General features: G+C 39.8%; 5 protein-coding genes across 8 annotated transcripts; 3 read left to right on the forward strand and 2 right to left on the reverse strand.

Moving 5' to 3' along the window:
- The first annotated feature begins 260 nt into the window (after window positions 1–260).
- On the forward strand, window positions 261–28495 carry vwa11 (von Willebrand factor A domain containing 11). Of its 3 annotated transcripts, XM_026169910.1 has the most exons (19): window positions 261–385; window positions 18408–18439; window positions 20736–20925; window positions 21288–21424; window positions 21526–21670; window positions 21805–21898; window positions 22301–22435; window positions 23875–24061; window positions 24180–24349; window positions 24558–24670; window positions 24793–24909; window positions 25008–25181; window positions 25299–25431; window positions 25533–25685; window positions 25822–25914; window positions 26315–26586; window positions 26767–26900; window positions 27275–27434; window positions 27557–28495. In XM_026169910.1, the coding sequence occupies exons 3-19, from the start codon at window positions 20743–20745 to the stop codon at window positions 27935–27937; spliced, it is 2781 nt and encodes a 926-aa protein (XP_026025695.1). In that variant the 5' UTR covers window positions 261–385; window positions 18408–18439; window positions 20736–20742; the 3' UTR covers window positions 27938–28495. The 3 variants fall into 3 exon arrangements, with proteins under 3 accessions (XP_026025695.1, XP_026025693.1, XP_026025694.1); XM_026169908.1 differs by lacking the exon at window positions 18408–18439; XM_026169909.1 differs by lacking the exon at window positions 261–385 and having other exon boundaries at window positions 17519–18439.
- Window positions 4135–9257, reverse strand: LOC113023665 (prostaglandin D2 receptor 2-like). The gene is made up of 2 exons (XM_026169912.1): window positions 8981–9257; window positions 4135–5972 (listed from the first exon to the last, which is right to left on the reverse strand). The coding sequence occupies exon 2, from the start codon at window positions 5953–5955 to the stop codon at window positions 4609–4611; it is 1347 nt and encodes a 448-aa protein (XP_026025697.1). The 5' UTR covers window positions 5956–5972; window positions 8981–9257; the 3' UTR covers window positions 4135–4608.
- Window positions 28496–30229: 1734 nt separating the features above from the next.
- LOC113023666 (uncharacterized) lies at window positions 30230–47077 on the reverse strand. Of its 2 annotated transcripts, none has more exons than XM_026169914.1 (5): window positions 47018–47077; window positions 37007–37167; window positions 36821–36914; window positions 33778–36137; window positions 30230–33597 (listed from the first exon to the last, which is right to left on the reverse strand). In XM_026169914.1, the coding sequence occupies exons 2-5, from the start codon at window positions 37091–37093 to the stop codon at window positions 31585–31587; spliced, it is 4554 nt and encodes a 1517-aa protein (XP_026025699.1). In that variant the 5' UTR covers window positions 37094–37167; window positions 47018–47077; the 3' UTR covers window positions 30230–31584. The 2 variants fall into 2 exon arrangements, with proteins under 2 accessions (XP_026025699.1, XP_026025698.1); XM_026169913.1 differs by lacking the exon at window positions 47018–47077 and adding an exon at window positions 45215–45848.
- A 53-nt stretch (window positions 47078–47130) lies between these two features.
- On the forward strand, window positions 47131–50666 carry LOC113023667 (zinc finger protein 233). The gene is made up of 4 exons (XM_026169915.1): window positions 47131–47400; window positions 48366–48499; window positions 48977–49073; window positions 49224–50666. The coding sequence occupies exons 1-4, from the start codon at window positions 47136–47138 to the stop codon at window positions 50390–50392; spliced, it is 1665 nt and encodes a 554-aa protein (XP_026025700.1). The 5' UTR covers window positions 47131–47135; the 3' UTR covers window positions 50393–50666.
- A 4835-nt stretch (window positions 50667–55501) lies between these two features.
- On the forward strand, window positions 55502–61078 carry LOC113023668 (zinc finger protein 497). The gene is made up of 4 exons (XM_026169916.1): window positions 55502–56660; window positions 56762–56895; window positions 57123–57225; window positions 58174–61078. Exons 1-4 carry the CDS (start codon window positions 56357–56359, stop codon window positions 59373–59375), a joined length of 1743 nt encoding a protein of 580 aa, XP_026025701.1. The 5' UTR covers window positions 55502–56356; the 3' UTR covers window positions 59376–61078.
- The last annotated feature ends 83101 nt before the right edge of the window (window positions 61079–144179 follow it).

The raw sequence follows: 144179 nt of genomic DNA on the forward strand, positions 1-144179 counted from the left end.
AGTAATGAACCAGTTATCAACTTTTAACACTTTCACCTATGTTTGACCTTAATTCTGCCTAAAGACAAAGAAGAAATGAAGAAAGAAGATTACAAAATGTACTTCCTTTAAAATAAAATTCAAAGAAGTAAATGAAATTCAGTTACAACTATATGTAGGCTAATGTAATACAGGAAATTTTGTCTTTCAAGCATTGACAAACACACACACGCCTGATCTTGCACTGAGACATATTGTGCAGTGGCAAGTAAAAAAGAGGAGGAGTGCAAACTTTTAGAAGTGTCCTCGACCACAGTCGAAGTCTGACACAAACAAACAGCCTTTGTGTCAGGAGTTTCTTCGTAACCATACAAAAACCCTAGATGACTCATTCTTCTATGCAGGGGTAAGTAAAATACTTCCACTTCTCCAGTTTATGTGATCTTTTATTATAGTTTTAGTTTATAGTTTATTTATTTATATAGCACATTTAATTACAACAGGAGCGTTGACCAAAGTGCTGTACAAGAATACAACATACCTAATAAAATAACTTAGAGTATTTTTGGAATGTGTAAGCAGTAGCGGTTTTAGATACGGGCGACACGGGCGGTTGCCCGGGGCGGCATCGTGGTGGGGGGCGACATCACGGGCATCGGCGTCAGTCAGCGCATACTGGGAATGACATATGCACCGATCGGTTTTCTATCGCCCATTTGCTGGGGGTAAGGGCGCCCTTCGTTTGCGAGGTGAGCCTGCTGCTGGCGGCGCAGGGAGGAGGGGGGGGGGGGGGCGGAGGTGGGGAATTCTCTGACCGGCTTGAGCAGCATCTAATAACCAACTCGCAAAATAAAACAAAAAAACAAACAAACCAACAAACACGAAAACAGCGGACATTATGATACAGACTTATAATTTGCACTGATGTTTTTTCGAAATTCTATACTCGAAAAGTGAGCGGAAGAGCCCTCCGTGCGCCTGCTCGCTGCTGAAGTCAAAGTAAACGTTATTGTCATCTCCGCTACATACAGTCCAGTATATAGAGAGAAGAGACGACAAGGCTCCAGTTACAGCAGTGCAAGTAAACAAACAATAAATATAAGAAGAGTAAGAAAATAAATATACACTTTAGGATCAATAACAATTTGAAATTTAAAATTTACAGTTTGATGATTTAAAGGCTCACACACAACATTCATAATGTTGTAAATCCAAGCCCATTATGTATTCATGATTTAAATCCTGGGTTGTGTGAAATCTCAGAAATGCACCCTAGACAAAGTGAATCTGTGAACTAAGGTGTAGGTCTATTAGGTTATGTTGTGGTGATCCTGGGGTTGAGGGATGGGTGTTCATACTGGAGTGCAAAATTAAATCCAATGGAAGATGGACAAGAAAAGTTCAGAGCCATCAGGTCCTCAGTTTAGAAAAAAGAGAAAAGAAGAGGAGGAGAAACGAGCAAAAGATACAGGTAAGTAGATGTGTCATTGGATAATGGCAGGTCATCCTGAAACAATCAGAATCAGAATACTTTATTAATCCCTAAGGAAATTATGTGGGTTATGTGGGTTGGTCCAAGAAGAAATGGTAAAAATAGTAACAGTGACAGACTAAACTCCAAACAATACATTATGTTACAGATTTTAATATTTAGTCATTGTCAATTGTTGATTTGTCCTGTTCTCATTGTATGAGGAATTATGATGGCTGTTTGGTAGCCGTTTGCATACATACTCTCTCTCTCTCTTCATATGTGTGTGTTTGTGTGAACACTCCAGAGGGAGTGTTCGCCCGGGGCGCCAAACAGGCTAGGACCGCCACTGTCAGTAAGCATGTATAAATCATAATGTCACCTGTTCTTTTGTATTGTGTTATCTTGTTTGTAAATATTAATGTTCTTGGGATTTGAGAGTATTTAGTTGGTTTGTATCTTATACCAAATTTACACTTTTTCTGTCAACAACTGTGTAACATTTAAAGGAAAAATGCTCTTAACAGTTTGATTTGAGGTTTTTGGTAGCAGCTAGACACTCCTCACATTGTAACGACCAAAAAAGCCATATAAATTGGAAATTTCTACACTAATGCTTAGAAATACTTTGAAGAACACTTTGTTATACATCCAATCATCTGTTTTGAATTATTGAGGGGCAATGCTTTATCTCACCAATCTGTCTGGGCTGCAGAGGACCACTAGCTCCACTCTGAGCTCTTCCCCTTATCCCCAAGGCTGAGGCACTGTAGTATAGACATATGAATATGACAGTTTGTACCTTTATCACCCAATGTGCACATAGGCATACACTTAAGTACATGATGGTCATGGGAAATTCACTGTGATAAACCTCAGCTTTGCTTAATTTTCTAGGCAGCATCTGTCAGCTCTAGCAGTGCATTACATACTTTAAAGCAATACTTAACCTCACCATACTCTTTTTCATCCTTTTCTCTTTTTTTAGATTTTATATAATCTCTCCGATGATATCATTTGCTGCATATTATGCTGCGAGTGTTCTCACTGTTGGCCTGCTGTTTCATTGTCTCTTGTTGACTGTCAGTACCCTTTAATCTTTATTACTTCTATATCTTTCATCTTTAGATTCACATCTCTCGGTTTTGACAATTACTGAGAATTATTGAGAATTTAAAGAGATATTCAGACTATAAAGATTAGCCCCTCTCTCCACTCAACACTCGATCACTTAGATAGAATATGAAATTTAATTTGTTAGCACAGTAGTGGATTAAATACTAGGATATACAGTTTTTGTAAAATATCAATAACTCAGGGTTATTCATGCTTTCCTCAGATTTTTACAATTACCAAGAAAAAAACCCCAAACAAACCCAAAACACACTATTTGGCTAACAATAAAAAATATGTAAAGTAATCAAATATACAAAGTATTATCAAATAAGCAGAATGTAAATATTGGGCAACAAAAAAATGATAATAAAAAATTACTTAATAGACAGAATACAGAAGAAACTCTACTTCCCCTCATGCTAGTAATTACTTTGACTGTTCTGCAACCCTGTGTATTGTAAAACTAATAAATGAAATGCCAGGCTTAGGCAACACTTTCCATCCCTGTCGGAGTCTTCCTTTTTTTGCATTTCTTTTCTTTTTTCTGTGTCTTTGATTTACTGTGATTTTTTTCTTTTACTCTATCGTTTACAAAGCAAAATAAATCATTGCTGGAAATCAACGCAAACATGCAGTCAGAAACAGATGATTACTGAAGGGGAAAAAAGAAGTGAGTCATAAGCAGAGGTGGAGAAAGAATGATAATCTGTTCAAAGTGAAAATCTGAGGGGAAAGAGGAATTTTTTATGCTTGCCTGACCTGTTTAATCCTGCTCTGTCTTTATATTCTGGCTCTCCACTGTCTAATATTCTTTTCAAATTACAACTACCTCTATGGTAATCCCACCCTTCTGTGGCCTACATTATACGTTAGTCTGTGTTCTGCTCAGTGTGATGAAAGCAAACAATTGCTATTGCAGTGATGAGATAGTCAATCAAAATGGATATCAGATATGATCAAATCCAATCACTCAGATAGGTGGTTGGGCAATCAGCAGTTTAGATTTAAAGTGTTACTGGAGGACAGGACCTGAAAAGCATAATCCTGCATTGTGGTTTCATGGCTCCTGTTCAAAATCAGTGCTACCCTGCCCTCTGGTGTCTAAAAACTGTACAGCAGCGGTCCCCAACCCCCGGGCCTCGGACCGGTACCGGTCCGTGAGTCGTTTGGTACCGGGCCGCGAGAGTTGAGGCTCAGGTGTGAAATTAGTACAATAGTTTTCAGGGTTTTTATCGGTTTTCAGCGTTATTTTGTTATTGTTTTTATCGTTTACTCGGTTTTCCTTGGTCTTTTCATGTGTGTTATGAATAAATTTTCTTTTTTTCGGTACCGGTACTAGTTTTATTTTGTTGTATTTATCCGCGACACCTTAAAGGCCGGTTCATGAAAATATTGTCGGGCATAAACCGGTCCGTGGCGCAAAAAAGGTTGGGGACTGCTGCTGTACAGTATGAATTGGCAGTACGGGGCCATCTATCTATGGCATCTTTTCTTCTTACAAAAAGGTTAATAAAGTGACTGAAAAGACAAACAAGCTAAATTCCACTCTAAATTCATCCAGTCATTTAAAAATGTTTATGAGTTTAATACCAAAGTTCCACCAAAGTGATACAAACAATTACAGCTTTTTATTTAAAACATTTAAAACAGCTATACATCACTATAAAAAGATAAGTATAAAAATACTTGAAATTCGAACACTGACACATTTACAATGTTAAACGCTGTGCATAAATGCTAAGATTTTGTAACTTTTACATGAGACAGGATATGGAACAATATATTTTGTACGGTACAAACTGAATTTCGACCTCATGATAGAGCTCGGGAAAGCTAACTACAAATCGCCATGGTCTTGCACTAAATCAGAAGGATATACATTTTCCAGTTTTCAGTCACATGCACAAGCTGATGTATTGATCTTTATAGGGTCGCCATTCAGGGGTAGTAGTGACAATGTAGTACAATTTTAAAAGGCCATATAAAAACATTTGAAATGTAACTTCACTGATTACTAACAAAGCCAAAAATCAATTGATGTCTCAGCTATGCTCCACTATATTGTCCTGCAAAGCTGGTGAGACGATGGGCTGGCTACTGTATGACTGACAGGGTGATGCTGGGATTCCTAGGCCAACATCTCGACTGCTCCTCCTCCTAATGTGACTTATTAAACTCTTTCCTGGGGTCATCAGTAACACCCCTCTTTCTTCTACCAGTCCGTCAAACACTGCTCCCAGACTCTGCCGTATTCTTACACAGAAACGTGGGCAACTGAAGACATAGAGAATAGGATTCAGTAGTGGATTTAAGAATGCCAGTGTTGTAGCTAGAGGTAGACCTACTTCCACTAGTTTGAGATATTCCATATTATATTGGGCTGCCACTTCAATCATACAGAAGATGTGATAAGGAGCCCAGCACAGTGCAAACGCTGTAATCACAGATGTCACCATTTTAGTGAAACTCTGGGATAGCTGGCTCTGACTCGTCAGATTAGGGGTGGTAGGAGTCAAGGGGCCTTCTTTAGTGGTTAATGATGGACCAGGGATTAGAAATTTGAGAGATAATTTATTTGTGGCTGCAGTTCTTCCATGTGTAGTTCTTGATTGTTGATTTCTGTTTAACGTAATCAGATCATCAGTTAGTCTAGTGGCACTCTGCTTCCTCCTCCTGTTCCTGCTCCTCAGACTGAGACCAATTTTGATGTAGCTTCCTGCAATCACTGCCAGTGGCAATATGAATGCCAGCAGCAGCTTGGAGATAGCTGTGGTCCACTGCCTCATGTTACAGTCTCTCTCAGGTGTGGCATATGAGGAATACATGGCAAAATTGTGATAGCACAACTTTCTTTTATGCTTCGTTTCAGTTACTGAGCGGAAAACATAATATGGCAATGCATTAGCTGCTGCCCATAGCCAACCCAATATGCACACTTTCCACGCGCCTGCTACTGATCGATGATTTTGGCTCCACACTGGCTTGGTGACCAGAAGTAAGCGGTCCAGCGAAATGGCTGCCAAAAGGAAGGCTGATACGAACATGTTGAAGAAAAAGATGAATGTCTGCACTTTGCAAAGTGGGTTGCCAAGCTCCCAGCTGTGACCAGAGTTTAGGTATAAAGTGAACAGGGGAAGCGTCAGGGTAGCCAGGAAGTCAGACAGGGCCAGGTTGAGCACCCAGATGGAGGCCACGGTGCGTTGTCTTAGGCGGAAGCCCACCACCCAGATGATCAAGGCATTCTCCAAAATCCCCAGGCCAGAGACCAGTCCATGGATGCAAACCACAGTCAGATTGACCTGTGTGTTGTTATTAAGTTCATGCCTCCTCATCATCTCAAGCTGGGGACAGAAAACCTGGTCCTCTGAGACATTTGTCTTGTTGGACATGTTTGAGATTACTTTTTCTGAAAAGTGAAACAAGACACAGACACGAAGCTTATGAATAACCAGTTAAAGTCAGATTTAACGCAGGTTCCATTTGTTTTACAAAAGGTCAGGAGGTATTTTACTTTCCTGATCTCATATCCATCTTTGTGAGAATGTAATAAGTAATCTATGTGTTTAAATGCCCCTGTGAGCAAGCTTACGCTGAACAAGCAAAGAGATACTCTAACAACACATTTCAAAGCACAAAACAGCAATTTGCACTGGGAACATGGAGTTTTTCATAGCTAAACACCCGGCTGGCGCATACTCCACGTATGTTATAGCCAGACATACATGGAGTATCTATCCAAGTTGCTGTCTCTGAGAGAGAAGTATTGGATCTCAGCACTTGCTATAGTGACACCTGCTGGACTGAATTGTGGTTTCACTTTTAAATGTTTGTTTTGAACGAGTTGAGGTAAATTAAAAACAACATATATTCACAAGAGCTTGAATAAATATATATATATACAAGCTCTGTTGAAGGCAAAAAAATTAGCATATTTGCTGGAAAGGCAAAAAATAAGCTGAGATTTGTCAACTGTCCCTGTGGTTTGGCATTAGTGATTCCTTTTCCCCTTTTGATACTCATGATTTTGATTTGGCACAACAGATAAATGTGCTGGGGAGGTGCATCCTCTTGACATAATGTTATGAAACTTTTATGTGATTGTGGTTACCACGGACACTCCTTCCACACCCTAAGGTGCATTGATTCAACTTTTCTTGCCTATTTGTCTTTTTGTTTTTATTGAGCAATTACATACTTTGCTTTCAGCATTATGACTAATATGATTATTGATGAATAGTAAATCACTGGGTAGTAATATTTTTGCAAATTAAAGCATCGTTTTCTGACTAGAGTTACCTTTCACCATAACTGTCATGGAAGTTCACTGTGAGAAAAAAATAAGAAAAACAGCGACACAGTCTCTTTGAAACATGTCAAAGCTTGTTTTTGTGGACTAGCCACATACCATCTATTGGGCAACTACACATGCTTAGTTAAAGACAATCCATAGGAGACAACAGAGATACCAACAATCTGTGAGGATGCCTGTCGTTATCAGCCCATAATATCTCCAGTGAAATATACACTCTAAAGACATAAGGGTAGCCAAAACTTAAATGTACGGGCACTTTTCAGTTTTAAAACATTACCATACTGTGTACACAATTCAAAACACCTATTTTTAAGGTTTCAAGTGATTGTTGTTAATGTTATGATAAATCATTATAAAAGTCATTTTAAAATTGTAAAAGACAAGGGAAGACATCAAATAATCACTTTTTCTTTTTTCCTGATATTACTACTATCAACATACTTAAGGGTCATTTCTTAAAATGGACATGATTATGAAGTTGCTAGATCATGACTGCATAATTCACAGTGCGTGAATGAGATATGATGTTCAAATTAGAGAAATAGACACTCGTTATCACTTCACTCCTCACAAAGATTGGTTGTGGCTTATATGCTTGTCTCATCAGAGATTTGACTTTAAGGTTGTAAGCCTCTCCTGTAAGTGTGAACGGTTAGGAACTATTTAAAGTCATAACTGAAGACATGATCTGCACCTCAGGCACAAAACCCACTGACAGTTACCTGGCACGTTAACACCAGGATCACTGTACTTACGCAAGTAGGAAGTAGATGAAGTAGTAAATGGAATCAAGATAACTGCGTCTTAAACGAAGAGTCATTTTCCCCCCTGATTACCACATGCCACATTGTTTCAAGAACTATGGATTTCCAATTCCAATACACCTGGCTTCAAAGGAAAAAAAAATCCTAGGGCCGATACATTTGAATAATTTGTGGCTCAGCTTTAACACAAGTATTTATTGTTAGATTAGATTAAGGGGAGTAACACAAAGCAGTGACACCCTTACAAAAGAGACAGTGTAGCTAATAAAAAATTATCTGATTACTACAGTAGCTTCTTAGTAGTTCTAGTATTGAACATTAAGGGAGGTAAAATAAAGAAATACACTATTAATATGAACTTTAAGTTTCTGCCTGTTCTAATTGTTCTCTACTGTTGCTATTTCTCCCTTATTTTCTAAAAGATTCCAGACATTTTACAGGCACTGAATTATGGGTTGAGATTTTTATAATAAAAACATTTGACTATTCACGTATAAAATTCAAAGCAACATTGTTCTCCCTTAGCTATGGTTACATTCTTAGTCACATCCCTGCACTCATGATGTAGATGAGGTAAACACAACACCAAGTCTGCACATGAATACAGACGGATGAGTTGATAAAAACGAGACACAATGCTGACGTGAATGCATGTTTCTTTCTTGGACTACTAATTTTCTTTTTTTTATCTTTCTGGAGAACTTGGGTGAACTCAGTCTTTGAATACCTACATTATGAGAGGCCCATCTAATACAAGACAGAACAATTTCACCAGGCAACTCTGCCTGCTTTCGCACCAGCTGTAGTGATTATGAAAATAGAGATTTGTGCTTTTATGAACATTGAGTCTATTATGTCAAAGCATATTATCAGTGTGAAATTATTTCTATTTTTACTACTTGACAGCTGCTACACATTACACTTTTATGTGAATTCTATTGATTCTTATGCTTTATGTGTGCTCTATATAGTCAGGTCATATTTTATTAAGTAACAGCAATTCAATTCAACAGCAACATAATATACAGCCTCTACATTGGCCATAAAACCGAGTTACACCTTTGTCTCAGTGAATTAAATTACATTGAAGTGTAGCCTTTTAAAAAACAAACAAACAAACAAACAAAACCCCCCAAAAACCTGCTAACTAAATGTGCAATAATCAATATATCAGATTTACTGTCCATTGCTAAAATTAAATGTATAAAGGGACAGGTGACAAGCTCAAAACCAAACATAACTATTGCTCAACAACAGCAAGAAGTAGAGCAAAACCATGATGACTGCATACATAGCTTGTACTCATAACTAAACTTTAGTATTGTAGAAAACACTCACCTGTATAGTCGGTCAGATTCACAGAAGAAATAGAAAGTTGAAACTTTTCAAAAATTTCTGTTGTGCACTTCTTGTGAGCCTACTTTTCTTACTCAGCACTTCAGTTCTCTCAGTTTATAGTACTTTCCAGTCCTAGAGACACCTACTGAATCCCAGACACACAGAGATGAATGCTGACATACCTCCCTTTGCTCCACCCCATACACTGAAAAAATGTCTAATGACACAGTGGGTGTAACACACTGTTAGATTTTTTGTCTCCACTTTGCAGTAATATACTGGTGTCACTGTTGCCAGAGTTATTCCGCCGTGTTACGGTAAGTAACACGGCCTCTGGTAGAGGACCCGAGCTTGAAGGATAAACCGCCCGCAGGGGCGTGCTGGGTGTTTTTATATATATATATAAAAAACCCAGCACGCCCCTGCGGGCGGTTTATCCTTCAAGCTCGGGTCCTCTACCAGAGGCCTGGGAGCTTGAGGGTCCTGCGCAGTATCTTAGCTGTTCCCAGGACTGCGCTCTTCTGGACAGAGATCTCCGATGTTATTCCCGGGATCTGCTGGAGCCACTCGCCTATCTTGGGAGTCACCGCACCTAGTGCTCCGATTACCACGGGGACCACCGTTACCTTCACCCTCCACATCCTCTCGAGCTCTTCTCTGAGCCCTTGGTATTTCTCCAGCTTCTCGTGTTCCTTCTTCCTGATATTGCTGTCATTCGGAACCGCTACATCGATCACTACGGCCGTCTTCTTCTGTTTGTCTACCACCACTATGTCCGGTTGGTTAGCCACCACCATTTTGTCCGTCTGTATCTGGAAGTCCCACAGGATCTTAGCTCGGTCATTCTCCACCACCCTTGGGGGCATCTCCCATTTTGACCTCGGGACTTCCAGGTTATACTCGGCACAGATGTTCCTGTACACTATGCCGGCCACTTGGTTATGGCGTTCCATGTATGCCTTGCCTGCTAGCATCTTGCACCCTGCTGTTATGTGCTGGATAGTCTCTGGGGCATCTTTACACAGCCTGCACCTGGGGTCTTGCCTGGTGTGATAGATCCCAGCCTCTATGGATCTTGTGCTCAGAGCTTGTTCTTGTGCTGCCATGATTAGTGCCTCTGTGCTGTCTTTCAGTCCAGCTTTGTCCAGCCACTGGTAGGATTTCTGGATATCAGCCACCTCCTCTATCTGCCGGTGGTACATACCGTGCAGGGGCCTGTCCTTCCATGCTGGTTCCTCGTCTCCCTCCTCTTTCTTGGGTTTCTGCTGCCTGAGGTATTCACTGAGCACTCGGTCAGTTGGGGCCATCTTCCCAATGTATTCTTGGATGTTCGTTGTCTCATCCTGGACTGTGGTGCTGACACTCACCAGTCCCCGGCCCCCTTCCTTCCGCTTAGCGTACAGCCTCAGGGTGCTGGACTTGGGGTGAAACCCTCCATGCATGGTAAGGAGCTTTCTTGTCTTTATGTCAGTGGCTTCTATCTCCTCCTTTGGCCAGCCTATTACCCCAGCAGGGTACCTGATCACGGGCAGGGCGTACGTGTTGATGGCCCGGATCTTGTTCTTACCATTCAGCTGACTCCTCAGGACTTGCCTGACCCTCTGCAGGTACTTGGTGGTTGCAGCTTTTCTAGCGGCCTCTTCATGGTTCCCATTCGCCTGCGGGATATATATATATATATATATATATATATATATATATATATATATATATATGTATGTGTATATGTATATATGTATATGTGTGTATATATATATGTATATGTATATATGTATGTATATATGTATATGTGTATATATATATATATATATATATATATATATATATATATATATATATATATATGTATGTATAATTACACCATTTAATTACACCATTTATTTATTTCAGTTCTGATTTTTCTCTGCAGAAATATGCATTTCGCAAATCAAAAGCTGAAATAAACTGAAAACATATTTTCATTGAGGAAGCACTTGTTTTTACTAAACCATTTAACCCATGTATTTTCTGATATGGTTGTACAAACAATAATGATATTATGTCATACAAACCGGATTCCAAAAAAGGACATTAAACAGATTGTGAATAAAAACTGAATGCAATGATGTGGAGATGGCAAATGTCAATATTTTATTCAGAATAGAACATAAATCACGGAACAAAAGTGTAAACTGAGAAAAGTTATCATTTTACGGGAAAAATATGGTGATTCAAAATGTCATGGTGTCAACAAATCCCAAAAAAGTTGGGACAAAGCCATTTTCACCACTGTGTGGCATCTCCCCTTCTTCTTACAATACTCAACAGATGTCTGGGGACCGAGGAGACCAGTTTCTCAAGTTTAGAAATAGGAATGCTCTCCCATTCTTGTCTAATACAGGCCTCTAACTGTTCAATCGTCTTGGGCCTTCTTTATCGCACCTTCCTCTTTATGATGCGCCAAATGTTCTCTATAGGTGAAAGATCTGGACTGCAGACTGGCCATTTCAGTACCCAGATCCTTCTCCTACGCAGCCATGATGTTGTGATTGCTGCAGAATGTGGTCTGGCATTATCTTGTTGAAAAATGCAGGGTCTTCCCTGGAAGAGATGACGTCTGGATGGGAGCATATGTTGTTCTAGAACCTGAATGTATTTTTCTGTATTGATGGTGCCTTTCCAGACATGCAAGCAACCTCATACCATCAGAGATGCAGGCTTCTGAACTGAGCATTGACAACAACTTGGGTTGTCCTTGTCCTCTTTGGTCCGGATGACGTGGCGTCCCACATTTCCAAAAAGAACTTCAAATCGTGACTCGTCTGACCACAGAACAGTCTTCCATTTTGCCACACTCCATTTTAAATGATCCCTGGCCCAGTGAAAACGCCTGAGCTTGTGGATTTTGCTTAGAAATGGCTTCTTCTTTGCACTGTAGAGTTTCAGCTGGCAACGGCGGATGGCACGGTGGATTGTGTTCACTGACAATGGTTTCTGGAAGTATTCCTGAGCCCATTCTGTGATTTCCTTTACAGTAGCATTCCTGTTTGTGGTGCAGTGTCGTTTAAGGCCCTGGAGATCACGGGCATCCAGTATGGGTTTACGCCCTTGACCCTTACGCACAGAGATTGTTCCAGATTCTCTGAATCTTCGGATGATGTTATGCACAGTTGATGATGATAACTGCAAAGTCTTTGCAATTTTTCACTGGGTAACACCTTTCTGATATTGCTCCACTATCTTTCTGCGCAACATTGTGGGAATTGGTGATCCTCTACCCATCTTGGCTTCTGAGAGACACTGCCACTCTGAGAAGCTCTTTTTATACCCAATCATGTTGCCAATTAACCTAATTCGTGTTAATTGGTCTTCCAGCTCTTCGTTATGCTCAAATTTACTTTTTCCACCCTCTTATTGCTACTTGTCCCAACTTTTTTGGGATTTGTTGACACTGTGAAATTTTGAATCAACATATTTTTCCTTTCAAATGATACATTTTCTCGGATTGAACTTTTGATCTGTCATCTACGTTCTATTCTGAACAAAATATTGACATTTGCCATCTCCACATCATTGCATTCAGTTTTTATTCACAATTTGTTTGGTGTCCCAACTTTTTTGGAATCTGGTTTGTATATATCATGACAGACAACATGTGCACAAGTGCTGGGTTTTCTTAGTTATATTTTTTAGGGTCTTAAACCTACACTCTGAAGTGCCTTAGCATTTATTTTGTTGGCACCATTCAAATAAACTGAATTGTTATGAATAGAATATCAAGCCCCACACTTCTGCCTTTATATACACTTTGTCCAAAAATACTGGCTCACACCACCAAATCAACGCACAAAGCAGGGTCCACAAGGACATGGATGAGCATGTGTGGTGTGAAGGAACTTTACTGTCCTGCACTGAACCCTGACCTTGCTTTGTGGGCTGAGTTCATTGATTTGTAGGGTGAGCCAATACATGTGACAAAGTGTAAGTAGCTGAAATCATTTTTAACAAACGGGTAAAAGAAGGAAAAAAAACTGTTGCAATTAAAAAACCTATTGGACAGAGACAGCTTCTTGTAAGATGGTGAGAGAGCTTGTCTTCATTGTTGGAGGTACATTTTGTTCTATCTTCAGGGTTTATCCTTAAAAACCTTAAAGCATGCCATAATAAATAGTAACACACAGTAGCATTGAGTTGTGATGTGAAATAATGAGTTACTCAGAGATTATTTATTCATCATCTATCACTATTAGCTAACTGTTCAAACATACCTCTGAATTAGTTCCAATATTGCACATGCTGACTACTGGTATTCCAGGTTCAATACATAGAGGGAACCAAAGAAGACTGACATCGCATCAGCAAAGGTGTTCTCTTTGTCCAGCTCAACAATTACAAGCCCCTCTGCACTCACCATCCAGCAGGTGGCAGTCATTGAACTTTGTCCTTAAATTTATAGGGGCAACATTGTCATTATGCAACATAAAATAACTCCAATACTTCACTTCTTCACACTGTATAGATAATCGTAAAGCAAATAGCTATGTACAGTTAATTATTAATGGCCTTATGTACATAAGTTAACATATTATGATTGTACATAATTGGGAATTATTCTGCATATTAAACACACCTAACAAAGAGTCACCCCAATTAAATTACCGGAGTTGCATCAGCTGTATGGTTATTTTGGAGTTTATAGTTGGTGCTGCTGTTAAACTTTACAGTATTGAATTCAGTATTTCTGCTGTTGGTGTAGCTAGACTACCATGTTGATCAGTAATATGTAATGTGAAATTTGATGGTTACTTTGCTGGATTCACTGAGACACATGTCCAACAACCTTTGTTTATAAAGGAAATTAGAGAGATGAGAGCTAACAAAACAGAGTCTGGATACCTGTCTCCACGAAAAGCTCCTGTGCCAAACAGAAATTGTAATATTGTCTAATCAGCTATATTTCATAAATGACTTTTTACCAAGCATAACAAGCCTTGGCGTCATTGGCAGGTTGCCCTCTGCCCCAAGAGACATCCTGGTAGATGTTTCCTGCCAGATGTTTCCTATCAGAAAAAGGACCAAGACATTTTATGTAACAACCCCCCCCCCCCCCCCCCCAAAAAAAAACAAAACAAAACAAAAAAAACAAAAAACATGACAGCGAGCAACAGCATTAAACCTAGAGCTGTATGGAAAAAGCTTACATCTGCTAAGTCAAAGAGGGCGTCTTCGTTTTCCTTGTAATACTTCATCATGAGAAGTATGTCTGCTGTGCCAACCTTGTTATTGGTCAAAACTCCCTCACTTTCTATCTGCTGGAGAAGTGTCCTCATACAAAAGTTTCCATTTGAGCTTCTGACTGGAGAAATAATTAATAATCCTTTATGCCTTTGATTATGTTTCAGCTGATGCAGCAGGGCAAAGCTCCAGAGTAATCGTGTCATTCAGATTCTCTGGTCTGTTGCATCTCAAAAAAGAGGCCATTGGAAAAGTTACTTTATATGGCTATTTCAACAAATATGTCCTCACTAAAAGATGAACCCTGCAATTAGGATTGAATAGTAACGGAAAGGCAGTGACGCCCCATTGAAGAGTCGTAGGCTGTGGATCTCTTAAGATCTCACTGTTGGGTTTGTAAGGCCATGTTACTCCTGAAGATATAGAGAAGATATAAAACAAAGAAGAGAAGATATAAAACAAAGTTCTAAGCTAATCGACCTTAGTGTTCTCCTTTTTAAAAAGTATCGATAAGAGAATCGATAAAGAATCGAATCGTTAAACAGAATCGAAAATGGAATCGGAATCATGAAAATCTTTTCAATATCCATCCCTATTTTTAACCTCCTAGGACCTGGCGTCACATTTTGGGTTATTTAGACCAAAATACTAAATTTTACCCTACAAGGGTCCCACTTACGAGGACAGTACACTGCTACTGTTCTATTGAAAATTTTAAACGAATATCCTCATACGTGACTCTCATTTTTCTTAGAAACAACAATTAGGTAAAAAAAAAAAAATCTTGTAATTCTTTATTTTTACATTCATCGGGTCCCAATCAGCCCAAATATCAAAGAGAAATTAAAAATTCATGCCGTGGAAGAGTTTGGGTCTTAGGAGGTTAAATAAAGCAATGCCAATCGATATAGAAATACGTCTTCATCAGTACTATTGTGCTGTGAATTCCTGTCTTCTAATAGATTAACTGTGTCCTGTCCTTTTATTATGGCAATTTCACCAATTTCTTGTTGCCTTGAATGCCGAACTGTCTGCTTATGTTTTCAAGAAATATGGCTGGAAAATGATGTTCAGACACTGGAGTATTTTGAGCAACCTTCAAATGGACATAATACTTTTTTTTTTTACGTCTTTGATATGAAATCTGAGATGGGCACAAAGAGTTGTAAAGTTTTGTGCAGCATACCCATATTCAGATCAGTTAGACATATGTCAGCGAGTGCCGTGGCCTGCAATCCCTCCATGGATACTTCCTGAAGCAGCTGTAGATTTTGCGTTATTGCACCAGAAGAGTAAGGATAGGGCAGGCGGTTTAGACTCGGTTCAGTTCTTATACGGATGCTTTCAAAGAATCCAGCTAGTCAAGTGGGGGTAGCGTAGTAATTCCGGACTTTATGGTTGAAATTGGGAAGAGGATTAATGATGGATTGTCTGTGTTTACAGGAGAAATGATAGCAATTCTATTAGCGGTTCAGTGGGTGGAAGAGTTGAGACCATTGAAAGCAATTATTTGTTCAGATTCAAGAGCAGCCATGGTCAGTCTATAGAGCGGTCATTCGGAAGGTAGATCAGATATTTTAATAGAGATTCAGCAAACTCTTTTCAGAATACATATGATGGGTCTGTCAGTAGTGTTTGTATGGGTCCCAGCTCACTATGGGGTAAGGGGGAATGAAGCAGCGGATAGGTTAGCAAAGGAAGCCACTAATCATAGGATAGTTGATCTGGTGGTGAGTTTTGGTCAGGTGGAAGTTAAGCATATTATTAAGCTAGAAATGAGGGGTAGATGGCAGAAACAGTGGGAAGAAGAAAGGAGGGGAAGGTGGTTTTATAAAATTCAAAGGGGGATGGGAGTAAGGTGAGCCACAGGAAGGAGTAGGCGAAAGGAGGTTGTGGTGTCAAGACTGAGATTTGGACATACAGGATTGAATTCAATGAAATGTGACTATTGTGGAGAGGAGGAAACTTTGGAGGATGTTATTTTGCATTGTCGGAATTATAAGCTAGAGAGGAGACAACTGGTCCAAAGTCTCAGTAACATTGACATGAAATTGGATCTTATTAAGTTATAGCAAAAGGAGTCGGGGAATAAAAGTTATCAGGCTTTGTTTCAGTTTGTGAGAGAAGGAAGATTGTTTGGAAGGACATGAAGAAGTTTTTTTTGGGGTTTTTTTTTAGCGTGATTCCTGTCCACACTCCGTACCGTGACACTCAAACAATGAGACAGTTTGCATGATGAAACACTGCACTACGTGTGTTTCACCACCACTGATATATTGTCATGTACGAGTTAAATTTAGCTGTGTAAAAAGATATTATTCAGTAGTAAAATCATTTATGGAATAGCTGACATTTCATGACCTGGAATTCAACCAAAAGCTGCACTAATAAAAAAATAACTAAATAAACTGATTAGCGTTTTGATCAAATTTATCAGGCCCCAGGCCACAGACCGGTACCAGTCTGTGAGACGTTTGGTACCAGGCCATTGAGGCTCGGGTGTGAAATTTATGGTTTTCAGGGTTTCTTTATTGTTATTAATTTTTTTTTATCATTTTTATCATTAACTCTGTTTCCCTTGGTCTTTTCCTGTGTGTTATGAATAAATCTTCTTTTTTGGTACTGGTACTGGTTTTATTTTGTTGTATTTATCTGTGACACCTTGAAGGCCAGTCCGTGAAAATATTGTCAGACATAAACCGGTCCGTGGCGCAAAAAAGGGGACCGCTGGTGTACAACAACTGTTTACTTCTTCATTAGTACCAAATGGCAGACTGCCATCTATTACAGAAAATTTTTAGTGCCAGTCATTTTCACTGAAAATATATGGAATCTGAATTAGATTGGCATTGCCCTCAGTACTAATATTATGTTTGCTAGAAAGCTGTCCAGGCAAGCTGAGCCATTTTCACTCTAACAGAACTCTGCTGGTCTTGTGCTGGCATTCAAAAAAGTAACCATCTCAGCAGCACTGTACATCTTTCTAGTGTATTAACATATAAACATTTATCTTATACATTTAATCATTAGTTATTATTATCTCTGACTATCTTCTACAGTGTGTCTTTTGTTCTGTGTTCTTCTCTTCACCCACAGCAAGTTGCAAGGAGGTTTCTTACTGTTAAAAGGAAGTTTTTCCTCCCCACAGTTGCCAAAATGCTTGCTCATGAAGGGTCATCTTATTGATGGGTTTTTCTTTGTATTGTTGTAGGGTCATTACCTTACAATATAAAGCATGTTGAGGCAATTCTTGTAGTGATTTGATGCTATATAAATAAAACTGAATTGAATTGAACTGAACTGAACTGAATTGAAAGAGTCTTGTTCACCTCACTGGTGAACAAGACTCTGAGACACTTAAACTTCTCCATATGGGGTTACTTTTCCCTCACTTTAAGTTCATTAAATCCTTTTTACATTTTCCGACTTGGAGGAGAAAATTTTCGTTATGCAAATTTACTATGCAAATTTCCCAAGTGTAAACTTGAGGTCAACAAAAGGCAACGCGATTTGCAAATAGTGTAGGAGTAAACCCCAGACCACCAAATCACCACTGGGCTGTGCCTAGAAATTCTTCTCCATATAAGTTATGAACAACACCAGGAAGGGATGACTGCTTTCAAAAACAAAGAGGTAAAACCTTTACTAGAGTACCTGCAACTTCAGACTTGCAAATTGGCTCAAATTTCAGTTCAGCAGTGACACAAAGCAGTCAGACGAGATAGCGCATAATTTTTCTGTATGTTATGTCTTCTCTTTTCTGTGGCTGGCTCACAGCCCAACACTAGTACAAGGAAGTACACTACCTAAGCTTAAGCATAAAAGACCATGGGGTGAGCTGGATTTGAAGATGGTAATTTAGAAACACCTCCCATTCACTCCAAACATTTTGAAATGATCTGCCAAAAAGTGTTCAGACTAACTCTTTCTAACTCACTAAGAGTAATTCAGACTAATCCTGTTTGCCCCTGCCTCCACTTTTTATGCCTTTGCATTGAGCACACAGAAATTAATTCAGTAAACACTGTTTTTGCTTTTTAACACAGTAAGAAAGGGAGAATATGGCATTTTCTTGCCACTTTGTTAAAGTTTTCTGCATGACTAAGACTGCCATTTCTCCTTCCACTCCCTTTTTCGACTTATATAGTCAGGTTGGTCAGAACGTGACTTTCATGTTTTTCTTCTTTTGTTTTGTTTTTCTTGGCCTCTTTAGGTTCTCCCACTGACTTAGAACAGGAAGCTAAAGTAAGTAGGATTTAGTTGGTTGATATGTGTAACCACTTATCCAAAGCACGTTTAGTATTTTTTAACAGAATGTCCAATTGTAAAAAATAATCTAAAACCCCGAAGATAATAGGTACAACGTAAGAATCAAACAGTGATCTATCAGTAAGAATGTGCCAACTGAAGGGAAACATGTTCATCATTAGTTATTCTTTGGGTGTGGCTGTAGCTCAGGTGGCAGAGCAGGTCAGCCACTACTCAGAAGGTCGGTGGTTCGATCCCAGACTGCCTCCTGGCTGCATGCCAAATATCCTTGGGCAAGATACTAACCCGTGTTTGCCTAATGGTGGTGGTCAGTGTCCGGCAGCCTCGCCTCTGTCAGTGCACCCCAGGGCAGCTGTGGCTACAATGTAGCTTGCCATTGCCAGTGTGTGAATGTGTGTGTGAATGGGTGGATGACTGAATGTAGTGTGAAGCGCTTTGGGGTCCTTAGGGACTAGAAAAGCACTATACAAATGCAGGCCATTTATTATTGGTGTCTGGCTTTCTCTCACACATTAAATTTGTTCTGTCTTCCTCCCCTTACCCCCCAAACCAGTCATGGTATATGGCTGCCCAACCATGGGTCATGTTCTGCTAGAGGTTTCTGCCTGTTCAAAGGGATTTTTCTTCCCACTGTCACAAAATTGTGCTGTTGTGATTTCGTGCTATATAAATAAAATTGAGTTGAAATAAATTGAACTGAGTGGAAATAAATGGAATATTGCTTTATCACACAAAACCCTATCACACAAAATTTTTCTTGTCCAGGGGCTGGTCTTATGGGCTGGAGTCTAAGCAGAGACCTCTTCCTCCTCACTGCCTCTTGTTCTTCTTGGGAGACATTAAGGCTTCGCCAAATTACCCATTATTTGAGCATTTGCACAACTAACAAATGTTTGATGATATTTATGAATATGTTGTAATGAAAGTACTTGAAAATAAAATATGCATAAACCTAATTGGCAACATAGCAAAATGGCCCATTGAGTAACCCTGACCATTTTTAGTAAAATAAAAGATGAGTACATGCTGCGCATAATGGTAATATAATATTTATTTCTTATTTTATGAACTAAAATTGTCCCTTATGTTGCCATGAATTTCAGTTGATTTAATATGCATGACACAAGTTCTAGAAAGGAGAAAATGCTTTGGGAAGATTTTATCATGAATTAAATTAAAAATGGATATAATGGGAAAGAAGAAAATGTAAATACAAAAACAATGTTGCATTTCTATTAGTACTTAAAACTGACCTCAAAATAAATGCAGGTCAAAAATAATCTCCATTAGAGGTATTATACTTGTCCATAAAGACATACTGAGATAACTGAACTATTGAACCTTTGCAGGAAAACTTTTGTTATAATGTGGTAATCATTTGCTAATCAAGGTTTATATTTCATTTTAGTATGGCAAGTATTACAGAAAGAAAAAATGTGTTCCTCAAGGTGTGGCCAAATGGATTCATTGTGGTGATGCACACTTTGAAATATATTGCCTTCCAGTTAACTTAGATTACAGCTCTTTATGTCATGTTCAGGTCCCCTCCCTTAGTTCAGTATATATTCAGTGACAGGGCAGCACACTTTAAAGCCCACTGGAGTCGTCATAGGTTGGAAACATCAAGGTATGATTGTATTTTATAGTTTATTTATGTAACTGAAATGACATTTTCTCCCAGTATTGCATGTACGGTAGCTTTTAAATTATTTTTTCTTTAACTTAATTTGAAAATGTTCATTATTTTTCATTGGCTTTTTATTCATTACTACATAATAACTTTTACTCTGAAATCTGTGTAAATATAAATCACAGGATGAAAAAGCACAAGTAAAATAGAGTTTTATTGTCAACCCAACAATATACACTCAAGTATACAGTGGGATGAAATATCGTCCTCTGGATCAAAGGTGCAAACTGTAAAAATTAAAATTAAAATATACATATATACAACTATAAAGAAATAAGATAAAATAAGAACAGTATTGTACTTGAATGTAACGCACTGGAAACATCTGCATATTGTTTGTAAAGTAGAGTTTTTGTTAAAGATTCCAATGATTATTTATATTATTAACATATTTTATTAAAATAAAAACCTTTTAAAATCCTTATAAATGATTGAACCTGTTCTGAAAAAAACTACTTAATTACTTACTTTGTAATTATCTCAAACCACACAGTTTTAGTATGTTTGCAGTACTCTAATCAAAATTAACTGAATCAGCTAAATTAACAAATGCTGTTCCTTTTTTTCTTTTTTTTAAAATAGATCTGTCATGAATTCATTGCTGGTCATAGCGCTGCTGCCTTTGGCTCTTTTAGGGCCAGGTATGGCCTTTGTCTCTATTGGGGGTGGAGCATCCACTCATGTCAGCATTACAGGAACGGCTATATTGCAGAAAGTGCGAGAGACGTGTCAGGCGGTGGCTGAGAAAAATGGTTATGAGTTCAACCCCACGGTAGGTATACAATATGTACAAAATAGCATAAACTTAGTCGCCTGCCACAGATAAAAACATTAACACTTAAACACAAAGTCAGATCCATTTTAATGTGGATGTTTGTCTGGATAAGCTTTAAAAGCAAATAAGAAACCCACAGAATAAATGTACCCATTTATTGTCCTTTTTATGATTGTATTAAACTTAATACCAAGGCTTGTGTGTGTGTGTGTGTTTAATAGAACTTATAGGCTTTTTAACAATTTGAGCTTTCTTTTTCTGACAAATGCAGTTCCCCTCATAAAGTAAAATGTATTTTGTACTCACCTTTTCATTTTTAACAGGAATATTTTTTTGAACTTCATAACTTTACCCTTTAGGGTTCCTCTCCTGAAGAGCTGGTGCAAGCCTGTCTAGGTCCCACAGCAACAGGAGAGGTGTCTGGTGCCAAATTTCATTCTGCTCTTCAAGAGATCTACGCCCAGAATGGGTTGGTAGATCGCGACTTTGTCAACAGGTAAAGCAAAATCGTGGAATAACAACCTATGGAATAATTAAATTACATTTTTACAAATGGTAAGGCAAGGATCTCACTTATATGTTAAAAAAATCTTTTAGTGCTCCACATCACTTCAACTCTGAGGCTTTCTTGGAGGGGCGGAGCCTAATCACACAGGGCATGGTGGCCATTAAAGCTAACGTTCACAATGAGAATTTTCAGGCTGCAAGGACAACACTGGGTAGAGCCCTTCACACACTACAGGTGAGAGGGGTGCAACAAAACACCAGGGCATAAATGAATTAACTTAAAAAGGTATTGGAACAGCCATACAATCAGAAATTTAAGTATGGAGGTTATATGAGGTTTGTGTAACATGTGTTTCTCTGCACTCTCAGGACTTTTACAGTCACAGTAACTGGGTTGAGCTGGGGTACACAAAGCCATACAGCAACCTCATAAACCCAGGCCTCCCTCTGGATAACCTGGCAGGTAAGTGTGGATTATCACCACTATTATGAACCCAACCCATTCCCTTGGGATGGGTAAAGTGCCATAAAAAGATAACATCCATGCTTTTTTCTTTTCTCGAGAGAATATGTATAGACCAAATATCAGAGACTGAAGTCTTGCTAAGGACATGACAGTGGCTGATTATCATTGGCTGGTCATTACGTTTCATTTTCAGACCACTGCATTCATAAAACAACTCCAAACAGTGTACATAAATAATGAATTAAAGAGATGAGTTGCTTAGAGTCTCACTAGTTGTTAAAAGATATCTGGATATTTATCAACCAATCGTCTCCTACAGTAATCCTGTTTTGTGTGTGTGTGTGTGTGTGTGTGTGTGTGTGTGTGTGTGTGTGTGTGTGTGTGTGTGTGTGTGTGTAGATGTGAACACCCCCACCTGCAGTAACTGTGACAGTGCCAGTGGAACATGCCCCAATCAGCTGCTCCCCAACATCCTAAAAGACAAGAAACTCACATCTGGCTATATGGGAGTCTTTTCTTCTGTCAAACCTAAAGGTATCATTTCACACACATAGATAAATTACATTCAAGTTGAGAAGGCAGTGCGTACTCGAAGCAGTTAACACTACAATCTGAGCATTTTGCAGATGCCCAAACAATGTCTACAATGCCTGTGTAGGTTCTCAGTCATCAAGGCCATGATGATTGAGAACATCTAAGAAGCTTGGAAAGAACATGAATGGACTTCTTTAAATTTCCTGAACAAGTTTCACCTCTCACCCAAGGGCTTCAGTTTTCAAGTTTTCAGATTTCACTTACTGTAGCTTAAAATGTTAAATGAACTTCTTATATAGTTCTTATTCTACCTAAGCACTCACGCTTTATACAACATGTCTCATTCACCAATTCATATCCATTCATACAAACACTATTTTTGCAATGCTTAAGTGCTTTTTATCTAATATTCACACACACGCACACTCCCATGAACATTTAAATCGAGTTATGCTAATATTATTTATATTTTCCATTTAACCTGTGCTTTTACATAATGCTCTACTTCTCAATGAAAATAATAAACAGAATACAGTGTTCCCTCGTTTATCGTGGAAGTTACGTTCTAAAAATAACTCACGAAAATTGAAATTCACGAAGTAGCCAGCTTTATTTTTTTATTCTCCATGTTTTAAGGCTGTAAAACCCCTCACTACATACTTTATACACTTTACTCTGACAGGCATGAACATTGTCACACTTTTCTCCTGTTTAAAGACTCTCAAAGTTCGAAACTTTGTGGAAAAATAAGTCCAGTATTACAGAATGAAGCCAAAGATCAAACCCTGTTTTCAGGTCCAGAACATGGGAATAGAGCAGCTGCCAGAGAATTCAACATTAATGAATCAATGGTACGGAAATAGAGGAAGCAAGAACAATGAGTTGAGTAAAGTTTGACTCATCTGACTGTTTTGTTTTGCTTAATGCGCCTTATAACCAGGTGCACCTTATGGTCCGAAAAATACGGTAACTTCTACCTTCCTTTAGGATGTCCAGAAGTCCAACTTTTTGTGCGATGGTTAGCATCTTCCTCTGCCTTTTAGGTGCTACCACAGGAGCCTTTGACGGTGCAAAGTGCAGTGAACCGTGTTATAGCGAGGGACCACTGTATGTCAGTGAGCTTTAGATGTACTAACAGGATAGACTCTTTTTTTTTTTCTTTTTTACCTCAGTAGTGCCATGTTTATGCTGAGCTAACCTAACTTGTTTCTGTCTGTGACTTTGTATTCATCAGACATGTATGACAGTTTTCTGTACCACTGATAAAACCCGAACTGAACCAAACTAACACACACATCAGTTTGATTTCACAATTTTTTTTCATATAATTTTTTACTATTATTACATGCTTTTAGGGTTTTTTAGGAGTACTTAAACACACATGCAAGATCAGTATATCTAATCAAGATATGGGTACAACGATCTCTTCCTTATGTAAGGTAAATGCAGCCATGGAGGTGCAGCTGATCGTACTAGCAAAATCAATCCTCAAGGAGGCATCAGCAAAGATGAGCGTCATCAAGACAACTTGGCTTTTCACAACGCTGCTGTGCAAGCAGCAACAGACGCCAGTCTCGAGTTATTGCAGGATCTTCGCTTAGCTGTAGGAGACAGTAACTTTTTGAGGTACTATAATGACACATGAACAAAGTATTTCAGAGTATACTATGAAGTATGAAGTATTTTACTTCAGTATTTCAGTACTCTGGGATTGAAATGAAAACTGAATTTTCTTTTCTCACAGAATGATGGGGATTGCTCGCTCATCTGTCTTGTGCTTCGTAATTGACACAACTGGGAGTATGTCAGATGACATTGAAGAAGCAAGATCAGTTGTTTATCAAATCATTGACGCATACAAAGGAACACAAGACGAGCCCTCCGAGTACATCCTGGTGCCTTTCAATGACCCTGGTATGAACTCCTCTATCCCGTTAATGATATTAGCATTTACTGGTATTTAAACGACCTGTACTAGTTGTATTTAATTTCTGTTTTATGAAACATAAAGTGCATTTGTGATGCAAATCTGCATATTGTCCCAATGTGCTTGTAGACAACCGGCTATATTTAGTCCTCAGGTCAGTCTACATGGTTAGCTCTTTTTTGTTCTTGTATGTAGAGTTTGGACCTATGATCAGGACAACACACGTGGATAAGATGAAAGAAGAAATCTCGAAGCTTACAGCAAGTGGTGGAGATGATGAACCTGAGATGTGCCTGTCAGGGCTTCAGGTACTACAATCAGTTGTGACATTTTCACTTGTAACTGGGATTTTGGTTAATCAGACAAAAACATTTCAGAAAGATGAAAATGTGGATGCATCGAAGATTTTATGTATACTTTATTTCTCCAGCTTGCTCTGACAGGTGCTCCTTCCTCTTCTGACATCTATGTTTTCACTGATGCTTTAGCAAAAGACATTGAGCTCAAAGACACTATCAATGCTCTCATTAGTAGCACTAAGTCAAAGGTAAATGCAGAATGACACTTCATGATAATCAGTATTCATTAAGCCTACTTAGGCATGGCAGCTGTGGGTATAACTGTGACATTAACTGATCTCCACAGGTGTCGTTCTTCATTACTACACCATTTAGCAGACGCCGTCGTTCCCTCAGAGCTGCTTCCTTTGACGACTACAAAGACATAGCTCTGACCTCTGGAGGCCAGGCCATTCATGTTTCCAAATCAGAGCTTTCTCAAGCCACAGATATTATCCTTGACACCTCAACTTCAGCTCTGGTATGATTCTACAGTTCAGTGAATATAATGAGACTTATATGACTGGACTATTGTTTGAAGAATAGAGATCGCAGAGTAAGTCGCTCATTTTTCCCCCCTTTCCCTCAATTCTGTCAGGTGACAGTTCTTCAGCGAGCAAGAAATCCTGGAACGCAAGAGACCTTCCCCTTCACACTGGATGAGTCATTGAAAAACATCACTATCTACATCACAGGAAGATCCATTACTTTCACGCTGACAAACCCTGCTGGTACCTCTCATTTCCAAACATTTCCGTGCTTCACACAACCAATTTCAACAAATGTAATTGCAAAATACCCATTAGTGATAATGGATGTTAAACATTTTCAGGTGTAACCCAGAGTCAAAGTGAGGCCAGTGGTAAACTGGGCACCATTCAGACTGTGGGCAACTTGCACAGGATTCGCTTCAACTCTGAGAAGCAGGCAGGAAACTGGCAGATCAACATCAACTCCAACCAACCCTACACACTCAAAATCACAGGTAGAATCGGGTATATGTTTATTTACTACAAGTCTTTATTATACAAGTGTCAGAAGTGATTCAGGTTCAATGAGTTTTTGCCGTGTATGTGCATTTCCTGTAAGTCTGTATTTACTGTAAACGCTTGCTTTTCCAGGCCAGAGTACAATTACCTTTATCTATGACTTTGTGGAAAGCTTTGCTGGACCTCACCCAGGTTACGCAGTGCTCAGTGGGCGTCCACAAGAAGGTACAGCACCACAATAAAGCAGTTTTATTCTTTTACGGTTGAAGGTAACTTCATTAACCTGACCTTATTTTGCTTTAAGAGATTTATTTTCAGTAAAAAAAAATGTGCTCCACACCCCACCAATAGAGTAACTTTTGACATTTTAACAGCATTGCACATAACGTATTTATATTACAACACAAGTAACAAGTGTAGTTAATTGATGTGAAGTTTCTGTATTACAAGAGCATCATCTAGTGGTGAAATGTATGACTACGTCACCACTGGCACCTTGTTTAGCTCAAAAGAGGATTTTTAAAGATCTTGTAATAATATTTTATTTTTATCTTTAATATAATTTTGTTTTCCGTTTGCTTTTCCTCACACTTTGATTCTTTTCTTCTTAATTCTGAAAATCCAGGCCAGTCAGCCACACTAATACTGTCAGTTATGGGTAGAAGAGGTCCGTCTTCGATGACTGCTGAACAAGTTAGCCTGGCAAAAGTCTCAGGTCCTGAGAGTTTTAGCAATGGTGTACTAACTCAGATGGACAATGGAGAAATTCTGGTGACTGTTGAGGCTGTCCCTAAAGGCGAGTTTGTGGTCGTTGTAAAAGGAACTGACAAAGTGTCCAACAGTCAATTTCAGAGGCAGTCAAACACCCAAATGTCTCTCTCCAAAGTGAAGATCCAGGTTTGTCTTTTCAATTTCCCCTTTAATGTAAATGTGTTTTGTTTGACTATAATATCAGATACAATGAGTCTAATTCGAATCAAATTCATTCCATAAATAGATACAGAATAATTAAGCATTCACAAGGTACAAGAACGATACCAGTCCTTTTAAGTTGTTGCTTTTCCTTGTCCACTCTAGGCTGTGGTGGACAGCAGTGTGGAGCCAGGACAGACCTTTAAGCTTCCATTCAGTGTGATGACTCAGAGCTCTGGTGGAAAGTATTCCATCAGTGCCAGAAATGACAGAAAATTCCCCATGATTTTCCCAAATGAGTAAGAGGTTCACTGCTAAAATAATACTTTAAATGTTAAATGTTGTAAAGACTGGCACTGATAGTCTGCTAATATTTACAGCATTTTTATATCTTTGAAGCTTAGTTAGCGTAACTTAGACCAAAACACATAAATTGGGTTCACAGCTACCTTATGTCCTGTTTGAGTCTAATTTGTTGGGCCTTTAAAATTATAAAAGGGTTGAGTGACCTGTGTCACCCCAATAATCAGTTGGTATAGAAGGTAAGGGTAAGCAATAGCTGTTATTGCTCCGCCCAAATGTGCTATACAACATTAGGTTTCTGTCACATCTTTAATGCATATAACAAATGTAGCCCCTGTGGTATTATTATATTTTACTCTTGTCTTGACAGACTCACCCTGGTAACTGGGCAATATGCCAATGCTACATTGACCATAACACCACCTGCCAGCACGCAGTCAGGCACTGATGTCACACTGACTATTGACGCACAGTCATCCAATGGCGTTGACTCAAATTATGCTGTTTTGAGATTGTCTGTTGTTACCAAGGTAAGTCAGTGAAATAAGCAAAAGCGCTTCTGAACATATCCACACAAATTGCTGGTACTGATCAAAAGCTGAATGTTGACAGTCCTTTCACACATGTCAAACACATCTTTCTTCTTTTCCAGATTACAGATTTTATTCAGCCATTATGTAAAGTGGTTAGCGTGCAGGATAACAAATGCCCTCATGATCTGTCCCAGTGTGGACATTTCCAGTGGGGGCTCTCAGCTAACATTACAGATGGAAACGGAACTGGGATAGAGAGCATTTCCCTCCATCAGGGTAATGGAACCCTCACATACACCTCATTGAGCGCTCCTATCATCGTGGCAAACTACAATGCCTCCTGCTGCTCACAGACTGTTGAAATAATAGCTGTAGATAAAGTTGGCAATGTGGGAAAATGCTACCAATCAATTGCTCGGTCAGGTGTCCCTCCTGCTCTTACTCTGTCGCTGCCACTGTGGATATGCCTGTTGGTATCTGCCTTCTTAGTAAGGCCTTGAAAGACTCAGGTTACATTATGCTAATCTTGTGTCTTTAATCTGCGCCAAATTTAAATCATTTAAAATAATGCACTTCTGCTATAATGTCTATTTTGCTTACTGGTGTTCAGCTTAAATAAAGCTTCTCTCAGCTTTTCCCTTATTTAAAAGGGGCCACCATAAGAGATAGACACTTGGTGGATTTAGCACAGTTTTATGTCAGATAACCTCCTTGAAACAACATTTCCAGGTATTTGTGTCTCCTTCCAGTATCAAATGTTAACCACTAAACTTTGGAGACTACGGAAACTCAGTTTAAATAAAACACTGAAATAAAATTATGAATCTATACTTGTGTGAAAATAAAAAGTCAGTTGTTTTTGAGTGTTTTAAGTAATATTGATTACTTTGAAATCTGTGGGTGAGACTGTTCTTTTTTTTATTGCTTTTGAAATGCAGCATTAAAATATTCACAGATTTTTGTGTCCCAATGCTTTTAGCATAAGTAGGCATAATATTGGTTAAACAATGGGTATGATCCATCCATCCATTCGCTTCCGCTGATCCTTTTCAGGGTCGTGGGGGGGGGGGGGGGGGGGGGGGTGCTGGAGCCTATCCCAGCTATCATAGGGCGAGAGGCGGGGGACACCCTGGACAGGTCGCCAGTTTGTCGCAAGGGGGGGGATAGGTGGGTATAGGTTAATTATAGGTATAATTTTTAGTCAGATTTAAAAACATCAGTGAAATATGCTTCATAATGCCTTACAGAAGTCATGTATCGGGGTATAATTCCTTGGGCTAAAAGCTGAAGACTGTACATTGTCCAAATAAATACAATAAACATGTGCTTCCAAAATTTACTGATTGGTGGTGTTTCTTTTTCATCTAAATAATGCTACTTTCTTGGTTTCTGAAATATTAGTGGTGGCCTACTGGCTATACGCAAGAGGGGGCAATGCCCCCCTTAAACAAACGTCATGTCCCATTAAGTCAAACTTTTAGAAGTTTAGAAAGAAAATAATAAATTACCCACAAACTAAATATGGACAAGATTTACTATAGTAGCTGAATAATCCGCTAGAAAAGGCACAAATTAAATGATAGGTTTCACGTCTCATCCGCTCTTTGCCTCCGTGCACTCTTTGTGCGCAGGCTCACAGCACTCGGCAGAGAACTCCCCCTCCCCCAGCTAAACATCCATGCCGCGCATCTTGCCATTGCCTTCAAATTGTGGTTATTATTATGGTTAAGTTAAATCCAATTTATTAACCTACCTCTGAGACGAAGTGCATCTGCAAAGAACGTACTTTCTCCCGTTTGGCAGAGCAGGCAATGAGGTGCGTTTAATGTCTCTGTGTTAATTTGAGTTTCCATGAAATGTATTTGAATAAGGCCCTCCAATTAAGACAGATTTTATGTTGTTGATTTTAAAGATCTGAATTGATATTTTATTTTTTATTTCTATTTTTAAGTTTTATTTTTCAAGACTTTGTGAATTCTCTTTTTTATAACTGGGCCCACCCTTTTTAGTTTTGTTAATATTGGCAATAGTGTGAAGTGTTATTGTTGGTTTCAAATATATTCGACATAGGCTATCCAATTAAGTTAAATGTCATGTTTTAGAATATTTTATTTTATTTTTTGCTTTTCTGTTTTCCCCCTGAGGGATTGCCACCTTAACGTGGTCAGGGGTTTCACACGCGTTAGTGACCATAAAAGCTTGACCAGCAGCAGCTCAGCCTTCAGTTGGGACACCCAAGTTGGTCAGGTCTTTGGGTAGAGGCCTGACAAAGTGCAATCCAATTACCTGACAAAAACAGTTACCCCTCATATATGCCTGTCTAGAAACGGCCCTGAGTGCAGTGTGGACTTTTGAAAAATGGTGGTCATAAGGTGAAGAACAAACAGTGCAAGATCTTTTGCGTATTACCCCCACTGGAGAATATTGGTTTGCATTAGTTGATTTGAAACCATACAGCATAAAGTCAAAGTCATCATTAAACTCCAGGACTGCAAAGCTATTACTTGTGCTACACATTTTTAAATGATCACAAAATAATTTTATAAACAAAATGTTTATTTACATTTCTTTCATTTTAACAGCCAGTACAAACAAACTATGCAACTTGACTTGACAAAAATCAAATCAATGTAAATTCACAGTATGTACAATGAGGTTTAGGGCTGTAAAAGAATGTGTTAATATTGTGTTTGATATTTTTTGGGAAAGTTAGCTTTTCAAACATATCTGAGAAAAATTAGACATTTACACCAAAGTAAAGACATCTTTTTTTTTTTTTTTTTTTTTTAAATACAGCACAATGTTGAACAGAATGAAAATATGTTTAAAAATAAAAAAAGATTCACTTTTAGTCCTCCCTGAATGAGGTGGTTAATTACTGTGCAAGTAATACAATTAGACTTCATTGCCATTTAGACATCAGTAATGACGTGGCATACTGACAGAAATTGAAAGATGGGTAATGGAAATTAGATCGTATTTTCAGTCTCAATTTAATTAAGACATGTTTTAACCTTAGTGCATATTTCAAAATCCAACATCCAAATTCCAACACTGGTCACAAGATGTGCTTTCCAGAGTTATTGTGGAAAGATTATCAAATACTTCTTTTTTAATGATAGGCAAGTGCTTCAATTTTTGTAACTGTATATATGAAAACAACATCAATAAATTACCAATTAAAAAAACTAACAAAACATCTGTTTTTAATGTGTTCAGTTGACAATATTTAAAAACGAATGCAAGTGTATTATGGCGAACTCATTACAAAATGAGAAAAGAAAAAGATGACAGCTTTAAAATGCCACTAGGACACTAAAGTCCATGTCCAAAACAAAAGCATTATGTATGCCACAAAGGCTTACTTGAGTTGAAGCCAAATTTACCTTAACAATTTTCCCTAAACTAACTCAGGTACAACATTCGGGAAGAAATACCATGCCAAACTGGGGTTATGCTCTCACACATCTTGTGACATCACCTACTGAATCAAAAAGTATGAGAAAAGGATACCTGCATATTCTGACAAACCAACTTAAATTTAAAGATGTATATTTCTGAAAAACCTCAATCTCCATCTATATTACACTTTACTTTGCAGAGAGCACACAGTGCCATACAGAACATTTTAAAAAGAAAAAAAAATAAAGTTCAACACTCTGGAAAGTTTCCTCATCTGCTTGCAAGTGAGGAGGAACAAAAGTGTAGCTAGTATAAAGAACAACTGTCACTAATCATTATGTTGCATCACTTTAAAGTACAATTTGTGATTTTGGGGAGATTTACTTGTCTAGCCTGTCTATATTGCATCGTTTTTATTTTCAACAGTACCAAGTGGCACGCATGTTCGTCTGTTGGCTTTAGTTAAGTTGCTTCCGTTCTTTAAGACAGATGGATGGATTTCCAACAAAGCAGCAAATGAGTACAAATTCCCAAACTCTCGAACCATTCTACAAAGATACAAAATAATTATCTCAAAAAGGCAAAATAAGTAAATTCTCCATTTGCATATAAATTCCATTATAAAAACCAAACAAACAAAAACCCGCACCACAGCATGCATTTTCTGAATTACAAGAATGTATATTTCCTATTTCAAAGCATACCATTGTTCCAAGGTGAACATGGTTTCTTACATGTCCATCTCTCACGGACCACCATGTACATTTTTAACATGTTTTTTTAGGTGACCCGTCTGCGTGAATTTCTTTGAACAGTGTGGACAGGCATGTGGTTTCTCCCCTGTATGGGTGTATTTGTGCCTTTTAAGGTTATTGTAGTCTAAAAATCCTTTTCCACAGAATGGACACCAGTGTCTTTTCTCTCCATTATGCCATCGCAAATGCACATTCAGTTCTACTCTTCTTATGAATTTCCTTTCACAGAGGGTACACTGAAATGGTTTCTCTCCAGTGTGGATCCTAATATGTACTTCTACGTCTCGTTTTGTGAAGAATCCTTTTTTGCAGATCTGGCAAATGAAAGGTCTTATCCTGCCATGCACCATTTGTATGTGTTTTGTAAGGCCAAAGCGGTAGACAAATCCCTTCCCGCAATGCTGGCAGATATGTATCCGACCATTACGGTGCACCCGGCCGTGGCGTTTAAAGCTCTTGGAGTCTGGGAAATTCTTCCCACAGAATGTGCATGAGAAGGGCCTGTGTCCCGTATGAAGACTAACGTGGCTTTCCAGTGCAGCACTGCTGCTAAGAATTCGACCACATTCCCCACACTGGTTCCTTAGCAGATGCCTACCTATGACTGACAAAGGCTGTAGAGGTGATACAATTGGTGACGTAACAAATTTGGGTTGGGGTGAATCAGGGGAGCCTCTGGGGTTTTGATTATCAGATCCCGTCTCCGTCTTTACGTTTAACAAAGACGACTCCTTTTCCCCAGGTGGAGCCATTTCACTTTCTGTCATGACAGGAGGTATCCACACTTTAGCTCGACATTTTTTCCCAACCCCACAGTTGGTCCGACTCTCTGATAACAGACTTTTTGCCAATTTAGATTTGTTAGACTTTTTCATTGAAGCAATTTTTTTAGCTTTTGCTGCTTTAGCTAACTTCATAGCATTAACAACTTTAAAACCCCTTTTAGGACCAGTAACATCTTGGATTAGTCTGGGCTTCTTAGCAGGTGTAGATTCCTCAGTCCTTGTAGGACTGATGCAATTTTTAGCTATTGTAGGGGACTTGACACTTGGGGAACAAGTTTCACCTTTATTTCTTCTAGTAATAGCGCCACCTGTGGTTATACCAAAAGATCTTAATTCCCTTTTAATCCTTTTTGTCCTTGAGTCATCCTTGCTGAAAAGTGAACTCCTACGGATGCCAGACTGCCTCAAACTAGGTGTTCTTGGACTAACAGAAGGCAAGTCAGTCTTTTTAGGACTAGTGCTTCCTCTGGTTGACATTACAAGGCTTACAGAACTTGATTTTTCATTTATAGGGGTTGTATCATTGTTAGTCATTTTGGGGCTACCACTTTCTTTAGTTGAGCTAGGACTTCTAGAACTCAAAGAACCTTTTCTACCTGAAGGCGACCTCCTCGGACTTAAAGAACTGGATTTTTTATATCTAGGACTATCCCTACCCAAAGACCTCCTAGGAGTCACTGAAGTCATTTCAGGACTAGCAATTTCTTCATTTAAATTACCCTCTCTAGGACTCACAGATGTGGATTTTTTATTATCTGTGCCTAAACCATCTCTATGTGTACTGTCCGCCTTAGGAGTCATGGTGGTGGAATCACTGTTAGCCCTGCTCTTCTTAGAAGTTGGCTCATTATCAATCATCTTGGGTAAATCACCACCATTACACAGTACAGATCTTACAGGACTGATGGAAGATGGGGCATTATTAATTAGAGCTGTATTATCTTTAACCACATCTCTCCTTCCAAGGCAAACAGGACTGGTTTCCTTAGTTGACTTTTCATCGTTAAGACTGCCATTCTCTATTCCAAGTTTCTTAGAGATGAGAGTGGTAGTCTCACTTTCTGAATTCTGTTCCAGACTTTTTTCAGTTCTTTTAACTTGCAAGTGAGTTTTCAGATGACTTCGCAGCCGAACGACCAAGGAGTTTTTCTGTAAGCTTTTCTTCTGTAAGCTTCTCTCCGTCAAAGAAGCTTTACCATTTGCAAAGTCAGAGTTGGCCTGTATCAAAATGGAAAGAAGAAACAAAAAATAAATAAATAGGTACCACATTCTGTAGGGGTTCTAATAAAAAAAAAAACAATAACAAAATCCCACAACAACAGCAACATAACATGATGACTATCAATTTCAATGTGTAACCACAGAAATTATGAGCCCCATGTACTGAATAGCATTTACCTGTTTTTCTGGATCTTGAACGATCGGTGAAACTGCCAGTTGTGCCAAGAACTGTGCTTTAGTCATCTGGAAGTGAGGGTCAGATGCCTCTCTGGACATGGAGGTAAGCTGTATGATGGCAGATTCATTCTCCTGTACGTCACTGCTGTCCATATTAGGAATGGGTTCAACAGATGTGGCTGATGTAGATGGCTGCAAATCTTCACCGACAGTTGCCTCTCTCATGACAGTGAATGTTTCAGATGACAGTTGAGCCCGCTCATGATTATTTGACTCTTCTGACTTCTGAGGTGTATTTAGAGTCACAGGACTAAGCATTTCGGTTACATCTAAACTACTGCTTGAAGATGAATCTAGCTTCTCTGAGATTGCTGGTTTTGAAGACATCTCTTGCATAGTACCTTCAGAAAATCCCTTTAAAAGCAGTTTCGATACCAAAACAGATTCGTTGGGGGATACTGAAAATGGAAGTTTGGTTAATCTGACCACAGGAGTGAGCTTCCTATCAACAGTCGGCTGTGATGCTGGTATTATCTTAACTGACTGTTCTAAACTGGTTTCTGTAGGAGTGCTTATCACTTCAGAAACAGAGGCAGTTTGTTCAGGAGATTCAGGGCTGTCGGTTGTGTTTTCACTTTGAGAGAATGCTGTGTCATCGGAAGCTGAAACACTTAACTCCTGTGAAGCTGCAGTCGACTGTGTAGATGTCAATGTGACAGGAACATCACGAGGCATTGCTGCCTCTTGCGTTGCTTTCACAACTATTGTCTGTGGCGGATGTTTACTTGGTGCCACTGCTGCCAACCGTATTGGAACTATGATTGTTATTTTTTTGTGTGGTGGACCACCTGTTTGCTGATTTTCTGATGGTTTAGTCAACTGTGAAACTGGGACTAATGTCATGGAGGTAGTATTTGTTTGTTGAGGAAGACAGAAAAGTGAAGGCGTTTCCAGAGGCAACCCTGCAACTCCAGAAGTTGCAAGTAAATTATTGTGTGTAGTCCTCGACTCTATAGAAGAAAGCTTTGTTGTAGACGATGCTATATTGTGAGATGGTCCTACTCTTGGCACAACAGTTATTATTTTAGGCCTAATTTTAGTCAGTTTTCTGGGTGCTACGGGGTGGGAAGATGGCAGGACAAAAGTTTGAGTAGCAGCATTTGATAAAACTTGCTGTTGTTGTGGTGTAACAAATGCTTTGAGGGTTTCATTGGCCTCTACACTTGACTGAGATTTTACAGTAAGATTCTGTGTCTGTGGTTTAGCTAGGATTTTGTCCACTGTTTGTAGGGTATCCACACAGGGAGCACAATGAGTCATAGGTGATGAAATTTTTTCGGAAGACGGAATAATATTTCCCATTGTTGACTGATTCATTGCTTCAACTAGCAGCATTGCATCCTGAAGTGTTGCAGAAGTGCGACGTTCCTTGTGCTGACCGGGTGTCAGTTGTGGTGAGTCCAATGGAGGAGAGTTCAATGTTTTCTTTGCAGATAAAGCTTCAATGGATGGAGCCTCAACTGCCTCTTTCTCTACACCCGTGGGAAGCTGCTGAGTTTCAGGGTCTACTGGCTTTTCAGAAGAACTGCTACTCAAAGACAAAACTGAAGCAGGCAGAGAACCAGCCTTTCTATTGTCCATGTTTTTCAAATCAGTGCTTGCCATCTCCTGTACAGATGGATTGGCAGTAGAGGAAGTCTCTTTCGACTGAATCCCAGATGATCTTGGAGAGGCAAAAGCAGAAATCTTCACTGCATCTACTGCAGTGGATTTGTCAACTATTTCTGAAGGTGTGTTCAACTGTTCCTGGCCTTTTAAGGCATCAAAAGATGATGACACAAGTGCTTCTTTTGGTTTAATTTTCTTTGGTGGCCGTCCTCTTCTACGCCGTACTGACACATTAGTTTTGGAAGTAGCTTCATCTTCTGCCAAGCTGTTTTTTAATTCTTCACAAATAACTTCTTTGTTGACCAATATGGACCCCCCTAACTGTTCATCTGCACAGTGCACATGTGCAGATGGCTTAACAGTAATAGCAGTTTGTTCATTTTCTACTGTTTCACCATCTCTTTGACATTGCTGAAGAACCTGTGTCTCTACTTCTGATGTCTCCTGATCAACTTCAGACTCTTCTTTGATATTGTCCGTCATTGCAGCAAGTGAAATAACTATTGAATGTTCTGAATCAGTGGTCTGGCTCTGCGTTCCCTCTGAACGGCTACTCTCTCCCATACAGGATACCTCCCGGACCATTTTGGTCTCTTCATCTTTTCGAGCTGATGTAGTTTCTTCTGTTGAATCTTCCTGGTTAATAAGCATCCCTTCATTTTCAGTTCCATTTAAAGAGACATGTAAAGAACCTAGGCACCACAGTGATAAAGATGTCAGAAGAAACATAAGAGGAAAAAGTTACTAAGGCAGAGAAAACTCTGGAACAATGAAACTTTAGTTAGACATTTTTTCCTTTTCCCCTTAACATTACATGGTCCATACAATTATTTTAAAGGGAACTGTTTATTTTATTTTTTTAAAGATGTGCTAAGTCCTGTTTTGATTTGGCACTCATATACTACCACTGGGAAATGCTGCACACACAACCTGTTTACTGGTGAATAATCTTCCACTATTATTTTGGATGTTTAAACTCTGCCAACCATTTAGCCTCAACCCTTTCTACCTTGCACTTTCCCTACTGACTGCTATAGTGTTGTCGTCAAGCTGCTTCCCAAATGAGGTTTCATCTCCAGGCTAGACATACACAAAAATTAAACTGTAGCTAAGGATGGCAGTTGCTGTTGTGCTCTAACACAATCTGCAGCAGGTGGGGAAGACCTGCACTACGGTTTCAAACAGCTCTCTCACACAACAGAGGCAGAATCTCAGTGAAGTAGCAGTTGATTATAACATTCAGTTAACTAAACACATTTGACCATCACAAGATAATTGGGAAATAATACATTTGCTGATGAGCAAATTCAAAATGCCATTATTTAATTCTTACAATTCTTTCTTTATTCCAAAACCATCAGTTTAATTTCCTCACCTGAAACATTACTAAGGGCTTGTTCAGAGGCCACTGCTGACTCAACTTCCTCTTCTTTTAACTCAGACTGTAGAGAAGTATCACTGTATGATTCCTGTAGGAGGAGGACAAAAATTTAGGTTTTGAGAAGGTGCAAAAAAATCAGAACATTTTATTTTTTTTAATGCTGCTATGGTACACACAAACCTCCTGTTTGACAAGTATAAATGTCATCTGAGAATTTCCTCCCTGCTCCTGCAAACCATATCCAAACCTCTCACCAGCGTGTAACATTTGTTGGTTTTTTAATGATGACTGCCCCAGTGGCTGACATTGCTCGACCAACACTGTGCGGAAGGAGACAATATCTGTAAAGAGAAACATGCAAACACACAAAGAAAAAACAGAATAACTAATTGTTCAAGAATAGAGTTCAGAAGAGAGTTGAGTACAGCGACAATTTCCAGGGGAGTAATGAACTAGTTTTATTGCACCAGCAGAAAAAAGTGAAGACCGCAATGTCACCGCTTTGAACTGGAGCTGGCAGTGGCAGACCTTGCAATTCTCTAGAGATCAGCTGCAAGGCCACTCTAACCAGAAGTGGAAACAGGTATAGAGGTAGTGCTGCTATACTATGCTCACAAAGGTTGGAGAACAGAGAATACAGTAGCCACCTGGAGTCCAGGTGGCTACTGTATTCTTCAACTCCACTGGAGTTGAAGTCTTGAGCTCACTATGGAGAAAATTGTGTGCACATTAGGGCTGCCATGATTAGTCGACTAGTCACAATTACGTCAACTATCAAAATCGTTGACGACTAATTTAATAGTTGACTCGTCGTTTGAAGCTTTGTAAGATCCCAAAAGACGCAGAAATAAGTAGTAGGATTTAAGAGTGTAATAACAGACTGAAACAGAAGATGGCAGCACTGCATGTACAAGGATGCCAGCTGCCGTTAAACCCCAAAGAAGAAGAAGCTGTGTCCAGTATCATAGTTGTGTCCAAATTCATGAACTTTTGCTACTCTGGTTAAACATGATATATAAGTCACTTAGATACCTTAAATATTTTATTGCTTGGCTTTTTTCAGTATTTTATTTGTTCCTGAGCAAATCTGTTTGGCTGAGATTAAAGCTATAGTTTTTACACAGCTGAATAAACGTCAAGCAGACAACTGATTATCAGTTATTATCAAGTGTCAGATGCTCGAGAATATACTATCATCTTGTCTTTATTTTTAGTTAGCACATACCTTAAACACTTAAAGCTGTAAGCTAATGATAGTTATATAAAAGCAGATGCATGCTGGTGCAATACGCTGTACGTGTTACGTCCAATGGACGCATGATCTGATTAGTCGACTAATTGCAAAAATAATCGGTGACTAGTTGGCTATTAAAATAATCGTTTGTGGCAGCCCTATTGCACATATATGCACACTAGGGCTGCCACAAACGATTATTTTGATAGTCGACTAGTCACTGATTATTTTTGCGATTAGTCGACTAATCAGATCATCATCCATTGGACGTAAAACTACAGCTTATTGCACCAGCATCTGCTCTTATATAACTATCATTAGCTTACAGCTTTAAGTGTTTAAGGTCTGTGCTAACTAAAAATAAAGACAAGATGATAGTTTATTAAATTTTAATGAAATTTGGAGATTGTTTCGGTGAAGTTTAATAAACTCCTTGCTATCTAAAATATAACAGGACACTGGACTATATTCTGGAGCATCTCACACTTCTGATAATCAGTTGTCTGCTTGACGTTTATTCAGCTGTGTAAAAACTATAACTTTAATCTCAGACAAACTGATTTACTCAGGAACAAATAAAATACTAAAAAAAAAAAGCCAAACAATAACATTTTAAGTTATCTAAGTGACTCATATATATCTAACCTGAGTAGCGAAAGACGGCGGTGGGTTTGAAAACGATTTGCGGGGAGTCCGGTGTTCTCACGGCGCTAGTGAGCCTAGCCCCCGGCTCGCTAACGAGCTAGTGGGTAACAGATGTCTCCGAAAACGTCGGAGCACTTTTGAAAATATGTGGTGTCCTGATAAACTGAGCAGATATTTGAGGTTTACACAGCTACATTGTATATTGTATAGCTTTCTTGTTATATGTAAAATTGTATTGTATTTATTTAAATTTTTACTTTTTAATTATTTTACCTGCATTTTTTAATCACTCTTATATTTAAATGTTCATTTGCTATTTTATCTAGGGATTGAGAGTAACGTAGTTTCTATTCTCTGTATGTCCTGTACATGTGGCAGAACTGACAATAAAGGTGACTTTGACTTGACTTTGACTACATTCTCGCCTGAAAATATGTTAAACGTTTATTTTGTGACCCAGAAAGAATAATAAGAGTAACATTAAAACTAACTAGCTGCCACCATTGTTGGAAACTGCGCTGGGCCGCGCTATGAATTCTGGGACACAGCTGCTTCTTCTTCTTCTTCGGGGTTAAACGGTAGCTGACATCCTTGTACATGGAATGCTGCCATCTTCTGTTTCAGTCCGTTATTACACTCTTAAATCCTGCCACTTACTCCTGCGTCTTTTGTGATCTTACAAAGCTTCAAACGACGCGTCGACTATTAAACCAGTCGTCGACGATTTTGATAGTCGACGTAATCGTGACTAGTCGACAAATCGTGGCAGCCCTAATGCACACCTCGGACCACTGTCAAGAGGCCAGGTCCACTGAAAAGACCGCTTTACTCTGTGTTTTGAAGTTCTGGCTACTGGTGGGTGTCTGCATAACTCACCTATGTCTTACCCTATCAAGCTTTGTTTTTACTCCTAAGTAAGGATAAAATTTTAATTTTGGCTTAAGTATTATTTTTTACTAAGAAAAGCATATTAAAGTTATAAATTGACTTGCATATCATTGAGTACAATTAGGATTGTACTCAAGCTATATGTGGAAGGAAACCGTGACCTAGGACAAGCTGATGGCATAAGATGTAAGTACAACTCCTCTGGTTTCATATGCAAAAAGTAATTATTGCGCTAGCTTACGTGGTTCCGGTTCTAGTGATTTAAAAATAGTTACCGGCTTTAAAGGTTTAACATAAAACCATTATAAAAATCAGAGATGATTTATTTCTTAGTAAGTCTTTAGGAAAACACTACAACTATACTGTATGGAACAATTCCACAAATACAGAGATTTAAAAAAATACAACAAAAAAAACAACAAAAAAAAAAACCAACTTCTTTTATATATATATATATATATATATATATATATATATATATATCCCCAGTACAAGTTGAAGAAATGTTCAAATGTAAACAAAGGAGAACATTAATAAACAGACATATTAACTCAATGGCAAGGCAAGAAAATATTAATTTGGGGGGAGGTTAAATTGCACAATAAGTGCAGTACTATCTCAATTAAGGCTCATATATGGATCTGCTATGCGGCTTTACCGCAAACCCAATGTGGTAGCCAAGTATGACACAGCTGCTCAACAGTCGCTCTACGTTCTGTGCATAGCTGGGAAAGTGCCGCCTGAGAAAAATGATTACTGCCAGTGAGTTGGTAACAAGAGTCAATAACTTTAATCTGCTGTTTAAATCAGTATTTTTTATTTTATTTTAAATTGCGTCATGTTTTTTTTGTTACAATAAAGAAGTAACATTACAGTCTTTCTCTTCTGTAGGTAGACAAAGGTACAGTATGGGAAAAAGTTAAGATATAGTCACGATTGGACTATAAGACAAAAAGTATGAACAACCACCAATACATATGAAGTCTTACATTGTGCTTGTTCTAAAGGATGGCAGTGACACCTCTTTCAGTGTTTTGGAAGCATATAAACAGATCTGACCAATCAAACCACTGCATTAATGTTGTACTCGATGGTAAAAACAGGCACTGGTACTGCATATACAATAATATGATAATAGTAGAACAATACCATTTAAAATTCAGACACACAACTAGATGCTGGGATGCCAATTGGGTCAATGTTAATCTGTAAAATTATTTCCCTACCTCGTCAATGTGGTCCTAAGTTTGCCAACAAGCTCAAACTGCCCCACTGACCTCCTGAGCCAGTATGAAAGCTATCGTGATACGGCTTCAGCGCCGGAATGAAACCATGAAATTATCCCTGATGTGGCCTTTACTTGAGATTTGGATGAAACCAGAATCTCCATTTCTTTCTTTTCTTGTTTAGAAGCATCAGGACCAGCTCATCATAACTTGATGTCGACTTCATTTTCTTTCCTTTTTTTTTTTTTTTTTTTTACCAGTGCATTATTTGAGCATGATTCTTTTGCAAAAATGCAACGCGTTATATTTATTTAAATCTGCCTGTCTAATATACAAAGTTATACATCGTCTGGCGCTTCCACCAGTGAGTGAGTGTATTAAACAAAAGTCTAGCAGTATTGCTGGGTCTCGACTGACTCGAGCCACTGTTAGAGGTGATTGTGAATTGGCATTTAGACAGACCACCTTTTCACATATCAGGGAGTGCGCTTCTGGAATAGCCTTCCACTGTCAGTGAGGGAAAGTAAAAGTATCCCCATCTTTAAGAGTCACTTAAAAGGGTGGATGAGGGACACACAAACATGTGATCATGTTTAATAATCATGCTTTATATTGGACGCGAAAAAGAGTGTATTTAAAAAAAAAAAAAAAAAAAAAAAAAAAAAAAAAAAAGGGAACCAACTATTAGTGTAATGGGTCAGCGCAATATCAGGACAGTCAGGCCATGTGCAATACTGGAGTTTGTGCAATATAACGGATATATATCGGATGACAGTATAAAAACGTCTATCGTTTTATTTTACGCTATCGTTTGTTTTGTGGTGTCGCAAAATAAGCTGTTTACGGCAATATTTTTCATTGTTTTGATGGTCACTGTAGTGGCTATATTAATTTCTTAAAGTTCTATCTTTCTCTTATATTTTATATAACCACACTACGGGCGGACAAGCGCCTGTTTTTATGCGTTGTGGTTAGCGACAACGACGGTAACACCATCGCGTGTCCGCTTGTTTATGCTCCACATAAACCTTTCACAATAAAGCTCAAGATCCTGTTGAGACTTTTCAAAATAAACTGAATCACGTGAACGAGCAGATTATTTACGGATGAAAAGTAAAAAAAGAGCCGCCAGGTGCTAAAAAATAAACCTTAGACTCAAACGTTAGAACAGGCTTTTCCCCGCAGCACGCCGTGTAATAAATGCTCACAAAGAAAACAGCGGCCGTTACAACTTATGTCTAAAAATTAGAGCTGGGCGATATGAGATTTTTTCATATCACGATATGTTTTTTTCATTTCAGGCGATAACGATATCTATCACGATATAAGCCAAATAACTATATTTGTAAGATTTAAATGTGCCGTTGCTCACAAGTAAAATGTGAAATAATCAGCAGCTTGTGTTTATTTAAATATTTATTTCCCATAATAAGTTCAACAGGGTAGATGTACTTAAGGAACATGAGACTTTTTCAGATAAATAAAGGCAAATATTGCAAACTACACAAAAGGCAGCCGCTAAAGCGTTTAAGATTCAAAATAGAACAAACGAAACAGACTAAATTGTCAATTCCACTTAGAAACAAAATATGAATTCTAAAAATAAATCTTAGTTTGTTTTACAGAAGAACAGACAAAACTGACTAACTTTTGTCAATATCAAATAAACAGAGAACTAAAAGGAAATTCTCAATCTCTCCTTGTTGTATAGCTTAGCTTTTCAAACAGTTTTAACAGTTACTTTAGTCTGACAAAAGCCCAATGACGAATTAGCGCTTCCAGTCAGAGACTGAGGCTACGTCCACACGTACACGGGTATTTTTGAAAACAGAGATTTTCCGTTTTCGTTTTAAAAAATAATCCCGTCCACACATAAAGGCAGAAATGAAGGAAAACGCTGCTATGAACATGCCAAAGCAGCAGGTGGCGCTAGATTCCTAACCGTGCAGAAATGTTGGCCAATCAGAAGTCTAGAAGCCTCGGTGGGAAAAAGTAAACAAAGCTGGGGCATAGAAGCAGAACAGAGTCGTATGTGTGGACGGACAGTAACTGTGTGTATATGTAAGCATTTAAACACTGCAGAGAGTAGAATTAACAGTATTGTAGAAATTCATTTCACCGAAACAATAACGTGGCGCACAGTGTGATGCATGCACCAGTTTATTGTATTTCCAGACTTGCTTTCGGCACAATTTACAGTGCACGCTACTCTGTTTTTTTGTCAGACTTGAAATAGCCGAAATACCTTCACACTACGGAACTTCTATGGCTCTTCCGTTCGACAATCTCTCCGGCGTTGGAACCATCATCTGTTTTCTCTTCGGGTCACACTCGGTTGATTTTTCTAGTCGGCACACTCATTTCCTCCATTATGCGCTGGCTCCATTACCCGCTGGCTGCTTCCCAAACAAACACACGTGCGGCTTGGCACTTGTGCTGTACGTAACAAGTCACGCGACGTGACGCTACGGCTGTGATTGGTTCGGCTCTGCGCTACTTAATTTGGATTGGCTGACCTTTTTTTTTTTTTAAGAGGACAAGAGCGGCGAGGTCTATAGCGATAGCTTAATTTCTCTATCGAGTAAAAGTTATATCGCGATACATATCGTTATCGTTCTATCGCCCAGCTCTACTAAAAATGTATCGTTTCATGCATCGGTTAAAACACACTCGACTCCAGCTACATGACGCGCAACTGGAAACACTTCCCGCAAGTCGAGCTGCCCGAGATCCATAGAATTGACAGAAAACGTTACATTTTTGTGATTTATATCGTTATCGGGACGATAGAATTCTTATATCGGAATATGAGATTTTGGTCATATCGCACAGCCCTAATAACTGATGTGTTTCCGTTATTGTCATCTATACTGTCCTCTGTGTCCCCTCTTCTTGTCATTGTTTGTTCTAATATAATGTGATCACTGTTTTTGTCCTTGCCACATGATCTGTAAATAGTGTCTCTGTATGTTTTTACTAACTTTTGTTTAACTCCAACCTGCCAGAGGGTCTGCAGATGAAAATCAGCCCAATGGTATAATCTGGCATATTTATATTTATTAAAATGTTCATTAATCTGTATTGCCCTTCTACACAAGTGTCTAAACAAGTTTGCATTCATAGTTTCATTTATTTTTTTCGCAACACAGTCATTATGTATAGACCTTAATACTGTTGTTGCAGATTCAAATCTGGGACTTCCAGACGCACTGCTATAATGACCCCACGCACACTAGGTGGAACTCAATTATAACAGAAAATGTCAGTAACCGAGTAGAGTCGAGTCACATTGAGTAGCTACTAGTGAGAAAGGGTTCTAATTTCTGCAAAACATTCTAACAACAACAGAGAGGCAGCAATTCTCTTAAACAATTGTTTGGTTAATACTTCGTCTTAATCATCTCCTCTAAAGGAAAAAAACATTCTGATGTTTTGAATGCTCTTTAAACACTACATTAGAGTACACAAAAACATCTGTGATACAAGTTTATGGACCTTTGTATTCTAGTTTCTGTTTCAGAATTATTACACAACTTATCAATATCTAAATACAAGTGTGGAATAAAGCTATACATTGATAAGATTTCAGTTCAGTTAAATTTTTTTTTTTTTTAAATACACGTCTTAGTGGTTTTGCCTGGCACTATGCCAGTGCCATTAGAAGACTGCAGTTCGTTATCAGCCCCCTCATTCGCACCTCACCAGCTTCCTGTGTGGGAAAACCTTAGTACCATTGAGTGTGAACGTAGTTACAAACAGAATAAGAAACAGGTTTGCATGTGACATGGGTGTCCACGACCAGGATGCTGACGTAAAAAATTTGTAATGTGTAACGGTCTGTAAACTACAGCAGAACGAACAAAAAGAAATATACTGGGGGGGGGGGGGGGCATAAAGAACTGATTGGCCAATTTAGAATAGGTTCTGGCTTCCTTTAGCTAATCCTAATTGTATTTTATAGATAAAAACCAATATAAAGATAGAAGTGGTGAGTCTGAGCTGTAAAGGAGCAGTCAATTTAGCTCAAATCAGTTATACCAATGCTCGATTTCATTTGAATAATTATGGAGCATCTGTTCAGTTCCTTATAAATATATATATATATGTAAAACGTTTTTGAGCTTTATGTAGCCATAAAGAGACGATTTTTTGAAGTTTGGACCAACGTCCACTGTCCTCTAAAAATGGAGAAACTAGTATGGTTTCCCTCCCATTTTGGATCCCACGCTCAAGATGACTATGCTGAGAAGCAAGCATTAACAACTATGATGTTCAGTGTGTTCCAGATAACATGAATACACGTAAAATGTTAGCTAAACACAACACATACCATCATAAGCCAGTTATAACTTAATATTAGTTAGCTCGGGGTGGCTAACATGCTGTGCAACTCACCACACTGCACGGCTGTGTCGCATTTCTCGAAGTCGTTGCTTTGCCCAGGAAGAGGCTGTTTTTCTCTTTGATAACTGCCCGATTGGCTTTTCGCGTTCTCAAACTGGCTGCATTTTGTTCTGAGGTCCTCATTCTCCTTCTTGATTTTGCATATTTCTGCCTTCAGCTCGTCAACCATAGTTTCGTAAAGTTTCGTGGTTTCTGCAACAGCGCTCTTCAGCATGCTCTCCATGAAAGAGGCATACTTCGTCTGAAAATCGTCCGAAGACATCTTGTTTGTCGTACTGTACTTCCTGGATACAGATACGAGCCCACCTGAAAGAGTGTCTTTACTCTGGCGTTTTTTTTAAAGGCACGCCGTCAGAAGCTCCGCCAACATGGCTTCTTCACATGGACGGACGGACGGACGCGATCTCTGCTTTGTGTGACGCACATTGGATGACTGACTTACGCAAGCATCCGGTGTTTCACTTCAAGCCAAACTTTGCTTTTTGAAGAAGTTCAGTCAGTGAACAAAAAATAAACTAGGAAATCTGTCGGCGCCGAATTATTATTACTACCGTCGTATAATCCCACACAACACCAAGAGACCTCAATCTTTTCGTTGCAGCTGAGATTATGCTTTCTTGTTCGTCGATTTTGCTTTAACCGCAGTTGGTAAACAGCTTTTAAGAGCATTACCGCCACCGTCTGGATTGGAGGATTAATCGGAACTTTAAGATATCCGGGGTGTCGAACTTGTTTTAGTTCATGCATAACTTTAATTTATTCCATGTGCTTTTTTATTTACTTTTATTTATTGATTTACCGACTTTTACTTACTCCTCTTCCTCCAAAAGTGAATGAACTGATCTTTAAAATCGTAAAGAATATTTTCCAAATAAGTCATTACTTAGACTCCATCTCATCGTATCTGTAGCATCCTCTTCTGTCACACACAGCCTCTGCATGTCCTCTTTGACTAGTTTAAGGAACCATCTCTGTAGTTACTATCGCTCGTTTTGACATTAATAAAATTATGTATTAATGACTGCACTGCAATTTTCAAATTTTGCCTTTCATCAAGCCAAACTGAACCCTTTCATGGGCTGGTTGTGCCCCACATAACACGTGCTCATATGCTAAAACAGTTATCTTTTTAATCTACTTGTTGTCTAAAAAATGACACAAAAAGCACACACGTTACACGGAGAAAACACGTTTCACTTCCTGTCTCATAAGTGAAAGAGGTGAACTTTAAGATGCAAAATGGGATTTAACTGAAGCAACAAAAAGGTTTAATTTGGATGTGAAACTGTTTATTTATGGAACAGTATCCTAATATGACAATACTTCTCCACCCTTGTCATTTAGTGCTCTTTAAGCACGTTTCCCACTGGAACCAGTTCTCTTTTCTTTCTTCCGTAGCATGAAAATTGTTCCAATCGACGACCCGTATTTAGATACCGGAAGTGTCGTTGATTACGGAATCGGGAGAAATGTCATAACGCAAGAGTAAAGCTAAGCTACGGAATTACTTTTTCTACTAAGCCTGAGTTCTAAATACACGATATGTAAAGAATGCGATCATTTATGTCAAAAATCTCAAGCGAGCTTATGTTTTTTTCAAATTAAATAGTGTCCAGAATCCGTTAAACATAAATCAGAACTAATGGAGCGAGCTAGTTGCAGCTAACGTTAGCATGACACTTTGTTTAAACAGCAGGGTTCATGAAAGCAACCAAGCTGTAAACTCGGACAACCGATACAATCCATAAATCATTAACTACACAAAAAGCACGTGTAAGAAACGGACACATCTACCTTAGAGACACCGACTTTAGCTGTAGCCAGTCAACAACAACAGGCTTTGAATTGCCAGTCATTTTTTTCTCCTCCTTTTCCGTTTATTAAAAAGACTTTAAGCCACAGCGCAGTTATAATGGCGGAGACTATACTAACGTTTCAGTCACAGCTTTCTGGCGTCATGGAGACGGTGTTCAAGGCTGCTATGTATGAGATCACCCGGTTGGTGGAGGACAGTTTTTTGGAAGAAGTAACGCGGTGCCGGGAGCAGGTTGAGTCCTTAAAGAGACGACTGAAGTGGTCGGAGACTCGTCGCAAAGAACGAGAGGGAGACTGGAGAGGGAGATGCATTGACTGTGGAAAAGTCGGGATATCCAGTGAGAACCAACCCAGAACCTCAGGTGGGTCTTTCTAGGGTTAGTCGTCCATGTTTTACCTGTATTTATTTTCTTAAGGCTAATGAAGAGTTAACCTTTCATTAGAATTAACATTACATTAACAATTCCATTACAAACAAAACTAGGTGTATAAATATTGCAAATATTTTAAGAAATGTGATTATTTAAGTATTTGGGGTTGGACTACACTACCTCAGGCCACAGCTGTATAAATGCAGCATACACAGAATACATTTTAAACACTTTGTGGTTGTTTTAAAATTTTGCCTGGAAATAAAGGTACTTCCAGTGCATAAACTTGCATTACATATTCTTTAATCTGCATTACTCACACTGTGGTGCCTGACTTCTGCATATCTTACTTGTGTAACTAGTACTTATGAAGCCAGGTTGGAGAATTTGATCACAAATGAATAAACACTTTCTGGCTGCTTCATTAGTTACTCCAGTTCAGCTGTTCATTAACACAAATAATATAGAGCCAATCACATAGCAGCAACTCCATGCATTTAGGCATGCAGACATGGTCAAGACAACGTGCTTAAGTTCAAATCAAGCACCAGAATGCGGAAAAAAGTTAATTTAAAATACTTTGAACTTTGTCTGTACAACTTTGTAATATACTGCTACATCTCTTCCCCCAAAGAAGAAATCTATAATTCTATTTCTTGTGGGTTTTAAGAGAAACATAATCATGTTTCTTTTGACTATGTTCATAGCCACATATTCACATATTTCTCCTTTTGGCTTTTGGATTTGTAACCCTAAGTTAAACATACTGGGGAAAATAAAGAGATTCTGATCACCCACTGTTAATTATGATTTTTACTAATCACCAAAAATTGTTTCCTTTTTTGCTGCTTAAAGAAGATTGCTAGAGCTCAGAGGCAATCTTCTTGACATTATATAAGTCAACTGACCTTTGCCTTATTTTGTTTTCTAAATCTTTGAAATTCTATTATTTTCAGAGAAAAGCCTGAAACAGGAGATTGTGCTTCATGAAGAAATAAATAGTTCCCAGGGAGCTGATGGATGTACACTGAGCCATGAGAAGGAAGGAGAGGAAAAAATAGAGCGCCAAAGTGCCACAAAAGCAACGCAGGTATGATAGTTTTATTACATTATACAGCTTTATAAATTTACAAAACAAAAGTGTATAAAATGTGTGTTTAAGCCACTTAGTCTCATATTATGGGGTATAGAGCCACTGCAGGGAGTGTGATAAACCAAGGAAACATTTGTGGTATGGGTAAACTGACGAAATGTGATTTTTATTTATTTATTTATTTATTTATTTTTTGGGGGGGGGTGAGGGGGAGACATGTTCACTAATGTTCTCTTGGTGAGCCATGCACCATGAAAATTGAATCATTTATATTGTTAAAAATTGTGGGGGTATGGGAACTGACTGTGCACATTACACAGCATCCATGTAATATTTTTAAGTATTTTAATTATTTTTTGTTTGAAAAACCCTTAAGCATTACGTTAGATCTGCTTGCCAAAGTTAGGGTTCTACTTAAGGCAACTAAGGTAAAACCTGATGGATTAATGTTGCCTTTCCACTTTTTTTCCCCAGTCATCAGGTATTCAAGGCACTGGACTGTTCAAGGAAGAAGCTCTTCAGATCCAACCAGAAAATGATGAGTCGCAAGGGTGGCACATCAGCTTAGATGGTAAGTCTCTGTGCAAGTACATGCAGAAAATTTAACAAATTAATTTCTCGTTAATTTTTCAAGTGCTGTACAAATAGAGACAACACAATGTATGGTGTATATTGAATGCAGTGAGGCTATTTTAACTTTTTCTCACTACTCGTGTTTCAGAAGCAGATGTGTCAGCTCTTCCAGGACCCAGTAAATGTTTTAATGACCAAAAGATCCCAAAGTGCCAAGTAAATTGGGAAACTGGATTTGAGCAGAGAGCAGAATCAAACAATGATGGACACTCGGGTGAACCGACTGAACCTCTGTTCCCAAACAGGTACGGCATGGAAGACTTAGATGGCATTGACAAGTCTGGATATGGAGACACTGGAATGATAGACATGGGTAATTTTGATGGGATACATTCACCATCGCACCTGGGCAAAGATCTGAGTTATGTGGGCCATTATGATGAGGATGTGGTAACACCAGAAGGAGCTGATCATCAAACTTACCAAACAGGCACTCAGCGGAATAGAAAGGATCAGGAAGGTTCACCCTCAGGTTCCCCCTCTAGGACTAACATTGATGTAAGTGGAGAGTTCAGCTGTTTACTAATTAATGAGGAGGGGTATCTGCAGGACACAAATGTCTTGTACCCTGAACAAGTGTCCAGTGATTCAGGTAGTAGATTCAGCTTCCGCGGCCAGGGTATTCGTATTGGCCCTTCTCTAGACAGCACTGAGGATATGTATGAGCCTTCAGATACGTACAGCGATACCTTAAACGTGGGACAACAGATGCAACCTCAGGCAACAGTGAGAGGAGCAAGGAGATACACTTGTAACCAGTGCTCCATGTCCTTTCCGGATTCTGCTTCCCTCAAGGCTCACAAACACACACACAAAGGCACTGGACAAGTGCCCCCATACTCCTGCAACCAGTGTGGAAAGACCTTTACTCAAGCTTGTAACCTTAAAGTCCACCAAAGGACTCATTTAGGGCAAGGGGTTCACCTCTGCAGCCATTGTGGTAAAGGTTTTCCTTCATTTTCTGACCTAAAGGCACACAAATGTGGTCAAGTAGGGGACAAGCCATATTGCTGCACAGTATGTGGGAATAAGTTCAGCCGTCTATGGAATCTTAAGTTGCACCAGAGAATTCACACACAGGAAAAACCTCATCGGTGCACCATGTGTGACAAGAGCTTCACAAGAGCAGACATATTGAAGGTTCACCAGCGTACCCACACAGGGGAAAGACCATACTGCTGCACTGTTTGCGGTCTCAGCTTCAAACGCCTGGATCATCTGAAATCCCATCAACGCAAGCACATGACAGATCTATAATTCCTTGGGAGAAGAAGTATCAAATTATTTAATATTATTTGTGCTATCTGAAGGTTTAAGTGAATATTTATATTAATGAGCCTGTGATGGATAGATAAGGTCTATCACATTCAGTTAAACAAGTCTCATTTGTAATCAGTTACTGCTGCATATTTTATACTCATTAAAAATATACTGCCTTGGAGTATAACTGAAGAACTTGACCAACAATATCTTTGTGATTACTCAGCTGATTGAAAATAAAACTGGCTTTAGATGCCATCGTCTGTTTATATTCTTGTTTCCTGAAGTTAGTTCTTGGCACATACTTCCTAATGACGTCACCCAGGTAGTAATGGAGTAATGTTTTGATTTTCACTGTTGCCTCCCACCAAGAAGGTACTTAGTTCAATTCCACCATCAGCAGGGGTCTTTCTGTGTGGAGTTTGCATGTGTTTGCGTGGGTTCTACTCTAGCTTCTTTCCATAGTCCAAAGGCATGCAGATAGTGGAGATAGGTTAATTGGAAACTTTAAATTGCCCATGGCGTGAATGTGAGTCAGAATGGCTGTCTATGTCAGTGGTTCTCAAACATTTTACATCATTCCCCACATGACACGCCCCCTCTAAACACAAGAAAGAAAGAAAAGCCTAGCTGCACAATGAATCCTTCAGTTATTTTTGCTTTAAACAAACAACTTTCATTTCAAACAACTATTTGTAACTTTTGTCACTACACTACTTCATTACTCTGCAACACTTCTTCAAAAAAGCAACCAGTTAAACAGAATTTGAACATTGCCAAACATGGAAAAATACAGTTCAGTCTTAGTCTTAAAACACTTTTTATTAAAAAAACAAACAAATCCAGAAACTTGTGAACAGAAATGAAGGGTATATATAATTTAGTGTGAGTTTAGTACTATTCACTTAGTGGTTGCAGTGAGCCTGTTTTTGACTGCAGAGCTGTGGTGGGGCATGGTCTGTGGGGGAGGCGGACGCACCTGAGCGGCATCCCCAATCACGTCTCGCCGGCTTGAACTAGGTCCTGTTGTTGTTGATGTGTGTAGGCTGTAGCTGAAAAGCTGCAGCTGCATGTGTAAGTTGACAGCCACAATAAAGAAGTGTACTGAAAAGTGCAAACGCGGTCAGGTCTTTTTTTGCCCCAATTCTGGGTTTGACCTGACCACATATTCGCAGTTTTCAGTACACTTCTTTATTGCGACTATCAACTTACACAAACGGCTGCAGCTTTTCAGCGGATGCGCATATTATTTATGTAACTGCTGCGAATTTCTTTGTACCGCCATGAAAGTGATCCCGATGTTAATCATTAGTTCCACATAACTTTTCTGCCAGGTAACTTGTGCCCCACCTGCCACACACTTTGAGAACCACTGGTCTATGTGCTAGCCCTGCGACCTGTCCAGGGTGTACCCTGCCTCTTGCCTTTAGACAGCTGGGATAGGGCCCCCCCGCTCGACCCAGGAAAGGCTAAGTCGAAGAGATGGATGGATATCTGTGTACTTTGTTGTGTTTCTTGGTCAATTCACCATCTGTGTGGAGCAAGAAATTATATAAACATCTGTAGTTTGTAGACTGAGCCTAGCATAAGTCTGACCTCAGCTTCTTCAAATGCTTTATTTGATGTTGTAAGATCTGGTATTGATTGGAAAAGTCAATAAGAGCTTCTAGATTTACAAGAGTAAAGAGAAAAGGTTGACTCAGGAAAAACACAAGATGCAACAACTGTGTGTGTGTGTGTTTTTTAACTTTTGTCTAAATTAGAATTAGAATTAGAATTCAACTTTATTGTCATTGCACATGCACAGGTACAGGGCAACGAAATGCAGTTTGCATCCATCCAGAAGTGCTTTAGTGATATAGATATATTACAATATATATTAGCAATAATATAGATATGTGAGTATATTACAGAAATGGGTCTATTATGGTATGTTATAATGTACACGGTATGAAGTATGTTGTGAATATTCTATAATTATAAGTATGTACAGGCTGTAGTGAGTACAAGCTATGTACAGGCTATGAACAGGATATAAATATGAAAAACTATACAGAATATGAAATAAATAACTTTACAGAAATCTGAGATATACAGTTATACAGAAATGGGAACTATGCAAGTTGTAAACAGTTGTAGGATTAAAAATGATCGAATGTACAGTATGATTATTTACACAGAGCTATACAGTAGTGCAGTTAAGATAAGTGAGGATGTAGATAGTTTCTACAGAGGCTATATAAAGTGCTAGTGGTTGTGAGTGGTGGTTCAGTCCATGTTATTATTGTGTGTTTGAGGGTACAGTTGTCCATTGTGGGTGTGTGTATGTTCAGTCCATGTGTTAATGTGGGTCAGATGTCAGGAGGCAGAGTTCAGGAGTCTGACAGCTGTGGGGAAGAAGCTGTTCCGGTACCTGGTGGTCTTAGTCCGGAGGCTCCTGTGGCGCCTCCCAGAGGGCAGGAGGGTGAAGAGTCCATGTGATGGGTGACTGGGGTCTCTGATGATTTTCCCAGCCCTTTTCAGACACCGCTTCCTGTAGATGTCTTTTATGGCAGGAAGTGGTGCTCCGGCAATGCGCTGGGCAGTTTTCACGACCCTCTGTAACGCCTTCCGGTCCGAGGCAGAGCAGTTCCTGTACCAGACTGTTATACAGTTGGTCAGGATGCTCTCGATGGTGCAACGATAGAAGTTCACCAGGATGTCTGAGGACAGGTGGTTCTTCCTCAGAGTCCTCAAGAAGAAGAGGCGCTGGTGAGCCTTCTTGACAACCTTGGAGCAGTTGGTCGTCCAGGTGAGATCCTCGGAGATGTGGACTCCCAGGAACTTGAAGCTGCTCACACGCTCCACAGCCGTCCCCTTAATGTGGATGGGTGGATGTGGGTCAGCATTCCTCCTGTAGTCCACGATGAGCTCCTTGGTCTTCTCGGTGTTAAGCAGCAGGTTGTTTGTGTCGCACCACTCAGCCAGACGATCCACCTCCTCCCTGTAGGCGGCCTCATCGTTGTCACTGATAAGGCCAATCACCGTGGTGTCATCTGCAAACTTAATGATGGTGTTGGAACCATCAGTAGGTCTGCAGTCGTGGGTGAAGAGGGAGTAGAGGAAAGGGCTCATCACACAGCCTTGTGGTACACCGGTGTTCATTGTGATGGTAGATGAGCAGCGGTTATCCAGCCGGACATGTTGGGGGCGGTTGGTCAGGAAGTCCAGTAACCATTTGCAGATGAGGGAACTGATGCCCAGGTCTGTCAGTTTCCTGATGAGTTGCGAGGGGTGGACTGTACTGAACGCTGAACTGAAGTCTATAAACAGCACTCTGGCGTAGGTGTTGTTGTTGTCCAGGTGTGCGAGGACAGAGTGCAATGCGATGGAGACTGCATCCTCTGTGCTCCTGTTCTGGCGGTATGCGAATTGGTGGGGGTCCAGGGTGGGGGGGAGACAGGATTTGAAGTGTGCTAGGACCAGCTGCTCTAAGCACTTAGTGATGATGGGAGTGAGTGCTACTGGGCAGTAGTCATTGAGGCAAGATGGGTTGGAGTTTTTGGGTATCGGGACGATGGAGGTGGATTTGAAGCAGGCCGGTACCACAGCGTGGGCCAAGAACAGGTTGAATATGTCTGTCAGCACTCCTGCAAGCTCCCCAGAACACGCTCTGAGAACACGCCCGGGGATGCCATCAGGACCTGCAGCCTTGTGGACATTGATCCTGCTCAGCACCGCTCCTACATCGGTGGGGGAGAGAGTCAGAGGTTGGTGGTCTGGCGTCACGTCTGCTTTGGTTGTGGTTGTGGGGTTCCCTCGCTCAAAACGAGCATAAAAGTTGTTGAGCTCGTTGAGGAAGGAGACATCAGAGGATGCGGGGGAGGGTTTGGTGGTCCTGTAGTCTGTGATGGTCTGGAGTCCTTGCCACATGCGTCGGGGGTTGGAGTTGGAGAAGTGTTCTTCTACCTTCTTTTTGTAATGGTGTTTGGCTTTTTTGATGCCCTTCTTTAGATTAGCCCTGGCTGTACTGTAGGCGTGTGCATCTCCTGACCTTAAGGCGGTGTTGCGGGCCTTCAGGAGGAGACGAACATCCCGGTTCATCCAAGGCTTCTGGTTGGGGTACATGGTGATCCGTTTCTGGGTGGTGACACTGTCTGTGGTTTTGGAGATGTAATCCAGTACAGATGAGGCGTACTGGTCCAGGTCTGTGTGGGTGAACATATTCCAGTTAGCTACTAAAGAGAATCCTTTATGACAAAATAAGATTTTTTTGTAAATGTTTGTATATAATAAAGAGCCATACAAATAAAACAATTGACAGCTGATAGATACAGACTCAAAGAAGATGTTCTGCCCAATATTTAAAATACACACATTTGTTGCCTTCATGAAGTGCAAAAAAGAAGCAGAGATGTCAGAATAATACTTTTTTAACAGGGGCTTTTTTCTTCAACAGTCAGTTTTGTTTGCTCATAAAATATGAATTCATACAACTGATGAATCTTTTATGGTAAATGTAACCATCCCTACCACACACACCAAACAGCACTGTGATCTAGACAGCAGCTGAATAGTCTTGGTCCCATGTCTATTAGGAGCCTGTGTTCTCAAAACAAATTCAGAGGCACTGTTTTTATAGTTTAAAAGTCATGTTGTCTGTTTATTGCCTAATGAAATCTAGGGCCTGATACATTTAAATATTTTTTTAAAGGAATAGAAAGAGTACAATCAAATTACTTTGATTCATTTTATAGTTACGATTTCATTTGTTTACCTAATGTTTTTATTTTGCTGTTAAAAGAAGTAATATTATTATTAGTATTATGTACACTAGCATTTTCCTTAAAGACATTTCCACCACCTTGTGGTGGTAAAAATTGGTGCATACTATCCTCACAAGAATGCTGGAAGTTAATTTTCTGAGGCTCAAAGGTTTGTTGTGGGGATATGAGACAGAACTGTAAACTCAGTGAAGTAGATTTAATTTAAGGTCTGGACTCAGGGAAAAACCACTGCCTCTTCTGTTTGTGTAAAGAAGTTTAGCTACATATTTAATTCTCAAGATAAAAAAAAAAGTGGAAGAAAACTTAGTTTTTCTACATGATAGAAAAACTACGACAAAACTAATAGTTTTTTAGTAAAAGAAAGAAATAATGTGCAAAAGAATAAGTTCTGTTAGTTCTAACTGCCCATGAATTCTGTAGTAGACAGTAAAAAAATAGGAGATTTTCTGTCATTTAATTATCTAATACTTAATTACTTTCATGTAGTATGAAAAGTCCAAAATTTACAATCTTCTTCACAACGCTGTCCAGTCGGCCGGAAAGAAAATATGAAAAAAAAAATGTCCGCAAATCGCAAGTTAAAACTGACTGCCAGGTGCAGCCTGATGGTTTCACTTTAGTAAAACGCGTTTCGTTTTTTACTCGTCTCCAGTCGAGGCCACCGTACTGCGTTGTGCGTGACGCCACGAGCAAAAACAAGGACCACAGGCGAGTGATGAGTAGCTAGCTCCGTTCAACGCAATTTAATTCCTTTAACAGCTGTTACAATCGAAAGCAAAAACCCACGCGTGAAACATCTCGACAATTAAGATTTCACTCCCGTTTACAAGTGTCTGTAGCACTCGTACCGGACACGATATCACACGAATGCTACAGCTAAATATTAGCTGGCTAGCTGACAGTTCAAATCGACGTCTCATATCAGTAAACATCGCGTTAGGCTGCTTTTTACCATTAATAATGTTATTAATAAAAGCTTATCCCTCCTCACGAGGAATACCGACAGCGGAAAATTGGTGTATTGTTGAATAGAAATTACTCTGCGGTTATGGCCTTCAGCTTACAACATGTAGCAGGATTTTCACAATACACCATTTAATAAAACATCAAACGTCATTCTCCTTTGCATTCATTCACTAAAGCACATAAGCCCCGTGAGTAACAGCTAAGACAAGGGAGGCTGATAGAGTGCACCATGTCGGACCTGGACACCCTCATAGTCACCTTTCAGACCCAGCTTTCAGATGTGATGGAGGCTGTAGTGAAGACAGCCATGTTTGAGGTGACCAGGTTGGTGGAAGATGTGTTTTTGGTGGAGGTGAAGCGCAGGAGCCAGGAGATAGAGTCCCTGAGGATGCAGCTGCAGTGGATTGAGAGCAAATTCAAGGATCAAGCAGGGAAAGAAGGAGGAAAGACTGGAAGGGGCGTGCACTGTGCAAGGCATGGTGTGGAACTGTCCACTGACACTGCAGAAAAAAGGCCTAAAAACCATCAGGAAGGTAAGAAGAAACAGATGTAAAATGAATTTTATATAGGTCATGGGATGCCCTAAATATTGTAAACACTGTTGTGTTTCTGTTTTTTTTTTTTTTTTTTAAAGAACAAGTTAGTGTGAAGACAGAGAGTGACTCTTTTGAAAGATGGACAGCAAGCTGCAGACTAGAAGACACATCAGAGTCGCTACCAGAGGCAGACAGTGCTACAGCTGCACAGAGCCCTGAAAGGGAGCCAGAGGTGAGCCAGATTAAATGACTACTAGAGCAAAGTTATGTTGTACTGACATTAAATAATCATCATCTTCTTTATGTATCTGCATTTTATTGGGTGCTTCTGGACACATTTCAAGTGCTATAAGAGCTGTAATGTTGTATAAAAAAACAACAGTATCGATAATGGCTCTAAAAATTGGTGAAATGGAACCAGTAGATATTCACAGTATTTCATGCACTGTATGTCTTCAGGCAGCAGAAGAAAAGGATGTGAGATCAGCTGTTGCTACGAAGGAGGAAGAAGTTAGTCAGCCATCTTGCTCCTCTGTGCATATGGGAGGGTGGAACTGTAGTGGTACGTATTGTTAGGATCTTATCTTTCTTTCAGTCTGTCCATAGTAAAGGAACATTAAGCATTATTTATTGCACAAACACATACCCTCTCGACCCTACCGTGTGCCGTGATATAGCTCCCTATCCCCTCAAGCAGGTGTTATGGTTGACACATTGTTTTATAATTTATTCTTTGCTTTAGGAGAGCTTGACTTGTTAACCTCAACTCAGTTCTGCTCAACATTAATAAATTTATATAATTTTTTTTTGTTATCTCTGTGGCTCCTGGGGAAAATTAATTGCCAGACAAACAGTGACCACTAGGCAATTTCCACATCCTTTGTTGTTGTTCAAACTCCCCACCCCAGTACATGACAGGTTTGTGTTGCAGGTAGGCCACTTTAACATTCAGACTCTTTTACATGAAGAATGTTGAATTAAGCAAGACATTTTCTCAGAAAGGTGTCGCCTGGATTGCAGTTGGTGTTTTTCCAGCATTAATGGTACCTACAATGATGTGCATGCTAATATACGCTCAAATAGACTTTAAACATCTGAAAAGTTGGGAAATTCCTTTATTTCACCATGCAAAACATTAAACACAACCTAGAACACAAAAGATTAGGTTTTTTTCTTCAATAAGCCTAATATGATAAAACAAAGTAGCCAATATAAGGTAAAAATCTTAATAAAGTACAATAGAATATAATGCAAATAGTAGGATATAATACAACACGTTAGTATAATAAATTCAGTAAAGTAAATTAGAATAAAATGGCTTTTCAAATTTAGCAGATGACATTAAAGTGACTGGTCCCTATCTCCAAAATGAAGATAGAATTTTTGTTGTCCACTTTACCTCAGTGCACCTAAAAGGGATTCAGGCCCGAAAGAAACAATAACATTGTTGCATTTTTTAATTAATTAATTTTTATTTCCTTAATTTAAAAGAAAAATCCTTATTTTCTAGATGAAGAGGGACCTGGATCAGACAACGAGAGTGGAACAGTTCAGGTACAACCCAAACAGACTGAAGAAAACGGTGAGGAATTATTGAGAAATGTCATGAAGAAAGACCCACAGATAGCTTCGGGTTATGGCTTTCCTGAAGACAGGCAGGAAAAACACCCGTCTACAGATCGACCGCGTGTTTCATCTTTGGAAATAGATACCAGTTGGGCTGGCTTGACTGTCACAGGCGCTGAGTTGTTGCAGAATCCCAGACTTGGAGCTGAAACGGAACGTGATCCAGTCAAAACTAAAGGAGAACATGAGCTGTCTGATTCTGTCAGAGCGGACATTCAGGTTACCCCAGGCAGAGATAAAATTTCATCCTCAGGGTCCCCTAAGGCAAGACTAAAAAACAGTGATGTTTTAGGCCTGACTATCAAGAAGGAAGTCATTCTTGATTCTGATGGATGTGAGGAAGGTGAGCATATAGAAAAGAAAATAACAAACTCAGGTATGTCCTCTTTTTCATGTTCAGTAAAGCAGCACAAGGTGAGTTCAGAAGCACACAGACTAAACCACATTTCTCAAAAAGCTGCTGTGCAAGAGGTTATGAAGCTACATTCCAAAGCCGGTTCAGGTTTCAGATTGCAAGCCGCTTTACAGCATCTCCACCGACCGATGAAAAAGCCGTCTCACACTCTCTCGAACAGTACCGCTGCGGCACTGTCTATAGCTCCCTCTCAAGTTGTAAACTTAAATAACCTTCAAAGAATTCCCTCCACATCCAAAGCATCTCCTGCTGTATCCTCAATCCAGCGAGTTCACCTGGGTGACAAACAGACATCAACCCTTAACCGAACTGGAGACTCCTGGGTCAGCAACAGGTCCCAGCACCATCCTGCAAACTCTCACCACGTCAGTCCTGGTACCCATCCAGACTCTCAGTCTCACGCCGCTCCAAGGCATCTCCTACGCTGTGGGCAGTGTGGGAAGTGCTTCCCCCACCCCAGTAACTTGAAGGCCCACCTGCAGACTCACACAGGTGAGCGGCCTTTCTGCTGTTCGCTCTGTGGCCGGAGTTTCACCAAGCTGAGCAACCTTAAAGCACACCGTCGCGTCCACACTGGAGAGAGACCATACTGCTGCTTGGCCTGTGGCAAACGCTTTACCCAGAAATGTAATCTCAAACGCCACCAGAGGATCCACCTTGATGCATGTTGATAGAGATCCAACATACATCATGAAAGGACAACTTAAATATGTGTATTTCTTTAAGATGCTACAGAGCTATGTTGTGTTGCAATACAGTCTGTGTGAGGCTTTGCAGGCCTTCTTTTTGTATATTTATCTTTTAAAGTGATTGTCCTGAATAATACTGTGCATTCCAGAAAGGTTAATCTAATAACATATAAAAATGTTTTAATGTTACTAAAGGATGAAAAACAAGAATGTGTTGTGTCGTTTACCGTGTGCAAAGATAGGGCAGTTGATACATTTGGTCAGTAAAAGACTGTGAATATGCATATTATTGTGTTGTGTCAACTGCAATGTGCCTGTGAGCACACAAGCACTTGTCAGCCATGGATCAGAGCCTACATTTATCAGCTGTAACATTTATTCAAACTGGTAAGCCTAGCTCTAAAAATACTTTGCAAAATACTACAAATTTAAACAGATATCCACAGGACACTAAAATTGGTTAAGGTGCAGTAGTTAATGTCTGCAACAGCAACTTTTCTTGCTATACCTCTCGTTATGCCAACTTTGCATTAAAAAAATGTAAGTTTATTGATCAGTGCTTAGATTTTGTTTTTAATGAGGAAAATTACATCATAAAGAAAAAGCTTATGACTGCTCTCTTATTTGTAAGGAGCTGCTGCAGCAGATGGAGCCACATATTTGATTTGGCACTGAGTTTTAAGCTGGATGCTCTTCCTGATGCAACCCTCCCAGGGATTTGTGCCTGCTCTCGGGGATTTGTGCCTCCTCCCAGTCTTGTACCGGGGATCTTTCATGTTGAGGGAATGTGTTAACAGCGCTGCCCTCTTGATTACATCATAAAGTAAGAAAAGTCGCGATTGCCATAATCAAGAAGAACATCCATTTAATTAATTTTTAGCAGATAATTTTTAATACAAGAGTTTACTGCCTGCAGAGTAAGTTAATACATGGTTCCAAGTTGTTCTTTAAAACTTGTTAATAAATATAGGCCCAAATCATTTGATCTAAGAACCCTCCCTCCGGTAACGAAACAGTTTTAATGTAGATGCATCCTTTCTTAGTTTTAAAATTGTACAATGATCGATGATCTGATATTTCAAGATGCAAAGACTTCTTTACCAATGTCTTGAAAAGTGCTTCATTTGAAAAACGATTTATCATAAGTGATGACTACATTCATATTTAAATATTCATTAATCGTATCTGTTTAAGTAAAAAAAAAAAAGCCTTAAAATAACCCTGATATTAAGGTTTTAAACAATATTGCAGTATCTTAATTGAACACTTGGTGTCATCCTTTCACCAAACTTATTGTGGCAACGAGGACCTTGGCAGAGATTTTTTTTTTTTTTTGAGGATTTCGTATCCTCTTGTCTTGCTTCTAATGTAATAATGTAATATAGAGGTGCTCTCAAAGAAAACCCCTCCATTAGAGTAACAATCCGTGGTAACAAGTGTCTGTAAGCACCGTTTTAGCTGATCTGTGTGCCCAGACCTGTGTGTGTTACATATCTTACACTCAGGATTAGGCTTGATGTGTTGTATCTGTGAAGTCAGAGCAGCACTGTGCAGGTGGTACAACCGATAACATTTTAATCTTATTTTCAAGGTGAGGAAAAAGCTAGCAGAGGCTGATCTCTTTCTCCCTGTGTACATGTATGTGTGGAGAGAGAAAATGTGGATTAAAGCAGTGCTTCTGTCTACAGATGGTATCTTTCCTTTTTGATGTTTGAACCCAATAACAAGAGAAGTTATCTGTGAGGTGTAATTAAGAAATACCTACTTAGCTGAATCTGCAGTGAGCATAATAGATAGTGCTTGTTGTTTGTGGGGGATTGTGAAACTAGTCTGTTTAATGTGTGCGGTGCTCAGTATACCTAAACATTGCTGTATGCATCGCGCAAACATTTACCTTCTGCCTGTGCATTTCAAACACTCTTGTATGAGTCATCGTTTTGTTTTAATTCCATCGCTGGAGCGGTTTTTCTGAAGATGTTTATTTGGTTAAAAAAAAAGCAAATACAAAAAAGACCAAACCACAATTATACTTTCATTTTCCCTTTCCTGCTCTCTTTTGCACTTTGATTTGAACACGTTTCCCTTTCTTCTGAGACTCTTTCTGGCCTGTCAGGGAATCATAAGCCTCACTAAGTTGGTAGCCTTATGAAGAATAGGAAGCTGCTTTTTTTGTGTGCAGGTTGGTCTTTCTGACTTTTTCTTTGGTGACATCAGAAAGCCACTTCAAGCTGGGATGCTGTTAAGCTTGATTTGGCTTAAAAAAGAAAACATACTCTAAGAGAGGAGGAAATTTTTGGCAACCCTCCACAGAGATTTTGTTCTGAGCCAAGACAAGAATTATAATACAGGCATTTTTAAACCAATTTTGTTAAGTAGAGTTTCATTTATTCAAGCATGAAATACATTTTTGTTTGTCCAGTAGTTAGAAATAGAACATTTGTAATCGCCCCCACAAAGGCCTGTAATGGTGGTTATAAAAGGAAAAATGTGGGCTCTCTGCCTCTGACTTTAAATGCTTAAAACAAAATAAAGAAATCATACAACGAGGCCTGCAGTAAGTTGATCTACTGGAAATAAAGTCATCACTGCTACTGTGCTGCTGTTTCTTTTAATTTTGTCACCTTCCTCTTCCTAAAAGCAGATTAATAATAATAATTTCTTTATATTTTTACTAATCAATAGCTCAGTCAAACTAGAGCAAAAAATAGGACCGAGACTGATGGCAACTAGAAAAAATCAGGGATGGACTGTGGATTTTATTGAAATTCTTTGCACTTTGCAAACAATTGCAAGTTGTGTGACAACCAGCTTGTTCTTAAAGTGTGCAACACTCTCCACCTGTGAACAACCACTTTCAATCTCAATGTGACTGCGCAGGTCACCTGGTGATAGACAGCAGACTGTGAGTGGTCACAGACCAGGGCCCGTGGCAAATATTTTCATTGGGCTGCTGTCTCCAGTCACTGTTTTTCCTAGTGTGACTGTAGCATAATAGAAAAATCAAGCACATCTGTATGCACAATATTTTGGTATTTTCCATTTTTGTTTTAATGGCCTTGGTGTCTGGTATCTTGGTCTAAATAATAAGCTACCTTAAACCTTTGTGTAATGTTTTCTCTTGCCCTGGCCTGCAAATGTTTTTTTCCTAGTTTTTCTTGCTGTGTGAGTTCACCTGTAGTATAAAACACCTAAAAATTATTATTATTTTTTTTGGTGTAAGCTGTAAGTCCTTGCATTTGTTATTACCACATCACCATGTCTCCTTTCGTCTGTGACTCTTTGGCTGATCTGATCCTTTCGTGGCTTTCAAGAACCAAAGAAATGATCGCCCAGTGAATCTTTTAAGACATGTTTGGACAAATGATAACTGGAGAGCATAAACAAACTGTATATTGCCATATTTAAGTTGGAGGACTTGTCAAAAAATGTAGTCACCTGCTATTGTTGAGTTGTTCAAGAAAAGGGCATAATAGTCAAATAAGTGAACCAGATGTAGGTTATAGCAAAATACTACATCACACAAAATCAATAGGGCAAGAAGCCTTTCATACTCTTCCAGAAAAGCTATTCTTCCTCCACAGTAAATGACACTTTATTGTGACAGCCCTTTATTTAAGCTTAAATACACAGAAGCCTGTAGTATATTCCTTCACATTCAAGACTCATATTGGCCTTGCCTTTCCATCTCCCACTGTTTTTAATATGTTTCTAATTGTAACATGCAATTCAGCATTGTCAAGTGTTTTTTAGCTACTGCCTTTCATTACCTTGAGCCTGTTAACACTTCCCAACACTGGGAGAGAGACAAAGGAATCTGAAAGAATCTGACAAGAAAGGATGCTGAAAGAATGCACCATAAAGAAGACATGTAAAATTCCTAATATTCAAAGAACCGTCACCCCCTCGTACCCAGTTACAATAACAGTAGAAGTGCTTGACTGGACCTAATAATTTGTCTTCATAGCTGAAGCGATGGCTATACAATAAAAGGAAAAAAGCACTTTTCTCTGCTGTGTCAAACCATTTCAATATTATATTCAGTACTTTCCAGGCCAAGGAGCGCACTGTGGAAGATTTATGTCATGTTGCAAGGCTAGTGTGCCTTATTCATCACACCTTCATATTTCATAAAAGCAGTATGATGTGTTTTTCATTCCAACCTTTATTCTCTGTTTATTCTTCCCTGTATGCTCACTAAAACTATTTAGAAGTAAGTTTAACACCATGAGACCTTATTCTTTGTGTATTAAAGAGTAAGTGCAACTATGAACACGGCACTACTTTAGCTTATTTCTTACTTCACACACCCTGTCTTAATGTCTTAACATTCATTGTTGTAAGACCACTGAAGCTATTAAGATGGGAGTTGAAGACCTTGAGCTTCCTTTCTTTAATTTTATTTCATATGAATGAATAAGTACAGCTATGGTGTTGGGACTACTTTTTTTTTTTTTTTTTTTTACCTAATATAATATGAACTTGGATTGTATTCACAAACATTTAGAGAATACTCAAGGGAAGATCTTGAAAGTTTCCATAGAGACTCAAATCTGATAGGAAACCGGACTTGAATCTTTTAGATATGATGTTCAGTCAATTGAGAAATGCTTGCACAGTGCATCACTCTCTTTTATTTCTTTCCTATTTCAACACCTACCTTACAACCATTGCCTTACCAACATTTATATAGATTTTTTTCTCTAAAGATCAATCCCCGTGTCTTTTATGAACTCCTGACCTTTCCTTTTCAAGGCCTCCATTTGTGGGCTCAAATGAATTGCTTTGGCAACTGCTTTATTGAGTACGGGGTTACACTGATGCTTGGTGCAATCATAGATTGCATATGAAAGATGGATGTAGCCACTATGATGTTAACCATTGGTTTCCTATCTCTATTTTTGATTTGGATAGGCCAATAAAGCTGCCGTGAGAGGTGAATGACGCAAAACTCTTCACTGTCCAATCAATGGTGAGTGCTAATTAGCAAATATTAGCTAGTTCTGGAGCTGTAGTAAAAAGGCGGTAATATTTTCAATAAGATTAAATGGCATAAATCTAATCGAAGTCAGTTTAAAAGATCAACACACTGACAACCTGTCTTGCTGCGGAAGGGGAGGATTGATGTGAGATGGCATTTTATAACAGGACTAGGGGAGCTGTGTGCACTATTTTCCGTACTCTGTGCTTGTGAGCAAACCAAGTGGCTTGTTAGTGCATCCAATTTAACAGCTATCCAGCATTTTGGCTAAACAAATCTGAAATAACTGTCAGGCTGCAGAGGAAAGCCTTGTTTTGCTCTGCAGGTGGGCTTTTCTATAACGATGCAATAACATGTGAATTGTCAGGTCAAAATTTCATTCTCTTCAGTTTTGTTTTTTTTTGTTTTGTTTTTAGAAGAATCTTTCCAATCAGCCTAGTCTGTGCTTTGTGTTTAGGGGCTGTTAATGTTTACATGCTAGCCTGCTGCACAGTGACAAAGACCGGTGTAAAAAGCATCAGCATAATAATATTGTTACTGCAAGTATTTTAGAATGCTAACATGAGTGTTTAGCTTTAATCGGTGATTAAAAAAGCCCTCTCACTTTTTACATTTATTTTTATGTAACTACCTGCCTAATATTGTGTAAGTCTTCCTTATGCCATCGACATAGCTCTGACTGACTGATGTACTGTGGAGTCTGGCACTGGAACATTGGCAACAAATCCTATGGGCACAGTGGGTTACGGGGTAGGTCCTTTGCGGATCGTGTTTTTCACCAAGCATCCAATGCATGTGCAGTCAGATTGAGATCTTGGCAGTTTGGATCAGTTGTAGTAGTTTCATGAAGCGCCTCGCCCTGCTGGGGAGGCCACTGCCTTTGGGAAGTGCCATTGCTACACTGCTGATCTGCAACAGCGTGGGCGGTACTGGACAGAATAACATCCAAATGAATGACGAGCATTTTATTGTAAGAAATTGATCAATGTTATTATTCACTTCTGCTTTCAGTGGTTTCTATGTTGTGGTTGATTGGCATACATAAAAGCATCCTTGAAAGAAGATCCTTTTTCAAGAACTTGTTTTCATGTTCCCGAATAAGAAGCATTCACTGCATTTTAGATGAAGTATTCTCTTCATTGACAAATAACTGTTGCTCTGAGGAGCTTCGACATTCAGGAGAACTCCTGGTGGTAAGATAAAACACACTGTGATTACTGTTACCGGACACAAATAAGCATTTCTCTTTGATACTCAGTGAATAGCAATGAGAGCAGCCACTTGACATTGGGAGTTATTTATGAAAAAGGAATTTATTTCTATTTGTCTGTTTTTCTCTACACCTGTGTGCAGAGAGAGAGAAAGGGATGGAGAATCGTGCATACTGGTGGGGTTCACACTGTCATTGCCAATGGACAGGCATGCACATCTTTCATCGCTCTTTGTGTGTGTAATAATAACTGTGCTTGACTCTTTCCCCTGCCATCCTCACAGTGTGATGCTTGTTTGTCCTTCAAGTTTGGCAAAAGCTTCTGAAATCACATAACCTGTCTTGCTGTGTGTGTAAGTGCACCTGCAGTGGACAGTCACAATAATAGAAAAATCTGTTTCTATGCAAGAATAAATCCAAAAGCCTAAATAGTCCTTTTATATAAAGACTAACAATGTACTACATTTGTAATATTAAGCACCTTACATGTCCATTCATTATGTATTTGTCAGGAGAGAACCTTTGGCATGGACAAGAGTAGCACAGGGTCAACAAGATCCTTGTTAACAAGGTCTCTGAAATGAATCAGAGACCCTGGAGTGTTTTCTCTTAGTAATAATTTCAATTTTGTCCCTGAATATATTAGAAGCAATCTAATAAACTGTTGTAGATATGGGTAGGTCCCAGAGTTGGCTGTTGCATAACTCTCTGTGTTTGGCCACCATTATTGTCAGTTCCATATACACTATTGTGCCGCTATACATTGTGGGAAATAATTATGTGACACCCTGCTGAATTTGTGACTTTGTTCACTTATAAATACATTTTTACAGCAGTTTCATTTTAATGTAGAGAGACAGAATAACAACCAAAAATCCAGAAAAAATTACATTATTTAAAAGTTACAAATTGATTTGTTCATCTCATTGAGTGTAAGAAATATTTGATCCCCCGACCACCCAGGCAAAATTCTGGCTCCTACAGATTTGCTGTGTGCCCAAGTGACACACAGATCACAATCAATCCGTAGAATGGGCTACAAGACATCAGCAAGAAGCTTCGTGATGAGGTGACAGCTGTTGGTATGATTATTCAGAAATGGAAGAAATGATTGTGAATCACCTGCGATCAAGAGCTCCACGCAAGAAATTGCTTCATAGCGTGAAGATGGTTATGAGAAAGGTAGCGGATCAGCCCAAAACTAAAGTGAAGCTTCAATGTCGGCGGTTCGAATCCACTTAACGGCTACCCTGAGGTACCCCTGAGCAAGGTACCGTCCCTACACACTGCTCCCCGGGCGCCTGCTTAGTGGGCTGCCCACTGCTTCACTGAGTGAATGGGTCAAATGCAGAGAAAACAAGTAATTTCCCCATGGGGATCAATAAAGTATCCATTATTATTATTATTATTATTATTATTATTATTATTATTATTATGTGAACAGCAACCAAGAAACGTAGGATTTAGAGCATTTCTGTGCACCAAAATACTTCCTGAGATATCTGCAAACCAAACTTACAAATTCAACAGGATATGAAACGATTGTTTCCTCCACTGTATACTGAAATGGCAAAAGATCAACAAACAGACCTGAGAAATCGAAAATTCCTGAAACAAACTGGAAAACGTTTTGTTAACAGTGTTGGGATTTTTTTTAGTGGTTAGCCTCCAAATAATTATTACAAACTAGGAATTTTGCAAACTGTCCTAATAAATGTTGGCTAACATTTGTTTGCAGGAATTAGTAGAAGTTAAAACAGGATAAAATGGGCATTTATTTGTAACAAAGACAGAAATATGACTCCAAATCAAAGCTATCAAGTCTGTAAGGGTGTATTAGGTCACCATTGTGACTCTGCAAAAAGATGTTTTAACTGCTTCAGCTTCTTAAAAGATTGTATGGTAACAAAGATCATGACAGCATTTGTTATAAAAATCCAGAATCTGCTCATATTAGCAAAGCTAATCAACTCATGTTCAACCAGCTGAGGCCTGCCACTTTGCGAGGTTTGATTCGGTGGTGTTGAAGAGGTGATATTTGTGACCAGTGTGATAATTTAGGAGGAAGCACTTCAACCATTTTACTACTACTAAATAATAATAGAGCAGCTGTAATCGCCTGTTGATTGTTGATTGTCACATATTTAGACATACAGCACCAGACCTCCATTGGAACATTTTAGTTTTGAATCTGAGTTCGGATACAAAATATGTTCCCACTCTGTTGTCAATCAGATGATCATTAAGCACAGTACAGTTTGTGCAAATGCTGCGAGAGATGATGTGGATCAATTTTGGCACCATTATGTAGTTTTTTCCTGACCTTTGTTCCTTTTTGCTAATGCATTTTGTCATGTTGTCATGTTCACAGTATTTGCACATTTGAGAAGTCCAGAGAGTTCCTCCATCACACTGGATTGTTCTGCAGTTTCATTAATCCATACCTGGTAATTTGGACATTGAAGATTTCTTTGTCTTCTCTGGAGCGCTGTTAATTGTCTAATGTTGATTTTGAAAGCATTCTCTGTTCAAACAGTGTTTGTCGATGTTTGTCAATACTCATCGGCGTCCAGCGTGGTACAGATTGGCCGTGTCTATTCCTTTAAAGTCCATTTTCATTTGTTTTTCTCATCATGTTATCCGCATGCTATATTCTATGTCTTGATCTTTCTTGTTTTCTCTTTGTCCTCATTTGCACAGCTCCCTCTTCCCCACCTCCTATGTTTTCTCGTTCTCACCTCTTTGACCCTCATCCTTCCTTCTCGGCTCCCCCTGCACATGTTTCTCCACCCACAGCCAATCATAATATAACTCTGGTAGCATCTGAAAATCTGCCTATAGCAGGATCCAGGACTTTAAAAAGTGCCATTTTGACTTGTCATTTCCCCTTGTTTAGCTGTAGGCACATATCCTCCCACACACTCAAAGCAAAGTGGCTTCGTTTGCAACTGTCATCATTGCAGCAGTTTTTTAAACTATGTTTAACTACTTTTTCTGTGTCCTTGTCAAGAAGATGAAACTGGTACTTTTGTGACATAGGGAATTTCAGCATATTTACAGTTAAAAGGGCAGGATTCCCTTTTTTCCTTTTGTTTCTTCCAATGCTAAACATGCAACATTACAAGATTTAAAATACTTCCACTGATGGTAAAAATGATCAATTACTAATGCTAAAAATGAAAGATGTATAGTTTAAAACCTGTCTTCAATGAAAATAAATGGTTCAGCATCGTAGTAGGCATGTTGCAATGCTTATGCTTTCTATTCAACTCTAAACACAAAACCTGGCCAAAATTCACTGGAATTGTATTAGTTTTGCTGGTATTTGATAATGAATGGAACTATTCAGAGGACATTAAAAGTGATGTATTCTTAGAGGGGCTTCAATGTGTTTGACAGATTGAATGCCAAGCTAGACTCCAATTATTGAAACATTTCTCTCAAAACCTCAAAAGAAAAAAAAAAATACAGCATCTTATAACCAAGAATGTCTTTTTACCATTCTGTCCAGTAGATACTGAGATATGTCAAGGAATAAGTAAAAATGTATACCGTAATACTCACCTTTGAAATAATTCCATAAAAACATACTTCTTGTACAAGACTTTCTGAAGGTTCAGTCAGTTTGAATATACAACATACTGCTCAACGAGATGTTAGAGCTCTGTGCAAAGGTATAATTTCAGCCAGGTAAGTTTCAGGTCATTTTTCTTACAGAAACCCTTTTAAATATATTCTGACATGGCAGAAGAAAGAAGAGATGAGCTGATGAATTCATCCATCTGAATCACGTTCAGTTATTACCTTGTGCGCAGAGCAATAAAGTTAACTAGCAGCAGCTATGTGATTGTCAAGCATTTTTCTTCCTTGAGTTTGACTCTCAGGTGGCTTTCTACCTCATCTTTTTACTGGAGGTTATTGGAGTCCTGAGAGGATGACTCCAGGCGTTACTCAGGGCTGAAAAGAAGCACCTGCTTCCCTATTTTGTTATGGGCAAAATGCTTGCTTGCAGTGTTAATTATTACAATTATTATTTTCCCAAAACAACACAAGAACGGAGCGTCGGTGGAATTGGTGAAGTGCAGTGGTGAAGCTAAAAACCTTTCTTAAAAATTTAACTAAAACCGGCTCCATCGATTCACACCCAGTTCAGTTCAGGTTTATTTACAAAGGGTTGAGGGACTTTATACTAAGACGTAAAGATCCTACAGTATCCAGGAGAAAACCCCTGACAAACCACTGAAAGAAAACTCTGTTTTACTGGTATTTTAGCAAAGCTGTCTGACTCAATGACTTGGACACACGCACTTGCTGACAGAAATCAAAAGCACTCTGACATTAGAGGCTCAATCAGCTAACATCTGCTGAATCCCCAAACTGCCATTTGAAAATGTCGTGAGAAATATATCAGCTCGTGCTCCAGAACAATTATTACATTAGAAGAAAACTGAGAAGTGATTAAAAGTTATACCCATAACACCAAGCATAATTAATGTGGGGTTTAACTGTTTAGAGAGAAAATACAGGAAATTAAGTCTTTTCCTACCAATTCTCTACATTTGCTCTCAAAGTCAATCTAATTGATAGAGTCAAAATTAATAATTTCAAAGAAAAAGATAAACCTCTCAATCCAGTTATCCTTGATTGTACAGATAGAACAGCAGGAAATTCCCTTCAAAGGACTCATTTCTGTACTGGACATCTCACATCTGCTTTTCTCAATTAGGCCTGTCTGTTACTTTACCTTACATCACTATTGCTAGCCACATTCATTACTTTGTTCTTGGAAGCCTTCTTATTCCTCGAGTCTAGGTATTCACAGGCTCGGTACGAAATGCTGCGATTAGGAGCGTCATACCAATAGTGATTTAAAAAATAGGCTGCATTCAGCAGGGGTCAGTGTTGCTCCATGGAAAACTGTGACACTGCGAGTCTTTTCTGGGGTGTGTTGATTGAGCTGTGTGTGCAAATGTGCCATAAAAAGTAAATCTTAACAACGCAAATTGACACGGTACCACACAAACAAAAGCACACTCTTTAATCTAGTTTCCAGCTCTGATTCCCAGAACTATAAAGCAGATGACACTTCCTCTTTTTCTTCTTTGGATGCTTCTTCATGCTTCTTCTTCTCCAACTTTTTGGTCTTTTTTCTGCTTTCTGAAGTGTTCTACCCTCTGGTCACACAACCACAAACACACACACACTGAGTAAGACACACACGATAGCAAAGCAAAGCAAGGGAGGAGAAGCAAGACAGGCTGAGAGTGTGGGTGAGAGTGGAGAGTGATGATAGCTATGGTTTTGTGTTTTCCCCCTTTTTCTCTCTTGGTAAAGGGATCCACCTAGAGCAAACTTCCGCGCACACACAGACAGATATATACAATTTTTGTTTTCTCATGAGGGCACTTAGCAGATGTAACAACGGGGGAACAGGCAGGAAGAGTGGCTTAAGAAGCATACTGGAATGAAAGTGTCCATTTCTCTGTAAATTTTTATCTCATTTTACAATGGAAGTGTCTGTGGGACTGACCAGTGTATCTGCGTGGACATGTATCTGAATGTGTGTTATACATGTCAGCCACAATAATTTTGACTCCGTAATGTTGTACTGTGTGGTTAAAGTTACTCTCCTGTTCCCTTTCCCATTTAACAAAGTCTATTAGATGGCTTATTGTGGAAGCCGAGAAGGAAAAAAAATCCAAGGCTACATTACCTCTTCCTGGCTAAGCCTGGAGCGAGTATCTGGACAAACTATTGAGCAGACAGGGGTCTGTCTCTCAGTGTACTGAGCAAGTGTGATAGAGAGAGAGAGGAAGACAGGGACTGGAGATGGAGAAGGAGAGACAGATCGGATTAGCTGAGTTGCAGTTATTCCATTACCTCTCAGCCATACATACACACGTGTGTCTACACACACACACACACACACACACACACACACACACACACACACACACACACGCACACACGGTGTCTGGCTAGAGACTGCAAGTTTTTCTGGCTGAACAAAAATGAAAAAAGAAAGAAAGAGAGAGATGAAAAGGTGAAATGGTATGAAAACTGACAGAGCAGCCCCTATTTTAATTGCATTCTGAATGCTGGTTTTAGAAGCTCTAAATTCTCTGAGCACTGGAATTAAAAGTATCCCGGAATGTCCTCTGACGATTCTGTCTTTTGAGTAGCTTAGCAGCATAATATTTAATAACCCCTTAGTAAACACTGCGAGGAATTGCTTAATAAATAATTGAAGGGAAATTTATAAATAATTTCCCCCCTTAATCTACTCCTGTGCTCTGCTGCCAGGTCCCCGAAGTGATGCTCATCCCCCTGGACAGTCAGCAGTTCCATTTTCTCACCACTTGGGGGTGCTCTGGTTATATTGAATAATTCAGCTCCTCGGGACAACCAAACGAATAAAGAAATAAATATATAAATGGGTTATTCGCAAGAAATAGCGCATGCTTGTAAGAAACAGGACCTAACCCTCTATTAAAATCCTGTTTTTGAGAAGACTACTTTTGTTATCGGTGGTGTCTCAGATTTCTGGGCATTTTCAGGAAATGATTTTGTGCTCCCAGAGCAGCTGCATAGTTCTACAATCTGCTCCAGGGTCTGTACTAAATGTCAGGAAGTATACTGAGGCAGGCCTGTTTGACTTTGGATTAAAGTGTCCGTAGTGTTTGCTAATCCAAAAATCACAACTAAGTAGTATTATTACAACCCCTTTGCCGAGCGTCTTCCACTCCTTCCCTTATTTCTCAAGTTTTTCGCCCCCTTTTCTAATTATGCTTCCTCTTTCCTTCATTCCCTCTCTGCTACAGCTCACAGTGGCCTTGTATACAGTTATCAACTGGTTGCTAATGAGAATGAGTGGGGGCCCATTATTCATTATATCATTAACATTTAATCACTTTGTGCTAATCCTAATAACCATCTCACACAGTTTAATCGGTTGTCACTTTCTGGAGCAACCGCAGCATCAGTGTGGTTCGACATAAAGTCTCCCATGTTGCTAAGGTTAGATTTACACTTATGATGAAAGTTTTTAAGTTAAAATTGAAATAAATTGCAGCTTTAGAGATCATTAACTTGGAGATTCTTGGGTATAAATTGTATGGACATTTGGCAAATTTCCTCCTCATTGCTCAGTGACATTTCAGCCCACTGTGGCAACCTCCTCTTGCCCCACTACTTTCTTCCCCTTCTTCTGTCTGTTCCCTCATCTATCTTAGATTTTCTATCCCTCTCTCCTTCTTTGTCCATTGCAGCACATGTCTGGTTTCCTCATCCTCTTGTCCAACAATGGTCTTATAAATTGTACAGGAACCAAACAGTGGAGATGCTGACACCTTTAGTGTCAGGAAGGAAGCACGGAGCCAGAACAGATCCTCAATCCATCACTCATCAGCAGGGAAAAAGAAAGACTTGGACGAAGGTGTGAAGGGAGGAAAGGACAGAGTGAGAGAGGGTATAGCAAGAAGTAAGGAGGGACAAAGCGAGGGATACTTTATGGGGAGGGCTGGCAGAGAAAAAAGAAAGGGAGCGAGCAGCCACCCAACACAGTCATCTACTCCCATCCATCCATCATCTGTCTCAGCCCAAAGGCTGCCACTGCTTCATCAGCATCAGCTCCTTGTACATTTAGTGCACGTGTGTGTGTGTGTGTGTGTGTGTGTTGGTTGGCAGGGGGACAGAGACAAGGTCTATGAATATATGCACAGGACTGAGTGTGTAAATGTTTAATATGTGTATGTGTGCTCGACTGAGCTTGTCTTTTTTGTGAGTGCCGTAAACCTCTGTATTAATTTATGCAAGCAGAGCGAGGGTGCTGTCCATCATTTAGATTTGTCGAGCTGCAATTTGTTGAAACTGTTTTGAAATGTTATGTTCCAACACATGCATTTACCCAATACGGTCCAATTTAGGAAAATAGCACCAAAATGATTGCTATTATACAATTACTGTACAGAAACACCACTCCATCTTTGAACACAAAGACAAAACTCTGCTGCTTGTTAGGAGGTGTGGCCTATCTCATAATGCAAAGTCCTACATCATGCTTTTCACATCGTCAAGTACTGCTCTTTGTTAAAGCCATCTCAGTTCTACAGACAAGGTATCTTTTGACGTTGGGCATCGTGGCCCAGGCAGCACTAAAGTTTAACATTTTGGAGGCTTGTCTGGGAACCTAACCACATAGTTAGAGTGCCCAAACCTAATCCAAAAAGCAGGTGAAAGCTAAAGTAATCAGCAAGTGAAAACAAAGCTCCCAGACAGAACAAGAGTCTTGTGGCTGAGAAATCATTGCACCTCTCCTTCTTTCTAATGGACTGTCACTCTTTAAAAAGCACTGTGAGCTCTTATCTCACAAAACATAAAAACAAATGACGCCAACAACAAACACAATCCTTTTTTTTTGATTTGTGTCGTACTGAATGACTCCTAGTGTATCAAATAAATAAATGAAACTATATTCATTACTAATAAGTCTTAGAAATGGCAGTAAAGGTAGTTATTTTACCATGGCTTAATGCCTGCCTCTATCCTTTGCTAATCTAAGCTTACTGCCTGCTGTCTGCTTTTATATTTAGCTCTCTGATAAGACAATGGTATCCAATTCAAATGTAACCAGGTGCTAGATTTAAAATACTCAACGTGATAATGTTTTGCCAAGGTTGGAGCAAGAAGGAGGAACCAAATGCAGACATAACTGGTAGGCAGGTGTCATTTACTCTAACTGCTTTCATTAAAGATCAAAATAAAACTGGAAAAACACGAAATCAGACAAGACCAGCTCAACAAGTGGTAAGAAAATTCAGTGCTAGTCAAACTATCAATTACTGCATACTGGAAGACGTTGAACTCAAAACTAATCCAAAGAGAGTTTGTTGGGTTAATAAAAGCTGTTTTGTGTGTCTGTGATAGAAAATTAACTATGATACAAAAAAAGTCACACGCTGTCAGGGAATGCAACTTGGTTTAATTTATTGTAAAAGAAGCGCCCATTTGTGCAACGAATGTCAGATTTGTTGTTGTATATAGTGCCTCTCAGTTACCATAGTAACCATAGTCCACGGATGTCTAGTGAGTTGGAAGCATCGCTAAGTGGCAGGAGTGAAACAATTAAAACAAACTAGACTTCAGATAGAACCCAGGAACGAGTAATTTATTCAACAGTTAGCAGCATTTTATGTTTAGTGGCACTGTGTCAACTTTAAAGTCGTTATAATATGGAATTCCCCAGAGGAGCTGTTAAGAACTCTACCTTATTCCATCTTTACACAACACGCTTTGCTATGTGCTTTGATGCCACTGCAACGTAAATATATGCTGAAAATGCAAAGGAACTTCAGAAAATGCTTCAAGAAGACTTGATGGTAGTTGATCAAAGGGTTTTGGAGAGCAGGTTAAAGTTTAACATCTCAAAGACTCTTGCACTCAGCTCGAGGCATGCTCTCAGGACAGATCACAGGCGGTGTATTTTTTGGAACAGGAGGCTGTTGAGCAGATTAAAGAAGCCAAATTGCTAAGTGTCACGTTTCATGGTCAGCTCATGTTCATAACATAGGTGCTAAAATGAGCGTTTCCACGATTAGAAAATGTTTCTTTATGTATATAAAAAACAATAGTAGTTTAACAAGTATTGCAATCCATGGTCTTATGCCACCCTAATTACTGTCCAGCAATATGGTCTGACACTTCAAAACAAGACCTTATTAAGATCCAGTTCACTCAAAGCAGAGCTTCACCATCTTCACTCTCTGCCTCTAAATGAGGGACACCATAGAAGAGATGCACTGTTTTTGGATGATGGTAAAAGACATGCTGGCTTCTGGTCTGGTCTTTTAAATGACAAAAAATTGTGTATTTGTATTCAGAACTATTATACAATAATGAGGGGCAGTGTCATAATGCCAGATGTTTCTTCATGGCATCTTGTGCTTTAAAGAAAACCGTAAACTACTGAAGAGGGCCGTGTCAGACTGGAACAGCTTTTTAAAATTGGATTAATAAAAATTGTAGAAATAAATAAAAGACAAATGAGTTAATTATGTATGTATCTGTGGCATCACTGTTTTGCTTTAGACTCTTGAAGGAACTTCACGCTGTTCTGTTCAATTTACTTGGTTACTGAATATAGTGTAATGTTTGAATATCTTGTACTGTACCGAATAGTTGTTGCTGTGGTAACAAATAGTGGAGATCCAAATAAAGAATAAAATGAATCACTAGCATCTCTTTAATATAAAGTAGAAGAATAATTTTAATTTAGTGGACACATCATTCTTGCGAGTTAAGTCGTTCCATACGATAATTCTGAGGTTTATTTTTCATTAAACATGTACTGAATATTTTACCACAGCCATAATTAAGCTGTTCTATCCAGTTTATTTTGGAGGCTGTTTTGGAATGAATTAGGATAAAGCGCTTTCAGTTTAGAAAGCATCTAGCACCCAGGCACAATAAATGCTTTAAAAACATTGTGACATTTCCATAAAAACTGTGCGCCACTCAACTTAACCTTTTTGCTTCTCTTTATTGCTTTCCCTGAGCTCTGCCACACCTCTCCTTCTTCTCCCTGGTTGGCTTTGGCACCATATTGCTAATTGTGCTTTAAAAGGAAGATCTAATTGTGCAGAAACAAATCCGGGTTGAAAGAATTATCCCGAGCTCTTAGTACTTGTTTATTATTCAGCCAAATGTCAAAACCAGTGGCTAATGCTTTCATTCACACCCCAGTGTAGATGGCAGTCATTTTAAGGCTTGATAAATACAAGACTTTATACATGTTGGCTTGCTTTTATTTATTTATATCCTTCTAGGCTAGAAGCAACCTTGGATGATTTTCGATTGACTTAATAGGGCCTCTCTTTTTCTCTGTTTTTCACTTAGATTTTACAGCGAGAAATCTTTATTTCCTCTGGAGGCCTGCTGGCTAATATTTAGTGTGAATACAGTTTTGCAAGTCTTCTCTGCTTCATTATATTTGCTGTCACTCCTCTACCCTTTTCAGAGAGTCAACAAAACTAAATGTCCCAGTGCACGCTGCTCTGTCTCCTCTCTCCTGCCCCTCCTCCTTTTCTGAAGAAAGGGCAAATGAATGATGCTCACTGTACTGACAAAAAACTTTCCCCTCACTCTCCTCGCTACCCCTCTCCTCCCTCTTTGCTAATGAGCAATGCTAGTTCTATTGACCTACTTGTGGACTTAAAGGAAATCCAATCACAAATGCCTCAGGTCGCTTTCTTCCCACTTTGGGAGATTAAAAGATTCAATTCTCCCTGCCTATCCACACTCATCATCATCATTTCTCCTTCCTCTCCTTTCGTCTGTCTGCCCCTTCCCCGAAAACCCCACCCTCCCCGCTCCACGCCACTCCACCTGACTGTCGCTCTGCCTTTCTTTCCCCCTGCTTACTCCCTAACTAAGTTTTCAGGCTGTTTTACAAACTTGCTCTTTCCCTTTTAAACTACAGCTGAGTAGAAGAGTGCAGTGTTGCAGATAATTATCAGCAGGAGACAATGGTGTTAATAGGACAGAATGGAGTTTGATCTCATCGGCTGCAGAAGGACAATGAATCTCTGGCCGCAGGACATCAGCAGCGTCTAGAAATACACACGGCGACATAACAATGCTCATAAATTTTCATATTTGCAAAGCGCAACTTTCTTTTATATTCCCCACATCTGTGACACATACACAATCAACTTCATCCAGTTACTGGAAAAATTCTCAAGCTCACCAACTACCATTATCCCAAATACACAACACGCGCACAGCACAGACCTCATACTGTGCCTTAAATGGCAGCAGGATGCTGAGAAACTGTTTGCCTTGCCTATTGGCCATGGTGTTTGTTTGGTTTTATGCATACTGTGCAGTAATAGAACAGAGTGACCGAAGCACCAAAGGGGGTCTGCTGACAAACTGGCTACACTGTGAAGACACTGTCTGTGGGGTGCAGTATATGCGATACTCAAATGATATACATGCTGCTCATAGGCTAGAGGTAGAGCGTGCACACAGACACAGATGAAAGCCTGCCTTTTGTTGTCTAGTTACCCATTAAACATTTTGGTCTGTTACAGTATATCAGTTTTGAAAATGTAAAGAAATACCCATTTCTTGCAAGAGATATAATAGGAGTTTTGTGTTACTGCACCTGCAGTGAATACTTGTTTATGACTGGAAAGCAGGTGTCCATTAAAACTACATGAAAGCACACTGGTTACACAGTTTGAACACTTTAGCCTGTTTCTGAAAGTGTCTCCCACACTCCCAAAACCCCTCATATTTGCAGCTGTTTAAACACTTAAAAAACTTGTTTTTATTAGTTTTCTTCAAAGACAGCATATGCGCTGTCCTCTGTTTTTATGAATGTAATTCAATTCAGTCACTTATGGTTAAAAATAGTTTTATTTTAATTTAAAGAGCTAGTAATCCTTAAAAAGAGAAACATAAAGTCAGCTGGAAGTAAGCCCAACAGCTAAAATAGAGTTATATTGGCTATTTAATCCTCTGTGGCGCGACAGACCTAACCATAGGTCAACCTGACTCATTTCAAAGATGGCAAATTGGATCTGTTTTTCCTCTTCCATTAGAGTAGTTACAGAAACTTTCGGGAGACGTCTCTGTGTGTTTATTCCAGGGAAGAAGATTGCTGTCAAATGTTTTTTGGTAATCTGTGGGAAGCTTATGTTTTGCTTCCCAGTTTATGTTTCCCCAGCCAGATTGTCTACAACAACAACATTTTAATCAAAAATAACTGAGAGACAAAGTCTGGCAAAATTATTAGAATTTGTTCTCCAAATCTGCTTGAAAATATACATTTATGCATGTTAAAAGATTTTAAATGAGAATATGTTTGAATGTTTGCATGTCATGGAAAATGCCATCACATATTTTTTCTTCTACATTGTTACTGAAAAAGAAGTCTGAACTGGGAATGAAAGAAAGAGAGGAAAAAAACACGTTTTGTTTTTTCATGTTTGTCCATGGAAGACAGCTGCAACAGCGGGGAAAAATAAAAACAGGAGACAAATCAAAATAAACCCTTAGCAACACTAAAAAAAATTGAGGCCAAATTCTACTTAATATTAAATTTTTTTTTAGACAACTACAAGTCATCTGCATAAAAAACAACTATCAGAATGGCTCAGAAGGCGAAATACTTACATGGCCAGAAGGGCAAAAACACAGAGTTATTTTCCTTCACCCTACCCTCTCAGTTTACAATGACTTGCACTGGGCCCACTTATTTTTGTGGCTGGACTCCGTCAGTTGCCTGTGTCAGAGCAAGCACTTTGTATCTCACCGTTTTGACAAGAATCCCTCTTTTGGCATATTAGTGGCAAGAGGCAGCAAAAATAAATTAGCTTTATGTGGAACACGTCTTTGCTCTCTGTTGGTCTTATTGAACGGAAAAAAAGAAAAAGAACAATGCTCTTTCACTGTGCTCTCTTCTCAATCATCTTCTATTTTTCCTTGCAGTGGACTGACAGATTGTAGGCTACAGCTTAAGTGCATTTGTACCCCGCAGCCGAAGTGCCTGTTCTCAGCTATTGTGTCCTCATATTTTTCCTTCCCCACACATGCTTTTGTCTTCTCTTTTGTTATCTGATTGGTTCCTGGACCTCGCCACCCCTCATCTACGGTAAGTGCAAGACTGTTCTTAGACTGAGTATGTGTACATTTGTGTTCCTTTTGGTACTGTTTCGTGAAAGCAGAAATAGTGTGACTATTGATCTACATTTGAAAGTTGTTCTATTTTTACTAGTAAACAAAAATCAATACCACAAAGTGCCTCAAATGCATTTCTGTCCTAATGGCCTGTGTGTTCTCATGTGAGTGTGAAGGGGTACGACTTGAACGTCACGTTCAGCAGTCCCGTCAACACTGACTCATGTGCACTGAGTGTACATGTCTGTTAATACACCTTTCTTTCGCCAAATAAAGATTCCTTATTCCTTCGAGAGCAATCTAAAATCATTGGGGAAAAGATTCAGCAACATGCTGGTAAAAGTCAAGAGTCACAAAATGCACAAAAACTCTATGAATATTGTTTAAATAAGAATAGCTAAAATAAAGTAGCAATTATCTTCTTAGAATCTTTTCTGACACGTTAACCTGCAACATATTGATGAAAGGTAGTGTGAGCTAAAGTGTATCCTTTGAATGTTAATAATCTTATTTTTTTTGCTAAGGTTTAGTCACCTTAAAATTGCATTTTTGCTCTTTGCTGATGATACACTCCTTTTGGTGCCATCAAACAGAGGTTTCCATGGTGACTTTAGTTTTTACCTGAGATCACAGTCTTTTCATACTAATAATAATGGATTGCATTTCTATAGCGCTTTTCAGGAACCCTCAAAGCGCTTTACAATACCACTATTCATTCACTCTCACATTCATACACTGGTGGAGGCAGCTACAGTTGTAGCCCTGGGGCAGACTGACAGAAGCGAGGCTGCCATATTTCGCCATCAGCCCCTCTGGCCAACACCAGTAGGCGGTAGGTAAGGTGTCTTGCCCAAGGACACAATGACCGAGACTGTCCGAGCCGGGGCTCGAACCGGCAACCTTCCGATTACAAGACGAACTCCCAACTCTTGAGCCATGATTGCCCCAGTGATATTTTATTAAGAATTTTCCACCACCTAACTATGAAAACAATCCTGTTAAGTAACTGAGATAAAATAAATCATCTATAATATATGTTACGTCTTACTTCTAATAGAGCTGCAGCTTTTTACTGGTTTTGTTTCACTTTATCTTCACTTCAAGTTCAATAAAATATTATGACAAAATGAAGACCTTGGATAGCTGTAAGCGACTTCCCTTCCATTTCAGTTCACGCTATATTATGTAATAATTTCTCCAGACTGAAATATTTTCATTTCACTCGGTGTGTGTGTGTGTGTGTGTGTGTGTGTGTGTGTGTGTGTGTGTGTGTGTGTGTGTGTGCTCCCACACGACTGTGTGGTCCAGCGACTCAGGGGGTTTGGGTACAGCCAATTGTAAGATTGTCTTTAGCTGTGTCTCAGCTTTTTAGTTGAGCTGAATATTTATCCAGCTGTGCTCCCATCAACTGCCACAGTTTCTGATCGTTAGTAGAGTCAAAGAGACCACATCCAGCCATAAGTTGATAGTGTACATGCATGCATGTCTGCCCATCTAAAGTACGCTGCTTGGCATTATTTTAATTGCCTCCCATGTGACAAAATTCGAAAGTATTGGTTTGCTGGGTATTCTTTACTCTCAGTTTGAGATACTGGATTGATTCTACAAAATATCTGCAACATAGTATTAAAACAGAACAGAACATGAAAATGAGAAAGTTATCAATGCACTAATTAAATTCAAGTGAACTGGCAAACTTCCCCTGACAGTCATTTGTGATTATAATTCATATTTATGATGAATTGGAGAAAACGGAAGGATTCTGAAGGCTCGGTGTCGCATGAACACTTATGGAATTAGATCATTAAGCTTTAATTTGTGTGGCTCTGTTAATGAGCCGCGGTTTTCCTCTTTAGAATTTGAATAACAATTATAGGATGGATGGCCATAAATGCTTGTAGAAGAATCAATGTTTTTCAGATGATGACATCGATTTACTGTAGTCATCACACGACTTTCTTTCTAGGACAATCATAAGATTTTATTTTGATTTTCTTATTCAACAATTTGGTTTTCTGCAATGAAATTTGGTGCCGATGATCTGAACATTTTCCTCTTATTGCGAATTTTCTCTAACATGTGAGAACAAGAAGAAGTCAAGAATATGAGAAAAGCTGATTGTCATGGTAAATTAATCTTGCAGTCAATATGTTAGAATTATCACAGATAACAGATACCGGTAATGATTGGTTGGCAGGAACAGGTAGACTTAAATGCATGACACCAGAGGCAGTATTAAAATTGAAAAAGAAAAACTCTACTTGAGGCAAAAACTGTTCGGTACACGGGTTATTAGTTGAACCATGAAAGCACAACCAGAGGGAGAAGGCAGAAGAAAAAAAAATCAAAGACAGACAATGTCAGGCTCACAGGAAGCCTTGCACATGGAGGAAACTGTTGTAATGCTCAACACATGATACAAAGACAATCTGACATAGAGACAGGGGGAGACATACACAAGGGGGAAGGATAATTTGGCAGTGGTGGAACATAATAGGGTGGCGCACAGTCACAACATAAGGAAACACACAAGGGCAGAAAGTGGAGGATCTGACACAGAGTTGAGCTAAATACACAAAATAAAACCGGAAGTGGTAAAAGAACAAGATATAACTTGGAACAGACACCGAAGTAGCAGGACATGAAATTTATGGGTTTTTCTGAAATGCATCACCCAGGAGATCAGCTATTTTGTTATGCACCAGTACAGTAGCAATCCTTAGGAAATGTCTGTCCGGATATAGTGGAGTATGCAAATGAGATGCTCAATTAAACATATCTGCAAGCTTCAGGAATGTGAAAGAGAAAGCCCATCATGCTATATGTGTTAAAGCATATTAACCATATTTATAAATATGCCAGTAAACAAGTGTAAAAATCTCTCATTTAGGAGGGACGTGTTCTTGATTAAAATATTTTCCATTTAGAAATGAAGCACATGTCTTTCATCTACAACATGGGCGCTATAAGCAGCACTGGATCAGACGCTGCCTGAGACTGATCCAGTGTGTGGGTGCAACAGCTCGTATTGCATTCTACTCTAGAGACATATCAGTGACATTTATAGTACTTTTTGGTTTGTAATGCAGAGATAACAATCATTTTCACAGGAAACATAGGTGAACTCACACCCTAACCTGGTGGGAAAATGATACATATCATCTTGATGGCTGGTTTTGAATAAAAACAGCAGACAGTGACACTACTTTTCCGTCTCCTATAATATCATATATTACTGAATCCTGCTTCCATGCTGGGTAACGTTTAGATTTAAGTCGAGAAACATTTCAAATGGTGATGAATCGCTGTGGAGTATAACAGTTCCGGTGCAGATGGAGAGAGACAGTGAATAAAGCAGAGGAGAGACAGAGGAAAACAGCAAAAAGAACAAGGGGATTCTCAGATGCAGGTGTATTTATAGCTGGAAAAGGAGATTCGCACACACACACACACACACACACACACTGGAGGCTATCCTAGTCCTACTGTTAAATAATGCAGCTGCTTTGTGATCTGAGGGACTCCTATTATATTAAGTGTGTGTGTATGTGTGTGTGCTGGTAAGCTTATACATGTACATGTGTCAGTGGAAGACAAAAGCCCTCCACAGCACTGCTCTTTACTTTCTGTTCGTGTGTGTGTGTGTGTGCACTATGTTTTCTGACAATAATTATTTTATACAAGTTTGCTGCTCGCATCACCGTTTCTGTTTTGCATTTACTGCTGTGTGTTTATGTACATGTTTTGACAATTGTCTGTAATTATCTGCGCCCCTTTATGTGCCTCTCCTGGTTGTATTTGTATTAGAAAAGTGTTTTTGAAGTCTTCTGCCACTAAACTTGTGAGGCCTCTTGTGTCCAATTAGGCAGCTTGTTTAAGCCGCCGTCGTCGCATGGTTCCCTCTCTTGGCATCCGTCTTCTCCTTCATCCCTGCATCCCACCGTCCCTTCATCTGTCCACGCTGCAGTCTGAGTATTCGAGAGAAATAAATAAATGAATGTCAGTCATATTGTGTCACAATAACTGTATGTTTTGGTCCCTCTGAAGGATGTGCCTCAGGTTATAGCATGCAAACTGTTGGATCCTAGACATGACTATGGCTGGTTGCACCATAATACATTGCTGCAGAGCCAACCACCCACACATGCACACTTTTTGCCCTTTTTTGCTTTGCCCTGACATTTGAGAGAATGACAGAAGGACAAAAAGAGAGGAGGAGAGGCCAGAGTGAGAGAAGGCATCAGATTCTCTGCTTACCTTCTTAACTAGGCAGCGGATCTGTCTCCAGGAGAAGGCGCGACACTGATAGCAGGTTGGGTCCCTGCCAGCTGGCAGGGGTGCACACACCAACACACACACACACACACACACACACACAAAATGCCCTGTTCCTTCTCCTAGGGTGTGCTGAGACATTTTTTGACCTTGGTAGGGGCAGCACACTGTACAGCCCTAACAAGGCCACAAACATACACAGCCACCTGTTCTCATGTAGAAAGTGTTCCATGTCAGAGAGCTGCTATGAATTCAGCATGACTGTATGTGTCTTAATGGGCATTAAGGGAATGGAAAGAGTGTAAAATCATCCACAATTCTCTTCTTCACCGCTGAGATAAACAAGTGAAGGATTTGGTTTCTGCATGTGTACTTAAATGTTTGAGCATGTCTAAAATGCTAATTGATTCTGCTATGCAGCCACATTAACGAAGCAAAATGTTATGCAGGGATATTTGTATAATTACAGGTGTTTAAGTTTTTCAGCTGGATCAATTCTTCCGAGCTCATGACATTTATGTTCTTCACATAGATTTACATACACACAAAGTCACTTGGGTGGCAAACTGTAGGAAATGTGCATTTCTATCTGGGTTTGAGACCAACATAGACGGAACGTGTGTTTTCTGAGCTTTCTGCCAAACAGATGTTCATCAGCATTTCAGAGTGTTCCCGTGAAGCCATTAGACTACATTACCAAGAACACACTAATTACGAAGGTGCATGGGGATATGGGGGAAAGCAGGCAAAACACACACAATAATTCACACATGCAGTAACGCGCATTCTGACAAATATGGCACCATCACACCTGTTGAATAAAAAAAACCAAAAGTGGCATTAAAAACAAACATTGCAATTTTAAAATCCAATAAAAGCAGATGATACGTACCTACTAAATACAAAACAAATTCACATATATAAAACAAATATTTTATAGCAGGTTAATAGGTTTTTCATTACTTCTTTATGTTTTATATTTATTTTATGAGCATGGTTCTGTTCAATATTTATGGATCCTCCCACTTTTCATGTTGCTCATTTACTTGCTGTATTTTATCATTAATATTATAATGTCACAGGCTGGGAGTATCAGTATCCTTCCTCCTTCCCTCTTTCCTTTTTGCACTTGCTATCTTCTTAATCTCTTACCCTTCTCATGTAGGTGAATCTTCCAGCTCCGGTGAGGCCCGTCAGGAGGTGGGGCTCTCAGTCAGCGCCTGGCCGGGCCTCCAACTGCGCACCTGTTTTCCATTAGCTCACAAGCCTCCTATCCATTTAACAGCAAGTTCATTCACCCACTCTTCATCAGCTTGCACTGATGCTTAAGTGGTAAACGTCAGGCTCTAGTTTAGTGTCTTTCATATGCTTACTTAATCACTATACTTGCCTCGTTCCCTTATCTCCTCTCTAGCTCTCTCTTTCGGTGCCTGCATTCCCCCAGCTGGTTTTGACCCTTGGTGCTTTCAGGGTTTCTCCTCGGAATCCCTCTGATTTGCAATACCCACTCTAAATCGTTTCCTCACTCTCCAACCTCACGTCTACTTGGCGCCATAGATATTGGCTTTATATAAGCTGCTCTGACTTTGATGTTGCGAGTTCTTCATAAATAATTTTTTGCTTTAACATTCAGTTGTCATAAATTACTTTGGAACATAATGATATATTATATTATAATATTATAATACAGTGTATTTTACTGGGCTTGTTGTGAAATGTTTATGTTTAATATCCCAAAATGTATCCTATATGTGTGCTGTACAGCACATTTCAGTAGATTTTGCAATAGTAATAATTTTTTCTAGGTTTTTGTGATGCTTATTAGCTTTAAATTACGTACTTTCACTAAGGGGTGGCATCCCATGATTGTTTGATTTTTATTGACTTCAACTGATGGGCAGTGTATAGCATTTAAATTTATCTTGGTCCCCTAATACATTAAAAATGAGCATACATGCCATATAATCATATATGCATAACATGTAATAGTGTACATGTGTCATACATACTTGGACTTCCCACACATCTAATCTAATTATTTTGACACTGCAGACTTCATTTTAAACTCAAGGTAAAGAATTTTGTACCCAATGGAACTCGAGTCTTACTGTGTGAAAAAGTGTTAGCTACTTAAACTAAAATACCTAAAAAAAATTAAAGGAACTCGTTTTAATCCGGGTATAGAAACAAGTCATTAAAACTTCTGGGATACTGATTAGGGCTGTTAAATAGGTGAGGGGGTTGTTAATCGGTTTCTGCTGCTTTGGCGTTGTGCTACTGGTAGCATGAGGAACAGAGATTGCACAGGTAGGACCCTCCAAGATGACACAGCAATTTGTTCCATTGCCAGAAGGTTTGCATTGTCTCCCAACACAGTCTCAAGAGCATGGAGGAGATTCCAGAGATTGGCAGTTACTCTATGAGAGCTGGACATGGCTGTAGAAAGTCCATAACCCATCAGCGAGACTGGTATCTGCTCTTTTGTGCAAGGAGGAACAGGATGAGAACTGCCAGACCTACAAGATGACCTCCAGCAGGCTACTGGTGTGAAAGTCTCAAGCCAAGCAATCAAAAACAGACTTAATGAGGGTGGCCTGAGGGCCCAGCGTCCTCTAGTGAGCCCTGCGTACACTTCCTGGTGCAGTCGAGTCATTTAGAATACCAGAATTGGCAGGTCCAGCACAGGCCCTGGAGAGCACATAATACTGCCTATAACATTGTTCAGCATGACCAATTTGTTGGTAGCCAATTTGGTGGTGGTCAGTGATTGTCTGGGGAAGCATATTCATGGAGAGACACACAGAGCTGTACAGATTAGGCAATGGCAATGAATGCCATTAGCCTACGCTATTTTGATTTCCATTAAACAATGTGGCATGCCTTAATTCCCCAGTCCATATAAATATAGATATCCAGCACGACTTTTTTTTTTTCATTTTTGAGAAAGAAAGGGTTCCTTTCATTTTTTGAGCAGTATATGTTGTGTCATGATCTTTAAACAGGAGCAAAGCCAATAACTAGTTCTTTTCCTGGTGCCATAATTATACAGTTTATTAAATGAAAATGACACTTAATCACATGCTTCATTAAAGGTAACTTTTTCAATGTAATTGCTTTTTTTTTTAATGGTATTAATAATTCTTGTTGTATATTATGATTGAATGCTCAATATACTTTATTGTAACCACTCACAATAACAAAAGGTCAGTAGAGTAATCCATAAACATGTAGTAGTTATTGCACACGTCTCCATGGCTGTTGTGGGAGTTATTTCAGCGGAACCTATTTTGATTCCTTTAAAAGACCTTTAGAGCATCAAATGTCTTTTTGAAGTTATAGTTCCTTTTCTCTTTTCTCCAAATTTGTCAAAAGCCACTAAATTATTATCTTTCCCAAGAGAGTAAGATCGTGTGCATTCCATACATAGGCTGTATATGGCACTGGACCTGGAGAACTACTTACACATGCAAGGTAGAGGTTGTTTGGGTGATCACATATATGAGATTCCCTCATCAGTCCTAACATTTTGTGCAGACACTAATTGGAGATATTTTGCCTGCTGTGCCTCGGTATGCCATTTTCATGCTCTCGCTGTGCTTGAAATGATCTCATTCATGACTGACACGTAAACAAATTCCTCATCATTGGTAGCCTCAGGTACATCTTAATTTGCATACCTTCCAATATGAAAGAAAATGTTGCTTTGAGTGAAAATTGTACCCAGCAGCTTACTTTGCCAATATGCCAAGCAGACACACTTCTGCATCTTTATTTCTGGGTTTAGACATTGACACAGCGAGCAACACTTCTTCACTTCTACAACAGCCCACAATATCATTTTCAAATTGAATTAATTGGAGTGAGTGTATTATAGCTTCATTTGAGGGTCTAGTTGTAAGAAAACTTCCCAAGTGTGGACTACAAAAGAAAAGCTTACAGATGAATCTGGTTTCCCGTTTCTGTGGTGTACCCTCTAAGTGTGAAAATATAATATGCAGCAGCCCCAAATCTAAACTTGTTATCTGCTGTTCATTTAAAAAGAAAGAAAGAAAGAAAGAAAAGGAAATAATGATTGTACTAAATGCAGCTGCGACTCTGGAATATGAAATGTGACCATTTATTGATGGTGGTGTTGGTGGTTGTGATGGAATGTGTGAAGAGTTTATCTGACCATTTCTTTAAGTTTCTACTACTAACAATCCAGCATTCCCACCTATTTTATGCAGCAACTGGCAAGGTGTTGTTGCAAAAAGAGGCAGAGTTTGAATTTCTCCCTTAAGCCCTGGTTTTTGATCATTTACACAAGCATTTCGGTTATTTTTTACATGAACAACCAAGTGAAACACTCTTAATGCCTTCCAGGAGAAACTGTCTAAAAAATATGTGCTCTCATCTCCATATTTAAATGATTGTATCATCTTGTTTCTGTCTGTGACTGTTCAGAGAAACCATAAACTCCTTTTGCTTATAAACTAGATTTTGTAGAGCATAACCTGGCCTTAAGCTTAAGTGCTTAAGTGGCTGAACCTTGTAACAAATGCTTATGTACAAAAGATACACAGCAACATTACCAGTCAGTGATGTTTCTGTCTACCTGTCTTGGTTTTAGCTTCATGTGTTCCTTTTTTAAAAAAATTGCTAAACATTCCTGTAAAAGTTATATTCTGTCATGAACTATTAAAATGAGAAGCTCAAGAATAAAAAAACACGATAAATTAGTGAGATAAATATGAATTAACAACTTTTTTTTCCTTTTCTGCAGATGTGATCCTAGTACCCTCACAGTGATTGATTCATTGTAAGCCTTAAGACAATTTGGGTCATACATACAATGTTACATTTTCTTAAAATTAAGCCTTTCATTTTTAGTAGTGGTGCACTGAGTGGTAGTGGTGTAGTAGTGGTGCATGAGACTCTTAAAATATATAATTAATCTTAACTGTATTTGCTTATTTTTAGAACCTTTAATCTGATGCTAGTGACGGTACAACCAAGGAAAAAATGGGTTTTCCCTGGATTCTATATCTTTTAGCATTGCTCTGCCTCATGAGGATTTGACTAAAGTATGATCCGATTTTGAGACTTCATAAAGATGGAGGGAGTTCAAGAGTTTTTGCAAGCTGATGAACAAAACCTTGAAAAAAATGGCAGTACTTGCATTTCAATATATGTGCAAACCTGCTATTCAACTTACCACTAATTAGTATTGTTACCTACAATTGCTATTGCCTTTCTTACAATCTTCACTAAATCTTGCATTATGGAAAGTGCAAACAGGAACCATTAACCACTATTTAATACCTTCAGTGCTGGTAATGTATTTTTGTTGTTGCTGTTGTTGTTTTTTGCAAAGCAAAGTATTAAGTTGTAGTTTCATATTCTTGATTATTTTTGTGCCTAGAGTATACATCTACAATAATAACAACTCAAACCAGCTCCTAACTGCACCCTTGTATTCATCGGAGTGCTGTTGGTCTCCTAACTAACTCCTAACTAACTCATTAGGAAACTGAAAAGCTCTCCGTGTGCCTTTATGTGTCATCTTCTGAAATCCAAACACATCTATGCTAGCCCGGTGATGGTCTGGCAACCTCTGGCAACCAGCTGGAATAGGCTCCAGGCTCTATTCAACCCTAGACTGATAAATTGTTTAAAAAAATGGATGGATGGATTTTTTGTTACACACAGTCAATTTAGCAAATATTGCAATCTTTTCTGTTAATTTCCATGAGGCCTGACCTTAAGAAACCCCAATTAAGGGAGAGACCGTCTATTAGTGTGCTGAGTGAAAGTGCACTGAAGTCAAATTTGGAAAATAGATTGTGTCTCTGGTTTGACAAGCTGTCCTTGGTCAACTGGCGTGAAGTTCAGATTTGGTCCCTGGATGTGACAAAAACTCAAAAGCTCCCACATTTGCAAGTAGTAAGCAAGAGTGAAATTAGGAGTGCAGATCTGCTGTCTTCCTCTGTGATCTGTGATCTGATAAGCTGATCTGAGAGAGAGAGAGGCAGAGAGGGTATCAGATGCCTCTCTCCTCCTCACCCATGCTTATCCACTGCTTGCGTTCCCTGCTTTCCCTCCGCCCTTTATCTCTATCCCTCCTCTTCTCTGTGCTGCACCCTTTCTTTCTCCATCGCTCACTTACTGGCACACTTTCTCGCTTACCTCCTCCTTTTCCTCTGTTTTCATCTCTCCCTGTTTCACCCAGCATCTGTCTAATTCAGTGGTTGGGCCTGTGGTTAGCAGCCGTATGGTTTTTATGATCACCCTCTGAGTGCACAGTGACCTTGGACATTATTCACAGACAATAGATGGAGCTGTCCACACCGGGTAGCACTGCTACCGCTGTGGGCTGTTGTGTGCGTGTGCCTGTGCCAGATGTGTGTGTGTGTATGTGTTCGAGGCAGAGAGTGGGAGGGAGTCAGTAAGAGTGAGTGTACCAATTTTAATGTGAGCAGAGAAGAGACAATATGAATCAGAGAGACCACTGCTCCATTTCTGAAGGGTTAAGGAATGCAAAAGCATGTGTGCGTGTGTGTGTTTGGTAAGCTGATAAAACATCTGGAGTTGTTTCCAAGTGTTGAATTAACATTTGGTAGCTGTTCACTTGATCTCCCAATGTGTGGTCCAAAATGATGCGGATGCAAGTGAAGGAGGGCATAATTAGACTGATAAACCAAATAAACCCATCAGAGAGATGCAAACAATTTTAGGAGTGGTTATTGAACAATCTCATGTATTTTTAAAAAAGAAAGAATGCACTCTGCCACCTCAGCAACATCAAAAGGCTTGTGACACCACAGAAGACAAATAAAGTGGATTACCAATGAAAAACTGAAGAGTGAAGAACTCTTCAGGGGGTAGTGTCAATGTCAAAGTCTGCAATCAAGAAACATCTGCATGAATCTAAATATTGAGTGTTGACAACAAGGTGCAAGCCATTGGTTGAGAATAGGACGCCCAGAATAAATTTAGAGGGAAAAATCTCTGCACAGTTCTTTGAACAGATGAAACCAAGATGAACCAAGGAAAGTGAGAGCTCATAATCCCTAAAATACCACAAGTTCAGTCAAACATTGTGGAGGCAATGCAATGGCAAGGGAATGTATTGAACCAGATCTGTAGAATTTATTGATGACGTGACTGCTGATAGAAATACCAGACTGAAGTGCACAAGGCTATTCTCCAGTCAGATTGAGCTAAATGCTACAAAACTGCGCAGTAGTCCGCAGTGCAAATGGATAATGCAAAAAGCAAATCCAAGAATTTCTCAAGGTTTCTCAAAGTAATGCAATATTCTTCAGTGGACAGGTATCAGCCCAGTAGAACATGTTTTTCTGTAACTGAATACAAATTGAAGGCAAAAAGCTCCACAAACAATCCACAACTGAAGGCCTTGCAGAGCATCTCATGAGAGGAAAAGCAGCATTCGGTGATGCCCATGGTTCTTCAGACGTCAGGCAGACATTCACTACCAAAGACCTTCTTTTTTTAGTTTTAGTAGTAATTCTGTCCGTAATTATCAACAGACAGACCTTGTGTTGGTTGTGGCCAAACAAATGTGCATACCGGCAGAAATTCGCCATTGTTTAACCTCCTCACACAGTGAGTTCACAGGCTAAGCTAATCTTGCGTTAGTGACATGCATTTCCCCTGAAGTACAGTGGAAACAGTTAAAGATACAGACCAGGAGGGACTGTCAGCTTGCTTGGGCGCCATAAGTTATCTCCTATAACTTACTATAAACCTGGTGGATTTAGGGTCTCGGCTGTTTGTATAAAGAGTGTGATAAATGAGCAGAAGAACTAAAAAGTATTCTGAGGGATCTACATTACCTTACTGGAATGAACCGAGGAACGGATAAAAAAAAACAAAAAACCCTGGAGTGGATTTCTTTGTTTTCTGTTTTATGAATGAACTGAAGCAACTGCTGTGAAGCAAAATTATGGGCTGTGCGCACTGAATTTTCTGGTTGACTGGTGTGTTTGTTTGGCTTTTGTGATTGATGTGTTTGAATATATCATTTGGTGTTTTACAAATTGTATTGTATTGGTTTTCATTCAATGGTCAGGGTATTGGGTCTTAGCTGTGTTAACACAAACACATCCTTTGTGTGGTTTGCAAATTTCCTAAATTAACCTTATATGTCAGTAGAGAAACCTGGCTGACACTCCAGAAGAAAAACTTACCTGTTGAGCCTCCTTGGAAGCAAACTGTCAGAGCGCTTTCTATCTGACATTCACACACACACTGATGGATGCATCGGGTCAGCCGATAGTCTTTGGTGGTGTCGAGGAATGCTTTTTGTTAAAGTTCAATTAGCTGGGCGGATTTCCATGAGATGACAGTAGAAGTTAAAAATGCAATTTGACTGGACTTCATTCTAAAAACCTACAACTATATTATGTGTTAGTGGTTCCACCTCCCTGTCACATGAATAGGGCTGTGGAGGTGGAAGGATCCCTTCATATATGCCACATAGAGCTATGGTAGTGAACTGTCAGTGAACTGTTTAACTATTGACTCACCGTTTTAACTATTCCTCTACTATTTTCACCTACTAATTTATTGGCAATCAGCTAACAATTCATTCAGTTTGTCCATCCATTGTGATAAATTAAAACTTCAGCTGTTTACCTATACTTTATCAACCACTTTGACTTTTTAAAAACTTTGATTCAAATATACAATTTAGTCACTGCATGGCATTACTCTGTTTTCATCATGCAATGACCAATTTTAGCTCTGGTGCAGTTATAACTGTTTTTATACACACCCTGCAGTTTGTGCTTTTTAAAGAGTTGAAGCTCAGTCAGTTAATTGAGGGTCAGAAGCTTCGTCTGGCGCTAGGTCCAGACGATCTATTGTGCAAAGTGACTTAGAGCTATGGAAGGATTGCCTACACGCTTACAAGACATACATGCCATGTTATTCATTATTATCTTTTATTCGTTTATATCCTTTTTATTAAGCTTTGAGTAGTGGCATTTGATTAAAGCATTTATTCAATATATTCCGTACACAGTTTCAGTTAGATTGTTACATATATGAGAGTGGCTTCTGTCTGGTAAGAGGTTATGAGCTTTAGTTGGCGAGGTGAGAGGTGAGACAGAGTGCAATTGAGGTCGAGACACACACACACACACACACACACACATAGTAGGTAGACTCATTTTTAGGTAAGAGTTCAGACATATTTTGCTTGTAACTGCATTTTGTGCCTGCATAAGTGACAGTTTGTTGTAGGGCGTGTACTACAAAAATACCCCTAAGGGTATCTTATCCTCTTCCCTGGTTGGGAATCACAGACAATAGTGCACAGTTTAGAAAATCTTAGTCTTGTCTTAACATGACAGCGTTCTCATACACGACACAACAACAGCAGTCCCTATGGCTCCATTGTCTTGAGTGGCTAACACTTTGTTACTGTGGGACTTTAATATGGCCTGCTTAATATTTGTCTGGGACCTTCTTTGTGTCTCTCTTTCCTCCTTTCTCTGCCTCTGCAGTGTAAGATATCGAATAAAAAAAAATTAAAACAAGAAATGGTTTTCTGGGTTTGTCGAGGAAGAACTTAATTAGACTCCACACTACCCTGACCTCAACCCCATATAACATCGTTGGGATAAATTGGAATGCCAACTGTGAAGCAAACCTCAACATCTGACATCACTGTGTGACCTTAATGCCCGACCTATGCCCAATATCAGTATGCTCTTGTGGCTGGATGGGAGAGAATCATTGCTTCAAATTCCAAGCAAATACACATTTATTGTGGAGGAGAGAGAGAAAAAATCTAGACCTTGTTTACAGGGAGAGAAACACAGACAATGCAGCTTTTTTAAAGTATATGTTTCAGGTATTTTGATTTGACTGGGAAAAAAAACTCTGAATGAGCAGAAAATAAATTAAGATGGACAATCGAAACATTAATGTCAGTAAAAACCACCCACTATTATATATGGCTCACAAGAACTGAAATTTGCATTTTACACCAATAATTATGGAGATATTATTAACTGTGGGTGCCATTTTTACTAAGATAATTGCCTTATGAAACATTTGTCTTTCTTTAGATCCACACCTGGCAGTAAGAGGCATTTTGTCCACCTCAGTGTATGGACACACATATATGCCACCAGTTTCACACACATACCTGCCTTGTTATAACACCAATCAGTCAACTGTCAGAGGCAGAGAGGGTTTATGGCAGCTTTATGGGAGGTGAAGCAGCACTTGGTAGTCCATTTGGCTGCCCATATAAATGACTCATGTATGTGTGTGCTTGTGTATGTGAGTGTCATGCCAAGTGACTATGTAGCTTACCACTAGGCAGTTGTGTGCGTGAACCACTTTTCACATAGCCATGCGCAACTCTGTGCTTGTCAGAGGGTGTATTCATGTGTGTGTGTGGAAGTTACACGTAAGTGCGCTTCCATAACTGCATGTTGTGAGAGCACATAACTGTCTGTTCTGTTGGGAAGCAGAGTAGATGAAGTGAACTGTGAGTCTGTCTCTGCACCATTTGAGGTGTAAGATACCAAGAAAGAGTTAGAGGCACAGAGAGCTTTGCAGAGGGGAAGAAGGGAGGAAGGGAGGGAGGGAGGGGGTGTTAAATATAGATAAGAATGAAAAAAGAAGAAAGGAAAAAAAATCAGACTTTTGAATCTTCCCTACATATTTTTCATCGTATTTCCTTTTTTGCCTGAAGGCAGCAGTGTTTTACAAATTGTTATCCTCCACCTCAGTTGGTCAAGGAGGCACCCCTGTAAATTTCCTCATCTTGATGAACTTTCTTCTTTGGATAGCCTGAGCCTGAGAAAACCAGCCTGTGTATATTGTGAATGATCACAAAAACATAACTGAATGTTTAAAACTAGAAGAGCTAATCTCAGTATTTACGTGCGACAGTAAATAGCTCCTGCTGTGTGTCTCTGTTGTTCTTCGAAACATAGTTTTTGTTGTTTAGCTTGACAGCCAGTGCCACCATAATTATCATAGAAATCTTTCTGGAAACTGTTTTTGTCATTTCTGAGTTCATCTGAAGTGTAAAAGTGCAAACCTAACAGGCATTCTCCAACAAGAGTATTGTCTCTCTCATGTATGTCTTCCCTGAAAAACTATTAATCGACAGTGTTCCCAGCTTCTCAGATCGCTCTCCTCAGACTATACTGAACAAATGCTGCAGCTGTGGATTCACTGCAGCACCGTCAAAGCCTTGAATTGTGGGATTTTAATCAAAAAGAAGAAAAATGCTTTTGACACCAGATTTTACACTCCATTGTGGAAACTTCTGAGGCCACCACAGAGTGCACAAATTTCCATTTTAGAATTCAGAAGCTCAAATTTCAGTAAACGGTAGAAGGTGAAAAGAGCACCAGGTACCAAATGGAAAGTTATCAGACAAAGCTTATGAAAAAGAAAAGCTTGGCTTTAAATCTACCTTACCTTTGATATTTTATGGAGAAACTCAGACGCATTAATGTTTTCAGGAGATTTCATGAAGCCACTTACAGTTTTGTTTGGACACTGAGCTATAAGGCTTTTTTGTTTAAAGAACAAAGTATTTGGGAAACTTTTCACTCTGATAGTAGTTCATCTTCTTTTGTGTTTACAAAAACAAACAGCAAACCCAAGGGAACAAACCAGAAGCCGTTTATTAGCTTCAGCCATCGGCTATTTTGTCATTACTCTTTGTTTAGAAGTTTGGCATTCCCAAGCTAGATTCAACTTGACCCATTGTCATTCTTGTGGTGTCAGATGCTGCAATTTTTCAAAGCCACTGGCATCTCACAGGGAAGCAGAAAGTGACCTTTGGTAGATTTTTGGCATAGATGGATTGACCTGACTGACCGATTGGTATTTCCTCTACATGGAAGGAAAGTCCAGGATTGTTATGGATTTTTATTGTTGCATCCTGTGTTCTGCATTTTCCGTTTGATATGGTTCATTACAGGTAGAGATGAAAAATACTGCATTTATAATGTATATGACACTGAATCAGTTGAGTAGCTTGTCTGAACAAACTTTGGTCTTAGTCACACAGGCCTAAAGACCTGTAGCAGAACCGTTCGCAACCTCTGGTCCATAGGGAAAAAAAATGATAGCCCCTTACCAGGTGTTGACTGGTTGCTGGGGGTTGCACTGTGAAATTGGCCGCAAAGACATTTCAGTGTCCAAAAACCTTTTTGTGATTGCATTGGTTGTCAGCAGATTGATATAGTTGCACATGGAAGACACTGGCTTATCTGCAAACGCTTGCTAACTAACCCATGAGCTTCAATGAAACTTGAAAAAGTGCAATGCAAAGTGAAAATGGAGACTGTTCTCTTTCAAAGTAAAAGTTTTGCTTTACAGCTGAAACCAACATGTTTCAACAAGTCGAATTTTTCTATGAAGGTCTAATGTCCGTGTTTCTGGTTTTCGTTGCACATTTCACCACTTGACAAGTGTTTGCAGATAAGATGGTGTCTTCCATTCAAATGATGTTTAACTTCATCAATCTGTCAGCAACTAACAGAAACACAAGAAAGTTGTTGGTGCGGCAGCAGCCTCCTGCAACAACTTACCAACCAGTTGAGGACACATTTTCCTCAAGTGACTGGTGGTTACCAGTGTGTGTGCTTACTTGTGTGCTGAAACAGCAAAAACTATACATGCCATCAAATCACTGATAACCAAAGTCTTAAGCATCACATTTTTATGGAAAGGCTAAAATTCCTTTAGTGACCTCTGTGTCCACTGAACTGCAACAACCAACCAGTTTCCACCGGAAGTTGTTGACTGCTATATTTAATTTTGTTAAAAATATAATTATGGATGTACAGCTCATTTATTGACAAATCACATTGTAAGTAAATCCCTCAGTTTTTACTTCTCTGCAGTGCAAATACAGACGTTCTTGGTCATGTGTCACAATAGGTAATGCAGGCACAAACAGGATAGACTGTTTGAAGACAATCCCCACAAATTTGCATTTGTATTTACATATGGTGGCAGAATGAGAATAAGCGGATGCAAAATAAACACAAAATCAAACAGAAATACTTGGTAAAATCTTAGAAACAGCATCTTTTCCTTGTGCAGAAATAAAAGTAAGAAAAGAAAAAAACATATTTTACTCCAATGAATCCTTGTAATCATTGCTGACTGTCTGATACTGACTGTTCCTGCTTTAAATTTATGTCCTTGAATTTGAAGGGCAGATATCTTTTGGGCTAGACAAGTACAATTCATATACTATATCTTTGGCACAAAATCGTCTGCAAACTGTTCCCAGTGTTCAAACTTTTAGTTATTTTCTTCAAACTTTATATTTGAAAGGACACAAAAGTCAATTATCTTATATTTGTAGAGTACAAGGGTATTTGTTATGGTTTTAGCCTGAACAGAGAACTCAAACACTCTGGACTGTGGTTTAACCCTGGCTAGCTATAGCCCACTATAGTGTATGACTCATTAGAAAGAATTGGTGTAAACTTGTGTCAACTGATCAGTGAGCTTTCTGCCCAATTAGAAGTGTAGAACAAGAAGCCAGCCAGCCCAAACTAAAGTTGACCCCTGAGGGGAGGGGAAAAAAACATAGTGAGCTCTGCTTTTTTTTCTTTTCTTTTTTACCTTTTAAGCTGTGAGAGCAAACAAGATACAAAGTTGTTGATTGGTCAGAAGGAATCTCCAAGACAACCAGGTAGCGCAATGAAATTACAGCCTGTTCTGGTTGCTTTGTGAAGCATTGTTGGAACTGATGGGCAGAGCAATACAAAGGGAACAAAAAAACAGAGACAGGTCCCCTGTGGAGGCTTTGATGAGGTAGAAGTAAAGGCATTTTCTTTGTCTTTCTTTGCCTTTCCGTCTCCTAAATGGTTCCCTGGGTGGGCTCAGGAGTGTCGGAACTAAAAGTAGAGCAAAGAAATGCTCCTCATATCCAGAGAAGAGGTAAGGCAATAGGTGCCTTTTTCCAATCAGAAAAGAAAGTTTGCTGAAAGAACCTGATTTTACACACACATTGAGACCTTTTCACTGCTGAATACTCACGTGTATTTATTTAACAGTGTGATCATTTGTACTATAAGATACCTGCGTGGCTCTGGCTCACTCATAGCATAGGCCCTGATACACTTTTGAACTTGATTGCTCACTGTGAACAGCTGGTTTATAACAGTGCCAGCATTATAACAGGGCTAAAAGTGAACTGAATTAGGTTTGATCCACTCCTCTCCCCTGTAGCCATGGAGATTCAAATCCCAAAAAGATGTGGAATGGAGAAAAATGTCAATTGGGAACAATTTGTAGTAGTTCCTACCTGAAGCATTTTACCACCTGTGGCCCAGCGCTCCTTTTTGTGTTTCCTTTTGGCTCCAAAAGAAAAACAAGGTTAGGCTTATTTTCTTTTCTGTTCTGTTTTTGACTCGTGTTTTGGGCTTCGGAGATGAAATACCTCGATATTTTAGTAGATACATGTTTTTTCACTGAGGTTATAATTTTTAAGATTGTGATAAAATCAAACCAGACTGATAATATTTATGGTCATAATTTGATTGCCCCCTTTTTGTTACTAGAAATGAACAACACTGTGTACTTTGTATCAAATTAGACAAAATATGTTGCTCATTAGATGATAAGCATACTGTGGCGCTCTAATTGGGCACCTCACACCTAAAGTATGGCCTAATTACGAAGTGAATATCCCAAGTATCTTAGCCTTTGTAATAATGAGATGAAACACTGAGCTCAGAGGGACGGTACATTTCTTGAGCCTTAATTTTAACAACAGGATCATTTGTTGCTCATTAGAAGAAAAGAGTGAGATGAATATAAACCATCGTATGATGCTTTCAAGTTCCTCATATCTTGGTTGTTTTTTGGAGTACTGTATGAGTTTATTGGACCTTTGCAGCACTACAGAAATCAACTTGATAGTTTTAGTTGCACAGATTCAATCTTTTGAATCTATTGTGTAAATAGCCAAATAGATATCATTTTTCAAATTCACATAATGCATTGAAACAGAGAGCCTTTTTCTGAGCAGGAGTATTGGAGCCACAGGTGCTTCTGAAAAACCACTAACTGCTCATTTAGACTTTGTTTCTTTCTTTTTTCTCATCACAGCAACTGCTCTGTCTTCTCCTCATCCGCTTGTTCGTCTGTTTCTTGGCCTCAGTAAACATTCTTACCTGTTTTTCTTTTATTCTCGTGCTCTTTTATCGTATTCATTTATTCACTCTGATCCATCATCCCTGGCAGGATGTGAGGAGCTCAGCTGGGGAGGAGCAGAAGCCATTTTCTCCAATGAGCCATTGCCATGCCAACGGCGAGGTAATTTTGCCTCTTCCTCTTGAATGCTGGGGGTAGTGCTCCACCTGGACAACGTGTGTGTGTGCGTGCGTTTGTGTGCAACTGTGTGATTATTAAACCCTGCGCAAGATGATTGTAATTTGACAAATATTAACATCTGCTCATAAACAGAGGCCAGGTCACACTTTGTTATGGATGGGAGTGCACGTGTGTGTGTGTGTGTGTGTGTGTGTTGTCTAATATTTAGATTAGGAATTATGAGGAAGAAACAGCACCCAGTCTGTGTGCTGAGATGTGATTATATTGTGAAATATGTATTCAGTGCATCCAACTCTTATAAGAACAGATTAACTGCTGTGTAGCTGCAGTATAGCTGCGAGCCAAGCTCCCAACACTGAGCTTTGGATCGTCCTGTTTATTTTGTCTTTCACTGTTCACCTTTATATGACCATATACATGTAATCTGAAGTCACCTCAAGAATATTATTGGACACTTTATTATTGTGCATACTGCGCATTTATGACTATGAGAGTAAAGGGAAATTATCAATTTATTCATGCCTAGCCTAGTGTTATTTCAATTAACATTTAATTTTCATTTCATTTCATTTAACAGAAAATTTGATAAAATGCACAACACAAGGAAAAGTTAGCAATGTGCCTTTTTTACTGCTTTGTTGGAGAATTACTATCTAGTTGGGGCTTTGCTGGTACTACTGTTGGTCAATTTTTCAGTATTCAAGGCAACAGTGGCTGCCACAGCTTCTGCAACATGTCATTTCGTCTGTTTTAAGCTTAGTTGCATCATTATGTCTTTTCAAAAGGACAGCGAGCCAAACCACACCTCCAGGTCCTGCAATTGCTGTTTGTGTACGAGTACATATGCAGGAATCCCTTTAAGATGATCTGAAACTTAATGTAGTAGGAAATGTTTCCAGCTGACACATTGCCACATTTACTCAGCACGTGATCAGTGATTTCTGTTTCATAAAGACTGCAGAGTCTTCCCATAATTTTGTTTTACTTCATTGCATTTAGGAAAACTCTAATTACAGCAAACATTTCAAAGGGATCAGTCTGCTGTGCTCAGAATCTCTGGGAAGATTCTCAACACTGCGCGCTTCACCAAGCATGAAAATATACTTGTGGAGAAATGAGCGCATCATTTTCCATGTTACTAAAAAGATCATTAAATTCTGATTACACACTTAAAATGTACATATTTATATACTTTTTCTACAAAAAAGCAACATCAATTTTATTGGGGGTTTTTTCAACACGCTTTCACTGATAACACAGGGAAATTCCCAGTTATAATAAATTTAGTGATATCGAATAATTCTTTGGATGTTTGAATCTACAATACTTACGTGAATAATAATCACATATATGGAGTCTACACAATTCGTGGAAAAGTCACTTTCATCTCTTAAAATAGACCTGGCTAATGATGGGTATGTTGGTGGGCCTGCAGGCACCCAGTGGAACAAGCTCAAGCAGTCAGTTAGTGTACGGGGCATGTGTGTAAGCATGTGTTCATGCATGTGTGTCTATCTGGGTGTGCAGGTGTTCTAGCGTATGCATGGTACACCTATTTTTGATCCTGTCATCCCTTTCCAAAACCACCCACAAGCCTCCCTAAAGGGTGGTGGGTTAAACACACAGTGAGCAACACACTCTAGCAGCACCGGGTGCACAGACATGCTGAAGACTTTCTCCAAAGGAGCAAACAGTTTACTCTCTTCAGATCCCAAAGCCATTCATCTTTGTGTGTATTTGTGTGCACACATGCATGCCTGTGTGCGATCCCTACTGTATAACAATTGCTAACAGGCAACCACCGATGCTTCCCACTGTTTACGCTGGGTTGTTTGAAACATCAGCCGAACATGACTGAAATAAGTTTAAAGCCCAACAGAGATGCTTTTAAGGCATGTTTCTGGCTCTCTGTTTTGAGCCCTGTCTGCAGTATCCAGTTCAAATTATACCTGCAGATGTTGATTCTGTGATACTCTCTTGTGTAACAGAGATAACTAAAAATAAGACAACAACCCAACAACTTCTTGTTTCCCTCTCCCATAAAGTGTTAGACAACCGTATGGAATCCAAACATCTTGAGGCCAAAGCACAAACTATATATATAGTTTTTCCTTTTTTCCAGTTTCCCTATGCTTCTTAATACTGTTATCAAAACATTTCATGACAGCATCAACAGTTTTTTTTGCTGATGACTGCACATCTGTGTTGTTTAGATTAAATGACCCAAGATACAGTGGTTAAATTAGATTTTTATTCAAGCTCTCCTAGCTCAGAATACTCGGGTAGATACACAAACCAAACAGTGGATAGGCAACTAGTAGAAGTCTGAATGATGGTCAAGACAAGGACAGCCAGACTGAAGTGCAACAGAGATAGTGGTGAAGTCTCCTTTACTAAAAAAATACAAAAATGGTAAGGAGCAGGAAGGAAGTGACAACGTTAGGTGACTAGCAGAAGAAAGAAATACTAAAAGCATTTGCTGTTGCTTTTGTGTGGATGCTTCCTGTCTTTCTCTTCCTAAAAAAAGATGTACCTTCTTGACATTTGGCATCCAGTCAAAAGGGCTAATTATAACATGTACTGTACTTGTGACAGCATGTACAGCTTGAGTGAAAGGATGCTGACTTGCTTTTTAGGGTTGAGAAGGAGAAGGCAGGTAATCACTGAAAAGCTTAGAGCCTGAGGGAGGAACTGTGAAGTGTGTGGTGGGCACAATTCTGCAGACATGTCTCTTGGAGGTGTAGGCAAGAAGAACCATCCTGTCCACCTGGATAATCAGGATGTTTGACTTGACTTACGGTTTTATAGGAACATTCAGCTGATTGAGGCTCAATGGAATTAGATGAAACAGTTATCACATAAGCTGGGTAACAGGAATCTTCACGGCAAAGTAAATGTGACAGAAGCTTGTCTGTTCAACCTTGAAATGTAGACCTGGAAAGGTGCAAAGAGCTATAGACAAGAAAAACTGTTTCTAGAACTACGCTGACACCACAGATTATGCAGCTAATACCTTGGAGGCAGCCAGTCATTCGGTTAAAGGAAGTTGTTATTCCTCATGATAAGTGGCAGAAGAGAGAACACTTTAGAGCCATTCTGAGCCTGCAAGGTCCATAACTGTCAGGGCTTGAACCCAAAGACAAACCTCAATGGTGAGGCAGGTGACATCAAAAGAGACTGTGCAGCGTGACGATCGTAAAGGCGAGTAAGAAATAGTGATAAAAAAAAGAGTAAGACAATTCAAAGAGCAAAATAAATATGCTGGCATAAAGTCTGCTCAAGTGTGGTGGTCAAAGTAGTTAAACTAAGTGGCAGAAATTGCACACTGTAAAGGTAAATGTAGGTCACAGACCATTCAATCAGTATCAGTGGTAAGATGTTTTATTCAAATACATAGAAATATATTAGCACTTCAGCAAGAATCGTCTTTGTTTGAGTGTCTTGGCTTTCCTCAGGTACTCTGGTCTCCCTCCACAGCCCAAAGATGTGTTTATCAGGTTACTGGTGATTCAAAACTGGCCGTTGGTATTCATGCAAGGTAATTAAAGCACTTAAGTGAATAGAATCAAGTGCCGTGTTTGTATACTGTATGTGTGAAAAAGGTGGCCGAAATGCACTTAGTGGTGATAAGTGCTTTGAGTAATTAGTAACAGAAAACACTACATAGATGTAACTCCATTTCATTCTTCTATCAGTCTATTTATTTATTAAAAATTTGGCACCACTGCCACAGTACATAAATCATCCATGCTTATTAGCAAATCTTCTATTTAAATATTACCAATAATGTATTTTCCATCTTGTTTCTTAAGTTTGTTATTGAATCTCTCCTGTCCAACTTATACCTTCCAGACTTATCCATGGCCTTCTGTCCATTTGCACGCCTTTCTCCCACTTCTCCCACCCCGTGCTCCCCTCTGACTCACCTGTCTGCTCCACCATAATTCCTGTCACCATTGCCACAGTAGCTGCATGGATCAGGGGGACAGCAGCTGTCACAAGTAATTGAAAAGAGAGTTACACCTAAGGTGTGTGTGTGTGTGTGCGTGCTTGTGTGTGTGTGTGTGTGTGTGTGTGTGTGTGTGTGTGTGTGTGTGTGTGTGTGTGTGTGTGTGTGTGTGTGTGCAAGGGCTGTGTGAGTTTCTGAAAGCACATCCAAGCAAATCTTCTCTGATTTTAACGCCACTTTCCTCTTCCTCGATTTTCCTTTGCCTCTCTCCCAGCTATACCTTTCCCTTTCATCCTCCATCCTCCATTGGTCATAGATAGAGTAGCTCATCTCTCACCTCACCTCCTACCTTGTCTTATTACTGATTCAAGTCCAATCTGCTCAAAGTGTTCTTCCTCACCCCGATTCTCTTTTCCTCCTCTTTGCTAGTCTCCAAGCAGGTCTTTCCTCGATTCATCCGTCCTCCATCTATGCATGTTTGACCCTTGTTCGTACCTGACATTGACATGCATCTTGGCTGATCCAGTCACAAGCTGAGAGCGTATTAGTTTTTAGTATTAGAATGCTTCTCCATATACGCCTGTAGATGACTTGAAATAGGATCTCACTTTATTACGCTATGCTTTGCAAATGAACATGAACAAGGTCAAATGTCATAGCCTTGCACAGCTCCTTTTTTGCAAACCTGCGTAGATTTATAAACTATCAAAGCCAAACTTTTGCCCTAATAATCTTGAGTCAAGCTTGGCCAGTCACTCACTCTAAAGCAGATTATTTTTTACTTGCACAACACAGTGGCCAAACGGCTGACGATAGCCACAGGTACCCAAAGTGGTGCATTATTGTTAGTTTTTTTTCTCAGTGTGATCCTGTGTGCTGAGAATGATCATCTTGCAATTAAATCACCCAAGACACGTGTTAATTCCTCCTATGATACAATACATCCAATTTCTTCCTTCCTCTGCTCCCCTCTACTGTTCCATTTTTGCTTTCTTTATCTTTTCTCTCTCAGTCTAACCATAATCCTTTCTTAGTTTACAGTTCTTCCCTCCTTCTTCTACTACTCCCTGCCTCCGTTCTTAGCTGCTGTGATATGATAACCCCCCTGTCATGGACTCCCAGTCCCTGTCATCTGGCATGACAGATAGCACCTTTAGCCTTGGGCTGGGGGCCTTTTGACAGATGGAGTCAGCTCACCAGCTATAGCCAATCCCTGCTGTCAAAACACACACGCACACACACATAACGGTGGTATACAGTGGTGTTGTATATATCACCTTTGCTGTTGCTCACCCTCCCAACCTCTGGCTGTGCCCAGAGTGCCAATTTGGGTGATTTAATTGGAGGATTTAGTGTCCCGATCAAGGTGAAAGGCTGTCTGAGAAACAAATTAAATGCCTGTCAGAAGAGAATGAAGCAAGAGTGGAGTAGGAGAAGGCCAGAGTTTTTATAATAATAATTACTTCTTTCTTCATTGAGATCTGAAAAACAACTATGGAGAGGAAAATGGTAGGGGAGATGGAAAATTGGAGGACAGAAGAGAAAACTAGGGTTAGGCAGAGTTAAATAAAAAAATGAAAGTGGAAAACAAACAGTCAACAAGAAAGAGAGAGCGAGACAGCTGAGAAAAAAGAACATCACATTTGTGTTATTCCACTCCCGTCGTCACTGGCTTTGCCTTTTTTGTGGCAGCCAAATAAAATCAGGCACTAGCCCTGTTTGACAAGGAAAAGACTAGATGAGGGACGGAGCGCTACGCAGACAGGATTACATGTCAAAACTGAGGGATTTGTTCACAAAAACAACCTGTCAATTGCTTTAAAGTCAAGATATTGACTTGCACAGGGGCTGAGAGAGCGCTTTCACCTTATTTCAACACTTTGAGATACACCAGCCTCCCAGCATCTATCAATAAAAATAACACAATTAGAGCTTTCAAACACATGTCCTCGGTTTGCTCTGAGACAAAAATACACCTTATCTTTTTAGAGTTTTCAAACAGGAAGTTAGAAGAGGTTCAGCCTTTAATGCGGTGAGTATAAACCAGAGGTTGGACTCAAACTGTTAATGAGGCACGAATGTCCTGTTTAATTCTATCAGTGTGGCAAGACGGTCCAGTGTAAGCAGCTGAACGACAGCTGTCATTCACTTCTTAAAGCACTTGTCATGCACACACATAAGCACACATACACAAAACTCTTTGAGCTGAGATAGTCAAACTAATAAACAGTTAAAAATTGAATTGTATTCACGTTTTGCTGGGTGGGTTTCATGAGGCAGAGCAATATGTACATCTGGGTTTATATCATGCTTGCAAATAAACTGCTTAAAAATTTACACCTAAACTGCAGATCAGAGCTTGTTGAATGAAATATTTAAGTTGAAAATATTTAATGACATACACCATGTAGTTTGTTGAGAACAAAATGATGTAACAACAAGCAGTGGAAACTCTTTGACAGCTGGATTCTGACTCACGCCAAAAATCTAAAGTTAAAGTTGCTTAAGTGTTTTTTAAGCACACTTGTGGTGTGGTGTGTTTCCAAATAACCTACTACGGGGCGACCGTGGCTCAAGGGGTTGGGAATCGCATCTGTAACCGGAAGGTCGCCGGTTCGATCCCTGGGCTCTCTGTCCTGGTCGTTGTGTCCTTGGGCAAGACACTTTACCCTACTTGCCTACTGGTGTTGGCCAGAGGGGCCGATGGCGCGATATGGCAGCCTCGCTTCTGTCAGTCTGCCCCAGGGCAGCTGTGGCTACAACCGTAGCTTGCCTCCACCAGTGTGTGAATGAATAGTGGCATTGTAAAGCGCTTTGGGTGCCTTGAAAAGCGCTATATAAATCCAATCCATTATTATTATAAATAACCTTTTATTATACCTTTAATTCCTCACCCATCTCCAGTATTCCTGTCAAAAGATTAAAAAGAGAGAAGATTAAAAATAAAGTGGAAATTAAATGAGCTTGGCAAACTATGCCAAGCTCATTAGACTGTCTTGCTAATGTAAGCAGTGATTACAGTACATGAAATGACTTTCATTCACTTTTCATTCACCACCCTTGCTGAGTCACTGGCAACCTCTGCACAATCTGTGTTGTGTTCTTCCCACGTTCGAAAAAATTGCAAGCTGGCTAGCTAATTAGTTAGTGTTTTGCCCAGCTGGTATCATAACACACGGCCAAACGCTCAAAACAAAGAGGAAAGTGTAAAAGAGGGAAACTGTATGAGGCAGCTGCTGTTAGTGCCACAGCTGGTAAATAGGTCAGTACCAAAGGTTCACACTAACCGTGAAAATGTCACAATGGAGGAAGTCGGGCTCAGCTGTAATGCAGATCCAGTGATTTCAGTGCCAGCTTGTGTCAGCTAATGTTTCTGCTACTGCTCTCCTACCCTTCCAATTTGCAAATATCAAATATCTGATCCTGACAACAGTTGTTGACAACAGTTGTTCTGCATATGCAAGCCACTTTGCAACCTCCCTCCAAATCCTCTTTTCATCAGCGTATGCACATGCAAAAGTTGAAAGGTGGGTCTTCAGAACAGATTTGTGCAACCATATAAGAATTTATTGCTCTTTTATTGATCATACCAACTGAGCTGAAATGTCTTGATAATCTCTGTCGTATTCTCATTTATTTAAACAGGAATGGGAAGTTTCAATTCGATTTTTCTTGAATTGGCAAGCTTATGGTCTGTTCATCTGATCTTAATCTGTTGCCCTCATGCTACAACAGTCACTTATTTCCTCACGTCCTTGCCTTTCCCCCCAACTTTTCCTTTCTTAATCGTTCTCATTTGCTCTTCTGATTTCACCTCCATCTATTCATTCTCCCCTGTACTTTTGCTCGCTCATATACCTCATCTTGGTGCTTCTCTCTGTTCTCTATGCAGATTCATACAGTGTCTTTCGCCTATGTCCCAAAGATGAATGGCTGTTTATCAAATACCCTACGAAAAATAGGGAATTAATCTTAGCGCCTATCCTTCTTGCTGAGAGACAGAGAGAGACGGCAAGCGAGAGCGAAAGCGGGAGAGAGAAGGAGAGAGAGAGAGAGAGAGCAAGAGAGAGAGAGTGAGAGAGAGAGCAAGAGGAAAAGGGAAAAGAAAGAAAGGAGGAGGAAGGGGGTTACAGGGGTAAAGAAGCAAAACATCCTTCAGCTTTTAATTCTGTGAATTGGATTAATGCAGAACTGTGTGGGAGGCAGCAGATGTGGATGCGTGGCCGAACATAGCTACATCATGTCCCACCAGCTGCTGGTTAATATCAACAACCCATTCTGAGTTTCACCTCTCCCATTTTCTTCCCCTCCTTCCTCTTCCTCTCTTCATCTCTCATCGAGTATTTGGCCTGTTTTCAAACGGCTGCAGGCCCCGATGAAATTAGACTGAGTGCAGTGTAATGAAGAGCATGCCAGGGAGAGCTATGATATTAAATGTCACACACACACACACATACTTACACACACAGGTCCACCGTCACCACCACACTCACAAAGAGCTACATAATAACACCAGAAGGACTCGTGAAAGTTTTGGGAGGATGACAGAAGCTTGTTTGTGTGTTCACTGTGTTTCTCAAATGGAAAAACACTGATCGTAAAAGAGGGGCTACGTTTCTAAATACTTGCTCCATTAAACTGATTGACATAGAGAATCCAGGTGAAAGCCCTGATCCAGTATTGATTTCTCTACTTAAATCCACATCAAATCCAGATCACTTGATAAATTAAAGTCAGGGTTGATGAAGATGAACAGCTGGAGGCAGGTTCACAATGAAAGGTGATGCTCTAAAACAACTGAAACATGATGAAACATGATTGCACTAAAATGGGTGAAGCCAGTGGAAGACAGGAGTTGTCTTGGAAACAAAAAAACTAATTTTGATTTACCATACACCTCCAAAATAATCTTCACGTGAATGTTGTTTGATGAAGGTTTGATATTTGGGATGTAGGTGTATCGCAGAACAACAATGGCTGTAGAAGAAAAGGTAAGAAAAGCTGACCTGGAAAAGGGGTAGAAGTAATAAAATTGAAAGCAACATGCTGGAAAAAGGGTAGAAAGCGCCCAATGAGGGAGAAATTCAGAAATGGAAGATGAGAAGCAGGCTCAGAGAAAGATAAATGGAGAGGACAGTGAAGCAAGCAGATGGACACGCTAAAGGAAATTTTGGGTAGATGGAGAAGATTGGGAGGGAAAGCAGAGGGGAGAGATGTGGCTAAGATGGATCGAGAGCACTGTGCTCAAAGGCAGAGGTTGGCTTAAAGGTTAGTGGGAAAGAGATGAGTGAGAGCATAAAAGAGAGAGTTGGAAGAGATGACAGAAATAGAGGGAGGAGGAGGAGAATGAGAGGAGAGGGGAGGGGAGAGGAAGGAGGTAGAATACAATGGCGAGAGGGAGGGAGAGAAAATGATGGATGGATAGAAGGTGGTGAAATGGAGAGGTGGGCTTAGTGGTGATGGATGAAGCTGAAACCTGCGGTCCCTGTATGTCTCCCTGGGTCCCCTTAGAGCCCAGTGTGTTTGTGTGTGCATGCTTGTGTGTGGTCAGTCCAAGTGTATGTGTATACACTCTACTGTTTTCCTAACGTGTGTACACATTTCTCACACTTGTGATGATTGAAAGAAAGAACGGAAGCAAAGGGTCTGTGTGTGTTTGTGTTGTGCGTGTAGCTGCATGTGTATATGAGATGGACACAGAAAGTAAGAGAGAGTTCTGGATTGTGTGCGTGGGTGAAAAACCCCTATTGTGGTGGCTCTGCCATGTTTCTCTATGACAGGTCTGTGGAGTGTGGAGGTCAAATGGCACTGAGGTCACTGCTAATGGAACTAAATGGGGATTCTATGAGTCCTATATTTACACTCATCGGAACAGGTTTAAGGAGCCAAAGGAACATAACTGGGACAGTTGGCAGACTCTTGAGGTTACAGAATACAGCACACAGACACAAAGAGCTGCATTAGCGGTGCATAACTTGGAGCCTTTGTCAGCTAACTATGATGTTTTCATCGTAATTAAAGTTAAACAGTCACTTATACAACACAGAAACCAGTAAAACTCTATACTAGTCTATAAAGACTAACAAGATTCAAACATTATGTTTTGCTCACTATATACAATTGCAATTGTCATCTTTCTAGAACACCGTAGCTGAACCACAGTTAACCAGGAAAAGACTGTTTGTATCCCTGGGTTAGCCTTATGTGTGTGATTGCCTCCTAAACATCTCTCCCTCGGGCTCAGATGCATAACTGTGCCTTATTTTAACTATTCTTTCAGCTGCAACTCTGGAAGTCTCAGAGCAGGTAAGAGAAAGCAAGAAGCAATGTTACACAAAACTGTTAACTATAGGATCATTTGCAAATATGGTAAATAGTCTGTATTTATAAAGCGCTTTACTAGTCCCTAAGGACCCCAAAGCGCTTTACATATCCAGTTATCCACCCATTCACATACTGGTGATGGCAAGCTACATTGTAGCCACAGCCACCCTGGGGCGCACTGACAGAGGCGAGGCTGCCGGACACTGGCGCCACCAGGTCCTCTGACCACCACCAGTAGGTAACGGGTGAAGTGTCTTGCCCAAGGACACAACGACCGAGACTGTCCAAGCCGGGGCTCGAACCAGCAACCTTCCGATTACAAGGTGAACGCCCAACTCTTGAGCCACGATCGCCCACGATTATGTAAATAGTACATAACGTTAAGGCTTTAGCATTGTGTTCTTTGTTATGCCCCTATATAGGGACCTTTTTAGACTCCAATATATATGTATATAAAGAAAAAAAATAGCAGGGATAAACTGAGCACAACCTTATTAATAACCCGTTTCTGCTTTGTAGGATAGACCTCTGATCTCCTGTGTGAAATTGTATAGCAAGTTCATCTGACCTTCATTTGTCCAACCTTTGTGTATGCCAGCCCAGTTTGAGCTGGGCTGACAAAAGCCCTCCGGAGGAACTGGAGTGAGTTCAAAAAGGATGCTGTGAGATCATCGACATTCCATCTTCTCTTCCATGAGTCAATAGCATGATGAGAACACATCCTGCACATCTTCATTCAACTGAAGAATCAACCCAATATCATGGCAAAATGTGTAATAGATACACCGGTCCAATGGACACGATGGGATGGACATAGACATGCATGCAGAAGTTGCATTACTGCATGCAGAGATTGAATTACCAGCAGTGTTAGATAATATATTTAAAGTCGGCAATAAGCAAAAAACACATGAAGTACATTCCAGGGTCCTTAACATCGGAAATGATTAAGCTAGGTGGCAAATATGTAAATGTGTTCACAGTGTCTGTTATTGACACATCTGTAATAATATCTGTAAATATCTCCCTCTGGTCTTACTGCAGATTACTGGAACAAATTTTGCCATTGTGTCTATTTCACAATTTAGAGAGGCAAAGCAGGAACGGTGTGTCAATTACACGTTTTGCTGTGATACTGGGATGCAAAAATGGTTCATCCCCCCTGCGTAGTTACCTGCTGGAAGCCTCAGCACGTACTTACTTGCTTTGTTGGCTCTTAGAATAAGAAGCATCCAAAGCAGCATCAAAAACCTTGAACTCCTTTTTTTTGATGTTGGAGTGGAGGATGCCATCCTGTACCTCCTACATAGAGCCCACTCACACCTGGACAAGGGAAAAGGCACGGTCAGGATCCTGTTTCTTGACTTTTCAAGTGCCTTTAATACCATCCGGCCCTGTCTGCTTCAGGAAAAACTAAATAGGATGCAGGTGGACCCCTGCCTGGTAGCTTGGATCTCAAACTACCTCACCGACAGACCACAGTACGTCAGGCTGAAGGACATCAGGGAACTGTGCAGTCCCCTCTTCTCTTCACCCTGTACACCTCTGACTTCTGCTACAACTCTGAATTATGCCATATTCAGAAGTTTGCAGACGACACAGGCATCATGGGGTGTATCTGGGATGATCAGGAAGAGGATCACAGGAGTCTGGTGAGGAACTTTGTGACATGGAGTCACACAAACCACCTGCAACTCAACACCTCAAAGACCAAGGAACTGGTTGTGGACTTCAGGAGGTCCAGAGCAGGTCCACTGCCGGTTCAGATAGAGGGAGAAGAGGTGGAGGTGGTCAACACATACAAGTACCTCGGGCTGTGGGTGGAGAACAAATTGGACTGGTCATGCAACACTCAGTGCCTGTATAAAAAAGGCCAAAGCAGACTGTATTTCCTCAGGAGGCTGAGGTCTTTCAACATCTGCAGGAAGCTCCTGAGGATCTTTTACCAGTCAGTGGTTGCTGGAGTACTTTTCTATGCTGTGGTGTGCTGGGGGAGCAGCACAGCAAAGAAGGACTCATCCAGGCTGGAAAAACTGATCAGGAAGGCTGGCTCTGTGGTCGGCATGAAGCTGGACACTCTGGTGACAGTGGCAGAGAAAAGGACACCAAAGAAACTGCTGGACATTATGAACAATGCTGGGCATCCTCTGCACATGGCCATAAACAACCAGAGGAGAAGAACCAACAGACTTAAAAACTCTGTGGGAGGGAGGGGAAACAGGAGGAGGACAAGGGAGGGGGGGGGGGGGGGGAACTAAGCTTGTATATATGGCATATTCACATTCTGTAACTTCTGTTGGTGCTGTGCTATTGGAAACAGAATTTCCCAGAGGAACCCACCCGAGGGATTAATAAAGTTTTAGGTAATCTAATTTTATATAATCTAATCTAATCTAATCTATTTTATAAGTGACCCAGGTTTAAGTTTGTGCTATTAGTTTTATCTTATCTTGTAACTGCTTTATTTTTTTATCCTCTTTTACCCTGGCTTCGCAAACATTAAGCAGGACTTGGAACATGAATCTGCTGACTTCAGTACTAACGCATGGACGTAACTGTGCCTTGGGCTAAATGCTAACACCAGAATGTTATGCAAAAATATTTTATTATTACAATGTTCACCATTGCAGCTCTCACAACGTCATACAAATTATTTTCCCAAGAATCAGAACAGAATTGGAAAAACAGGTTTTTAGAAATGCGGCCTCTGTTTCCTGGTTTGATAATAATAATAATCTACAGAAGGAACTGAAATAGTCAGAAATAGTTACCATTAGGGGAGGGTAAATGCATTTTAAATAAGCAAGAGAATAACTCTTGGAGTTATTCTCTTGCTTATTGGAGAATAACTCTTTTAGTCAGTGTGAATGTTTTTAAGGTTGTCCTTAATGTTCTGCTATTGCATATTATTCACACATTTGTCTATATGGAATATTGTATTTGTTTTTTACTTGTTGCAATGTTATGTGTTGTATTTGTTGTAACGTTTGCTGTCCTGTTAGTCAGGTTTCACTTGGAAATTAGATTTAAATCCCAATGAGACTTTTTTCCTGGATAAATGAAGGATGACACCGTGCAAATATTTGCTAAATACTGAAGTGCATGTGGATGGGAGTGGTCATGGGAATCATCATGGGGGAAGGAGAGAATTACACACATTACAGCTTCTCACTCGCAGAATTCTATTGGATTATATGAAAAAGAGTTGAGTGGATTTCAGTGGCACCTGAATTCTATAGAATAATCTAGTGAGGTGGTTTGCAGGAAACGTGATCCAATCATGTCAAAATATATCCATTAGAATCCATTAGTAATACTTCCAATACCTCACATAATCCACACAGCATGCATCAGTAGTATTGTGTACCCAATAAAATGTTAAGTGTCTGCATGTTGTATAAGAAGTAATGATCCATTATTGATAACCCATCACTTTTCTATGATGCATTTTATTACTTATCTCATATCCTCCATTCCTTCTCTGCACATGTCCAAACCATCTCAGCCTTGCCTCTCTAACGTGTCTAAACCGCTCAACCTGGGCTGTTCCTCTGATGTATTTATTTCTATTCCTGTCCCTCCTGCACAATCCCATTAAACATATTATCATCCTTAACTCTAGTTTGACCAGCAGTACAAAACCCAAAGGACAATCATCTTGATCTTTAGTTATGCAGAAACATCACAGAGTTTTCGATAATCAATTATGAGGAATTTGGCACCTTTGTTTGATGTGATTATAAATGTATTAACTGAAATGTAAGCGCTATTTGATCATTTTCAACTGGCTAATTGTTACGGTTATATAGTTTGTATATGCTATAATTTTGGATAAAATAATGCTACTGCCAGGTCTCTCTTACAACAACAATAAATATACATTTACTTCAGCTAAAATAAATGTAAACAGATAAAAAGAGTAAGACCAATTTTAGTTTACACTTTATAAAGTAATAAAAAACTCCTAAATAATTAATAAGAAAATAACTGAAGCAATATAAGGAAAGATGTAGAAATAAAAAGATAGGAGGAAATTCAACAAATAGTAGAGTGAAAGATGTAAAATTAGAAGGAGTATGGGTAGGTGGTTCCATCAAATGAATGCTATTACACAGGTGGAGCAAGAGCCGAATTATGGGGTCAGCTCTAAAGTTGCAAAGAGAGAAAAAGAGAGGAGAGACAGAAAAAGGAGGACAAAAGCAGAGAGCAAAGAGTGTACCCAGACTCTTGTCTAGCTTACTGAGTGTAGACAGCTGATAGAGATTAATGCCTTGAGTGGGTGGGCAGAGGGGGGAAAGAGGTTCAGACTGGTAATGCGTGAGTTGGATGCATGATTGATGGAGGGAGCAACTCAGGGCAGGGGACGACCAAAGAGGGCGAGAGAACGGGTAGTTAGGGGTGAGAGGAAGAGTTGAGAAGTTCAGTGTCATGAGTGCGGTCTACAGCGAGACAGTAGATTGATGAGGCCTCAGATAGAGGGATGGAAAGTTGGAGTAAGAGTGGTTGAATGGGGGGGAGGTTGGAGATTGATGGCAAAGTGCAGGGAGGTACAGCAGGCTGTGAGAGAAAGACACAAGTGAGACGAAGGGATCGGTGAAAGAGCGCTGCATTCGAATTGAAATGTTCAGGCCTCTCATGACAAATCCAAGTCTCCACTTTCATGCAGAGTGAGCACGTAACTCGCTGCTAAGTGCATGCTGGGATGTGCATTTACTTTACATAGTTCAGAAGCAGCCCCAGATAGCATACCCACTTAATCAAATTCCACAATTCATCGTATATTAATGTCTGTGAGGTGAGCTGAAATGTAAATTGAGTGTGTGTTTGAGTGACACACACCTCCTCTCTCTCTCTCTCTCTCTCTCTCTCACACACACACACACACACACACACACACACACACACACACACACACACACACACACACACACACACACACACTATATTTCCTCTACCACTGAGATAAGCAGTAATGAGCTCCGCCGGCTCCTTCTACACACCTCTCACAGTCCTGCAGCTGTATATCTTTCCATTGCCACACTCTGTCCATTCTCTTATCTGCTGCCCTCTCACCTCTATTACTCTTAACTATTCCTCCTCTTCATCTTTTCCGACCCTCCCTTCCTCCATCTTTACTTATTCCACCCTCTCATCAACTCTTGCTCCCCTTTCCTTTGACTATTTCCTCTACTCTTTATCTCTACTTTAGTCTCTTTTTCCTCTGTTGTTCTCCCTTTAATACTCATCTTAAACCTTAGATTTAAAATTGCTTTGAAGTTTGACTTTTAGTAAGTAAGAATAGAATAATGCATTTTTAAACATTATAAATTCTTGAGTCTGTTGCAGAATAATTCTTAAACTGGGAAGAATGAAAAAGCACATTAATTATTGATCTGTATTATTATTTAAAAAAAAAAAAAAAAAAAAAGCTAATATGAAGTTTAAGAATACTAAAGCTTTCAGTGTTATAATGTAATATGAGATATACATAACAATTTAATATATATTACTGTATTATCTCTTTTCCAGAAATTCATCCTTTTTCTTGGCACAATAACATTATTAGTGGGCGCAATCACAGTCCAGGCTAGTCACCATATTGCATAGTTGACGAGCTGCCTGTAGCAGATAAAATGAAACTGGAAATCTTATATGGGAATTGGGATGGGGCTGGAGTACTGCAGCCTCTAGAATGAACTGGAGCTGGGAGGAACTGATGACTTAAAAGTATTTTATTATAAACTTACAGCACCTTAGCACAGGCTCATAATGTTCCTGTACAGGGGTGGGTGTAACGTGTTAATGCAATAGTATAATTACATTACATTTTTCTGTAACGTAGTAATATACCACATTACTGTACTAAATTCAGTAATCAAAGTATTGTTAAGGTTATTTATGTGTAGTTTTATACTTGCGTTACAAATGTTCTGTAGTTATCTGCACATAAAGTGGATAGAAATGTAAAAACATCAAACAAACATGCTAATAAAGCTTTTTATTATTCCTGTGCAATCAACTGATTTTAATTTGTGTGCAGGAGAAGGCAAATGTTGGCCAAATGTGGAACTTTGTAGGAATATCGACATTACTTTTACTTTTTAATTTATTTTTTATTGCAAAAAACAAAAGGAGCATGACGGCAAAGTGCAAACTGCAACAGAAGCTGAGTGAATACTGACCCCCGCTCAGCAGCCAGAGCCTGAATTTCAACAGGTAACACACCGATGAGCAGTCAGGACTGTAGCCTCCGTTTCTACCTCTTCATGTTTCTAAAATAAAATCACTGTGGTGATCTTTGGCTGTGGCTAGTTTTCTTTGTTTTTTTCTTGTTAGCTTTGTCTTAATATGTGAAAGCAAAAAAATAAATACAATTATATATGTGTCCTTATTAGGATAGTGTCATGGTGCTGGGTCATTGACCCAGGGTTTTGTGTTTGTGATTATGTTCATCATTATTATCTCATTTTATGTTAATTTCTTTATGGTTATTAGTATGTAGGTTTCATTCTCAGGGTTTCCAGTTCTAAGATTTATTTCCTGTGTCTGTCATGGTCCCTGTGCCCTGCTGGTCAATCCTCTATTGGGCAATATGTTTGTGGTTTGTTTGCTCTCTCGCCCTCTCTCTCTCACTCTCTCTCTCTCTCTCGCCACGGCGATGCTCACTGCGGGCTCCCGCTGCTGGCCCACACACCTGCTCATCACCACACCGGCCGCTGATCCCAGCTGATTACTGCACTACTTAGATGGCGAGTCTGCACTAGTCTTCGCTGGATCGTTGAACTATCAGCGTCAGTCAAACTTGTGTATCTGCCAACCTGTATCTTGAAAGCCCTTTGTTATTATCCCGCTAACCCGACCTTTTGTGTTTAGATCGTTTTTGGAACCGGATTCTGAGAGGAGTGACTGAGGAGGAGCTTTTGTACAGAAAGTGTGGAGCACCTTTTCCCCTAACCCTGTTTCCCACGGACCCTGGCGACCCGGACCCGTTTCCCCTGCACATTGTACATAGCCACTTGGTGATTGTGTTCACTGTGAATAAACGCACTGTTCTTCGCTTAAAGGGAAACCCTGGCCTGCGCCTGAGTCTCTTTCGGAACCCCTAACAGTGTCATTCCCCCTGTGTTTTGTTCATTTCCCTGAGGTGGAGTTAGGAATTTCCTGTTTCGCTTTGAAGGTCTGTGTCTGTTATCACTGTGTTCAGCTTGTATATAGTGGGTGTCGGTCTGTGCTATTTGTCGACTTGTTTGCGTTTCATGGTGTTTTGTTCTTTGGTCTGCGTCCCTCAGCCCTTCTCCCCGTTTTATTATGATTTCAGGTTTGCTCTTTAGTTTTCCCAGTTTAGGTTTCTTCAGTAGCTTCTCATGTCTCATTGCCTGTCTTTGTCACTCTGCCACTTGAAAATAAACTCTCATTCATATCATCAGTCGTTGCCTGCATTTTGGGTTCTTTTCCTCCAACACCACACAGCTTGCCCTGGCAACAGTGACAGATAGGGATTTATGTAGTATTTACATGCTTGCCAACCTTGAGACCTCAGAATTAGGGAGACATTCAAAAGGGCTGTTGGGGGGGGGGGGGGGGGGGGGGGTATACATATACACACACATATATATATACAAAAAACTTGAATTTTACAGTGTTTATTTATCGGATAAAATAAGTTAAATGTCACCGTTATTATTGTCCGGCCGGAAACAGCGGGGGTGTCCAAATTCAGAGGCTGCATTCACCTGAGGACCCGGCCTTCGCGGTCTAAGTGGGCCGTGTCCTCCGAAAGCCAGGTAGGCTGGAAGTGAGCGACTGTGAAATTGTATGGTCAGAATTACATCACGAGCTCTCTCGGTGGAGTGAAACTCAGCCGTCTGCTCCTTGATATCTAAAATATAACTGGACGTTGGCGTAAATTCTTGACTATCTGACACTTCTGTTTAATCAGTTTTCAGTTTGACGTTTATTCAGCTGTGTGAAAACCCCGGAGGAATTCTCCTGAGGGATTAATAAAGTTTTATTTAATCTAATCTAATCTAATAACTTTAATCTCAGCCAAACCAATTTACTCACGAACAAATAAAACACTGAAAAAAGCCAAACAGTAACATTTTTAAGTTATCAAAGTGACTTATACATCATGTTTAAGCTGAGTAGCGAGAGACCGCGGGGGTTCACTGTTTTTTTTGGGGGGTTTTTTTGTTTTTTTTTTGTGTTCCGTTTGGATCTTTAGCCATCAGAATTGTTGTCTTAAGGCCAAGAAAGATGCCAAGCGGATTTATTTTACCAAGTGGATCATCATGGTCTTGCCATATTGGTCCATTTGATTGACCTTTATTATAATTATGAATTTATTTTATTTTCAGTTGCTACAAACGGGACAGGCATGACTGGGGGATAGGACAGGGAGAAAGAATGAAAGAAAGAGAGGGAGAGAAAGAAAACCAAAGGGGAGAAGAGACGGTGAGAAGGGGGGGAAGAAAGGGAAAAAAGAAAAAAACAACAACAAACAAAACACCTGGGTCACCTGTATGGAGAAAAAAAAAAACAGAAGAGAAAGGAAACAACAAAGAGCAACATAATAAATAAAAAAAAACAGCACCATCACAATAAACTAGCTAGCAGTAGATATCAGTAGATACTAAATAATAAACGATATTGTGCAGCACGCAAGATAGACAGCGCACAATGTGCTTTGAGGCAGCAGCCAAGAAAGCTGTAGTCCGCGTCTGTGAATACCCGTGTGTACACCTGTGTGCACACCTGTGTGGATCAGCATGCTTGCATTCCAAAGGTTCCTTCATGTAATGATCTGCTAGAGGGTGTGGGGAGCCACAGCCCCGTCCTCCAGGGTATGAAGCAGGTATGGAGGAGATCAAAACTCCAGACATCCAGAGGCCCCCAGAACACAAGAGACCAAGGAAGACCAACAGAGGGGCAGCCGCGCCACTGTCCCAGTAAGAGCTGAGGAGAATCCCAGATGAGGGCTCACTCAGCAGCCGCGGAGCAGAAGCCGGGGGGAGTTGCAGTGACGCGCCCGTGAGCTCCGCCGGCAGCCAGCTGTGCCTGAGTGACCGAGCCCCAGGCCGAGAGGCCGGGGGCACCCCACCTCCAAAGTGGCCCGAGCGAGCCCCAATAAGCGGCCGCCAAGGAGTGAGCCGGTGTGTACCCGGACGCCCACCCCCAGACACAAAGAACCACCAACGCACCGATACCTGAGGGAGTCTGCCACTGGCAGGGGAAGTGGGAAGTGGTGGTGGGGGGAGATAGGCCTCCAAACCTTGGAGGGCCTGAGATGTCCCCAGAGAGGTGGCGCCTGACACCCAACCTGACATATAGACACAGACATACAGGCACACACAGACACAAACATCCTTCCCCCTCCCCCCCATGCTCTCATATGCACTTACTCCACACTCAACCAACGTGGAGACAGACATAAAGAGACGCTGTACACACGATCACACTCCCCAAGCGTACTCTACGAACCGGGTCTAGGTACCCTTGCCCCTGGAGGGGGGAACTGCACCCAGACCCAGGTGGTGTTACCCTTTTCCCTGCGGTGGGGGGAGGCAGACCGCCCCGATTCCGCAGCAGCAGGGAGGCTCCACACTCCAGACCGCAGTCGGATGGCCAACTCCTCCTCCTAGCCCCCCCGCTCCAGCAGGCCGCAGAGAATGGGGGTGAGAGAAGACTCCAAACCTCCCTCCACCCGCTCATTGTAGTGTTGATGCATGTGTGTTCTAAGGTGCAATTAAAACCCAGGAGGGCATGGAGCTACCTGCCAGAGAGCAGCAGGTAAGCGCATAGTCCCTCCTGCTAGCCCTCAATGTCTACGTGTATTTAAAATTGAGAGGTGGGCAACGCGGGGGTTCACTGTTATCGCCGGCTCAGATATTTGAAGTTTACACAGCGACATTCTTGCCTGAAAACATGTTAAAAGTTTATTTTGCGACCCAGAAAGAGAAATAAGAGCAATATTAAAACTAAGTAGCTGCAGCCATTGTTGGAAACTGGAATTGGCTGGGCTGCACTATGAATTCTGGGATATGGTTTTTCAATTTTGTTGTCTGGGTGGAAAATCGGGAGAAAATGGTGGCGGAGGGGAATAGAGATTTTCGTGAGGGGCACTGAAATTCGTGATTCTACTGGAAAAATCGGGAGGGTTGGCAAGTATGATTTATGTTGGTCTGTGGACCTGAAGCCTCAGGGATATATTGTTAACTGGTAATAAGAGACAATAAGTTTCAGATCATTTTACAGAGTAAGAAGAAAGTAATGTAATCAATATTTTAACAAATTACATTCTCAAGCCAGTAACTAAGTAACACACTATATTACTTTAAAGAAAATTAACAAGTAATGTGTAAGACATATCTTTTTTTGAGTAATGATCCCAACATTGTTCATGTATAATCTAAAATTTTGGGAAATGCATTTACAACAACAAACATTTAAACCATGTCCCAATTTTTGCCTCTGTACACCAGCTTAGTGGATTTTAAATCAAATCATCAAGGTGTGATTGAAGTGTAAACTTTCAGCTTTAGGTTTAAAAATCAAGGGGTTTGAAAAAACTATTGTCGCTTTAGGAATTACTGCCATTCTTTTCTCACCCTTTTCTGAATCCCAAAAGTTATTGGAAAAAACAAACATATTTTCTCGCATAGTTTGCACCTTGTCATTCAAAAGTGTCTCTAGATTGTAAAATCAAAAGGACTTCCTGCAGTTTCTAAACAATTAATACAATCATTTTTTCTTTTCATCTCATTGAAAGTCTGCATTTCCTAACTGCCTGATTTAAAATCCCCAGTTATGTTATAAAGTGGCAGAAAAATGTACCATTGTCCAAATAATTGTGGAGCTGACTGAAGTCTCTTTCTTTAAAGACTGATGCAATTTTTGCGTGTCTCTATAATAAATGCCATAGTGTTTTGGTGAAAGATTGTATAGAGTAAAAAGACATTGAAGAATTTGAAATTGCTTTTATTATATTGTATTTTGTATTATGTAATAATTCCACTAATACACAGCACTTTGCTTTTGTAAGTTTCTCTTTGTTGACTGAAATAATGCATTTATGCTCCACGTAATTCCAGATGTTTGTTCTGTGCTGTGGTCTAACTTGTGTACGGTCACAATCAACAAAGCTTGAAGCTGAAGGATAACAAACTTTATGGAAATCCTTTGTGAAAAACATGGCGGCAATGTTTTTCAAGGCAAGAAAACATTGTTTCGATAAAAATGCCCAGTTGGATTCTTCCCATGACTCTCAACGCATAAAGAAATTATTGCTGAAATATAATCATAAATTGTGTCAGGGTAGCATGTTAAAAGTAAAGTTAGAGAACTTTTTATTGTTACCAAAACTAACAGAACAAGCAAACCAACAAACTTTCCTTTGAAGTTAGAAAAACATATTGGTGTCTGTTGCTACTTCCATGTATCAAAAAATAATTTTAAACCGTTTCAAATGGTTAATATTTCTTAGTGAGTGACTATGTAACTAATATTAGTGAAAATTGCTGCCACAATTTCTTTAAAAACAAACAAGTAACAAACAGAGAGTTTTCATGGGACTATGCAGTCTGCAAACCTGAATAACAAAGCGACATTGTAAAGAGGAGTGGGCCAAAATTCAAATGAAATATTCTCTCTTTCATTTCAAAGTTAAATGCATGAACCCTTTTGATGTACTACTGTACTGTAATGTGCTGATGGTTCAGCTGTGATTGAGAGCGCAGCGGTATACTGCCTGCCCTGACATTTGCTAATGTTAATGTTGGAAAACACTGGTCCCACAACATACTGTATGATACGAGTAAAGTCTGTCATTTGGTATTTAGACTTATTTGCTGTTGAGGGGGAGTTCATGTTGTGTCTTGGAAAGGGCAAATGGGAGACAGCTGAAGGATTGTCTTGCAGCTGGTGAGAGAGATGTTGAAGGTAAAATAATAATAATGTCAATATTTTAAGCCTCTCTCTAGTCTTATCAAGTTTGCCATTTTGGGAAAGATTAATTAATTTTAGAGGCTGAGATGTGTCAAAACTACAGGTCCAGGTGAAGGTTTTCATAATCGAACTTTCTTCATAGTCTCTGATTAACGGTGAGGTGTGTGAGTTTGGGTGTTCCTTTCATCATAAAATACAATTTCGGGACTCTGGGGATGATCTTGGGACTCAGCTTTTCCAGATATGTTCTGAAAGTATCTCTTAAGGAGAGCCACAGTAACATTTGGTAGTTTAGAGGTTATGTTTAAAACTTTCATGTAAATGTAACTCTTATTATCCTATTATTATTAATAATACTGTTATTACGATTATTATCCTGAAACAGTTAAACAACTGTCCTCATAAAGAAAAATCTATCAGTTGCTTAAAGGAGCTCCTTTTCATCAAAAACACAAAATTGCTTCCTGCTGATCAGTAAGCTACAAGTGATGTTATTTTGCTTTGCACTTTGCAAATTATACAAACAATAACTGACAAAATGTTGCATTACTTATTTATTCTCACATTTGTTATTTAATTATTTTGCAGATGTAATAAAGTTACACTTGAAAGAGATTATTTAGTGATGGAGGGATTTTGACCATTTTATTTACCAAATATTCACAAAATCAGCACAAATCCTAGCTTGTTTCTCTACCGTATCAAATGTTATACAGAGGTGAGGCCACACTTATGAAAAGAGTAATCCTTGGGTGATTTCAACATGAAAACATCCTGTTCACAAATCTAATAAAGAGCTTTTCAGATGTTGTAGTGCAAAGGCACAACAGTAAGCAAGATATTGTACAATGGATACATACACCATCTTTTCTGTAGCAGTAGAAACACATAGAAGTAAAGGCAATATAACTCATTATGACTTGTATGCACAACATTTTTAAAGATGGCTGCAGTTCCCTATATTTGCATATCGGTGTTCCTCTGCAAGCTGCTATTTAGTCAGTGTTTTTAATTTGAGTCAGTAAAGTCTTCAGTGAAATCACTTAAATAATCAGTTTAAGAGTAATAATATAATTTCAATTGTCAGTACTGGTACACCGTCTCACTCTTCTAGTTTGTGTATTTTGATGTTGATTTTAAGGTGTTTTTCTGCCCTGTTATCCAGGTCTGTCTTGCAAAACAGATCTTTAATCCCAACGAGATGGTGCAGGGTTACATGAAATTAAATAAATAAATCTCTCAGTCACATGCTAGGGCAAAAATCTTTTGAAAAATGATGCTGTATCCTGCAGAGCAAGATTGCACCTTTAACACCAAGTAACCCTCCTTTTCTGTTTGTTATCTGCTCTGCTTCTTTTATTCTTTTGTCATTATTTTTCCATCTGCTACTTTCACAAACCCTCCCATCACACTCACACTCACTTCCTCTGCTCTTTATGCTCTCATCCATCCCGCTTACAGTTCTGCTTTCTTTTTACTTCAACCTTTTCTGCATACATCAATATCCTTCTTTCATTTCCACTGCCTCCCACTTTTTCCTCTTTCGCCTGGCCCTTCATTTCGCTGCTCCACTTTATACCCATCTCCCTCTGCATGCATGTGAGTATGTGTGTGTGTTTTTGTGTGTGTGTGGCAGCTGGAAGCTCGTGGTTATTTTTCAGGCAGCAGCCCAGAAGATTGGACTGTCATAATCTATGGTCCTGAGTTATAAGTGTTTCTAACCCAAACTGGGGGACAGGACCATTTTTTCTTTCCTCCTCTTCACCACCAACACCATCTCCTCCTCTCTCTTTTTCTTTCCCTCCCTCCCCTCTGTTCTCTCCTCTCCCATCATCTCTCACTCTTCCTCCCATTCTCTTGTCACTATGCATTGCCATTCATTTTCTGCACTGGTGGCAATTCAAACTCTTGCTATTGATCACCACCAACCTCTTGTCATCTCTCATGCACTAAATTTAGAATTTACTATTAGTGGTGTTTCACAGTTCGAGTGGACAGTGTCTTCATGTTGTCGAGATTGGTAATCTGATCTAGTTCTCAGCTATTTAGTGAAGCACATTTTGTACTTTCACAGAAACATAAGTTGTTGAGATTCGACTGAGATTCAATTTCTAGGTTTTGATTGTAATATGTTGATGTTTGTGATTTTTTATTATACATTTATTTATTTTATCATTTTGTCATATTTGTTGAAGATCCATCCATCTATCCGTGCAGCCATCCATCAGCCACTCTCTTCCCCTTAGCCAATCCAGGGTCATTGGGGTGCTGGAGCTGATCCCAGCTGTCATAGGAAGAGAAGCAGGGTACATCCTGGACAGGTCGCCAGTCAATTGCACACACACACACACACACACACACACACACACACACACACACACACACACACACACACACACACACACACACACACACACACACCTTTTAGAAGCTATTTTTCACTTTAACCCCTTATCAGGCAAAGACACTATAATGCTTATAATATTGCTATTAATTATTTCATAGTGATTCATTTTATTAAAGACTGTTTGATATCCAAGTTGATTCATGTTTCTGTTTTTTAATTTTAGTTCAGCGTGAGAGTCTATCGTCCTGATTTGTTGCTCTTCTGTGCTCTTTGTTTCACAGGATCCATGTTTGATATTTCACTCTCATCTCCTGCTCCTCTTTGTGTGTGTGTGTGTGTGTGTGTGTGTGTGTGTGTGTGTGTGTGTGTGTGTGTGTGTGTGTGTGTGTGTGTGTGTGTGTGTGTGTGAAGACAGGAGTGACAGACATCAACGTCTGTTACTTACTGTTGATTTGGTTATTCTGGTCATTCATTATAAGCAAATGGTAAAGGACTGAGGGAGTGACTAGAAAAATCTAAAGCATTTTGAGGCATGAATGAGTTGGTTTTTTTTTTCCGTTAACACAATCAAAATATATTAATTTGCAAGATATGTTTTTAGGGCTTTATTAAATTCCAGGAATTTATTATTTATTAGTTGTTCTTCAATGACACACGTTTCCCACCAGTATGTCTATTGTGCCTTTATGGGGCACACACTTGTGTTGTAAAGATTCAGGCAAATGAGATTTTCATAAAACCACAATGCAATTTGCTAAGTGCTTTAGGCCTCTCCATATGTGGCAACTTGCCTTCAGACCTTTTTGTCAAGCAAGTGTTCCTGTTGAAGCGATAGCAAAAAATTAGACAAACAGAACGTGAATTTACTTTTTTTTAACAGCTTTTAACATAGTTCTTTGACATCTCCAACATTATGGAGTATATTTGATAAATAAATGAACTAAAACAACAACAACAACAAACAACAAAACATTGGTTTCTAGGTGGATCCTTTAAAATTGAATAGTGATTTATTGTGATTATCAGTGCATTCCCCGCTGTATAAATCTGGTGAGGTACACGGATCTGAACTCATAAGGTCAACTAGGTTCTCTAAATCAATATGATCTCTCGGTATTTTATTTTTTAACCTTTTATGAAACGAAAAACAGCATACTCCCTGAGTTCACAAACCATATTTTAATACAAATCATCACTTTAGCTGTTTTGCTCTGCAGCGCCAGAGAGGATTTAACTGTGAAAGATCAACATACAGAGTGCGGAAAAGAAATGGAAATTTCCCTGTTTTACAATCAGCGTGCATTTGAAAAGAAAGGAAAGCACAATGAATGTATCTACCTCATCCTTTCCCCCCGTTATTCCACCGCACTCATGCATTGCTGCTATTTGTCCCCTAAATCCCCTTCATCCCTACCTACCACATCCCTCAGTTTCCCTCAATACACGTGAGCAAAGCCACAGAGTTTTTCAACTCATTTAATGTGATCAGTTCATTAGAAAGATGAAGCACATTCCCTCTAATGGGCACTTGAGCAGCAACAAGGGAGAGCAGATTGCCTCCCTCACTTGCTGAATAATTAGACTGAGGGGGGAAAAGGAAGGGACACATGGGGGGTTGTCAGCAGTGGGCGGTTAGAGGAAAGAGAAAACAATCTCTTCAGTCCAGGGGGATGTGGTGGGGACACAGAGATGGCATGGAGACAGCTGGTGCATGTGTGTAAGACTGTATGCACTGCTAAAATCACCTCAATGCAAGGTAAGTGCATGTTTTAAAAACACCTCTCTCCTCCACCATTCATTCAAGGTCACTCTACAGATAGAAATAAGAAAGTTGGAAAGAACAACACTTGTTGGTTTTAAAAGCGGCTTTCTCTTTTTTGTTTCTTATCCTCGTTTCTTTCTTCTATCTATTCCATCAAGTCCGCGTGTTTCTCTATTTCTATTAGTGAATAGTGAATTTAAAGCTCTATTACCTCTGTCATTATTTACAAAAGCTGTCTTTGTTGTCTTTGCCATGAGATATTGGCAAAGACGGTATTCTTAAGACCTCAGGCGGGAGGGAAGAAAAAAAATGAAATCCAAAGAATTCAATTTTAGGAGTTTATTCTGGCTACTCATCTCAAGGGAGATAGCCAAAAAGATAGGGAACAAAAGTGTTTTTCTCTGAAAACAGTGGAGGCAAAATAAGAATAAGATAATGAGAAGAATCAGGAATCGGGCAGCCTGAAGAGAAGTGCACAAATACACACAGTCTGTCTGTTTTGCTGTCTCTTTGTCTCCTTATTCTCCTGTGCTCTTGTCTATCAAATTCAGATTGATGGCGATAACGACGTGAGGAACATCATAACTCTGATGCACTTGGACCTTTAAAGCCTCTGGCCCCTATTAAACCCTGTCAACGTGCCACGATTCAGGAGGGTCCAAATCCAACCTAGCACCACGAGAACCTTTATCTTACACCAATCAGAACAAGTAGAAGATTGGACATGACAATATTTATCTCAATTCTGAGCTCTGCTCATTCCTCTTTTGAAGTCTTCTTTTAACACATGGATTCAAAGGAATGTTATTGCAAGTTATTAATCAAATGTAGAAATGTCAACAGTAATATATGGAGAAGCAGTGAGAAAATGTCTGAAGCCTTAAGGTCAGCGATTGGTAATTGAGAGGCTACGAAAGTGATTTTTTTTTCCTTTCAAATTCTTCTGTGCTCTCTCTGGTAAGATATAGAGATGATATCAGCTAATCTCAAACACTAATTCCTCCACCTTCATAACAAAAGCACATTGTGCTTGGAAAAAAAGAAATCCTGCTGCTGTCAACTTATCTAGACAATAAAGCAGCACTGCAGATCCAAAAGGGAGGGAGATGGTCACAAAGAGAGAAAGCAAAGAATGAAAGGATATAAGAAAAAAAAAACAGATTTATGAAAGGTTAGAAGAGGTTTATGAGATTTGGGAGCCACATTTGTTGGGAGAAAGAATATGATTTACTTTATCAGTGGCAAACAAGATGTTATTTATGAAATAGGGTTTTGTTTTGCTTTGTTATGAGGGCAAGGCAAATCGTACATATGAGGACTTTTCACACTGGTCTCTGTCCTTGTCTCTTCTTCTCTCTTTCTTTTTCCTGTTAAATTGCTTTTATTTTGGTGTTTCTCCGTTGGGATGCAGTTTAAGGTTGACAGCAAGATGTTACAAGTCTTTCTGATCGGTAAAAACAAAATAAGGCAGCTTTCCACGTGCATATGTATCAGTGCATGCTCGTGTACCTTCAATGTAGCTGTCAGTTTGCGTCTCTGTGAAAAGAAACCAGCAAGCAAGGCGAGGCTTTGCCTGAAACTCATAAACCAAAAATGAGGCAAAGTCTGTGAGCTTTGTAACACCCCTTTCAACACTTGGGATACAGATTTAAATGGTCACCTGTGTGTTGGGCCAATAGCTGAGGTTCGACTACTGGAGCAGTGGATGACTAATGAAACGCTCTGAGAACTTGGTTTGATCAATTTGTATTCACAATTAAAGAATCTTACATACATACAATGAAAACAATAACAGTACATGAAAGGAAAAATTGGGCCCAAGTCACGGAAAATAATAAACAAAACACACACAACCCCGGGGGATTTGACTCAGTCTCTCTCTCTCGTGTCAGCCGACACCCTTAAGTGTGAGTCCAGCAATGAGGATTCTCCTTGCAGGGTGTGCAAAGGAGGAATGAGGTGCAAATCTATCCTACCACTTAAGTAGAGTTTGTACAGTTCACAGTTCGTCCAAAGAATTTAGTTCTCTTCTTAAAGCAATCATCTCAAGGATCCTGGAAGGGTGGCTCGCCATCTTTGGACTGGATCATCACTGAACTATACTCCCAAGTAAAAAACCTGACCTGTATAACACAGTCAGAATAACATTCAAAAATCTATATTTAGTCATTTAGACATATATCCTTTCTTATGTTTCGTTCATACATACTAACAAATTTGTATTTTACCTTTCCAGTATACAGAAAGAACGACAGAATATTCCAAAACATAGACAATGATAACTTCTTACCAAAGTAACCAATAAAATGGACTCTCCTGGAGCTTCAAAATGGCGATGGTGAAGCGTTGTAGCACAACTACAAAGAAACATAACCCCATTTTCTTTAAACTGTATTCACCTCACAATGAACGCAATTAAGGATTGATATAGGAACATATCAACATCTACAGCATACATATGACTTACAATCTTTACATGCATCGTCATAGGAAGCTAACAAACTCTAACATACAGTTTAATCCTCACAATCACACATGTACAGCCACATGGCTAATAGCAATAGCCGCGATAGCCGCTAGCATGTCATCGTTAGTGGCTTAAACTCACAATATTCTTGTTCACAACAAATTAACTCACCCAGAAGAATCCGAGCAGTAACAAACTCCTTTCTGGTTAACAACAATTTCCAGATAGTTTATTTCCACCGTACAATCCGACTGAATAAAAACAACCACGCTTTTCACTTGGAAAAAACGGACTTTTCTTCCTCTCCCTCTCTCCTGATATCCCTAACTGCTACGCAGTGAACGGCAGGAGGCGGTACTTCCCCCTGTATACTTCAAGGACCATCAGGACATTATAGACATCTTCTATTTTATTAATTCTCAACAAAATAATTTAACTTAATAAAACTTAACAGTGAACTCAAAATACTAACATCACTCATAACACACTAAAACCCCTTAGTAACTCTCCAGGGTTACACCCTCCCCCACTGAAGGGTGGCACGTCCCCGTGCACCTTCTCTGCGGCTGTGTTGTTACTGGATCGACAGGAGGGATGGTGGTTTGATTGTACCACAACGGTTCTGCAGCATCCATTGACCTTATTATAGCAGCACCCAGACCATGAAAAAGTGACTGAACCACCTCTATTAAAGGGTTTCCAAGTTCAGCATAATGGAGTCTCTTTGGTCGACTTCGCTGCCTGTTTGAACATCTGACGGCCTCATCTAACCCCTCTGATGGCTCTTTTATGTGGGTTAAATTAGCTATGTCATCAGTTTCAGGAACATCTTGTGTACCTTCAATGTCAAGCAGCTGAGATTCCCCAACAGGTGAAATGAGGGGCACTGAAATCTCACTATCCTTCCCAGAAGATTCACTTTCATCACCTCCAGTTCTTCCTGGTTCTTCACGGTCAAGAAAGCTGACCTGAGGTGAGCTTGTGGCTGGGGACTCCTCCCCTGCTTCTATGGGAATTTCCACCTCAATTTCATCTGAAACTGCTCCGGGAACAACCACTCTGCTAAGAGGGATCACATTGTCAGTAACGTGCTGCTCTGGTGGAATGTCGGATGAAACGTGGTCAACCTTGGGCATTAGGGTGGAGGCAGCTGGATCCAAAAGTACAATCCTTGAAGGATACACTTCTTCTTCGTCTGACATGACATCATCAAAGCATTCGTTTACATAACCTGGGTTTTGACGGGTTCTTGACCTTCGCACTGTTGGCAGTACTGGGGTTTCAGGAGCACTTACGGGCAGAAACCCACAGGGCAACAGGAGGTCCCTGTGTAAAGTGCGCAAAGGACCATTTCCAGCCTCAGGACGCACTGTATACACGGGAAGGTCATTAGCATGTGACACAACTACATACACATCTGCCTCCCATTTGTCTGCTAGCTTGTGCTTTCCCCTCAGTCTCACATTTCGAACTAGCACTCGATCCCCTGGTTCAAGGCTAGACCCTGTAACTCTCTGGTCGAACCTAGTTTTGTTACGATCTGCAGATTTCTTAGCATTTCTGCTCGAAAGCTCATAACTCTCTTTCAGGCGGTTCTTCAGGCCTTGCACATACTGTGAATGAGACAATGGCAGAGGATCAACAGGAAGCCCGAAAGCTAAGTCCACAGGGAGTCTTGGTTGTCTCCCGAACATAAGCTCATAAGGTGCAAACCCTGTGGCTTCATGCTTTGTGCAGTTGTATGCATGCACAAGAGGCTTAACATAGTCCCTCCAACGGGACTTGTCCTTATTATTTAGAGTGCCTAGCATCTGCAGCAGCGTTCTGTTAAAACGCTCAACAGGGTTACCCCTTGGATGGTACGGGGTTGTCCGTGTCTTCCGGATTCCTGCCATTTCACACAGCTCCTTAATGGTACGGGACTCAAAATCGGGGCCCTGATCACTATGGAGTTTTTCAGGGAACCCATAATGTGATATAAAATGTTCCCACAGACACTTAGCCACGGTAGTCGCCTTTTGGTTTGGCGTTGGTATTGCAAGGGCATACTTAGTAAAATGATCCGTTATTACTAATATGTCCTTGGTATTACTTTGATCTGGTTCCACACTCAGAAAGTCCATGCAGACTAATTCCAATGGTCTGGTGGTCGCTATTGAAACCATTGGGGCTGCTCTCTCTGGTGGAGTTTTTCTTTTCACACAGCGATCACAAGTCTTAATCTTTTCTTCAACCACTGAGGACATTTTAGGCCAATAAAATCTAGCTCTCACTAGATCAAGGGTGCGTTCAACACCAAGATGGCCCATGTCGTCGTGTAGACTTTCAAGTACCATATCTCTCAGTTCTCTTGGTAAGACAAGTTGATGAGTCACTCCCATCACTCCCTGTCTCTTGCGAAACAAGACTCCATTTTTGAGCTCTAGCCGGTTCCATTCTCTTAACAAGAGTCCATACTCAGGGAGCTCCTTTCTCACTTGAGGTGGAGGTGTCTCACCACTTTCCAATTGAGTAATTATTTCCCTGATGCTTGCGTCTGCTTGCTGTTTCTCTGAGATTTCAGCAAATGAGAAAAAGGGGATAACTGGCAGCCCATGACTGTCATTCCCTTGGAAGCAAGGTGGCAGGGCTTCAGGACTGAGTGCTATGGACTCAACCAAAGCAACTGAGTGATCAGAGCACTCAGAACCTTCACCAGCAAAATAGATGTCATGCCGCTCACAGATGGCTTTGATCACCTCTGGTTGAATGACCTCTGAGGTTTCCGTTTCTGATAGGTGGTTGGCAGTGAACTTACAGATCCTTTCCTTCTCTTTCACTGAGATATGATCATCTATGAGTCCACCATGTGGCCTTCGTGATAATGCATCTGCGTCCACATTCTGTTTTCCAGCCCTATACTGCAGCTTGAACGAGTAGGTGGAGAGAGCAGACAGCCATCTATAACTAGTCGCGTCAAGCTTGGCAGAGGTTAGAATGTATGTAAGGGGGTTGCTATCGGTGACCACAGTGAAACCAGCCCCATAAAGGTAGTCACTAAACTTTTCTGTGACAGCCCACTTAAGGGCTAGGAACTCCAACTTATGTGCTGGATACTTAGCTTCACTTCTAGACAACCCTCTGCTTGCAAATGCTATAGCCTTAAGCTCACCATCTTGCTCTTGGTATAAGGCTGCACCTAACCCAGTCGTACTCGCATCTGTGTGGAGCAGGTAGGGAAGTTTAGGATTAGCAAAACCCAAGACAGGTGCTGAAGTGAGCCTCTCGATTATGGTGTCAAAAGCCTGTTGACAAGAAGCAGTCCAGCGCTCACCAAATGGTTCTTTAGGATTGCGGTACTTGACATTGGCCTTTCTTTCCTTGTTCTTACAGGTTGGAGGATATCCGGTTGTTAGCTCATTCAGCGGCTTCACAATTCTGGAGAAATCCTGAATAAACCTGCGATAGTAACCGCTGAACCCAAGGAAGGACCTCAGTTCTTTTAGGTTAGATGGCTTTGGCCAGGTTTTCAGGGCACTAGTTTTCTCTGGATCAGTCTCAACTCCGTTCTGGGAAACAATATGGCCTAGATATCGGACAGAAGACTGAAAGAACTTACACTTCTCTGGTGAAGGTTTGAGACCATATTCCTTCAGGCGATTCAGAACATGCAGAAGGCGCCTCTCGTGCTCTTCAACTGTGTCTGAAAAAATGATAAGGTCATCAATAAAAACTAACACCTCTTTCAGGTTCAGATCACCCATGCAACGCTCCATGCAGCGCTGGAAGGTGCTGGGGGCATTTGTGACTCCTTGCGGCATTCTATTAAATTCATAAAATCCCAAGGGACACACGAACGCGGTCTTCTCCTTATCGGCCTCCTCCATTTCAATTTGGTAATAGCCGGATTTCAAGTCTAAAACCGAAAACCACTTTGAGCCTGTGAGAGCTGAAAAAGCCTCTTCAAGATTGGGAAGGGCATAGGCGTCCTTGATTGTCTGTGAGTTCAATTTGCGGTAATCGATGCAGAGACGGATGGAGTCATCACGCTTCCGGACCACCACAATAGGGGACGCAAAAGGAGACTCAGATTCGCGAATCACGCCTGCATCCAACAGCTCCCTTAAATGTTTTCTCACGGCATCAACATCCTGTGGGTGTATTGGCCGGGCTCTCTGCTTAAAAGGTGTCTGGTCGTGAAGTCTGATGTGATGCTTGACCTGACCTACATGACCAAAGTCGAGGTCATGGTGAGCAAACACTTCTGGCATTGACTTCAATGTTTGTGTTACTCTTTCCTTCCAGTCAGCTGACAAAGGAGAATCTCCAAAGTCAAACTGTAAATCTGGACTAGAATTGTTCTTGTCTTTGACAGAGTCAGGTACATTTGTGTCAGACTTATGTGCTACTATTTGTTGAACAGCACTGAGTTCAGCGATCACTGTTTTTGGTGTGATTGTTACATCATGGGCGGTTTCATTTTTGACTATCACTGCCAATGTGCTCGCCCTTTTCTTAGGCAATGTGATTAAACAATTTGCTACCAGTAGGCCACCAGGCAAGGAGGGTGTTGTTGGTTGCTCTACCAAGGCCCACTTTTCATTAAAGGAGCTCCCAACAAGGGCTACCCCTTCTAAAGCAACAGTCCGTCCAGCAGGAATCGTCTCAGATTTCCCCCCAGACAGTTTTACTTGGCCCAGCTTGCCATTGGGTTGCTGTCTGTGCCTAAGCTCCAAGGCTTTGAGGACTGCTCGGTAGCCATACTGGACAGGTAGGCCAAATTCATTCATGTGAGTAGCAACACTTGAGTACAACACGTCTAGTGTATTGGTGCCAATGAGAATTTGCTCTTGGGCATTTTCTCTCATGTTTGGAACCACAAGGGCCAAAGTAGAAATCTCAATCTCCTCTCCTACAAACTCTTTAGGAAAAGTGATATCTATTTCCACATAGCCAAAATATGGAACTTGCTGTCCATTAGCTCCTTCAACCTCCAACAAATCATCTAATGATTTAATTTCTTGGTCCCTCAGGTTGCTTTCATAGAAGGACAAGGGGATCGTTGTAACTTGAGATCCAGAGTCTAAAAGACAGTTTACCCTTTTCTCTGCAACACACACTTCAGCAGTGCATTTGCTTCCAACTAACCTCTGTGGCAGCCCACATGGCTGACATTTTGGCTGTCTTTTGCCTTTTTGCTTGGAGGTAGAGGGACTAGTGTTAGACTGAACTCCTGTCTGTCCCACAACAGGAGTTGCTGTCAGTTTAAATCGTGTGGATCCACAGAGCCATTCTGCGTCTCCCACTCCTGCCGTTTTCTTTGAAATTGCTTCCTTTTTGCTGCTACTAGCACGGGGTTAGCCTCATTACTGCATCTCAAGGCTACATGGCCATCCTCTCCACACCGAAAGCAGTACCACGGGCGTGGCCTGGGAGGTGGCTGGTGCTCTGGAACAGGCACTGCCAAGGGCTGCTCAGGAGCAGGGTTGGTCTGCACAGTCACCTTTGCATTTGAGTTTGCGTTCTTACCCCTGCTTTTCCTGTGGGGGGTTAACTGAGCCATTTGAGCCTGTAACTCAATAACTTGTTTCTTCAGGAGATTGGTTTCTGCCACAGCCTTAGACTCAGAGCAAACACAGGCAGTTTGCAGTTGAGACCAAACATGCTGTTTGGGTGGGGCTGGCTGTTGCCTGGAAGTACCAAGGTGCTTTTTCATACGTACTGCCTTGTTAGCATGCTTGTCTTCCTCAGTACGCAACAGGAGCAATAATTCAGCAAAACTAGGAGGGTTTTTAATTTTTTGTTCAACCTGGAGCTCTGCTATTAAGGAGTCATCCCAGCAGCCTCTACAAAACTGCTTCAACAACTGCTTATCAAACTCATCAGCAGAGGCCCCTCCTCTCCTTGTAGCGGTGTTAAGCACAACTTGGAGTCTGTGAAGGTAGTTTGATGGTTTCTCACCAGCATTCTGCAGAGTACCCATAAACTTAGCAAACAGCTCATCTCCATCCTCCACAGCACCATAAGCTGAGTCAAGAAGCTGCAAATATGCAGAAGGTAAAGCTTGTGAATCAAGATGCCTAATGAAATCTGAAGCAGGGGGCAACAAGCTGTCAACAATCTTCCTGGAGCGACTTAAATCAGACAATGCTGGGTCTGTTAAAAGAAGTTCCACACTAGAGCGCCAGGCCTCGTAATCCGTTTCATTATTTGGCCGCGGCAATCGGCCTGAAAAGACTCGAAGGCGTGAGGCAGCATAATGGTGTGGCGGTGCCTCCTCATTTCGCACAATATGCTCCACAACGACCTTTTGTATCTCAGGGGGGTTAAGATCACTGGGGCTTAGATCTGGGCATGAACTCACCGTCACTGGTGGTATTCTCGGATGTTGCTCTTTGGTCAGGTTTTGTATCTCTGGAGCTGAGCGTAGTGCAGCACCCTGAATAGTGGTATCAGGAGCAATTCTAGATTGCATTGCACCTTGCGGTAATGATGCCGAGCCGAAATTAGGTGCCTGACTTCCCTCATGTTGACTCCTGTCCACAGGGGCATTTTCTACTGTGGCTGCAATTGTAGAGCTCAACTTAGTTAGTTCATCTTGCAAAAGAAGCTGAAATGACTTCCCTGTTAACTTAGCAATGTTTTGCAACTCAGACATGTAACTCTCAGTAGCACTATTGCTAACCACAGGGGTATAGACACTAGCAAGCGCACACACGTGGAAAGTCACATCAGGCCGAGTGGGGCTTTTGTATTTAAATGGCAACAAAGGAGCAAGCGTTTGCAACGCAATACCAAAAGTGAACTCAACAATTGCATTGTTATGGAACTCTGAGTTCGGTTCATCTATACGCAAGACACGGTTAATAGAACCATGAGTCTCTAGATAGCCCTGTACTTCATTGTCCACCTCAGTCCAGGTTAACCCTTCAACCATGACAGAGTTAGGGATCTTTACCAGCTCACGTGTCACTACTTCCAAGTCACCAATTTGGCAAATTACTGTTATAATGACTGGAGATAAGTTTTTTTGCCCAAAAAGGAGAAAAAATGAAAACAAAGCGTCAATAGTCTGCCACCTGCTCCTGGCTGTCTCGCCAATTTTCTGTAACACCCCTTTCAACACTTGGGATACAGATTTAAATGGTCACCTGTGTGTTGGGCCAATAGCTGAGGTTCGACTACTGGAGCAGTGGATGACTAATGAAACGCTCTGAGAACTTGGTTTGATCAATTTGTATTCACAATTAAAGAATCTTACATACATACAATGAAAACAATAACAGTACATGAAAGGAAAAATTGGGCCCAAGTCACGGAAAATAATAAACAAAACACACACAACCCCGGGGGATTTGACTCAGTCTCTCTCTCTCGTGTCAGCCGACACCCTTAAGTGTGAGTCCAGCAATGAGGATTCTCCTTGCAGGGTGTGCAAAGGAGGAATGAGGTGCAAATCTATCCTACCACTTAAGTAGAGTTTGTACAGTTCACAGTTCGTCCAAAGAATTTAGTTCTCTTCTTAAAGCAATCATCTCAAGGATCCTGGAAGGGTGGCTCGCCATCTTTGGACTGGATCATCACTGAACTGTACTCCCAAGTAAAAAACCTGACCTGTATAACACAGTCAGAATAACATTCAAAAATCTATATTTAGTCATTTAGACATATCCTTTCTTATGTTTCGTTCATACATACTAACAAATTTGTATTTTACCTTTCCAGTATACAGAAAGAACGACAGAATATTCCAAAACATAGACAATGATAACTTCTTACCAAAGTAACCAATAAAATGGACTCTCCTGGAGCTTCAAAATGGCGATGGTGAAGCGTTGTAGCACAACTACAAAGAAACATAACCCCATTTTCTTTAAACTGTATTCACCTCACAATGAACGCAATTAAGGATTGATATAGGAACATATCAACATCTACAGCATACATATGACTTACAATCTTTACATGCATCGTCATAGGAAGCTAACAAACTCTAACATACAGTTTAATCCTCACAATCACACATGTACAGCCACATGGCTAATAGCAATAGCCGCGATAGCCGCTAGCATGTCATCGTTAGTGGCTTAAACTCACAATATTCTTGTTCACAACAAATTAACTCACCCAGAAGAATCCGAGCAGTAACAAACTCCTTTCTGGTTAACAACAATTTCCAGATAGTTTATTTCCACCGTACAATCCGACTGAATAAAAACAACCACGCTTTTCACTTGGAAAAAACGGACTTTTCTTCCTCTCCCTCTCTCCTGATATCCCTAACTGCTACGCAGTGAACGGCAGGAGGCGGTACTTCCCCCTGTATACTTCAAGGACCATCAGGACATTATAGACATCTTCTATTTTATTAATTCTCAACAAAATAATTTAACTTAATAAAACTTAACAGTGAACTCAAAATACTAACATCACTCATAACACACTAAAACCCCTTAGTAACTCTCCAGGGTTACAGCTTGCTCAGGCTGCCCCCTGACAGAGCATATTGTTCTCGCTGTAACACATGTGGCGTAATTATAGTGCCGTAATTAAGCCATCATTGGTTTTCTCACTCACGACTGCTGCCTAGTAGCTCACCTGTAAGCTATTCTGTTACTTGGAACTGCTGCTACTCTTCATTAATCATTTTCAGATTCCCCACTACCACCCCAACATCAGCCTGTTTAGTCCAAATTTACACCCTCTAAATTAACTCTGAGAAAAAAAGTATGTTTCCTAAATTCCATTCTTAGAAGGACTAGACTTTTTCTTATGTTAATATGAATATTTTATTAATTGATACATAGATATACATACTGTTGATCAAATTACAGAATGGAAATTGAAACTATGACAGGTTTTTGTTAGCCATGTATAAAAAAGCATTCAGGTTAAACTAGTAGCCTGTAGCTGACAGCAGAGCTGGAGGCTAAATATGAGAAGAATGAAGGAGGAAGAGTGTGGGACAGAGGGAGACAGTGAAGATACTATGTCCACGACAGAGGAGCAAAGACAGGATACCCGAAGACACAAAAGAGATGATTGATAGGGAGAATTTTAATTGTGCATATTAAAATGTACAGGTAGAGTAGAGTAAATTTCATGTTTCAGCTCGATGGAGCGGACCCTTTGTGTTTTGGAATAATCTTTGATGTCATTTCAAATAGAAAGCAAATCTTTAAAGTGTGAATAAAGTGTTTAATCAGTTTACTTCAATAACATGGAGAGTTTTGCTGGTAAATAGCCATAATAAATACAAAATAACCCCAGTGCACAAAGCAAATCCCAAGATTCCCAAGAACCCCATGACTTATGCTTGGGGTTCTTAACCACTCGGTCCTTCACTACGAATCTAAAAAGTACAAGATATCAGGTATTGCAGGCATTTATTTTTGTTTCAACTAATCTTCTGAAGTTAGCTCGTCACATGTCTGGAGAAAGGCATGGACAGTCCTGGACATCTGTGGACTTCCTAGGAACATGCCCATCAATTGTAAGTACAGTGAAGTCCAGGATTCTGGATTCAACGTCTGAGTCTACGCTCACAGAAGATAAACTTGTTATTGTCACTCCCCCTGGAATAGATGGTGAGGCAGCTGTTTATCACTGCTGGATGTTCCTGTTTTATTTAAAAATGAGGCCGGTCTAAAAGAGCAGCACACAAAAATATTTTAGATAGAGTACTTACAGCATTATCTCAGTATACAAAGTGGTTTTCCATTTGAGAAGGAAAAGCGCATTTGGACTAATATATTCAAATCATCTCCTAGGTAAATGTGAGCAAATGCCTGCAGCCAGGTTCCAAAATCTTGGGGAAAGCATAAAAATGTCATTTTCTAATATTAAAAAGACTTTTGGTATTTGTGACCTGTGAGGTTTGTTTGTGCTGTTTTCGTTGTTGTCTGTTTGCTGAAAGGTTTGTCTTGCAAAGAATGGGGCAAACAAGCTTAGGCTTGTTGAAATCTGTGATACCAGTTCATGCAACATACTTTTTCCTAAATATAAACATTAATAAATGATGCATACCCATGGCTTTGAAATAAGACGTTGAGCAATCACATATGGGTGTAATATTTGGTCGTCCACATACTTTGTTTGCTTATTCAATATGTTTGGCCATGAAGAGTATTTATCTGAGATTTACATTCCTTTACACTCCATTCTTGGATTTCCTTCACATTCCATATCCCAAAATCTCTGAAATTCATGAGTCAACAGCAATGTCTACGAAAAATAATAGAAATATTATACTCTACATGAGTCACAATTCTCACACGGTACTACACTATGCAACTGCATGAACCTTCTACTCCTAGTAGTGTGTGCGTGCATATGTGTATGTGTTTGTGTGTATGCCTGCATGTCGGTAGATTTTTAAAAATATATATTAAATAGGCAGACTGTTTTTGTTTACTGTCTACTAAACAGTAAAACCATTCCTGTCTGTGTAAAAGAGACATTTCCATTCTACCTTATTACTCCAATCTGCCAGGCACACTCACAAGACTGTCAGTCACAGCTTGGGTAAGAAAAAAAAAAGATTACGGGCACTGATGGTAGCATAATATTGAAACTGGCAGAAAGTAAAGTGGAGCAAAACTCTGGTTTGAAAATGGGCCCAAGGAACAGAAGTGCCTGTCATTTAGGATGTGTGTGTGTGTGTGTGTGTGTGTGTGTGTGTGTGTGTGTGTGTGTGTGTGTGTGTGTGTGTGTGTGTGTGTGTGTGTGTGAGTGAGAGAGAGAGAGAGAGAGAGAGAGAGAGACAGAGAGCATTTATAAATGTGTGTTTGCATTGTTTTTCTGTGTGTAGAGTGACAGAAATAAAAAATGCTGACCTCTGTGCTCATTACTTTCTCTCCTAACGGTAGCATCATGCCACACTGACAAGGAGGTTCCACTCATTTCTCCCTTTGGTCCTACACTCACCTGCAAAACGTGCTGACAGACAGGTAACTATCGGAACATTTTGATATAAAAAAGGAAAAAAAAAAACATCCTGCAAAAAAAGTTACCAGGAGCAGATAAAATAATGTTGATTGCTGCAACAACAACAACTTATTCAGCAGGAGTTTGTGCAACGAGTACTGGAAATGCATATAGAGCTCTGTAATAATCTTTACTGTTATTTTTCAGTCCGGACTTGTCCAGCCATCCATGTTCTTCTCCTTATACAATTCAGGGTCTGTCTCAGCTGGCATGGGGTGACGTGCAGGGTGTCAGTATATTGCAGGTTCCCAGACTTATTGTTATAAAGAATAATACAAAAGTAAAAAAGGTGAAAAATTCTACCTCTGGGAAATATGAAAAGTAAACTTATTTAAGTAAGTAGATTGCAAACATAATTTTTCAACATTACACAGATTTTAATCCAGTTGTTTATGCATATTAAAAAATATATAAAATCGACTTTTAGCTGCTCCCTTGCCAGATGAGGTCACCACAACAGGCATCACCACTTGTGTCATTTTGCAGTTTTTACAAGAGATTTTTTTTCCCAATGCAACTCTAAAGGCCATTTTTTCTCCAACTAAAATCAAATCAGCAAGTTTTTCCTTGTCCAGGGGATGTGTTAACTACTACACCACTGCAGGCACAAATTAAGACATAGATGCTGGGGCTTAAAGGTAGGTTTGTCAAACAAGTCGCAACAATCAATACAAAGACAAACTGAAGTAACAATAAAGTGCAATGACCACTATCAGTTTGTCTGTATAGGTAATGTGGCTCCGGGAGACTGAGGTAGTCTAGCCGGCCTGTTGTCATCAACGGCTTATTATGGCATAGAGGAAAAAAGGAGCTGGCCTGACCACTCTTTCTCTCTTCTTCTCTCCTCCACATGCCAGACAGGTTCCTGGGCTGACAGATATAGACTCTTTGCTCATTCATTCATGCATACGCCACACCACTGATTTACTGATGTTAGATGCAGTAGTGCAGTGTGTATGTATGTGTGTGTGTTGCTCTCTTCTGTGCAAGCTGCCACTTGTTTTCCCCGAGGAGCCAGTGTGCACCTGGTCCCACTCAGCAATCAGCCACCAAACAGTACAAAGGCTGGGTAGGAGCTACTTGGTCAGTTTCTTGGGATTTGTGCTTTAGCAGGAAATCTATGCCATAACTACATCACAACCCCAAACCCATCTGAAACTCTCTCCCAAAAATTATCGCACAACCTGACATGAACCTCCCTATAAAATGTCATTACACGTCACATGGACGCAACCCACAACTATGTCCTCAAATCACAGAAACTATGGGAATGGACATGAAGAAATGTAGGCAGAAGTGGAAAAACATGAGGGAAAAATATGTTTGCTGCTCTGTTTGGCTTCTTTCTTTTTTACTATTACTTTTACTGCCATTGCTCCCCTCATCTTCTGGCTACCGGGGACGTGGGGCTTAACAGGTTAAGGGGATTTTCCATTTTCATCTTTTATAAATAAAATGGTTAATGCTTACTATACTGGTGTGGACTCTGTTTTTTGTTGTAGCTGAAATAACTTGTAACAAAGGAAATAAGTCACCAAACTGTTTTTAAAATCTGGTTTTTACAATTTGAGGTGTGTCTGGTGCTCACTGTCCCAAGCATCATGTTCATTCATGATCTATTCATTGAGGTTTGTGGGGATTTATTTATGCAAAGCTCTTCAATCAGGTTGATCATGGATGTGTGAGAGAAGATAATATTAGGAATAAGATGTAAGCAGATCATCTGTTGTTTTGACCTATAATTTGACCAGCCAAAAGAAAAAAAGCTATATGCCTGTATGTCTGTATGTATATGTATGTACTGTTCACATCATTGGATAATATATAAAAATTATACCACCATTACTTCATATCATAGTTACATTGGTATGGTTTATATAATTTCATTCCGTTGTTATATCGTTTATACTTAACTACAAATCACCTGCACATTCTACACTGAAAGCACAGGTACTTTTCTCATACTCTTGTTCTGACCTAATCGTATGTTAATCTTTTTCAGTTCAACAATCTAGAGAAACTTGAGATAACAGATAATGTGTTCAGGTGCCGATTTTAAAACAAATCTCAATACAGCTGTTCAGGATTGCACACATCTTCATGTGTGTGAGTCTCATTATTGTGCAGTCGGGCATGCGTGTGTTTAAAAGGCATGGAAACCAGCCAACTGAGCCAGAGTGTTAAAAGCTTGTACACATTTGGCAGCTGGTGCTGGCAGGTAATCCAGTCGAGTGAAGGATGGACTACGTGCCAAAAACACATTTGCTTTGAATAAAAAGGTGAATAGGGAAGGAGAAAGAAAGAGAACTGAAGAATGACACAAGTGTTTGTGTAGCAATGTGTAGTCATCATGTTTGTCTGCGTGTTCAGGTGTAAACTGCTGAGATGTAACAATAAGATACATGTATATGTAATTCATTCACAAAATTATTGAGGGTCTGCCAGTGCTTGCAACACTCACACTGGACCCATGTTGTAAAACAGGGCCCCTTTAGAGGTGGAAATGCAACAGTATTTCCTCCTGAAGCAGTAAAAATGTTATCACAATCAAGAAACTTGGTGTCAAACCTGCAGAAATATGCGCCGTCTTTGAAGGGAAATCTTTGCCTTATTTCCCATTTGTTAAACAAGAAATTACAAGGTAATAATATGTGATGCAAAAGTATTATAACAAAAATAACATTGTCATCAACCTTTTATATTAATTATACGGTATTATAATATTTGATACATTCTTAGACCTATTTTGGTATATTGCCATGTGACACATGAGATGTGCCGGGTCACGGCACCAAGTGTTAAAAATGTTTCTTTTAATTCTTAGGGCCAAGAAAACACAGCTCAAAAGTGGTCTTTTACTTTAAAAAATGATCTTTATTTACATATTCCGGAATATGGAGACCTGAGCACACAACCCCAGGTCTGAAGCACAAAACAGGAAACCTAGTCATTTATACAGACGTCACACACTTTAAGTTTCGATCAAACACTCTGCTTAGTTTCACTTTTCGCCTGCAAAAGCATGTAATTTCCTGTCAGTCCTGTCGGCACAAACTGTACTAAGAGTTGGGCCTCTCTTATCCAGAAAACAATATAATAGCAGATAAGTTTTCAGATTATATTTTAAATTCCAACACATGCTAACAATAAAATCCACTAATGGCAAAGTACAGCATAGGATACAATCAATAAAGCAGTTTGGAAAAGCTACTAATGTTATCATCCATGCTATCAGATGCCTAAAAATAATGCAAAACTTAGGACTGAAAAGTAAAACCTAATCTACACTATATAATTACATGCATTCTAAGATGTTAAACATTTTATGATTGCCATCAGCCACAGTCTTTCTCAGTGACTGGTCTGAGGAGAGAGCTACGAATGGAGCGCCAATAACATCACTTGATTTCAAACCCAGTAGACTAGACTAATGGGAGATTCTACAACAACGCTGTAGGCAATCACCTCTATCATTAATGTAAGACCAGATGATGGAATTCATAATGCAAGAATTAAATTGAGTTTTTGGATACTGATTCCAAGTGCTGAACTTGGAGACAGTCAAGATATAAGATGCTTTACAATGTCTGTGGTAGAGTCTGAAATTAACAGATATATTTTTTTTTATTTCTTTATCCTGACTAATCTTGAGCATGTGCTTATTTTGCTGATCACCGTTTATTATTACACATGTGTCACATTATATTAGGGCTGCTCAATTATGGCAAAAATGATAATCACGATTATTTTCACTGAAATGGAGATCTCGATTATTTGACGATATTTATTTAACCCTTACGACCTACTATAGAACCAAGTCCACCAGAGCTTATATTATTTTTTTTACATGTTGTAGTGCCATTTGTGGGAGCATTTCAAGTTGCTATACAACTGTTATGGCCCATATTTTAATAATATGTATGCATTAAGTCCATAGTAACTACATTAATTGCAAGAAAGTGCAATAAACTACAAAAAAATTGAAAATTGTTTTTTTTTTTTTACATATATTTCTACTTGGAGAAATTTAAGAGGTTTATCCCTCAAAACTTTAAATACAAAAAAGTTGCAAAAAATAGTTTACAACAACAGGAAATTTATTTTGAGTGTCTTCATAGTTTTATTTTGGAGATACACCAATTTTCATATACTGCAAGAAAAATGAAAAAACAATCCTATGATGCAAATTTGCAAAAAAAACAGCATGTGCATCAAAATAAACTATTTCCAGCAGTGCAATTCGAGTTCTAAGCATCACAGAAACTATTCAGAAAAGTCAAACATGACTTATAAAAACACCAGTATAGGCTTTTAAGGCCTACAAGTAAAAAACTACATTTTCCGCGAAAATAACATCACTTCCGGTTTCGGGCAAGAAATGGCGGACATGCGATAGTTCGCGCTGACGTCTGTTTCAATGTGGGAAGTGTTACGAACAGCTGATCGGATCGGCAAAGCGTGTTTCTGGAATATTATGTTTTTGTTCCTGCAAGCACTTTTTATGCAATTTTTGCAAACTCCTTTCAACTGTTTAGAAATTACAGGCACATTAGTATGTAGTTTCACATCCTCAAAGACTTTTCAAAGAAGGTAATTGGACAATTTACTGGCAAGTAGTTTCATGGCAAAGTGAGCCTTTCCTTCATTAATCCATCACAAATCAAGAAGGAAAAAGATCTGAAGTTGATTCCAAGTATGTGATTTGCATTGGGGTTGTCTATCTTCATAATGAAACTTCCTTTTCACTGGAGCTTTCAATGTGAGATGAGGATACTGATGTAATTGAAGGAGGCTATCATTAGGCTGAAAAACCTATCAAAGAGATAGCAAAAACCTTAGGCATGGCTGTAATAACAACTGGGTACATTCTCACACAGAGGGAATGGACTGACCCGCTCAGCAACACCAAAATGTCTGGAAGATCCTAACAGACAACTTTATATCCACTAGGTCACTGGTGATCCACAGGATTAGGGGAAGATTTTGCATAAAATCCATATATTTCTTTATAGAATTGTTACCTATTTGGAACACCAAATGTGAAAATGTCACGGTCTGGCTGGGGCAGACCGTATGTGTTGCAGAGGAGGACTCAAACGCAGACCAAAACGTGGTGTGGATTAACAAAACAAGCCGTTTATTGAGGCTAGCAACGAGGGTACAAAATAATAGGGCATCGGTGAAAACTAAACAATAACCTAAACTGGGTGAACTAATAACAAAACATGAAAAACCTTAACCATAGTGAACTGACAGAGATACCTGGAGATGAGACATGGATGAGCAGACGACCTGACAACAAATGACTGAAAGCACACGGACTAAATACACACAGGAGGATAATGAGGGAAGTGGGAACACATGGGGAAACAGCTGGCACACATGAACATAATGACGTCACAGTGGAAGAGTAAACTGAACACGATGAACCCAGAAACACCAGACCTCTTCACAATAAAACAGGAAACATAATGAGACGCAGACATGACAACCAGAACTTGACAACGTAAGACACAGACATGAAACACAACAAGAGCAGGGGAGACTTAACAT

Source organism: Astatotilapia calliptera, chromosome 6, assembly GCF_900246225.1.
Source record: "Astatotilapia calliptera chromosome 6, fAstCal1.2, whole genome shotgun sequence".
Classification (NCBI taxonomy): domain Eukaryota; kingdom Metazoa; phylum Chordata; class Actinopteri; order Cichliformes; family Cichlidae; genus Astatotilapia; species Astatotilapia calliptera.

Coding starts and splice junctions, on each gene's coding strand:
- LOC113023665 (XM_026169912.1), bottom strand. CDS start 5,955: ATGTCCAACAAGACAAATGTCTCAGAGGACCAGGTTTTCTGTCCCCAG.
- LOC113023668 (XM_026169916.1), top strand. CDS start 56,357: ATGTCGGACCTGGACACCCTCATAGTCACCTTTCAGACCCAGCTTTCA. Junction 56,661..56,761: donor GCCTAAAAACCATCAGGAAG/GTAAGAAGAAAC, acceptor TTTTTTTTAAAG/AACAAGTTAGTGTGAAGACA. Junction 56,896..57,122: donor GCCCTGAAAGGGAGCCAGAG/GTGAGCCAGATT, acceptor GTATGTCTTCAG/GCAGCAGAAGAAAAGGATGT.
- LOC113023667 (XM_026169915.1), top strand. CDS start 47,136: ATGGCGGAGACTATACTAACGTTTCAGTCACAGCTTTCTGGCGTCATG. Junction 47,401..48,365: donor GAACCAACCCAGAACCTCAG/GTGGGTCTTTCT, acceptor TATTATTTTCAG/AGAAAAGCCTGAAACAGGAG. Junction 48,500..48,976: donor GTGCCACAAAAGCAACGCAG/GTATGATAGTTT, acceptor TTTTTTCCCCAG/TCATCAGGTATTCAAGGCAC.
- vwa11 (XM_026169908.1), top strand. CDS start 363: ATGACTCATTCTTCTATGCAGGG. Junction 20,926..21,287: donor GTTATGAGTTCAACCCCACG/GTAGGTATACAA, acceptor TTTACCCTTTAG/GGTTCCTCTCCTGAAGAGCT. Junction 25,182..25,298: donor ACACCTCAACTTCAGCTCTG/GTATGATTCTAC, acceptor CAATTCTGTCAG/GTGACAGTTCTTCAGCGAGC.
- LOC113023666 (XM_026169913.1), bottom strand. CDS start 45,485: ATGTCTTCGGACGATTTTCAGACGAAGTATGCCTCTTTCATGGAGAGC. Junction 37,168..45,214: donor CGACACAGCCGTGCAGTGTG/GTGAGTTGCACA, acceptor TTCTCTTTACAG/ATATTGTCTCCTTCCGCACA. Junction 36,138..36,820: donor AGCCCTTAGTAATGTTTCAG/GTGAGGAAATTA, acceptor TGTGGTGCCTAG/GTTCTTTACATGTCTCTTTA.